Genomic DNA, 144,179 nt, shown 5'->3' on the forward strand with positions numbered 1-144,179 from the left:
CACCTAAATTATGAATTTTGACAGCTTTTACTTAAATTTTAAAACTCTTTGCCAAAATTTCCATAACTTTCAGGAAAAAAAAAATAATTAGACTAAGGCTTTTATTGGAGTAGTCTATAATGAGACTTTTAAGAAATTCAGGTCATCCAAAAAATGCATTATTCCGCCATCCACCCCTCCGCTACTCCGTCACCTCCGTCTCCGTCATGGCGCAAGAAGACTCCTTGCGTCCCCAGACACCAACTCCCAACATTAACTTCACCCGATCACCGCACCAACTCCCAACATTAACTTCACCCTATCACAGTGTCAACTCCACTAATACATCAACCGCGCCAGCTCCATTTGACTTTTTCTCAACTCCACTAATACATCAACCGCGCCAACTCCATTTGACTTTTTCTCTGCGGCGCTGCAGCCCTGGCTACTCTGCTTGTGCCCATAATTTCCGCTGCAGCCGCTCAAGTTAGAAGAATTACTCCGCTGCTGAGTTCCGTTGCATCTGCTTAAGTCATAAGAACTACTCTGCTACATCCGCTCAAGTCAGAATAACTACTCCATTGTATCCGTTGAATCTAAGGTACTCAATTTATCAATTTATTATGTCCAACATTAGCTTGCTCTCCCACGAACCTAATCTCTAAAGCTTTCGGAAATATCTAAAAGAGATCGTCCACGGTGATGGGCCGAAAACCAAAATACAACTCACAAGACCTCGCTTCCAAAGCAATCCTTTTTATCTTGGCGTCTAATTAAATAAGATATTTACTTGAAAACATAAGATATTTGAATGATGATTCAATAGATTATTTTTTCTAACAAGTTTATGTATATGAACTTGTTTGGAATTTTAGCCGATCACAATTTGAAGCTTAATTTTCCTCGGATCAAGTTTTACTTTGACAGGGTAAGGAACAAGATATCATAAATTTGAAGCTTAATTTTCCTCGGATCAAGTTTTACTTTGACAGGGTAAGGAACAAGATATCATAAATTTGAAGCTTAATTTTCCTCGGATCAAGTTTTACTTTGACAGGGTAAGGAACAAGATATCATAAAATTGTTAAAATAGAAATATGAAGCACCTTTTGAAATATGATCAGGAAGATGACGTTGCAAGAGTCTCAAAATTTAGACTGGGAAGATAACTTGAAACAAAGGACATTATGTCACCCAATTACTACTAGCCGATAAATTCAAAACAAATAAAAGCACAATGATTTGATACATGTGTAATAGCATACCCCAGCTATAATGAGGTATCAGAATCCTCGTAGTCTTTCATGGGCGATTTATGTAATTTGAAATTAAAATCATGAGTAGTTATTGATTCAGATGACTGAGGATCTTGATTTTCCAATGGTTCAATGAAGAGAGACTCCTCTGCATCATTATTTCCTACATGCCAGAGATATCCTTCCTTTTCAATATGAGTAATAATTTATGATTACCTATCCAGTGATGACTTGTTAAGCTACTCATATTCTATTTAAGTAAAATAATATACCTCTTGACGGAGTTTCATATTCTCCTCTATGATTCGTATTCCCTGTTTTAAGAATACAATCTACTATTTTGAATCTCAACTAATCTTAGGATACATTGTTCAAAATAGGTGGATTTAATTTTAACAATAAACTACAGTGATTATATAAGTTAATAAACTAGAGCCATTATATAAGCTAAATGAATTAATAAGTTAATAAACTAGACCCATTATATAAGCTAAATGAATTATAAGTTAATAAACTAGAGCCATTATATAAGCTAAATGAATTAGGGAAGCCATGGTTCATCAACATTGAAGTTCAATATGAAACATGTTCAACATTTCTATATACATTTGGCTCTGTATTTATCAGTGAAACAAATGGAAAAACATTTTTTTTATTGACAACAAACTAGTATGAATAAATTGACAACATTGAAGTTCAATTGGACATTTTTCAACATTTTGACTATACATTTGGCCGGGTATTTTTCAGTGAGAAAATCGGAAAAGCAATTTTCCTTGACAACAAACTATCAAACTATTAAGATTTAAATGATACTTATATTGTTAATTTAGTAAATAGATGTAATGCAATAAATAAAAAAATCTCAAATATTTAAAATTTATTTTAATTTTTAATTATAAATAAATAATTAACATGTATAAAGATGGTGTAACCATAGTTACCATACCTTAAGTTTTCAAGTAAAATTCCAATCCTGCTCATTTCCTGTCATTCTTGTTTCCTATTTCCAATATTTTGCACAAATGACATTTTTATCAATGTATTAATGGAGTTGACACCGTGATAGGGTGAAGTTAATGCTGGGAGTTGGTGATAGGGTGAAGTTAATGTTGGGAGTTGGTGCGGTGACCGGGTGAAGTTAATGCTGGGAGCTGGCGTTTGGGGACGTAGACGGAGGTAACGGAGGAGTGTTCTTGAGCCATGATGGAGACGGAGGTGACGGAGTAGCGGAGGGGTGGATGGCAGGAATAATGCACTTTTTGGATCTCCAAAAAGTCCCATTATAGACTACTCTCTTTTTATTTTGTTCATAATTTCATAAAAATTAATCAAATCAAGAAATTTTTTAAAAGTTAATAAGTTATTTTTTTAAAACAAATTATTAACCTAAATAATATTATAATATATAGTTATTTATTTGTAAACATTAAGAGATTAATTTTTTTTAGTTATTAATCTAGATAATTTTATAATAGAAAATTATTTTGAATTATTTTACTTTCAAAATAATATATAAAATATTAAAAACAATTAAAATTTAAATATTAGAAAAAATACTAAATATTTTATAATTTGGATATAAAAAATAAAAAATTAACTAAAATTTCTAAACTTCTAAATAAATTTTAATTCATAAAATTTTCCATAAACCAAAAATTAAATGATTAAGATTTTTCTAAAATATATTTTAAATTTAATAATACTTAGATTACTAGTCAAAAGTAAAAATTCATAAACACAATTACACTATAAAATTCCATGAAATCAATTTACACAAATCTTGCATCACCACATCTGAAACCCACTTTTGACAATTGAATGGTATATATCAAGATGCATTTTACAATGCTCCACTCTCCAGCTGCAATAACACTATTTTCCGGCAAAGAACTGGATTTTATACACTGCATTTTAATGCAATAACACTGTATTTTCAAAATCTTTCACTTGGTATTATTTTATTGTGTCGGTCAGTGGAAGGTGAAGAGAAATGGATGATGCAGGTTCAATGCTCACGCAGTCCATTTTCCAATTTATCCACCTTGCCTGTGGAGAGAGGAGAGGTATGATTTCGAACAGAACCAGCTCGAGAAGATTGCATTTTCCAATTTATCCACCTTGCCTGTGGAGAGAGGAGAGGTATGATTTCGAACATAACCAGCTTGAGAAGATTGCAGGGAAACGTGAAAACAATGTTAAAGATGATCTGGATGAGAGCACGCTTCTCTTCATATTATTTGTACACTTTGCGGTTGAGGAACAAGAGGCTTGTCCATCCCAGAGCTGCCAGCGATCCCAACACTACAATTTCTTAGCATATTCCTAGGCATCTTCAAAATATTGCAATTTTGTATCTTCAAAGTAGCTATATTCCTTTTTCTTGAAAGAATAAGTAATGTGAGGTATTCTTTGATGATTATTGACACTTGAGAAAGCCATGTATAGTAGTGGCATTGTTGTACGTCTTGCAAACACTTACTAACACTTTACTTTTGCAAGAGAATAATTTTGTATATAGTGATCTTGATCCTATGCCCCAATATCATAAACACCTCCTAATATGGGTCCCAATAGCTCACAATATAGGATAAAAGTGTCTCACCAGCCCTCATCAATGGGTTCTCCAAGAACTTGAGCAACCCATATCATGTCAGAGCCCCTCTAACATCCTGATTCCCCTGAATCTCAGTGTGAATATCATCAAAGACTTGTTCTCACCACACCAACTTTAACTCTATCATCTCTGTCAAAAACCATCATATTTTGTTAGCTCAAATTCATAACATACATTTTCAAGCTTCAACTTCAGCTTCCAGGAGACCCCATCAACGTTTTTCCCTTAGGTCCTGGGTGTAGCTTTTTCCTCCAAAAATTGAATTGACCACACTTTTCAACCCCTTTTCTACACCCTAGGGTGCAGAAAAAGGCCCAATAGATATGTTGTGACTAAGAAAAAGAGAAAGGGTTTCCCCCAACTAGATGAGCCCAATCTGAAAATTTAATGCATGAAAACTCATGAGTAGGGTTATGCCACCTACCTGAAAGTCACAGATATAGATTCTGATGGTTGGTTTGTCCAATATGAATTTTCCAAGATTTAGGGCCTCCTCCTCCTCTCAAAATTCTCATAGAACTCAATGTGCAAATGTTTTGGATTTCAGAGCAAGAAGCCCTTTTATAGGAAAAACCCTAGTTTTTGTTTACTATTATGGGAAAACTATAGCTTGGTTTGACGAACCATCAACATCATTGGAAATCTATCATCGAGATCTATAATGGTTGTGTATTCATTTTTAGTAATTTGAAACTTTTCTAGGAAGGCATTTTTTCCATGAGGTCTCACTTTGTTGCCTATTAAAATCAAACCTCTCGATATGAGTCACATGTACTACAGCATCACTTTGCCTCTACACTTTTTGACTTAGGTGTCAAGACTCATTTTTAGTAACCATTATTTACTCATGCTTTTATGGTCCCTTTGGGCCTCCCCCGTGTGGCAACATCATACCATCATCCTTGTTTAGAGCATCAGAGATGAGTTACCTTTTCATGCATGGATTATGTATAGAATCCTATTGAGTCTTTTTATAGTACATCATCCATACTTGTGTCTCATTCATCCCATTTCACTCACATTTTTCCACCATCAATTTTGACATGTCTCTGAAAAGCCTTTGTTTGAGTAATTGACCATGCCCCCAGAATTGAGTCAGTCATTGTCAGGTCAACCATGCACATTATGCTCTGAAAAGGGAAGTCTTTAGTCCAACACTCATAGTATTCCTCCATCATCATCCTTGATGTCAGTCTATCAGTCATGTTACTATATCCCTTGTGCCTTTGTTGAGGAATCCTCATTGCCTCAACTTCGGTGGGTCCTCTTCTATTGACTTCAGCACATCTTTTCCAAGAGAGTGGTCTAGAGGATGGTGTATCTTGGCTCTAGCATTCATCATTGTTCAGTGCATCAGATCAAGCAAATGGAATCCTCATTTCCCTTTGACTTGGTTGTTTCTTGCATGCTCGACTCCATCTCCTTATCACATGATCGATAATTGTACACTTGATGGTCCAGTGTGTTGTCGCCTAGATTGACCTCAGGTTGAAGGAAGGCAATTCCAGGGTAACCACAAACCACACTTAACCTAGTAGCTAGCCCTTCTAGGTCGGGAGAGGGCTCTCTCCTTATGGATCTCAGTCAAGATGACTGGATCAGATAGGGATTTTAGGCTAGGTATAGTAGCTCAGAAATTTTTGATTGATTTGATGATGTTTGCTAGATCAGATGGAGCTTGGCAGTTTAGGTCTGGGAAATTAGGTCAGAATGCAGGGTCTTCTATGGGGCAAGGTAGGTATAGGATTTAGCACTTTAAATTTAGTGTGGTGGGATGTCTAAGACTAGTTAGGAGATAAGAAGGGATTAAGCACATCAAGAATCCTTCCTAAACAGAAGAAAACATTGAACACTGAATGATTTCCCAAGGTAGAGCACTGCAAACAATGGATTCTATGTATCTATCTTGATATCATTCAATTAGAAGCAGTGAAATAGATGATGACATACATAACACATGTAAACAACTGATAACAAAAGAAGAAACTATGCAAAATCACCATACCACAGGTATCCCATAAAAACAGCTGCAATTCCTATAATTTCCTTGCCAAACTGCTTACAATGGTGTACAATCTAGCTCAGAGCATCCAAGTGAGTTTGACCTCAACAAATGACTAAGAAAACACTTGATATAGGCATCAAAACTACTCATGCTGACCATCAGGGGTCGAATCCATGAGAAGAGGGGTTGTTTCAACCATTTCCCAAATAAGAACTAGAATATAGGCAGTCAAACATCTTGCCTCTATAAGTAGGGAAACTGATTCATTAGCCTCAAAACCACCTCTAACTAATGAATCTACCATATAACATTATTTTACCATCACATTTACATGCTATGTCATTAATTACATGAATGAAAACATCCATGAGGAGAGAGAAGACAAATCCATAGTCAAAACAGGTGAAATTTTGATTTTCTGGGCAAATTGGTCAAAAGCGCAGCACCACTGGTCAAAAGCGTAGCGCCGCTTTCCACCTGCTTTTGGAGCCCTTCCCCTTACCCAAATTGAGCTCAATATAGCTCATTGGAAATTTCTTTCAAGTCTAGTTTCTGGAACAACTTGAATTTTTGAATTTGGAGATCATTTGCCCCATCAAAACTTGAATATCTCAAGAATGCTTCTATGTGTCCAAAATGAGGGAGAGAGGTCATTTTTTGGTAGTTTTTGGACCTTTTGGTGACCCAGATTTGCTTCAAAACTTCTGAAAATTTCTAGGGTGCATGTTCTCATCCTCCTAAATCCAAATATATTTTGTCCATCTGATGCTCCAGGGAAAAGCGCACCGGCGCTGCGCTTCTAGGCCAGTTTTCTGTGTTGAAAATTTCAAATTTTGAAAAATGCAAAAAATCTCCAAAACTTGCCCAAATTTGGCATGGGACACCACCATCAGCTACTTTGATGGTCTAGTGAGACTTCAGCTAATATTTTCAACTTATATTGTTCCATTTTGTTCTTTAAAGCCTTCCTGAACCTAGTTTTAAGTTTCCTGATCCTCATGTTACAGATTTTGTTGTAGGTCATGTAATGGTAGGCCATGTGGCAGAGCATCTTCTTATCCATGTTGGCCTTCTCAATCAACCCTTCAAGATGTATGTTGACCCTCTCAAGCCATGTTTCCCTATCATTCTCAATCTCTTGCTCAATAGGAGTAAACTTGACATAAGCCTCTTTAGCCATTTGCCTGTTTTCTTTGATCATTTGTAGCTCCATGAGGACTTGCTTGTCACTCAGTTGCTTGTTTTCCTGTTCTAGATAGTTGATGATGAAATTGGCTCTCTCCAAATTGTCCACCAAAGCTTGTATTTGAGCTTCCCTCTCTTGAATGATGATGTCCTTGACAGTTTCTTCATCCTGAGCTTCCAAGTCAATGATATCAACTCCGTGATGAGTAAAGTGTTGTTGTGGCTCCTCATGCTCAATGAGATCAAAATCTCTTTCCTCCTTTATGAGGCTTCCTTTGTTGTCTATGTCTCTCCATGAAGCTGTCACTAAATGTCTCCTCTTCATAATCATAATCACTGTCTTTGTCCATGTTTTCCCTTGGCTTAAACAATATGGTAATATATGGATAGTATTATGGATAATGGTGTGGAGGAATGGAGTAGGCAAAATGTATGTGTGAAGGGGTTTGGGGAGAAATAAGAAGTTGATAGGGTAGGAAAGAAATAGTAAAGATGAGGGTTTCAGTTCATGAGATAAATTGTACGAAAACTAGGGTTTGTCATAAAATCTAGGGTTTGATTTTAGAGGTGAAAAACCACAAAAACCTTGAGACAAAACCCTAAACAACAAGAGATATTAGGATACTTACTTGCAAAAGAGGGAAACTTGAAGAAATTTGGTGTTTTGAGGTGATTTGGGGCTTTGCTGCACAAAGCACAATACCACCTATAGGAGAGCAGCGCCGGAATCAAAGTGCAGCACCCGTGTATTTTTACATTGGGAAAAATCTCCAAAAGTGCAGCGCCAGCTTCAAAGCACAGCGCCACCCCTCAAAAGCGTAGATTCTTTTTATAGGACACTTTTGAAGGCCTTCTTGGTGTCAAAATTCGGTATGGGATAGCTCTTTAGAAATATTTCCGAGTCTACTTTCCAGAACATCTTGAATTTTTCAATTTGGAGTTCATTTTCCCTATCAAAAGTCCATTCTCCCAAGACTAGTCAAAATGTGCAGAATGAGGCTGCCAAAATGTAGAGTGTTGTTGTAGTCAACTTTTTAAGGTCTTCCTCAACTCCAAATTGAGCTCATGATAGCTCATTGGAAATCTCTTTGTGTCTATTTATCATTTGACTCATCAATCAAGTCATTTGGTCAACCCAGCTAGGAGAAATATTGATTTTTCCCAAGGTCACTCCAGAGGTGCACTAACCCTCCAAAGGCAAATGATGTTTTAGATATTTCTCCCAAACCATGAAACCTGTGTAAAAACTGAAAGAGGTTTTTATTCTTGGATCAATTATGGACAAAATTCTCTTTTACTTTTGTCAAATTCATCTTTTCTTGCTCAGAAACACAGTTTGAAGAAAAATCATCCCTTATGTGTAGTGAATGGCTTGTTCCTTGGAATGACTTCTCGACAAATGATGGAGACCTAATTTTTGATGATATGAAATGGCCTTGCACCTTCTGATATCCCTTATTCCTCCTCTTCTCAGATATCTTTGAGCCCATAACCAACCCTGGCACAGTGGGAGAGGAAATTAGGGTTTAATGCTTGTTTCTCTTTTGCTTTTGTAGGTGAATTGGTGCTCATGATGACTTGATTTTTGTAGTGGCAGGTGCTTGGCAACATCATTAGATGCCTAGGAGTAGCAGTCATTATTGGTCACCTCATGTCCTTTTTGATCATTATTTTCATGAAATTATTTGGTTTAACCATGGTGGGACCCTAAAAGCTAATGAGACCAAACCCTAAGACCTAATGAAATAAACTGCAGAGTGAACATGAACCATGACTAAAATATATGAACGAGGATCAGCAAGTATAGATCATGAAGGAAAATTTGAAGTAAACCCTATCATCAGTGGATCCATGACATGATGGAATGAAAACTCATCAGTATGGGACTCCTACTATGAAATCCAAAAAAGCAGATTTTGATCACTGATGGCAGTGTGAAGACACTGACACTAACATTGGCTCCAATGGGGATGGCAGCTCCTTGGAGGTGCCAAGAACACCGTAGACCTAGTAGCCTTATCCATTGGGCATGGAGTCAAAAACTCAAACTGAAATGCATGACTAAAAACTGACGACTTGACAACACAAACTGACTTTTACTCAACTAAAAACTGACTCGATACTAAAATGCAATTGATAAACTAGAAAAGATGCTCAAAGTGGAGCTTATTCAATAAAACCTACTCTAACTGTTCTATTCATCACCTGATCAAGTGAATTGAAACAACCAATGCAACCAAGTAAGCATTCTGGATGTTGTTTGAATTCTCCTCATGCACTTGTTTATGAGCAAGAAGAGAGAACTACTGAAATGCAACTCCCATGAAAACTTGTAAACAGATCCATTGAATAATATGGATTCTCTATCCGACTCCAAAAGTACTGCATAAGGATCTTGAAATTCATGTGTACTGGGACCAAGCCCATCCAATGGATTACTTTTCATCTCGTCATACCATGAATGCAAACTTTCATTTAAGCTTTGTGACGAGACTCCTGTTGAAAATGACAAAGAAACCAGCTGCCAGATCAAGTTTGTATCAATACTTTTTTCAAGCTCAAAGTTAGCTAATGGAGAAGGACTTTGACTACAGACATCATCCAACACATCAGCTATTGGATTGTGAAAAACTTTAAAAGACTGTTGCAACCCATTTTCTGTTGGTTCTAATGAGATTTCATGATTTTCTACATGCTGCTCATCCTTTATTGAAGATATACTATGTAAATTTCCCTTCAAAAACTGAAATGATTCAAAACAAAATGGTACATAATCATCTTGCATCATTTGAACCAAGTATTCATCTACAACCTGACATTCAATGGCATTCAGAGGCTACAAATCTAGATATGAGAAGTCTTGAACAAGAATTTCATTGCCCTCAAGATGGTCCAGATCAAAACTTATCGACGGTTGATTTCTGATTGCATGAAAGTTGTCCCTGATGAACTAAAATGAAGTAAAACAAAAAGGCAAAGATCCTTCACTCACTTCAAATTTTTTTTCACTTTCCTTCTCACTTCCATAGCTGATAGGCAACGACTGATCACTGTATTTGAGCTGCTGAAATTGAAATTCCTCGTTCCACAAACCAGCTGCTGATTTGTCTACAAGATTAGCTTCTATTTGGAGAACATAATCATCATCATACTGATCAACCTAAGGCAAATAATCAGTATAAAACACATCATCAAGCATACATGTCATATCAACAGATCTCTCTTCTCCAAGATGATCTATAAAACAATCATTATCATATCTATGACAACTGGGATAAGAAAGAAAATGTTTTGGATCAGCCACTTCTTCTTCTTCAATCAGTGATCCATGGTCTTGAACATCATACTCATCCCTTGTGGTGATCTTTTGCATCATATCTTCCACTACACTTACCAAAATGTCGAGCTTTACCTCTAAAGATGTCGATTCCTCTAGATCTATGTTCTTCATCTCTTCTTCCTTCAACTTTGCCCTTCTAATCAACAAATTAGCCTCTACATCTACTACACTGTTTTGCATCTCTTCGAGTGTTGCAGGGTTCCTTTCCCTTAGCTGAAACTCCATTTCTAGATTAAAAGCTTCCAGGTAGTGTAAGAGAGCAGATCCAGGAGGAGGTCTTATATTAACCGGCATCAAAAAATAGATTTGGTTAAACCTGGAAGAAAACTATTGTACTGTCTCCCCTAGCTATGTTTTTAGCTGGTTATACTCTTCTAGAATCAAGAAAGGGTTCTGATTGACCACCTACTTATTGAGGAAAATTTTGACAAATCGCTGGAAATCTGAGATGCTCGCATCAGATAGGGTTTTGAACCAACTCTTGACTTTGCCTTGCAAAGAAAGAGCAAAAAGCCTAATACTGACATCCTCTTCATCAACTTCAAAAAGGTCAAGAAAAGACTCAAAATTCAGTACATGTCGCTCAGCAGTGATGTTGTCACATTCACCATCGAATCTTGGTAGATATAGGTAATGATTTTTAGGGAAAGCATGGGATATGGGAGGTAAAATCAGAGGCTTGTATCTATCTGGGGTTTTACAAGGTATGGGAATATGTACAGAGCTGTAGAATTAGTCTTGGTCTCTTTAGTCTCATCAGTTTGAAGACAATCATCATAAAATTTGAAAAAAGGGTCTTGATCAAGATCAAAGGCATGCGAATGTTTTGTATTCACAATATTCAAAGGGAAGGAATCAAATGCAGGTCTAGGATCTTTTCTCAAATACAATATACTATGTAAAGCCTTCTTGAAATTCTCAGGAAAAGAGAAGAAATAATTTATAACAAAGAACATAATGTCTTGGATGAAATTCCAACTTGAATACTTGATCTTTCCATATTGTCCTTTCATGTTTTTGATGGTCAGATTCATCCTCCAATGGAGTCCTTAGATCTAATCTTGAAACTGATTTAGAGTCGCCACATGAATGATTTTATCCTTTCTGATGTTTGATCGTTGTCCACCATCAACAATCAGATCTAAACTTGATACCTTTTGCTGAGGAACATAAAACTACGTTCCCCAGTATGGTCGCCACTATGTTATCGCCTAGATTGACCTCAGGCTGAAGGAAGGCAATTCCAGGGTAACCACAAACCATGCTTAACCTAGTAGCTAGCCCTACTAGGTTGGGAGAGGGCTCTCTCCTTATGGATATTAGTCAAGATGACTGGATCAGATAGGGATTTTAGGCTAGGTATAGTAGCTCAGAAAGTTTTTATTGATTTGATGATGTTTGCTGGATCAGATGGAGCTTGGCAGTTTAGGTCTGGGAAATTAGGTTAGAATGCTGGGTTTTCTATGGGGAAAGGTAGGTATAGGCTTTAGCACTTGAAATTTAGTGAGGTGGGGTGTCTAAGACCAATGAGGAGCTAAGAAGGGCTTGAGCAAGTCAAGAATCCTCCCTAAACAGAAGAAAACATTGAAAAATGAATGATTTCCCAAGGTAGAGCACTGCAAACAATGGATTCTACCTATCTATCTTGATATCATTCAATTAGAAGCAGTGAAATATATGATGACATACATAACACATGTAAAAAACTGATAAAAAAAGAAGAAACTATGCAAAAGCACCATACCACAGGTATCCCATAAAAATACCTGCAATTCCAATAATTTCCTTGCCAAATTGCTTACAATGGTGTACAATCTAGCTCAGAGCATCCAAGTGAGTTCGACCTCAACAAATGACTAAGAAAACACTTGATATAGGAATCAAAACTACTCATCCTGACCATCAGGGGTCGAATCCATGAGAAGAGGGGTTGTTTCAACCATTTCCCAAATAAGAATTGGAATATAGGCAGTGAAATAACTTGCCTCTATAAGTAGGGAAACTGATTCATTAGCCTCAAAACCACCTCTAACTAATGAATCTACCTTCTAACACTATTTTACCATGACATTTACATTCTATGTCATTAATTACATGAGTGAAAACATCCATGAGAAGAGAGAAGACAAATCCACAGTCAAAATAGGCGAAATTTTGATTTTCTGGGCAAATTGGTCAAAAGCACAACGCTATTGGTCAAAAGCGCAATGTCGCTTTCCACCTGCTTTTGGAGGCCTTCCCATTACCCAAATTGAGCCCAAGATAGCTCATTGGAAAGGCCTTTCAAGTCTAGTTTCTGGAACAACTTAAATTTTTTAATTTGGTGGTCATTTTCGCCCTCAAAGCTTGAATCTCCCAAGAATGCTTATGTGTGTCCAAAATGAGGTAGAGAGGTCATTTTTTGGTAGTTTTTGGACCTTTTGGTGACTCAAATTTGCTTCAAAACTTCTTAAAATTTCCAGGGTGCATGTTCTCATCCTCCTGAATCCAAATATGAAAACCTTTTGTCCATTTGATGCTCCAGGGAAAAGCACAACGCCAGTGGCGTTGCGCTTCTGGGCCAGTTTTCTATGTTGAAATTTCAAAATTTGAAAAATGCAAAAAATCTCCAAAACTTGCCCAAATTTGGCATGGGACACCACCATCAATTGCTTTGATGGGCTAGTGAGGCTTCAGATAATATTTTCAACTTATCTTGCTCCTTTTTTTTCTTTAAAGCCTTCCTCATCCTAGCTTTAAGTTTCCTGATCCTCATGTTATAGATTTTGTTGCGGGTCATGTAATGGTAGGCCATGTGGCGGAGCATCTTCTTATCCTTGTTGGCCTTCGCAATCAGCCATTCAAGATGTATGTTGACCCTCTCAAGCCATGTTTCCCTATCATTCTCAATCTCTTGCTCAATAGGAGTAAACTTGACATGAGCCTCTTTAGCCATTTTCCTATTTTCTTGATCATTTGCAGCTCCATGAGGACTTGCTTGTCACTCAATTGCTTGTTTTCTTGTTCTAGATAGTTGATGATGAACTTGGCTCTTTGCAAATTGTCTGCCAAAGCTTTTATTTGAGCTTCCCTCTCTTGAATGATGATGTCCTTGATAGTTTCTTCATCCTAAGCTTCCAAGTCAATGATGTCAACTCCATGATGAGTAAAGTGTTGTTGTGGCTCCTCATGCTCAATAAGATCAAAATCTCTTTCCTCCTTTATGAGGCTTCCTTTGTTGTCTACATCTCTCCATGAAGCTGTCACTAAATGTCTCCTTTTCATAATAATAATCACTGTCTCTGTCCATGTTTTCCCTTGGCTTGAACAATATGGTAATATATGGATAGTATTATGGACAATGGTGTGGAGGAATGGAGTGGGAAAAATGTATGTGTGAGGGGGTTTGGGGAGAAATAAGAATTTGATAGGGTAGGAAAGCAATAGTAAAGACGAGGGTTTTAGTTCATGAGATAAATTGTAGGAAAACTAGAGTTTGTCATAGAAAATAGGGTTTTGATTTTAGAGGTGAAAAACCACAAAAAACTTGAGACAAAGCCCTAAACAACAAGAGATATTAGGATACTTACTTGCAAAAGAGGGAAACTTGAAGAAATTTGGTGATTTGAGGTGATTTGGGGATTTTATGGGCAAAGCACAATGCCACATACATGAGCGTTGCGCCGGCCTCAAAGTGCAGCACCTGTGTATTTTTACACTGGGAAAAATCTCTAGAAGCACAACACCAGCTTCAAAGTGCAGTGCTACCCCTCAGAAGCATAGCGCCTTTTTGTAGGACACTTTTGAAGGCCTTCTTGGTGTCCAAATTGGGCACGGGATAGCTTTTTGGAAATCTTGTCAAATCTAATTTCCAGAATATCTTGAATTTTTCAATTTGGAGTTCATTTTCCTTGTCAAAAGTCCAATCTCCTAAGACTGGTCAAAATGTGCAGAATGAGGCTACCAAAATGGAGATTGTTGTTGCAGTCAACTTTTGAAGGTCTTCCTCAACTCCAAATTGAGCACATGATAGCTCATTGGAAATATCTTTGTGTCTAGATTTCATTTGACTCATCAAGAAAGTCATTTGGTCAACCTGGCTAGGAGAAATCTTGATTTTCCCAAGGTCACTCTAGAGGTGCACTAACCCTCCTGAGGCAAATGATGTTTTTGAAATTTCTCCCAAACCATGAAACTTGTGTAAAAACGGAAAGAGGTTTTTATTCTTGGGTCAATTATGGAAAAAAACCTCTCTCATTTTTGTGAAATTCATCTTTTCTTGCTCAGAAGAATAGTTTGAAGAAAAATCGTCCCTTATGTGTAGTGAATGGCTTGTTCCTTGGAATGACTTCTCGACAAATGATGGAGACCTGATTTTTGATGATATGAAATGGCCTCATACCTTTTGATATCCCTTATGCCTCCTCTACTTAGATATCTAGGATCCCATAGCCAACCCTAGCTCAATGGGAGAGGAAATTAGGGTTTAGTGCTTGTTTCTCTTTTGCTTTTGCAGGTGAATTGGTGCTCATGATGACTTGATTTTTGTAGTGGCAAGTGCTTGGCAACATCATTAGATGCTTAGAAGCAGTAATCATTATTGGCCACCTCATTTCCTCGCTGATCATTATTGTCATGAAATTATTTGGTTTGACCATGGTGGGACCCTAAAAGCTAATGAGACCAAACCCTAAGACCTAATGAAATAAACTGTAGAGTGAACATGAACCATGCCTAAAATATATGAATGAGGATCATCAAGTACAGATCATGAAGGAAAAATTGAATTAAACCCTAGCATTAGTGAATCCATGACCTGATGGAATGCAAACTCATCAGTATGGGACTCCTACTGTGAAATGCAAAAGAGCAAATTTTGATCACTAATGGTAGTGTGAAGACACTGACACTAACATAGTGATCCAAAAAATTGTACCAGGATTTTCGGGGTGTGTGTGATATTCTCCAAACCTCATGAGGGGGTGGCCCTTGATGTAGCCCCGCACATACCCAGATGTTAGTAGATCATGATCCATCCTCAGATGCAGTTTTGTAGATTTGACTAGCTCGGTTTTTTCCCCTTGCAGAGCCCACAACATGAATGTCTCCTTCATATAGCCCATTCATATCTTTAGAGCCCTTTCCTTTTCAATGAGGCTTCTTTGGTTTTGATCTCCCCTCACCATGTCAGCTTGGATGGAGGACTCATTATATCAATGTATTACATTCTGGCCCATTGATGCCAGCATATCATGTATCATGTACTTTGTTTCTCAGACCCACATTGTTGGGTACATCATTATTATTTGTACTCAATTATCTCGAAAAGTATGGGTGTGCCTCCCTCGCATCATTTAAGATTATGTACTTACTAATAAAAGGATACTTCTATCGGAAGTAGCTTTCGCACCCTCCATTCTCAATCCTTCCTCTCCTTGCTTCAACTCTTTCTCTCTTTCTCTCTATCACTCCCCTTTAGTGTCTCATTAAAGTGAAACCTACAACATATTTCAGTCATACAATTTGCTCCAAACATTCTTACACTGGGAGCCAATCTATTATCACCCAAAAAATGTCATCTAGCCATTTCTTACTATGTGGATCAAAATATATCATGTAGGACTATTTTTACCATGGTAAAACCCACTTTCACTATAGGAAATAATTTTGTAAACCATTTTTTAAATTATTTCTCATTAAAATCCAAAAAGACCCATGAGAATAATTAAATAAATCATTATTTATTTATTATTCCTGATTTGTTCCCTATTTTCCTTTTGACATAATTATTAAATCATTATTTAATAACTATTTCAAATTCATGTTTTTTAAATTCTCACAAAGTGATTAATAAATAATTTTTATTTGTTAATTACTTCAACCACTTTCTAAATAAAGATATTTGACCATTTTGAATATCTTTTCCCTCTAAAAATATTTAAGAAAATATCCAAAACAACTAGATTTTAATTTAGTCAATAACATTTTATTATTTTTTAATTCCTAATTTAGCTCAATATTTTGTTATAAATAGGGGGTTTTCCCTTCGTCCTTCACCATGACCATTTTCATCGTCAACATTATCGTCTCATAGAATTTGAGCTCCCCTTGAGTTCAAGCCTTTTCTTGGTTTTCTTTTGCATATCACTTATTGAGATAGATAAGTACATAGTTTACGCACAAGGACAAGAAAGACCCATCCCACAAAGGGGAGACTGCAGAACCATTATGTAATTTCTCCTCACCAAGTGTATTCATTAATAAAATGATCATTTATTCAAGTCCCCCATTGGGTTATTGCACTGTAATTTTCTATTATTATCTAGTTCTATTTGAATGATCTAGTTTGTTGGACAGTTTTTCCTCATATTTTTTTGCAGGTCTGAAGCATAGAAGCAACCATATTTTGTTGTTAGGGTTATAAGTCACTTATAAATTAAGTAAGGTATTTTCTCTCACTTGTAGAAAAAATTTACACTAACAACAAACTCTTTATCTTGCAAACCATTAGCTATAGAATTAGGTACTAGCTCTAATTATAAATCTAGCTTTAGCTCTCGCTCTAGCTACACGATTTACTCATATGTGTCTTAATTTATAGACTTACTCACTAGATTCGGTCATTGCACAGGTTCCTTAATCATATCCTTGATCTTGTCCACTTTAACAAGATCTTGTGCTTCTGTCCCTATCCTTCTTGATCCTTTCAAAATTGAACTTGCATTTCCTTCTTTTGTGAATGCACGAGTCCCAACATAACTTACTTGTCGCTTTCTATTTTCTAGTGGCCTGCTTCCAACAAATCTATCCAATTTCTTCTCTACAACTTCTCTATAAAACTATCTCCCAAACTATCTTCAAAAACAAAGGATCCAACAGGCCCCAACCACAATCTATTGACTTGCCCTCAAGTCAAGTTTTTCTTGGTGCATCTTGTCCATGTTGCAATTGTGCTTCTCTACTTGTTGTTGCGTATTTCTATATCACTACATATCCTTCAAATGAAGGACCCAACTCTAGCACAATTTGTAAAACATAATTTTTGAAAATGGTGTAAATAGAAAAAAAATTATTTCACGTCTGTAAAATGATAGATACTTTCCCCAAAAATTATTCAGTAGCTTTGACACCGAGTTCGGCAAGTTCAGACTGGAGAAATTCCTATAGTTTTCCTTCTGCATTGGAATTGACGGCCTTTAGTGTGACAAAGTTCTCTTGTATGATCGGACAAAGGTCCCTAAACACTAGCTTAGTAGCTTTTAAGGATTCTTCAATCTGGTTAATCTATGCATCCAATGTATTTTCTTATGCCATCGACTTCTTTTGTTGATCTAAATATTAGGTTTACATGGCCTAGTCAAAAAGACGTTTGACATTTTCATGAAGCAGGTACACAGATTGATTTTTATTGGCTAGCATGGCACTCTAGTTTGAGACTTGACTGAAAATATATTGCGAGTCATTCATAAAATGTTGGAGAGTATCTTTGATGGATGAAGCCATAGTAATCTCTTGGGAAATTTTCTCTCTCTACTAGATAGAAGGATCTATGAGTTCCTGGTGAAGCTTGGAAACATTTCCCAACAAATCTTTGTTCTACTCGATCAAGGCAAGACATGTCGTTTCAAAATACTCACAACATTCAGCATGGGAACAGACGACAAAGTCTTCAGATGGCTCAGTAACAAATTTGTTGAGGGTAGACCACATTGTTTGAAACGTGGAACTTAAATTAGAAATTTGTTTTTGTAATTGTGCTTTTTCCTTCTGCAACTGATCTTGCTTGCTACTAACTATAGCAAGTTGTTGCTGATGATTTTTATAGGTGGTTGAGAGCTCTGTGCATTTGGATTCAACATTAATCAAGCGGTCCTCTAGTTGGGTAGAAAAGGCCTAAATAAACTAAAACAAATGAGGGTTGGACCATGTCTGTAGATTTTCAAGCGAAAGGGTGTCTGATAGTGGTAATATATCTTGTAGGGGTTGTCCGCTGGCAACCAATTTGTCTAACTAACCTTGGGGGGAGGATTCTAGATCTTTGATATGCTACTTATGAATATATTTATCATGGATTGAATACTCTTGATACAACCACACGGTTCCTCCATGGAGTCTTCTTATGAGAAATTTGGTACAATGCATGTCTTCCCTTGTGGTGCCAAATCCAAGTAAATCACACAAAATCAATAAATATGACTACTTTAATGAGTGGAATTCAGGTTTGATATAGGATTTTCGGGAACCAAGTCGCGTATTGGGTTGGATGAAGACCTCAGAGCAAAGAGTAGGAAACAAGACATGATTGGACAAATCGATATCGACCAAGGAATCTTTATCGTATTTCCCAAGTAGATCATTGCTGGTATGGAGATGGGAATCAAATGGAGTGAGAGAGACAATAGGCTTTGAAGCATGACCTATGGCAACAAAATGACGACTATAGAAAAATTTAACAGGAGGGAAAAAACAAGATGGAAACACAAGGGAGTTGAAATACGAGCCAGGATGAAAGACTCAAGAAACTTAGAAGTGGAATGACATGGAAATTACAAACAACAAGGATTATATAGAAGCGTTTGGAAAAAGTTTGAAATAATTGGATTGTTATCCCATTAATTTACAATCAATGAATTTGCTACAGACCAAAAATATCCCACAATTATAACTAAAACTACTCAACTTTCCCGGAAAACTTAAATCACTGACTAATAAGATAAGAAATTAATTGAAAATCATACAGAAATACGATCAAATTTGATTGCTAATGATTATTAAAATACAAGACTTAATGATTGAAAATATAGGTATTTAAGACTAATGAAATAACAAGTTGGACACGGCGACACCTCCTCGACCATAATGACTTGTGGTGGGTCGCGACTAAAAAGATTTATTGACCCAACTAACGAAATAAAATAGACTCTGACTAAAACTAACAGAACTACCCTAATGTAAAAACCTAACTAATACTCCCTTTTGAAAGAGCATTCCAAAAATTAAGTTCATGGACCAAAGTAGGACTTCAGGCATGTGCCATTCACCCAACCAGGAAAAAGGATACCATCCAACTGAGAAAGCTTGACAACTCCCAAATATCTAATCTCTACAACATAAAATGGACCAAGCCAATACATTTTTAGCTTACCAAGATGCTTCACATGTTTGTTGTCATAAATTAGTACTTGATATTAAACTGAAAATGACTTCTTATCGAGGTGTCGATCATGCCAACCTTTTTGTCTTTCTTTTTCAACAACCTGATGGAAATCTACAAGGAATGATTGTTCATCTAGGTTCCATAATGCCTGTAATCACTCTGGGATGGACTAATCTTCTAGCATCTTGGTAGAATGAGCAATAAAGAGATTGAGGAATACAAATTTTGTTGGAACAACTTCTTCTCTTCCACAAACCAATTTAAAGGGTATATACTTATGCAACCTCTTAGTTGTAGTCTGATAAGCCTATAACATTGTTGGAATCCTTTCATCTCAGTCATCCCTATTCACAAAACATATTTTGGTAAGACCCTTCTCCAATATTTTATTTAAAGATTCAATAGTTCCATTTACTTGCAGATGATAAGGATTTCTCTTAAGATGTTGTATTGTAAAATTTTGTAGCATAGAATGAAGTGTCTCATTAATGAAGTGATAACCTTGATTACCGGTGAGGATTCAAGGAAAACCAAACCTAGTGATGATATTATCAAAGATAAATCTTACAGTTGTATCAGCAGTGAAATATTTAATACGAGCAACTTATGCCCAATGTGTCAGATAATCTGTTGCAATAATAATATACCTGACATGCGAATGTGACACAGGTGGATAGATTGGTCCAACAAAGTCAACTTCCCATTTTCCAAATTATTCAAGTTCCCTAACTAGATGTAGAGGAAGTTCATCTCATTGAGACAGTTAACCAAATCACTAGTAAGTATCACACTACTTTGCATACTCCTTCACATCTCTAAATAAGGCTGGCCACCAGAGGCCAGCTTATAATACTTTCCGAGCTGTGGCTTTTCCTCCAACGTGGCCTCCTGCAACTCCTACATGGAATTCCCACATAATATCATCCATTTCATGATATAATACACATCTTCAAAAAATGTGATGGAGGCCAATTTATAGAGTTGTCCTGCAATCAGTTGATAATCGAAAACATGAACAACCATATGCCTCTTTTTAGTGGGTGTATAATCATCAGTGCATTTACTTGTTGCAAGAAACATTGCAATATCCTCCCAATAATCCGGGACAACTTCAACTTTAAATAAATGTGCATCAGGCAACCAATCATCAATTGAGCCTCCTAACTCTCCTAATTCCAAGCGATATAAATGATATGGACTCATATTTAATCATCCTAGCTTACCAATGACTTCAAATGTAAATTCCTAAAATAACAAGAGTCAATGACATATTCTCCCTTCTAGTACTAGTTTATTAACTAAGTACTTTAAAGCCGAATGCTTAGTGGAAAACTTAAATGGACCTCCCAACATATAGTGTATGAACTTCTCTTTTCATAGTGGTCTAATTCTTCTTTACAGTAGAAAGTTTTCTATTGGAAAAATAAATGGGATGATCCAAGTTACCTAATCTTGGTTGCCTCAAAATAGTTTCCAACACAATCCCAGATGCATCTATGTGAACATGGAATTCTATATTTCAATCAGGGTAAACCAATATGGGTGCATTGGAAAGTTTCTCCTCCAGGGTATCAAATGCAAAGTCATATATAGCTGACCAAACAAACCATTTAGATTTCTTTAAGAGCTTCTCCAATGGTGTAGTAATTAAAGCATGACTTTGGCTGAACCTGCAATTGTATATGTCCCAGAGTTTACCACAAGTTCTTGACAGTAGTTGGTGGTGGCATATTCAATATTACCACAACTTTGGTAGGATCCACACATACCCCTTCCTTACACACTATGTGGCCCAACAATGTTCCAAAAAGGACAACAAAAATGCAATTTTTCAAATTCAGGGAGATTTGAAGCTACCTACATCGATCGAACATAACTCTGAGAAAACTAGAAAGTTTCTTCAAAAAACTATATACTTTCTAGTCATCCATGTAAAAATCAATAAAATTATGAATATAGTCTCGAAATGAAGTGATTACGGTCCTTGAAAATAAAACAAGAGAATTCTTTAGATTAAAAGGCATCACATTATAAGCATAAGAACCCGATTTGATCATGAAGGTAGTTTTATTCTTATTTTCTTCTACAATCCTGACTTGATGATAACCAGAAAATCTACCAGTAAAGGAGCAAGCTTCATTTCCTGCAACATTATACATGACTTCGCCACTAAAAGGAGTAGGGAATGGATCATGGACACAAGCATTATTAAGGATTTTATAATCAAAACACACCCTGATATCCTGTGGTGCAAGTAAATTCTCAATGCGGACACAAATAATTCGTCTGGCCTGAGAGAGTAGGTCTAGCCACAAACAAACAATCTATGGAAAATCTCCTTAATATAGAAACAAATAAGAGGGTCTACCTCTTAGAACGCTATTCCTCTTGGTGATGATCCTGCTTCTTTACTCGAGCTATCTTTTGTTTCCTTCCTTCAAATACCTGAAACAAGCAAACAAACAACAACAAAAAACATGATAGCATACAATATTGTAGTCAGCCTACTTAACAGGTCAAGGAACATTAGGCCATAAGGATGTAAGATAACACTGCATGTAGGAAATCAATCAATAGTTGTATTCATATAAATTAGAAAGAGATTACAACCAATGCCTTGGTGTTGCTAGTCTCCTCCGATGTATCTAGGTTCCCACACTTCTACTAGCATCTCATGGATAGCCCCAACAATGCAAGTTTTAAGGCTTCTTCCCTTTAGTATCAAACCAAACCAAACACACTATTATCCCTCAAACATACACTAGAAAGCTACAAGCTATAGATATCTTGTTGATCATTCAAGCTCACTCCAAAACTAGTTCAGCTTGGGAAAAGAGAGGTTTACATAGCTTGGATGGATGGGAGATGGTTCCTCTCATGATGGGAGAAGGTACTATCTCTTGATTTTGTTCCATCCTAATAGGGGAAAGGAGCCCAAATTGACTTCTTTGGCTCCATATAGCCCAACATCTACCAGACTTCTGTTACGAAGCTTCTGGACCTGGAAGCTTTGACTCCATATTTAAAAAACTTGGCAAAAGAGGATCGACACAACTGAAAAAGGGCTTAGTCACTCTGCATAGCTCTAGTGCTAGTTTTAATATCAGCAAATTGGCATGAGGAGGAAATTGGTCTGTAGCGCCGATCTTGTAAACTGGGGTAAAAGGAAGATTCTTGGGAAATGATGCAAAAGGGAATTATTCTGCTCATGAAGAGGAACATACTGGGAGTTTATCCATGATTGGAAAGCATGTAGGGTTCACTGTAGAGGTCCTCCAGGATCGTGGACGGGGAGTACAAGGACAGTGACAAAATTCTATGTAACATATCCTATGAATCCTTCTTATCTTAGATTAAAATTGGAATTATCCACTCTTCCTCATCAACCATAATTATAAACCCCACAACCAACATCTTTTCAATCTATTTCTTCACCTTTTCTTTAACTCTTGGGTTTAATATGTAAGGTCGATGTTTTATTGTTTTTGCATTTGGCTTCAAATCTATCTTAATTTATCCTAAATCTATTTTAATGCCTTTCAGTTATGAGATTGATGCTGGAAAAAATACTCATATTCCTTTGGAAAATCAAAGACTTATTTAGAGGTATGTTCATCCCAACAGTCACCAATAGAAGAAATTTTAGGCTTTTCTTCAATCCTAGTGTTTATCTTCTTCAACTTAAGTGGCTTCAAATGAGGTGCATCTATAACATCATATTCCTTTACCTCCCTCTCTCCTTCAGATTATTTGAAAGACAAATGCCTCAAATCCTCCCAATCATCATCAGGTTCCATATTGAGTTTCCTAGAGGATGCAATCTCATGGAATCCTGATTCATATTGATGCATAAACTCTCCATATCTACTACATTCTTCCATAGTATTTTCAAAGGGGGATAAAATCCTTTTGATAGCTCTTAGAGCTTCAACTATCTTTGCATCAATATCAAAAATTGAGAAATCACTATAGAACAAAGTAGTCATTATGTCCCAATCCACCGTTTGTATTTTAAATTCCTCTTTAAAATAGTAGTCTCGTAGAATTATATCCAATGTATGGATAAACGGGTGTGTCCACATTGTAACTCATAAGCCAATGGTTATCTTGATGGAGCAACAATTTTGTCTATGCTTTTGCAAGTTAGTATGTCCATCATAAATATGAATATTTCTAAAGGAAATTTCAGGGGTAGAAAATATATGCACCGTAGTAGACTTAACAATATCCCAATCATGAATATGGTCATGATGGGATCCCCATTATCTCGTGAGGGTGGCTTGCAACACAACATTCATCAAACAAATCTTTTGGCCTTCTTTTATTTTAGAATCAACTTCTTGAATAAATTCACAATAGATTCAATACCATTAAAAACAAGGTAATCTCGTACCTCAGTATTGATCCATCGAAGGCATCAGTCAGTTAAGTAATGTCGTGAATGTAGCTCATAATCTCCCTGCTGCCAATAATCCATCACAAAGTATGACCCCACGTTTGTGCTCTAGACACTTCTCCAGCTAATAGATCCAACTATCATCAGATTAATGTAATCCTCTCTCTTCTCCGAAGTAAGTTGATATAACTGGTCTAACAAGTTATATTCTTCAACATCATCTATGGGTGTAGTAAACCTTGGGCCTTGGTGTGGATCCAAGGATTTTATAACCCAAAATCCATCTATTTTGAAGGTCATGGTTTCCCATTGAGATCAATAACTGCACAGTTTTCAAATGCCAAGTCAGTTCCCAATAAATTTGGGTATGGATCTTTGTCACCCATAATGTCTATTACTTGGAAGTCTGCATAGGTATTAACACCTACAATATCAACCTCAACATCTTCTAGTTTCCCAATAGGAAAAATACATTGTTGGTTTTCCATTCATAGCTGAATTGGGGAAAAGAATAGCCTGGGTTTCCCTAGCACATTCCAGGTTTTCCTTGGTAAAATGTTCACATATGATCCAAGATCTCACATAGAGTTCTTGATCGAGTATTCGACAATTTTTGAATCAATTCAAAATTCTCTTCCTATTCTCTTTTTGTTTCTCCAGGCTCTCCTAGAATTCCTTTTAGGAAGATTAGCAGAAATATTTTCTTCTGAGAATGGATCATCCTTCACAATTGATTTTAGTTTCTTACACAACTGACTTGTTAATTTCTCATCATTCATAATCTGTAGAAATAACTTGAGCCATTCTAAAATTGGTTTAGATGTATCTTGTGATGATCTAGGACTCTTATTCTTCACTTTTTCTTGTTGCTCAATACAAGGACCATGAGAAGAAATCAATTACCTAAATAGTTCAGTTACATCTTGGTAATATTATTTATGTTTATTAGGATCATAAGGCCTTTTAGGTGACACCAAATTTATAATAGTTGGTTGATCAGGAGTTCCAATATTAGCCCAAGTTCTTTTCCCTCCTTTGGTCACAATGTTAATATTTATCTACACAACTGGTTCTAGTTCTCAAGGTTCATCATTAACCAGACTAACTCCCTTTACCCAGTTGCACTCCTCCCAGTGAGCAATAAGTTCTGGACAATCCTCCATAGCATGTATATTCACCTAACAATGTGAACACAAAGTTCTTCTCATAATTTGACAATCCCTCACAACTTAACATTCTTGGTCATAGTTATAGAATTTTATTTGTCGTCTCCCTATTATCCCCCCCCCCCCCCCCCCCCTGAAGCTCCTCCTCCTCGCCCTCGAGGAGTTTCTTTGAACCGAAAATATGCGTGGTCTAGGCGATCAAACAATGCATTTAAAGATTGACATTGGTCCATATGATATGTGGTCTATCCACAAAATTCACAGAATATGTTGTTGGGAACATTGGAATACTTCTTTAAAATAGGACATAAATGAGGTGAATGGCCAAAAGACCTACATATTTCACAAAACTCATTCATAAACATACCTTGATGAGGTGGGAATGCCTGATATTGAGTCACTCCTTGAAAATGAATTTCCAAAGAAATTTGCACAACCTCATCACTATGTGGTGGCAATGAAGGAGGTCCCACAAGCATGTTAGACAGTCCCAGGCCCTTGAGCCGTGGGAATTCCGTGACATGATTCCCTTTAACTTGGCAATGCATGCACCAAACTTGAGGTCTCATAGGTTGTGTAGGAGCAAGATCCTTCAATTTCTCAGTCAGGTTGGAAATTTTATTTTGAATCCCCATAATAGAAAGATTAGTAGAAGAAGTTTCCAGTTTATAATATTGACGGTATCCCTCCATTTCTTCAATCTACATCACCTTCTCTAAAGCATCGTGCAACATATCAATGTTATACTATGACAGTGAAATCCTATTCATCGGTAACAAGGCCTTAATGAAGCAATCACTTTGATAACGGGGATCAATGGGATAATATAATTTATTGATAGCATATTTGAATCTATACACACACTTCCAAACATATCCTCCCTCCCTCTATTTGATATCCAACAATTCCCCAAAGCCTTGTTGATTATACTGAGGCAACTTAAATTCTTGAAAAAATTCTCAATTAAATATATCAATTGTGGCATTAGGATTTTCATTATTCCACTTAATGAACCACCATAGTTCCTGAGCTCATAAAGTAGTCTGGAACTCAATGAGCTTGGCTCCATCAAGAGTCTGTCTAGCCCTCCAAACAACCTCACACAGATACCAATGTTGTTCAACATCTTCACCACCTCATCTTGAAAACTCTGGGTAAGTGATCTAGCCACATTCCTAGCCAGGTTTTTCTTCCTAGGATGAACTATTATAAATCCCTGGTTTTTCTTCCTAGGATGAACTATTATAAATCCCTTGGAACCCGATTGAGAATAATTGGTTGAACTTGAATGAAAACCACTACTAGAACTACTTCCTCCACTAGAACTACTGGTGCTATATCTAGAATGCACTTATTGGAATTTTAGAGTCTTAATTTAGAAAATAATTGATTAGGTGTTGGATGTGGATCTTGATTATCTTCTCTATTTAGAGGTATAGCCGCATTGGACCCTGTTTCATAATGTGGTGGCAACGTCACCCGTTTATGCGCAGCTCCAGGGAGGTCTGGGGGGGTGGGGATGGTGATTATTTAGAGCCTCCCCTTGGTGAGGGATCAGGGGAAGCACCCCCGAAGCTAAAAATAGATGTAAAATTGCCATGTAAAATGTTGTAATCTCATAGTCAATCTGGGTCATTGACTAGGCAGAAATTTGACGGTAGAAGTTATGTTTAATTTAGGGTTTTTTCTATAGAAGGAAACCCCTCGCTATATATGAGGGAATTGTATTTCGGCTATGTAGATATGTATACTGAGTGAGAAAGAGAGAGGAGATTGTGTTATAGCAAAGAGGGAATTACAATGGATCAGTTGTAGGTTGTATCTCTTCATTTTGTTGGATAATATAAAAGGAAGGACTTGTTGTTTCTCTGTGGACATAGCCCAAATTGGGTGAACCACGTATATCTGTGTCTCTCTTGTTTTATGCTTTTTTTGTGTTTATATTTTTGAAATATTTTATGTGTTCCATTTCTCAGTAATATATAATTTTCTAACATTAGGGTTTTGATACAGTACCATGAGAAGGTCAGGGAAAGGAGGATTTGTACCACTATGTTGTGGATTTCCACTAATAAGGATTGAGTCTTCATTAAATAGTAGTCACCTTATCACAAAGTGCATATCATCATCTGTTGGAATATTCTAACCAGACACCATAATTGACTGTACAGATGGCTCAGACATATGAAATCCTCTTGACTCTAAGTGGGGTATATTGGTCCCCATATAACTTCCCACAAAACTTCCATTGGCGCCTCCTATTTCACTAGAAGGAGATCACTTATTCTCTCATTTTACATACAAATCCGGACTACCCTTGTTATTCCTTCGCAATGTTTAATTTTTCACTACTTATCCTATCCTCTATAATTCCCTTTTTCTATGCCTAATTTCGTGCAACTTCCTTTCTCGCCACTCGTCAATTATTTGTGCCCTCTACATTGCTCTAAAATATCATGCCTTACACAAATATTCTTGGTCCATCACAATAGCCCCTCATTTTCCATAACTACACAACATTCCTCTCCCTAGATCCAACACCCAATACTAAGGGTTTTCAGCATCCATACTATCTTCTTGGAATGGTAACATATTTTCTTCAACCATCAAGACTTTGATCCAAAGTGGGATCTCTTTCAACAATCTTCCTCGCAACCCAAAATTAAACATTGCTTCCACTCTGGAAAAGGACTAATGTTTTTTCAACTACAAACTCAATAATATAGCCTTCTGTTGACGGTGTCGGACCCGCCAACATTGTGGGGATCTCCCCGATATGAAGTCCTAATTAGAGCTCACACCATTTGGTGTAGGAGTCCCATCTAGTATGATGGTCTAGTTTCCATTTAATTAGAGATTTTCCTTAGCTCTTGCTGTTCAACACATGAGAGTGTTATGTTGGTGTCTTCAAAAAGTGAGGTGAGTATGCCTGGTGAGTGCGTAATGTAACTCGTGTCTTGGTTCTCTTACTACAAAGGGAGAGAGTAAAGTGAGCCTCTAAGTGAGAGGTAATAGTACAACCTACAAAGAGACACACATAATAGTCCACAATAGATGTAGCAGTCGTTAAAACCAAAGTGAAGGGGACAACACGTACACCACCCAGTGGAGTAGTCCACATGAATGTGATGGTCGTTGGAAGTAGAACACAAAGATGGTCTATTGAGTATCCTGCAGAGTAGTCCACAAGGATGTGACAATGGTGATAACCAATACACAAAGGTGGTTTGTCTAGTATCCCGCGGAGTAGTCCATAGGGATGAGACAACAGTGATAACCAGTACAACACATTCCCAACAATGTAAGTACTAAAACAACCGAAGTAGTTCAACTATCTTAGTACAGGTGAAACAAACATGCATTACAAATGTTGAAAGAATAGTCTTACGAACATCTAAAAATCATGCATGAAAACGTGTTGGCCTTAACAAGCTTTTGTATTAACCAAAAGTCCCAAGACATATGTACGCCATTACATCACTAGCCCTAGTAATGGGACGTTGGAGCCACTCCTTGCTCCTCAAAGAACTGACTATATATTGTCGAGGCTATGTGGGAGGAGCCAAGGTGAAAAGTACTTGATCATACAGTGAGAGGGGTATATATTGCCAAGGGTGATGCTTGACCCTTGTAACCCTTGGACTACCCTCATGACCATTGAACTTCCTATGAAATTTCAGTTGACAAGACTCTTCAACTTCTTGTGTGTTCCCATTGGACTTCCACTTTACATTACATTTGGTTACAATAGATATGTTTCGTGGTGGTGATGTGGCCTTGACAACTCATGACACAACTTTACAAGACACTGTTGACATGTACTGGCTGGCTGTGGTGTCCATGTCAAGCTGTTGCACTACTAAGTTATGGATGTACTCTTAGGTGTGCTTTGTCTTCTCCTCTACATGGCTTGGTGCTACGAGGTCTTCGATGGTATTGGTCTTGTAATATGGTTCCATGCATGTGTTCCTTTTGCTTGCTTCTTGGTGTGCTTTGTTCGTCTGTCCAGCTGTAAGTAAGTCTTTTAGCATGTGCACTCCTTCTTCATCCTATTCACCATCTCACCATGATCTACTAGTGTACTTGTGCCTACAATTCACTCATGATGGGACGAAATCAAATCCAAAACCTCTTAGTCTAGCATAATGCATTGTTTTCCATGTTTCGAGTCTAGGAAAGATGATAAGCTGGGAGAGGGCCTAGTGACTGCACACGGCATAGTTTCAGATGACAGCGAGGTAGGATTGGTCATTGAGACTGCACATAGTGCAACTCATGCTTGGACAAGGAACTCAGTGGCACAATATTCACTACTGGGGAAAAGCACACAACGACCACTGGGAGGCAGAATTGCGTAATCAAGGATAATAGTGGCAGTTGCAAGGTGGGAACCTGAGGGACACATCTATGGAGTTTCCAGAGGGAAGACAAGGGAGGACAATAGAGGGACCCGAAGACGATTCTATGTAGTTTTAAAAAGTAGTGAGTCCCATGTGAGGGAAGTCACTGGGATGACATCTATGCGTAATTTTTGGGAGCAGTGTAAGCTTAGGTCTTTGCACAATGTGGGGTTCTAAGAACTAGGAGGGAGTCTTTATGACTGATCTTGTGAAGCGCACAGTTCAGATAGAAAGTGAGGCAGTTTATACGCAATTCTAGGAAGGCATACAGGATGCTCACTTCTGGGATTGCATAGTGAAGCTGACTCAGAGGAAAACCTCAAGCATAACGTAGTTTCAGGCAGTAGAGAAGCACCATTGAGGGTTAAGACTACATAGCGTGGCTCAGTTGGGGTTCAGTCAATTGAAGTTGTTCTATTGAAAGGTTTTCAGGAAAATGGCTAAGTGTGAGAGGCAAGTGAACTCGTGATGACTCGACATTGTGATCACACGCTTAACATACTTCGACAACATGACAACACTGACCACCGAGACAATATAGCAAAGCATAACCCTTTGTGGGTCTATTTAGAGTTGAAAGGGACAAGTGTGAAACTTGGGATAGACCTTTGGATGATTGTGACAACGCTTGCGCAATAGTGCTTACAAGTTTGTCTGAGAGTGCGATGAGTGTTCAAATAGCTAAGACAACCCAAACACACAAAGAAAAACCTTTGAAATGACCAAAACAATATCATAAGCATGACAAAACAATCGACATGACAAAAGACGATATTTGGTTAAGCAAGAAAAGGGTGAAGAGACTCTGGCAGAGCTAAAGGAATGAGCTCACGTGTTTGCAACCATCAAAGGAAAAACTAAGGAAGGCTCCGAAATTTTAGTGCAGGCCAAAATTTTGGAGGGTGTTGCAGCCGCTACAACACTTGGTGACACACTAGTTGAATACTGATTTCTTTGTTTTGGTCCGATTTGTAGTGCAAGACCTTGGTCCTTTAGGGAGTATTGATTCATCGTGCAGATTAGTTCGACTTCCCCACATACCCCATGGACAGGCATGGTTCACCTTTTACCAAATCAGATGAACAAAACATAATATTCAACCATACCATAGTGTTTCGAATCAGGAAGGGTAGTTTAGCTCACGAGCTAAAGATTTTCAGAGTATAAGTTTTCATCTCTAGTGTTGCTCCGTTGCCAGCAGGCTTGGACAAACCTCGGTGGAGTCACGCAAGAACACAAGGATTTATCCATTTCCAGTGAGCCTGGATAATACCCTAGTGGAGTTGCCTACTTCACCTCTCTGCGCAGGATGCCTTTCTCTTCTTTCACCTTTGTTAATTTTTTTAAAGAGAACTGTGCATAGGCACTTATTTATTTTTGAGGCAGAAGTGGGATCCCGACTTATTGAGAGAAGGAGAGGTTTTTCCTTTAGAGAAGCATTTAAATACCTCTAATTCAAGTTTTCTTGTTTAGATTTTCCTCTTCTCCATTTCTACTAGTTGGATAAGCTTGAACACACCAGAGCAGAAGACTGAGAACATGCATGAGGTTTCCCAGGCTGGACACAGGTTCATGGTTTGACCAAAACTATTCTTACAGATAAATTTTATTTTCCATCAAGACTTCATTGGCCAAAAGTTAAAACCAAACACAAAGAAGATGGACCAAAACTGGCCAAGTGCTGCAATGTGACAAGACTCTTTGAACTTCAGTCACATACACCTTCAGAAGTCATAACGCAGTGTGGCACAAAAATTTATTTAAAAAATAAAAACAAAAAAATAGTAAGGAAAAGAAAACAACAAAACAACACAACAAACAATGAAAAGACTATGTACATAGAGCAGGGCACAACCCCAGATCATTGAAAATAACATTTTAGGTCTTGGTCATTGACAGGGAGGGTGTCAATCCTCCTGTTAAGTGATTGAAGATGGTACGTGTGTTGGTCAAACTTCTCTTGGACTGTGAACAAACCAATCCACAGGGATTGAAACTTCGTTTGTTTTCCTTTGTCCTCGTGGGCTTTGTCCCACTTTATGACTAAGTCACCCACAGTGAGGTTGGTGCTCCATGCAGACTTCCTATCGGACCATCTCTTGATATGATTATGGTGGAGTGTAAAATTTTCTTTTTCTTTCATCCTTTCTTCCTGTAGCTTGTGCAATGCATCCATCCTACACTGAACTACAAGATATGGCTTGCATTGGGATTCTTGGGACAACTGGAGAGTAGGAAAGTAGATGTTCAGAGGGAGGATGGATTATTTTTCATATGCCAAGAAGTAGCGGGAGGTATTCATAGAAGGCTTAGGTGTGACTCGGTCAGTCCATAGAGTATTCACCAGAGCAAAGTGTCAGTTTCATTGTTCAAAGTAAATGGTCTTTTTGATAATGAGAATGAGGTTCTTGTTTGTAGACTCAGTAAGGTCATTTCCCTGCAGGTAGTAATTAGTATAATCCTTCAACACAAAACCATTTTGCAATTCAAAGTCATAAAGATTCATCAAAGAAAAGTACGTTGCATTGTAAAAAACAAGTGATACAGGAACGCCAAAGCTAGAAATGATGTTCTGTTATAGGAAGTCGATGACTTCCTGGTCATTCACTTGTTTTAGCAGAACTGCTTCTATCCATCACATGAAGTAATATGTAGTAGTTAGAATATAGCGGTGCTTCTTTGATGAATGTTGGAAATCTCCCCAATGATATCCAACCCCCACTATTGGAATGGTTCTTCCACTGCAATAGGTTGCAGTGGGGCTGCTGACCTTTGGATTCGACTAGCGTTTCTTTGACAAATTAGAGACTTGTGAGCATAGGCATGTGTATCCTTGAACAATGTAGGCTAGTAGAAACTAGCCAGCATGACCTTGTGTGTTGTTGTGTTACACGCAAAGTGTCCTCTCACTGGTCCGTCATGGAGATAACGTAACACCCTTTCTAAATATTGTGCATCTAGGCACCCGAGGAAGATACCATTGTGATGCTTTCTGTAAAGCACCCCATGTACCAAATAGTAAGATAGAGCTTTGAGTTAGAGTGCCCTCTTATGCCACATAGAAAAATGAGAGGGAACATTTCCATGCTCAAGGTACTGGCACACTTCTACGTACCAAGAGTCTTCATGCAAAGTGGGCGAGGCTTGCTCAACAATGTACATTTCTATTTCTTGCTCCCAACCTATGAGGTCTTCTTCTTCCTCCTGTGCATGTATTTCTTCCACTACTAATCTACACATACTATGACCCTTTATGATGTGAATTAGCTTGATGTAAATATCATACTCTTACATTCCTATCATCCAGTTCTCCCTCCTTTCACCCAGATCTTGTTGAACAAGTAATGCTTTGACTGTTGGGTGCAGAACAAAGACAATGCAATGGTTCTTCAGGAGGTAGGGTATGAAATGCTTCACCACCTTATACATTGTGTATGATTGTTTATCCATGGTGGGATAGTTTAGTTTGGGTCCTTGCAGGCTCGTGCTCATGAAGGAGATGGGTCGCTCATTGTTCAGCTTGTCCTTCTGTGTGAGCACAACAATGAGTGAAGTGTCGAAAGCAAAGGTATAGAGCAAGAAATATTTTCTAAATTTTGGGTTGTACAGTGCAGGTGCTTCTACTATAACTTGCTTGATATGGGAAAATGCATCATTTTCCTTCTTTCCCAAACTGTAGATTGTGTCCTTCTTGATCATCTCTTAGATGGGTTTCACAATCTGCACATAATCAAAGATGAACATTCCAAGGAAGTTGATCTTCCCCCAGAAATACTGCGTGGCTTTCATGTTCACGGGGTGAGGAATCTGCATGATGGTCCGAACTCTATCCGGATCTACCTTGATCCCAATCTTCGAAATGATGTGTCCAAGTAGGTTTCCCTTGGACACTGTGAAGATGCTCTTCTTGGGATTCAAGGATATCTCGTATTTTTTACATCGATCAAATATTTTGTTAAGATGGCGTAGGTGGCCTGACTATTGTCTTAAGATGACTATCACATCATTGAGGTAGACCACCAGATTCTATTTGATGAGACCATAGAAGGTGATGTCCATTGCACGTTGAAAAGTTTCACCTACGTTTACCAGTCCAAACGACATCCTTTGGAAAGAGAATGTACCCCACTTTGTACAGAAGGTTGTTTTAAGTTTGTTAGGCTCTACTACGAGAACCTGATTGTATCTTGAAAAGTCATCAAGCAAAGAAAACATCTTTGCTCTAGATATTGTTTGTATTATATGCTCCATGGACGGCACTGAGTAGTCCTTGTCCGAGGTGGAGATGAGATTATGGAAATATACGCATAGATAGATCTCCCTGGACTTCTTTCTAACATGGACTAGATTGGAAACCCATGTGGAATTTTGAACTTTGTAAATGATCCAAGCGTCCAATAACTTGGTCAATTCTTTCTCTATGTGGGGCTCAAGTGAAGGATGAAATTTTTTTAGCTTCTACTAAAAAGGATTTGCCCCTTCCTTGATTGGTATGATGGATTATTCACATGTCATATGTCTTGAGGTCATCTTACGTCTATGCAAATACATCTTGGTACCACTTGAAGAGGTGAATGAAAGCTTGCCTCTCTTGAGGTGTGCAACATGTACCAAGATTCCAAAATTTTGAATCCTTATACATTCCTCGATTAATCTATTCGTGAAACAATGTAGAGTTTTGGGTTTTAGCATTGATAGGTCCCTGAAAGTGGTTATGCAAGTCTTACAACTTCTCAAGTGATACCACCCCCTTAGGGATGAGGCTTCCTTTGCTTACATTGGCTGCGTTCTACAACAACTGCTCATGCTTGTCCTCGTCTATCATTACATCTTTGAAGACATCAGCGTTAGCCATAAAATGCAATATCTATTGATCATCATCAAAAACACATAAATATGTTGTTTGTGAAAGATGGATTATTTAAAATTTCAACAAAAAATATATCCCTTAACGGTGTCATCTTAGCAGCTGCATTTTCCAAAGCATCTGCAGCTGTGTTACACATTCGTGGTACATGAATAATATTAAAAGCTTGGAATTGAGAGATGAATAAACATACCTCTTGTTGATAACTTTTAAAATATGGGGTGACACACAGTGTACAGTGTTACGTACCTGATGCACCAGGATCTCTGAGTCACCTACCACTTTTAACACAATAACATTGATGCTGATGGATTTCTGTAAGCCCGAGATGAGTGATTCATGCTTGGTGGTGTTGTTCGTGCACTTGAACTCCAAGCAGCTAGAGATTAAGTGTTTCCTCTGTAGTGGGTCTATTAAGACACAATCGGCTCCAGAGCCCTCCTACATCTTGGAAATGTCAAAGTATATGGTCCACATATCATCTGTACAAGGACCACTTGTCACACTAGTAATACTATGACTATTATTACTATTGTTACAAAGTATTGTACAAGTTTCATTCTCACCAATTTGGCAGGGAAGGAGACCCAATTGTGTGTCTAGTGGGGTCAGAGATGGATGTGCAAGATAACACCCCAACTATGTCTCTAGAAAGCAATTGCTGAACATAAGTTCTGCGAAGGCCAACGGTTCATTTTCTCCATTCAAGGGAGTGAAATTGTGCTTCATGTATCTCTCTGACAACACCCAAATCTGGTTGTTTCTACCCTTATATGAAAGCCATAAGTGTGACCAGTCATTCAAAAAGTATCCCTGCAACTTTCTTAACCAGTCTCTGCTGAGAAATATGCCGTATGCTTCCAGGATGTCCACAATTAAAATTTTAATGCATTGATGAACTCGTCTGTCGAACGATAACTAGATGATCACATCTCGGAGTTCCAGTTGTCTTGATCCATTGGGAAATGATATTCTTCGCGATGGAGAGTGGCATGACATAATTTGGCTGATGCGCCAAAATCAACCAAATAATTGTGGACATTAAATTGAAGATTTTAAATGATAACATGAAAGGTGGGCACAGTGAGTTCTCCTCCTCCATACGGAGCATGTTGAGCAAAAAAGCAAGTGTTTCAGGAGACTTACTTGGTCCCTTGCTAGAAGAGGTAGCATCACCTGTAGTGGTTTTCCCAAGTGAGTGCAGAAGAATGTCCCGATGGATCATGATTTTAGTTAACTCATACAAAGATATGTTTTCACGAGTCTTCTTAATATCCTCTACAATGTTGTAATCTAAAGTAGGGAGACTCATCGAGGTGTCTGGGGGTAGACTTGTGTTCATGGTGTCCAGTGGGTTGCTCTTGTATTTGCTGCTCAATGATGCACTTTTTTCTGTAGTTGTCTTCCTGGACTTGCTCTACTTTTTCTATTTTGAGTTGACTGATGGATCTATTGTCCTTAACATGTATTTTCTTATTTTTTTCGCTCATCATCTCAATCATAGTGGGGACCCCTTGACTTCTCAAGTTGTACCAATTGTTCTTCTTTGGGGTCAGAAAGTCACTCAAAGGATCCTTCTCATTGGTGGTCTTCTGGGCTGTGCGCGAACACTGATACATGTTTACTACATGCCCAGTACTTGGGGCTTCATCAAATGTGGCATCTTCTTCATCTTCAATATTGGGCTTAACCTGTTCATTGACCACAATTCCTTCAGAAAACTATGTGTCCATTCTTCTCATCATATGGTTCCAATCCATGCACGTTCTTTCCGAATGGTGTTCACCGTGGAATGAGTAGTACGAGTTTGTCACGAGCTTGTCAAGGTTCAACACTAGGTTGGAACCCTATGTAGATTTGGGTGGCTGGCTATTACTGCTACCTAAAACCGCATTCTTCTTTGGCGAGTACTTGGGAGGCCTGCTTCTCACAGTTGTCTCGCTCGTCCGTTGTTTCAGCTCAGAAACTTCCATAGTCAGGGACTGGAGGAGATGAGTAAGGCTCTCAATGTGATTTCTTTCCTTCTCCTTAGCCTTACTCATAGAGGCTTGAGACCTCTTTCCTGTGTCCTTGGAGTCCTTAGCAGATTCGTCATCTCCAATGACTCCAATAATGTGTAGGTATTTTTTCACAGTGATTGCCTCTTCACAATTTTATGTTACAGTTGGTCTCATAGCTTGCTTGACGAACTGCATAATGTTGGTCGATAATGCAGAAATGTAGTAGTCAATGGTGATGGAGTCATGAGGTTTGGTGTCTATTGAGAACTTGTTCAAAATGTGGTTAAACCTCTAATTAAAATCTTTTACTTTCTCTTCCTGCTCCATCTTGAGACTACCCACCTCCAATAAGGGAATTTTGAGGTCTAAAATGGGTCTCCTAAGAAAAATGTACAAGAAAAATAAAATTTATGAGAACCAATAGGATTCAAGATTATTATGTCAACCATGGGTGATGATTCACCACTTTTGGATTAAAAAAGTAAAAGATTAAAAATTAATAAAATAATAAAACTACTTTTTTCAACTTGTATTTTCAACTTATCTCGCTAAGATTTTAATAGCATTTCAAGAGGGAGTACTTGTTAGATGCAAAATTTAATTCCTCATCCAAGGAGTACTCACGTTGCATACTTTCGATGGACCTCGCGACATGAAAACTGAGAAATACATGAAAAAGTATGATTACAATCATGTTTTTCATGTATTTCTCATTTTTCGTGTAGTAGGGTCCATTGAAGGTATGCAACATGGGTACTCCTTGGATTAGGAATAAAATTTTGCATCCAATGGGTGTTTCCACTCGAAATTTTAGTAAACCCATAGGGAGATAAGTTGAAATATGAGTTGAAAATATAGTTTTTTCTTGATTCCCTCTAAAATTTAATTATGTAATCTAATATTTGATGCAACCTTAGCCACAAATATCCACAGTATGCATACAAATGCATGTCATATTCATGTCCTAGGAATTTTAATACTCTTGCCGAGTAAAACCTTCTTTCACTAAGGTTTAATGCTCCTAATTAAACTCTATGTGGAAACGTTTGGTTTAACTATTAAAAGTCTTAAATTTAATAAACCTTTGAGTGGAACCTTCATAATCTTTGGTTAACTCTTATTAACCGTGCATATCAATAGTACCCTTTTAAACTCTGGTTTCGGTTTAACCCAAAATTAACCATAACACAGTTATTCTGCTTATTTCTATTATAACTCTTGTATAATAGTACTTAGCCCATGGAACGAAAAACATTAAATCATTGGAAAGTAAATTTGTAACAAGGAGCAGAAATTAGATGTTGCAGAGAGAGAGATTGGATATAATGTAACTGCGGGAAAATTTGTGACTAAGGTTGAGATGCCTTAGACTGTAATATATTTTTGTATATAATTGAAATATTGTGTGTTGTTTGAAAAAAAATGATGACAACTAAGTCGCTTTTACGTAGCAAAGCTACATCTTACATAACTCCGCGTGGACCTGTGGGTTATGGGCCCACGTATATATCGGAAGCTTTCTAATTGGCAGATTTCACAATAAACCCATAATCCGCAGAATCACAACAAACAGCAGAATACAACGTAACCCGACCAATCACCCAATGAACGGTGAAGACCGGAACCCAAATAAATTTAACCCACGTTGATAACATATCGGGTCTGCCCGAAATGTTAACCTACATGCACTTTCCCATGCGATTACCATCCGATCAGTCAACCAATGAATGGTCACGATTATCGGAACTCAACAAGGTTTTAAGCCTGTTGTATAAAACCTCATCGCATCTATTTTTGGAATTAATGGTCATGCTTGTTTGCACACGATATGCGTCCGATCGCCTTTAAATGGACAGTCCAATCCTTCTGAACTTTAAACTCATTTTAATGATTTTCTCGGGTCCGTTTTTAGAGTTAAACTTCAGTGCTTGTTGCCATGCGATGACCGTTAGATCTGTTGGTCTGTCGATTGGACGATCTAGATCTACTCCGGGGTTTCTCCACGAATTTGTTAGGTTTCTCACGTTTTGCCAATACTATCCATCAATCTAGACAATACGACAATGCCACTATGTTACTCCATCGACTCTAGTTTTGATTGAAACTCTTCTCCTCTATTGATCAGTTCTCTAATCCAACGGTTATCATTCGCTTATTGATGGAATTCACGTTCAACACACATTTAACTCTGCCATACACTGTTTAAGGCGAAGTTCATAGGAACTTCGTCCTTTACACTCGTACACACATATTTAACAACTTTACAGGAAAGAACGTATATATAAAGAAATAGACACACAATCAACTTAGTTAACCCACAAATATATAATAATGCTTATATTTCACTTATATACATAATTCGATTACAGGCTAAGGCCTCTCAGCCTTATCTCACAAATTTCCCTATGACTACATTGTGTTCTCTCCCTCTATCACACAACACAAACTCTCTTTATATAGGAAATTACAAAGGGAGGGATCGTTTACAATCCATGATTTTCTCCCATAATCACTCAATCAAATCCCCTAAATCTCTCTATACGCATACATGGCAAATAATAACATTCAATCAAGCCTTCTAAAGACTTATCAATTCCATCAAGTTCTGTTTTAACAGAATTTGCCCCGGTTTACAATGATTGTCCACATTTCCTCTTTCACAGCTTTGGATTCTGATTTTAATGAAGGGCTCAGATGCTCCTGCATCAGACTCCCGAGTTACAAAAATTTATGACCTCTTAGTCATATGCTTCTCCATCCCTTAGTAATTCTACCCACATCCTCTGTGGAATTGCCTTTATGATCTTCCTGTGAGCTGCAACAAAACCTCTGCAGTAACAAGTCCTCCTTGCTACATGATACCTCACCAAGCTTCTCTCCTCTGAGCTTAGTCTTTTGGCATCTCTCTGGTTCTCTCCTCTTTGGAACCATATGAGCACTCCTTGCTCTAGGTTGCTGCAAATATTCTCACCTTCTTATGTCACTATATGTACGACAATATGAGACCATAAACTTTCCAATCTTCAACATAATTGTACCTCTTTCTTTTGCACTCAAACTCTTTCTTGTAGGAAACCTTTTCCCACTATGATACCAAAAATTGATGACAACTAAGTTGCTTTTACGCAACAAAGCTACATCTTTACATAACTCTGTGTGGACCTATGGGTTATGGGCCCACGTATATATCGAAAGCTTTCTAATTGGCGAATTTCACAATAAACCCATAATCCACGGAATCACAACAAACAATGGAATACGATGTAACTCGACCAATTACCTAATCAATGGTGAAGACTGAAACTGAAATAAATTTGACCCATGTTGATAACATATCAGGTTCGCCCGAAATGTTAACCCACACACACTTTCCCGTGCGATTACCATCCGATCAGTCAACCAATGAACAGTCACAATTATTAGAACTCAATCCCGTTGTATAAAACCTCATCGCATCTATTTTTGGAATTAACGACCATGCTTGTTTGCATGCGATATGTGCCTGATCGCCTTTAAATAGAAGATCTGATCCTTCTAAACTTTAAACTCATTTTAATGATTTTCTCGGGTCCGTTTTTAGATTTAAACTTTAGCGCTTGTTGCCACGCGATGACCGTTAGATCTGTTGGTCTATCGATTGGATGATCCAAATATACTCCAGGGTTTCTCCACAAATTTTTTAGGTTTTCACGTTCCGCCAGTACTATCTGTCAATCTAGACGATCCGATGGTGCCACTGCATTACTCCATCGACTCTAGTTTCGATTGAAACTCTTCTCCTCTGTTGATCAATTCTCTAATCCAATGGTTATTGTTCGCTTATTGATGGAATTCGCGTTCAAAACAAATTTAACTCTGCCATACATTGTTTAAGGTGAAGTTCATAGGAACTTCATCCTTTCCACTCATACACACATATTTAACAACTTTACAGGTAAGAATGTATATATAAAGACACAGACACATAATCAACTCAGTTAACACACAAATGTATAATAACGCGTATATTTCACTTATATACATAATTCGATTATAGGCTAAGGCCTCTTGGCCTGAACTCACAAATTACCCTGCGAATAAATTGTGTACTCTCCCTCCATCACACAAAACAGACTCTCTTTATATAGGAAATTACAAAGGGAGGGATCATTTACGATCCATGAGTTTCTCCCACAATCGCTTAATCAAATCCCCTAAATCTCTCTATATGCATACATGGCAGATAATTACATTTAATCAAGCCTTCTAAAGACTTATCAATTCCATCAAGTTTTGTTTTAACAGAATTTGCCCCGGTTTACAATGATTGTCCACCTTTCCTCTTTCACAGCTTTGGATTCCGATATTAATGAAGGGTGCTCAGATGCTCCTGCATCAATATTATTTTATTATTTCCACTATTATTTTATAATTTCCTTAGGAGTCCCATCTTAGACCTCAAAAATATCCTAATGCCTTTGGCAACATGGTAGGGGTCTTGTCTTCAGCAAAATTCTCAAGAAAGATCCTTTTGAATGACACCAATTCTAGATAGAATTTGATTGAAGGTTGTGGTACCATACAACTGCTCTACCATCCAAGGTACATGGGAATAGTCTGTGTGCAACGTCGTCATAGCGTACCTTGAGTGTCTGCAGATGTAGGTAGAACATGTCTAGATGATCTTTTTCCTTCACGGTTTGTCAGGGTCATACTTCATTAAGATCTTGTGCAAGACACCCGAGAGTGCCAATGGGCCCTGAGTCATCCATTCCAAACTTTTCTCTTCCATTTTTTTCTCTTCTTCGTCATCCTCCTCTTCTTCTAAATCTTACAGTTCTTCCTCTGAATATGTTGGTTAGTATTTTCCTCCACCTCCACCGCTACCTTCCCCTCTGCCTCCTGTACTGGAACATGAGCCTAAGAGTAAGTGGTTGTCTTCTTCTTCCTTTCAAAAAATTGGAGGTTCCTCTTATTTTTCCATAGCTTCTACCAGCTCTTCAAGAGTGGCAAATATTTCCTTTTCCACAGATGATACTACCACTCATGTGGGAGTGGCATTTTTCTTCCTCTATGAATATGGAAGAGCGCACACTCTTGGAATCAGTCCAACAACTTTAAGGAATTGATGGGCGATGGGATGGAGAGCCCAGATATGATGATATGGAATTTCATGCTTGGTTCTGGGAGGTGAGAAATGACCAAATTCATAGTTGCACATAGGGGAGAGGGAGTGAGTGTTACTGCCTTGACTAGATGATGGATGAGTTGGGTCAGTGGGACAATCATCCATAAACTACTAGTGACCCTACTTCTAGTGCCAGAAATGTTGATGGTGCTAGACTTTCCAAAATTTAGGGGATCTTCCCGGTATTAAGTCCCAATTAGACCTCACACCATTTTGTGTAGGAGTCCCATCCAATACGATGGCCCGGTTTCCATTTACTTAGATATTTTCCTTAGCTCTTGTTGTTCAGCACATGAGAGTGTTATGTTGGTGTCTTCAAAAAGCGAGGTGAGTATGCCTGGTGAGTGCATAATGTAACTCGTGTCTCAGTTCTCTTACTGCAAAGGGAGGGAGTAAAGTGAGACTTTAAGTGAGAGGTAATAGTACAACCCGAGAAGAGACACATGTGAACTAGAAAGGTATGTCTAGCATCCAGCGGAATAGTCCACAGTAGATGTGGCAGTCACTGAAACCGAAGTGAAGGGGAGAACACATAAACAACCCAAAAGAGTAGTCCACATGGATGTGATGGTTGTTGGAAGTAGAACATAAAGATAGTCTGTTGAGTATCCTGTAGAGAAGTCCACAAGGATGTGACAATAGTGATAACCAATACACAAACGTGGTTTGTCTAGTATCCCATGGAGTAGTCCATAAGGATGAGACAACAATGATAAAAAATACAACACATTCCCAACAATGTAAGTACTAAAACAACTGAAGTAGTTCAACTATCTTAGTACAAGTCAAACAAACATGCATTACAAATGCTGAAAGAATAGTCTTACAAACATCTAAATTTATTTATGAAAACGTGTTGGCCTTAACAAGCTTCTGTATTAACCGAAGTCACAAGACACATATGTACACTATTACATCACTAATCCCAGTAGTGGGACATTGGAGCCATTCCTCGCTCCTCAAAGAATTGATTGTCTACTCTCAAGGCTATGTGGGAGGAGATAAGGTGAAAAGTCCTTGCTCATAATATGGGAGGGGTATATATAGCCAAGGGTGATGCTTGACCCTTGTGACTCTTGGACTACCCTCATGACCGTTGAAATTCCTATGAATTTTCAACTGACATGACTCTTGAACTTCTTTTGTGTTCCCATTGGACTTCCACTTTACATTACATTCAATTATAACATATATGTTTCGTGGTGGTGATGTGGCCTTGACAACTCATGACACAACTTGACACGACATTGTTGACATATACTAGCTAGCTATGGTGTCCATGTCAAGTTGTTGCACTGCTAAGTGATGGATGTACTCTCAGGTGTGATTTTTCTTCTCCTTCGCATGAATTGGTGTTGTAGGGTCTTTGATGGTATTGGTCTTATAAGATGGTTCCATGCATGTGTTCCTTTGGCTTGCTGCTTGGTGTGATTTGTTCATCTGTCTAGCTATAAGTAAGTTTTCTAGCATGTGCATTCCTTCTTCATCCTGTTCGTTGTCTCACCATGATCTACCAGTGTACTTGTGCATGCAATTCACTCATAACAGGACAAACATCAAATCCAAAACCTCATATTCTAGCATGATAAAAAAAATTCCATGTTTCGGGCCTAGGATAGATGACAGGTTGGGAGAGGGCCCAGTAACTACGCAATGTGTAGTTCTAGGTGATAGAGATGGAGGACTGGTCACTGAGACTACGCAGAGCACAACTCAGGATTGACAATGAACTCCACGACACAGTCTTCAGTGTCGGGGAAAATTGCGCAGAGCCCAATGGGAGGCAAAATTGTGCAATCAAGGACACCAATGGCAGTTGCATTGTGGGACCCTGAGGGACACCTCTGCACAGTTTCCAAAGGGAAGAAAAGAAAGGACAACAGAGGGACCTGAGGATAGTTCTGTGCAGTTTTGGAGAGTAGTGAGTCCGGGGTGAGGGAAGTCACTGGGAGGATATCTCTGTGCAATTTCTAGGAGCAGTTCAGGCTCAGGTCTCTGCGTAATGTGGGGTTATAACAAGCATGATGGAAGCTTGATGATTGATCTTGAAAATTTCGTAGTTCTGATAGGTAGTGAAGTAGTTTATACACAGTTTTGGGTAGGCAGATATGTTTCTCCCCTTTAAGATTGCACAGTGCAGTTGACCTGGAGGACATCCTCAAGAACTGCATAGTTCTAGGCAGTAGAGAAACACCATTGATGGCTGAGACTATGCAGTGTAGCTTAGTCGGGGTCTGGTGAAGTGAAATTGTTCTGTCGAGAGGTTTTAAAAAAAATGGCTAAGTGTGAGAGGCAAGTGACCTAGTGATGACTCAAAATTGAGATCACACGGTTAGCATAATTTGAAAACATAACAACATTGACCACTAGGAAAACATATCAAAGCATGACCCTCTGTGGGACTATCAAGAGCTGAAAGCGACAAGTGCGACACTTAGTATAGACCTTTGGACAACCATGATGACACTTGCACGAGAGTGCTTACAACTTTGTGTGAGAGTGTGACAGGTGTTCGCATATCTAAGACAACCCAAACACACAAAGAAAAACCTTTGAAATGACTAGAACAAGATCACAAGCATGACAAAGGAATCAACATGCCAAAAGATGATAGTTGGTTAAGCAAGAAAAAAGGTGAAGAGGCTCTGACAGAGCTCAAGGAATGAGCTTGAGTGTTTGCAACCATGAAAGGAAAAAAGAAGGAAGGCTCTAAAATTTGAGTGCAGGCCAAAATTTTGGACAGTGTTGTAGCCACTGCCACACCTTCAAATTTCATGTTTACCCAAAAATCAACAACCCTTAATAAATCTATTTCTAATTGGTGAAGTTCAGCCAAATAAAATGATGACTAGTCTCTACTGAGCCTAGGGCGACTTCCAAACCCTTCTTTGACTTGAAACTTCCTTAATGATTTTTTTAATTCTCGAGGGAACTTTCACCAAAATATTTTGTATTGGTCATAAGTAGGTTCAACATACAAAACTTCTTCTTTAACCCAATCTATACTCTTCTATCTCAGTTAAGCATTTTGTAGAATAAAATGGTCAATCTTCTCATGCCACTAGTCTTGAATACCTCTGCCAAGAGTTCTTGATACCATGATCTAGATCCCTCTTGTAATTTTAGGGTGTGAGAAATCGAACCATTTGTTGGTGAAAATTTTGGAACATTATAGGTTGAGTGTTCACACTAAGGTTGCCAAAAAAGTATTGTCATAGTCCATCTTATCACCAACATTTTCACTCCCTTTAGAAGAAAGGGGAGTCTCACCCACAACATGCTAGAATAAAGAATGATAAGAGGGATTAATATGAGATCTGTGAAACCAAAACCATCATCACATTATATATTCATTTTAGCCATAGAATCATTCATCGAAATCAGGTCTGACTATAAATCATTCACTCATAGCTTAATAGATGAAGAAATTTGCATGCATAGTTAAAATTTTAAAGGGGTCATGCATTTATCAATCATATAACATAGGTTATTCCTGCAACACATTATTTATTATTCAAGCAAACATTACAACACAGATTCACATAGACTTGGGTGATCTCATCTCTTCATATCAAACACATTACACTATAACATTACAGTTCATAGAAGGAAGGATCATACTCTACATAGATTACAAACTCTTTATCATGCAAACCATTAGCTATATAATGACATACTGGCTATAATTATAGATCTAGCTTTAGCTCTCGCTCTATCCACGTGATTTTCTCATATGTGTCTTCATTTATAGACTCACTCGCTTGGTTAAGCCGTTGCATAGGTTCCTTGATCCCATCCTTGATCTGGTCCACTTTGACAAGATATAGTGCTTTTTTTCCCTATCCTTCTTGGTCCTTTCAAAATTGAACCTTTATTTCCTTCTTTTGTAACTGTGTGAGTCCCAACATAACATACTTGTTGCTTTTTGTTTCCTAGTGGCCTTCTTTTAGTGGATCTATCCAATTTATTCTTCATGATTGCTCTGTAAACTTCTCCCAAAATATCTTCAAAAACAAAGGACCCAACACTATTAAGTGCGTTTTCTCAGTTATGCAACATGCAACAATACAAGTTGCTAGAAGGGAAATTGTTATGGGTCCAAAAATTAGGGTTTTTAGCTAATTAACCCAAAAAAATTGGACATTTTGTAGAGGTAATGCTTAAGGATTTACAAAGGGATGATTGCAATGTGTCAATGATGTTGATTGATCTGGCTTCTAGGCCATTTGAGCAGATGTGACAAAATGACCTGTAACAGTCAGTATGGCAAGGTCTTTGAGGGTTACAGACTTCAAAATTTATAAGGTGCCTAGAGGTTTATTTAGAAGAGGTGAGGTTTTAAAACTTAAGCCAAATGAAATTTAAGCTAAAACCTTGATAATGAAATAGTCAATGGAACAAATAAAAAATAAGTTATGAATGATTGGATAAAAAATAATGGAGAATCCATTAAGGTGGTTAGTCCAATGACAAGTATTGTTTGCAACATAATGTACGTAGTTAAATTTTCAATTTCATTTAAGAAAACCTATTGCTTGTACATTATTCTCAGTAGAAGAAAACTACAACATGAAACAATAAGAATAAAGAAAATGAAAACACATATAGACTAAAACCTTTTCAAATATGGAATCAATATGAGCTTTTTTTATCTTGCCTCTAAGAGATTTATTCATTACAAAAGACTTTGAACTACAAGGACTCGGAACCCCCCTTCAATTCTACTTTCTCACTTTTATTTTCCCTCCAAAATTAGCTATCTCCATCACTTATGGTACTATTTATTTAATAGTTATTAAAATGTTTTAAAAGAGTTGATACAAAAATAATAATTGGTCTTTCTAAAGTTTTGGCAACCGATTATTAATATTACATTATATGTAGCTCAATCATTTTTATAAACATTACAATACCATACAATATATGCTTTCTGGATTTTAACCTTGCAAAATAAAAAGTATATATATAAAAACAATATATGAGATGAGGTGGAGGGTCATGCAGGCCCAACAATAAAAGTACAAATGGTTTTGTGTACGCCCCCACTAGTGGTTTCAAAATAGGCTTGGGGTTTGAATTTAACCAAAATCGTCGATTTATTTTATGTTTTGTTTGAACAAAACTAATGAGCATGGAACCCCCCCACACCCCACCCCCCAAACATTAAAGTCTGGGATGGCTGGGGCCTCTGCATATTTTCAATCTAGGTTGAATCTAGAGAATGCATCATTTGAGCTGTCAATTTTTATAGTAATTTGTTATAAATAGTCCACCACCATTGGAAGAATTCCATGATTTTGTTCACTGTTGTAATTCTTATTCACATATGTGATCATGAGCTCCATATTCAAGACCTTGAATAGATTGTAGCCCAAATCATTAATTCCAACTATATTGTCATCGTGGAGAACTTTGTACATAATTTTTAGGATTTGAAGCTTATGATATGACCACTGTTATACCCCCTGACACCAATATTTTTAACAATTGTGAATAAAAAAATTAATTAGGAAATTCAATTTGCCATGAAGATAATCCATTCATGATGGTTAGGTTGCACCATGAAGAAGCGTGAATAATAAGGAAAGTAGGAAAGTGGGAAGGTACATTTCTGTGAACAAGTTCTTATCTTGTGTTGACGGTGCTAGACCTGCCAACATTAAGGGGATCTCCCCAGTATGAAGTCCCAACTAGACCTCACACCATTTGGTGTAGGAGTCCCATACAGTATGATGGCATGGTTGCCATTATCTTAAAGGTATGCCTTAGCTCTTGCTTGTCAACACATGAGAGTGGTATACTTATGATTCGGATATAAACAAGAACACAACAAATTATAGAGATAACCAAAAACACAAAGATGCAATGGAAATAATACTTCATTTCATTAATGTAAAATATTGAGATAATCTTACAAACAGGAAATGGAAATAAACAGCTAGGGTGATGGTAGCTTATCTCTGAGAAAATATGTTTTGGCTACATGCCTCTGAATTGTGTTACAATGAGGCTCGAAGGCCTATTTATTGTTGAGAATCAATGGAAAACCCTAAACATCCTAAAAACTAACCCTAGAAGATGAAATGCCAAATTGTGGGCCCCATTTGGGTAAATTGGTACATCAACTTCCTGGGGTTGTAACTTCGGCATACAATCTTCGTTTGACACATACAACATCTCGTTAGAAAGATCTATCTGAGAACTACAAATTTGGGAAGAGAAACATAAGTGCACAGACCCATGTTGCTCCCAGTTTTCTCAAAAAATGTTGTTTAGGGCTTCAAAATGGCTCCAGAAGTTCAGGACCCGAAAAAATGCTAAAAATAGTAAACTGTGCTATAATTAAGGAAACTATAAAGCTGAAAGAAACAATGGTGGGGGTCCAAGTGGACTTGGTGGGTGGCCACCAATATCCACCTGGATCATTCCTCCCCCCTTAGGAAGAAATGGTCCCCATTGCATTGAGTTCCTCCATGAGATGAGGAAACTTCTGCTGAACTTGGTCCCTAGTGAGCCACTTGCCTTGGTGAAGGAGTTGGCCTGCTTTAACAACTCAATACAGTTGGATATTCTACTAGCGAGTGTGCTTGACCTGTGTGTCCATGATCCGATCAGTTGCAACTTGTTCCATGAAATCTAGATTTAACTCTGTGGGTGTGAGTTGTTCTGCAATGTTAGATGTGTCTAGTAATGGTGGAAAGTATGGTCAAAGGCGGTCCACATTGAACACTAGGTGCAAGCCAAGGAATGGGGGAATGCTGAGCTCAAATTCATTGTCTCCCACAGCCTTAGTAATGGTGTAAGGACCATATCGGAGTGGTCTGAGTTTCCGATAGGCTCCAGTAAGGTGTTCCTTTTGCAAATGCAACCAAACTTTGTCACCCAACTGAAACTTGTGTGGCACCCGATGTTGATCATGTCGTTGCTTGTATTTGGCATTTGATTTCTTGAGAATGTCATGGACCTGCTGTCGAATATGTTGGATGTGCTCAATGAAGTTGTTTTCCTTATTTGTTTCAGACTGGACATGAGCCAAATCTGCGTGAGTAACTGCAAATGGCATGGCCACATCAATGGGACATAGTGGCTGGAATCCCAAGCCCACCTTAAAAGGGTTGTGGCCAGTTGAGCTGTGGAGAGCCCGGTTGTAGCTGTGTTGAACATAGGGGAGGCTCTCGTCCCATGTGCGTGGATGCTTTAAGTTGTACATGCACAGAATGTGTACAATCATCCTATTGACAACCTCTGTCTAGCCATCAGTTCGAGGATGGAAGGATGTGGACTTAGTGAGTTTGGTGTCCAACATCGACTAGAGACTGGACCAAAATGTATTGAGGAACCTGTTGTCCCGATTTGAGATGATAGACTGTGGGATCCCAAAGTGTACCCAAAGTCGTTCAAAGAAGATTTAGCAGTGGCTTCTACTGTGATATTCTTCTTGCAGGCTGCCATAATGGCCATCTTCGAGAACCTGTCAATGACCACAAAAACACAGTTGTTTCCATGCTTAGTGGAAGGAAGGCCTAACATGTAATCCATGGAGATGGATTCCCAAGGCCAACTAGGGGTAGGCAGTGGGGTATAGAGGCCTTGCTTCTTGATGGTCAGTTTGGAAATCTAGAACATGTCAACCTTCCAAGAGTGTCTGGTATGTGTGGCCAAATTCTGGGTTTCTTTTATAGAGAAGTGGCCAATCAGAAGTCTTGTGCCCACAAGAGTTGAGCATGGTGGTTAATGCCTTGATCGGTGGTCGACTGAGGCAATCTGCAACATTATTGGTGTTACCCTTCTTATACTTGATATTCAAATGGATTGTTGCAGGTATGTGGATCACTTTTGATGGCGATCATTTTGCAATTTCCCTTGGGTCTGTATGAACTGGAGGGGTCAGTGGTCTATGTGGATGACCGTTTCCTTCCCCAGAATGTAATGTTTCCATTTTCGGTAGGCCTACACAATGGAATACATCTCTTTGTCATAAGTGGGATACTTCCAGACTATTTCTTAAAGTGTCTCATTGTGATATGCCACTAGATGCCCGTGTTGAGTAAGGATTACCCCAATAGCATAGTCAGAGGCATTTGTCTCGACCTTAAATGGTTGTTGCAAGTCTGGCAATGCAAGCATTGGTGCTGAGAAGAGGTGATATTTCAACTTTGTGAATGCCTTCTATTGAGATTTAGACCAAAAGAATTTTTCTTTTGCTCCTCCCTTGGTGACTTGACTCAAGGGCCAAGTGATATGAGAAAATCCCAACACGAACCTACGGTAGAAGTTGGCAAGACCTAGAAAGCTGCGGAGCTTTGTTAGAGTGGTTGTAGAGGGCCAATCCCAAATGACTTGAATCTTGGCTAGATCCACATGCACCCCCTGTTCATCAATAATTTATCCTAGATACTGAACCTGGGTCATGCCAAAAGTGCATTTCTCCAAATTGGCACATAAATTGTGTTGTCGTAGTGTTTGGAGAACCTGTTGGATGTGGTGGAGGTGCTCTTCCCAACTCTGGCGGAAGATTAGGATGTCATCCAAGTATACCACTACAAATGAGTTGGTGAATGGCCGCAATATGTCATCCATTAGCCTCATGAAGGTTGTCGGAGCATTCTTCAATCTCAAAGGCATAACCAACCATTTGAAAAGGCCCTCCTTGGATTTAAAGGTAGTCGTCCACACATCATAGGGTTCGATTGGTACCTGGTGATATCCTGACTTCAAATCGATCTTGCTGAAATATTTTTCCCCCTTCAGTTGGTCTGGGAGGTCCTCAATCCGTTGGATCGGGTACCTATTATAGACAGTGATCTTGTTCAACACCTGATAGTTAATACATAGTCTCTAAGTCCCATCCTTCTTCTGTACCAACACTATCAGGCTCCCATAGGGTCATGAACTTGGACGGATGTGACCTTTCTACAGTAGCTCCTGAATCTACCTCTTGATTTCATCATTCTCCAGAATGGAGCGCCGATAGATTGGTCCATTGGGCAGTGGCACACCTAGGGTCAGATCGATGGAGTGCTTGACCTGACAGTGTAGAGGAACCCCTACGGGGGAGGTGAAGATGTCCTCGTACTCCTCCACAACCTTGTCCATCTGTAGTTGTTGTGCGGAGCAGCCCTATCTTGAGGTCATGGCCACTATCTTCTTCTTTCCTTGGGGGCATATCATCAGGAAAAAAATTTCCCTGTTTTGGAAATGCGCTTACTGCATTGTTTTGTAGTAACCAAAGAGATGGTGGTAGGTGATGCTACCTCCGATATCTTGTACAACTATTTCCAAAAGTAATAATAACAGCACAGGGCCTTGATTCATACACAGAATGTCGCTTGCACAAGTATGGTTTTCCTAAAAATACATCAAAAACTTCAAGGGGAGCAATGTCACAGAATACCTCATCCGTGAAGGGCTTGATGTTGTATGGAAGGTGACATTGCTGGCTCATGCGAAGATCCCATCCTTGGTGAAGCCACCTAATGGTGTATGGTTGTGGATGTGCTGTGGTCGATAAGCCCAGCCACTTCACGACCTCTGCCAAAATGAGGTTCTTTTGGCTCCCGCTATTGACAATGAATTGTAGCGAGGATCCCTTTACCCACATTTGGGAGTGGAAGAGACGCTCTTCCTCATCTGAATTTTCAGGCTCCTCCTTCTAGATCTTCATGGTGGCAATGGTGGTGTTGGGCTCTGCATTGATAATCTGTGTCCCTTTGTCATTCCCCTTGTCGGGTTCTGAGTCAGAGTCAGAACATGCATCTGATTTTGAAACCTTTAGCTCAGTCACCAGTGACTGCTTGGCCCGACACTCACTTGTGTTGTGAGTGGAGCTCTTATGGAACTCACACCATTTTCCTGTGTCCTTTTTTGGCATTGCGATGCTGTTATTTTCTTACAGCTTTGGTGGGTTGTCATGGGATGCCCCACCTTGGATTTGTCCTTTGTTTTGCGGTATGGGGGCACCTTTCCCTTGCTTCAGATTCGCAGATCCAAAGTCTTGCTTTTTCTGTTTAAACTTTTTCTCGACCTTGATGGCATATCGGTATGCCGTGCTGAGCGAGGAGATGTTCAGGATTTCTATTTCTTCCTAGATGTATTTGTGCACGCAGCCATGGTATTTTAGTATCAAATGCTACTCTGAATCCTTGATACCCAACTTTGTGTGAAGGGTATGGAAAATATTGGTAAACTCTAGTACATCTTGGTCCCTTCTGTACTGCAGCGTGGTCCACTTCATGTATTGATCCTCATAGCTTACGACAGGGTAGTACTGCTACCTGATGGAATCCCGGAATGAATTCCAAGTGGGTGCAGCTGAAAATAGTGAGCTGGTACTTTCATCCTTCTACTCACAGTAGGTTTCCCACCAGTCCTTGACATGGGGGGTTGCTTTGAGAAGACTGAAAATAATCTTTTCTCGACTAGAAAAATCATGAACAGAAAAATAACCCTCTAGTAGATTTAACCATTTATCGACGACATCTACGTCTATCTAACCCTTGAATATGGGGATTTCAAAATTAACTTGTACCTTAAATAGTGTGGCGTTTCCAGAGTAGCTATTGGAAGCCAATGCATTGCCCCTGGGTAGCCACTAATGGACCTGGGAAAAGTTGTCCATCATCGTGTTCCTCTGTTGCTCGAGAGCTTCTTTGAGCAAGATTTTGATAGGATCTCCTGCCCCCTCATCTTTCTTTTCATCTGCCATGGGAGGCCGTTGGGATTTGCGAGGCTGGTCTTGCAAAGGTTCGACCAGTTCAAGCCCTAACTCCTTATATCCTGGCCTCGTTGAGGACATGCAAAGAAAAATAGAGAAAAAGCAGACTGCTCTGATACCATTGATCCAGATTTAAATAGGAACACAAAAAATTACAGAGATAACCAAAAACACAAAGATGCAGCGGAAATAATACTTCATTTCATTAACATAAAATACTGAGATATTCTTACAAACAGAAAATGGAAATAAACATCGAGGGCGGTGGTAGCTTATCTCTAAGAAGAGATGTGGCGGCTACATGCCTCTGAATTGTATTACAATGAGGCTCGAAGGCCTATTTATTGTTGAGAAACAATGGAAAACCCTAAACATCCAAAAACCTAAACCTAGAAGATGAAACGCCAAATTGTGGGCCCCGTTTGGGTAAATTGGTACATCAACTTCCCGGGGTCATAACTTTGGCATACGATCTCCGTTTGACGTGGAAAATATCTCGTTAGAAAGATCTATCCAAGAACTGTAACTTTCAGAAGAGAAACATCAGTCCATGGACCCATGTTGCTCCCAGTTTTCCCAAAAAACGTCGTTTAGGGCCTCAAAACGGCTCCAGAAGTTCAGGACTCGAAAAACTGCTAAAAATAGTAAACTGTGCTATAATTAAGGAAATTGTAAAGCTAAAAGAAACAATGGTGGGGGTCCAAGTGGACTTGGTGGGTGGCCACCAATATTCGCTTGGATCATTCCTTCCCCCTTAGGAAGAAATGGTCCCTATTACGTTGAGTTCTTCCATGAGATGAGGAAACTTCTACTGAACTTTGTCCCTGGTGAGCCACTTGCCCTGGTGAAGGAGTTGGCCTGCTTTAACAACTCGATGCAGTTGGATATTTTGCTGGCGAGTGTGCTTGACCGATGTGTCCATGATCCGATCAGTTGCAGCTTGTTCCATGCAATCTAGATTTAACTCTGTGGGTGTGAGTTGTTCTACAATGTCGAATGTGTCTAGTAATGGTGGAAAGTATGGTCGAACGCGGTCTACATTGAACACTGGGTGCAAGCCAAGGAATGGGGGAATGCTGAGCTCAAATGTATTGTCTCCCACAGCCTTGGTAATGGTGTAAGGACCATATCGGAGTGGTCTAAGTTTCTGATAGGCTCTGGTAAGGCGTTCCTTTTGCAAATGCAACCAAACTTTGTCACCCACCTGAAACTTGTGTGGCACTCGATGTTGATAATGTCACTGCTTGTACTTGGCATTTGATTTCTCCAGAATTTCATGGAACTACTGGCGAATATGTTGGATGTGCTCAATGAAGTTGTTTGCCTTATCTGTTTCGGACTGGACATGAGACGAATCTTCGTGAGTAGCTGCAAATGGCATGGCCACATCAATGGGACATAGTGGTTGGAATCCCAAGCCCACCTGAAAAGGGATATGGCCAGTCGAGCTGTGGAGAGCTCGGTTTTAGCTGTGTTGAACATAGGGGAGGCTCTCGCCCCATGTGCATGGATGCTTTGGGTTGTACATGCATAGAATATGTACAATCATCCTATTGACAACCTCTGTTTGGCCATCAGTTTGAGGATGGAAGGCTGTGGACTTAGTGAGTTTGGTGTCCAGCATCGACCAGAGATTAGACCAAAATGTATTGAGGAACTTGCTCTTCCGATCTAAGATGATAGACTGTGGGATCCCAAAGTGTACCCACAGTCGTTCAAAGAAGAGTTGAGCAGTGGCTTCTGCTATGATATTCTTCTTGCAGGCCGCCATAATGGCCATCTTCGAGAACCTGTCAACAACCACAAAAGCACAGTCATTCCCATGCTTAGTGGAAGGAAGGCCTGACATGTAATCGATGGAGATGGATTCCCAAGGTCGGCTAGGGGTAGGCAGCAGGGTATAGAGGCCTTCCTTCTTGACTGTCGGTTTGGAAATGGCGCAGGTAGTGCATAATCTGATGTAATTCCCGACATACTGTTGAAGATTCGGCCAATAGAAATACCTCTCCCATGTTGCTCCCAATTTTCCCAAAAAACATCGTTTAGGGCCTCAAAATGGATCTGGAAGTTCAGGACCCAAAAAACTACTAAAATTAGTAAACTGTGCTATAATTAAGGAAACTGTAAAGCTGAAAGAAACAATGGTGGGGGTCCAAGTGGATTTGGTGGGTGGCCACCAATATCCACCTAGATCAAATTAGTCTTCAAACAACGAGGTTCGTGTGCCTAGTGAGTGATTAGTGTAACTTGTGTCTAAGTTATTTCACTATAGAGGGAGAGCGTGAGAGTGAGTCTCAAGTTGAAAGGGAATACTCCCAAATCTGTTAGAGACACACAACACAACAGGATCTGCGCAACTTCCAGAAAATTAGTCTGCACGGATGCGGAAATCACAAACACAAAGCAAATAAATAACACATAGAACACCCAACGAAGTATTCCACATGAGTGCAACAGTCGTTATAATAATATTACAAGAATGAATCTATCGAGTATTTAGAGGAATAGTCCACACGGGCAAGACAACATTAGCAACTGATTCAACACATTTCCAATAGAATGTGCACTAAAACAACTGAAATAATTCAACTATCTTAGTACATGTTAAAGCAACATGCAGTACAAGCGTCCAAACAATAGTATTACAAACGAATACAATACATGTGTGAAAATGTGTTGGCCTATTAACAAGCTCCTGAATTAAGAGAAAGTTCCAGGACACATTTTTACACCATGCATCACTAACCCTGATAGTGGGGTGTTGGAGCCACTACTTACTCCTCAAAGAAAAGACTACAAACTCTCAAGGCTATGTGGGAGGAACTAAGGTGAAAAGTCTTTTGCATGTACAAATGAGGGGTATATATAGCCAAGGGTGAACTTGACCCTTGTGACTCTTCGACTTCCCTCATGACTGTTTGACTTACATGACTCTTCAAATGACATGTGGGTCTCTTGGACTTCCACATTACATTACATTGATTACATTAGTATGGCCCATAATAGTGATGTGGCCGAGACGACTCATGACATGACTCGACATGGCAGTGCTAGTATGCTCATGTTGACGGTGTCCATGTCGAGCTACAGTGTTGTTGAATGATGAGTGTGCTCTTGGTGTATCAAATGTTCACCTCTGCATGAAAATGTGTGCGGAGTCTTCAATGGTCTTGGTGTTTGCTTGATGTTGCATGTGCATGTATCCCCTTCGCTAGTACTTAGCATGCTTCATGTGTTCATCCATTTGCGAACAAGTATGCTAGCATGCACTCCTTGTTTGTCCCATTCATCATCGTGCCATGTATCATTCATGTACCTGTCTCTACAATCACTCATGATGATATGACATCAAATCCATAATTCCCCTAGTCTACCATGATGCACTATCTTTCGTTTTTTGGTGCAGGTGACTGAGAGAGAGGACAAGGCTTTGAAACTATGCAGAGCACATTTTAGGTCAGGATGTAAGGCTCCGGGGCAATTTCAGGAAAAAATTCGGAGAGGTCACTGAGAGACTGGGTTGAGAAGTCCGGGGCAACAGTGACATCTACGAGATCTAGCTTAGTTGGGAGGAAAAACTATGCAATTTTTCTGGGGAAGACAGTGCAGCTAGCAAGAGGCACTCGTAGTGAAAACTATGAAAATTTTCGAAAGAGGCTAGGAGCAGGATGCAGGAGCTTGCTAGCCAAAACTGTGTAGATCTGGGAGGTAGTCATGCAAGGCATGTCTGTGTAGTTTCTTTGTTGAGTGGGGTGTTGGTCAGCTGGTCGACAGTCCAAGAAAAATGTGCAATTTTCAGGAGGAGCAGCAGGCCAGCTGGTAGGGGGGTTGACTAACAAAACTGTACAATTTTCAGAGATAGTGCAGTGATAAGAAATGAGTGCTTGTCCCTCTTGTCTGTGCAATTTATTTAGTCAGTGCAGGAAGGAAGGTTGAAAACTTCTGCACAATTTTTGGGAGGAGTGAAGCCCGAGGTGATTAGCTAGTAAAATTCTTTGGTTGACCAATGGGAAGCTTGATGGATAGGCTTGCGGGAAGTGTAGATTAAGATAGCTTCTTGCACAACTTCTGCACTATTTTGGGTGACAGTCAGCTAGGTTGATTCCCGGATTGCATAGTGCATACTGCTTGGGAGGAAACCTCAAGCTGTATGTAATTCTAGCCAACAATGTTTTGTTACTGAGGGATGTTGGCTACATGGGGTCTGACCCAGGTCCAGCAGTGAGTTTAGCCAAGCAAAACTAGGTACTACTAGCCCTTTCGGCAATAGTCCATGGAGCGCAGACTGAGGTCTCACCCGAAGTAGTATGGGAGGGTGCTGGAACTAGGTTTCTGCACCCTCGGGATGTCTGATTTGAAGCGATATGTACGTGATTCAACCTTCGCGCTTACTGGGCTATGCGCACCAGCGAGCCCTTTGCGTCCTTAGCCGCAGCGCAATCAATGTTAATTATCCAAGTCTTTCTTAGTTAGGTTTTGTTCATTAATTACTTAGAAAGTTTTCATACATAAACATACATACAAGTGCGTGCATATAGATAAACAAATATCATTAACGCTGAACATCAAAATATAGATCTATGAAACAAATGCACAATATGTCGAATCAACTTAGCTATATTAATGATCCTATTCAAGTTTAGTTCAATAGAGACCCAATTCTGCCCTGCGCACTCAGCTACAGGGGTCTGCGCACTCAGCCGTGGAATCTACTAGGCCTCTGCGCACTCAGATGCAGATCCTTTTCCTACTACTACGACCCAATACCTTTAGATCCACTTCTACCCTCTAACCATGCTTTTGCATCTATCTATTACCTTTTAAAACTCAGAACTCCCTTTACACTTAGAGCCTCACTCTATTTATAAAATCCCATGGTCTGTGGACCATGGGTAGGCCGACACAACTTTACAATAAATTACATTATTTACAATTCTTAGGGCGGACAACCCTATGATTCATCCTAAACTTTCGCGCTTCGCGCCCATACTTCGTGGAGTCTTTACATGATGTTGACCAAAACTCGGGCTTTAAGCCCTAAACTCCTTGCTGTGGGGGGGTCCATTGCCTAACAGGCCCCCAACACAATCATCGTGACTCATCCCGAGTCACTCTGCTGGCACAGTGATCTTTGCACGAAGTCCATCCACCTATGCCTATGCGGTACGAAGGTACGCAACATCCCATTTTTCTGTTGGCTAGATCTGCTACATTTTTTCTTTTGAATCATCTGCATCTGACCCGTGTCTTTGTTTGGCACTGGATTCTAGTGCATGTGTTTATAGTCCCATGCCCCTGTCCAACTACTTGGGTCGTGAAGACTGTGCTTCAGGCAGTTAGTCAAATAGCTAGCCGACCTATGTAAGGCTTCAGGCGACTACCATTTACTTTTCCTAGGAAGGGTTCACCATTAAGTTTGACCAGCTAGATCGTGCCTTCATCTGTAACCTCTTTTACCACATATGGTCCCAACTAGTGCATTTTAAATTTTATGGGAAATTTTTCGAACTTACTGTCATACAGCAACACTAATTCGTGTACTTTGAAGGTGTGCAAGTTGATATGGTGGTCGTGCTAGGCTTTCTCACACTGCTTTTGTACCTGCTGGTGAAATCCAACCAACAATCATTCTTCCTCGAGTTCTTCCAATTGTGTGAGCCTTTCTTCTAAGGCTTCACGGTTTGACATGCCTGTGAGCACTGCTATTCACAGACTAGGTATGATATATTCATTAGCATGACTGCTTCCATACCATAGACCAAATGGAATGGTTTCTGTCCTGTCAATTTCTTACATGTTGTCCTGTACACCCATAACACAGTGGGTATGCGTAGGTCCCAGTCGTTTTGCTATGTGTTACATAATTTGGTCAATGCAGTCTCCAATATTTTATTGAATGCTTCTACTATTCCATTTGCCTGTGGGTGGTAATATGTACTTTGTTGATGATACACCTAGAACTCCTCGGTGAGCGCACTAATGGTTTCATTCAGGAAGTGCGTTCCACGGTCACTCATTAAGATTTTTGGGCAACCAAATCATGTCAACACATTTTTGAATAAAATTTTTGTAGCCGTAGCAGCCGTGCAGTCCTTACCCGGTTGTGCTTCCACCCATCGAGTCAGGTATTCTATCGCGGTGATGATGTAGTGCACACCCGTCGTTCCCTAAGGTTTGATTGGCCCCACAAAGTCGATTGCCCATTTTTCAAATGGCCACAGTGCCATATGTGGATTGAGTGGCATCTCATCCCTTCATGATGGTTTTCCTGTCCTTTGACATATATCACAGGCCTTACAATTCGCTTTTGAATCCTGGTGTAGGGTCAGCCACCATAGCCCAGCGCGAAGAATCTTACATGCAGCCGCACTAGTGTTGCGAGCAGTGCCCACTTCAACGCACTGAACCACTGTTGTTCCGGTACTACACTTTCAAACTTGCTCAAGGATTCATCCACTACTGTCAATCCATCATATGTTGGTAGATATCAGGCCTGTGTTGTTACGCAATGCATTGATCTAATCATCATGTTGCAATTTAGCATTGTCACTTCATTCAATCGATTGTGCCGGCGCTCGACTTCTTCGTCTAAATCTGAGGTGCAAGAACTTGCGTGCTCCCACGAGATCCTTCCATCTATAGTCAGATTCACCCAATCCTGATCTCGCGCTGTTATCTTGTAAATACAATCCAGCCCATCATTGCTTTCATCGTCACGCACTGGTTCGGTGTAGCACACTCCTTCGGCTGGGTCTAGTGGGACTACTATGCGTAGGGACTTTTACTCGAATATCATCTTCTGCTTCTTCAGGTTGATGACTCAATTCGTATCAGTGGCCCAATCTGTTCCTTGCAACGTGGGATAGGGATTGTTGTCATCGACAATCTCTATTACTTCAAAGTCTCTCTGTGTGCTCGCGCCTTCGATGTCAACTATTACCCCTTGCAACCTCCCCATGGGAAAAATCTTTTTTTGGTTCACCATTCATAATTGAATAGGGGACCAATGCAACGCAGGCCTGCCCATGTGTTCCCATGTTTTCTTCGGTAACACATTCGCGTATGAACCCAGATATAGGATTACCTGATCCATTTCATACTCACCAATCTGTGCAATCAATCTCATCTCCCTTCTAGTACGCAAGGCATGCTTTCCCAATTTCCTGACAATGCGCGGTTCTCCTGACCCCACACACCTAGTGATCAGCTCCTATAGTACATTAACTCCCTTGTTGTCAAGAAACAGTTTCATGCATGTATCCAGAAATGTAGTAAGCATAGAGGGATCCATCCTTGGCTCTGGTGGATCCTTACTACCTAAAGTGGAGGCCTCCGTGAAGCTCTTCTTAGCTTCCATGAACGTCTCCTTTGCGTGTTCTAAATCAAACTCAGGTTCCTTTACAGGAGCCTTGCGAACCCATGTATCTTCCTCAGGCTACTTCCCCTTATCTTCCCCCATGGTCGCACCACTTCTGAGCATCATGTTCACATTTGGGTCTTCTTCGCGCGATTCAGACCTCATCATTTGGATATTCTGAGTTGGAGGAGGCTGGAACACCCCTTTTTCATACATCTGTGTAATCAACATAGGACAATCTACTATTTCATGATCAAACTGAGCACAGTACGAACAGGATATCCTCATCGGGTTGGTGCAATCACGGGCATAATGCCCTATTCCTCTGCAATTGTAGCAAATCAACTGTCTATGGCCCCTTCCTACTCCCATTCCTCCTCGTGCTCAACCTCGCCCCTGAAATTCAGCGCATTCCATCCCTGCATCTAGGTCAAGGGCTCGTGTTTCTGTTTGCATCCTATAGGCTGGGGTTCGATCCATAATTAACTTGTAACTATGACAAGTGCACTCATCGTGGCCTACTGACCTACATAAATTACAAAACAACTATTGGGGATTCTATGTATACTTCTGCAACAAATGAGAATTATCCGTCATGTGTTTTCCTCCTATCTGATAGATCATGCACCATAACATGGGTGTCACAGTTGGCCCTGCCTGTGCCTCTGGTCTCAACGACATTGGCGCCCCTCCTACCAAGTAGTTCGCGAATACTAGACAATGGTCCTTGTCATGGCCCTGGCCTTTGCATTTTATGCACCATACTTCCTCACATGCCTCTAGCCGCGGTGCCCTATCTTTCTTCAAGCTCTGCATTTCTAGGCAAAGATTATGTAGTTGCGCATGGATTTGTTGAACTCCCAACCTAGGATCTTGTATCAAGGTCTCATGCAATCTCATCACCATTTCCAATGCTTTGGCCTGGGTGGAAAGTTTCTGTTGTGACAACGCCGTCCTCAAGTGCGGTGTCAGGGATGCCACAAACCATGCACGATACTGTGCATCCGTGAGCGTCATATTAGCCTCGCGGATTATACTCTTCAGCCACTGATCCAAATCCCAGGGGGTCTCGCCTGGAAGCATCATGATCTCTTTAAACCTGATGATTTACTGTGTATTTGATTTCAACCTGCTAAATTCTCTTTTCAGCGCATTCCGGATCTTTGTTATCCCTGTGTTTGGGTGGTCATTAGAGTGCTTGATATACCATGTCAATACGCGATCCTGCAACGTGCTCACCAATGTATCCTTCTTAATGTTGTCGTCCATGACCCCTTACGCTTCCCACACTTCTCTTACCATGAACCAGAACTGGTCTAGATCCTCATTCCCTACACCTCTGAATACGGGTAGCTTGATCGCGCTCACCATGATGAACTACGGGGTTGGTGGAGGTGGAGTGGGTGGAGAGGGAGGTGAGGGAGGTGAAGCAGGTGGTGGCATGGGTGGAGGTGGTAACTGCGGAATGCGCTGCCTTATCAAACTGACCGCACTTCTCAGAGAGACCTGAGCAAGCTCTTCCTCACTTTCTCATGAAGGTGAAATTAAGGGACTATTTCTTAATTCCTCGCTACCTTTGTAGATCTTTCTGCTCCGCGTTGTCCCAAATATTAATGTATTCGGATAACCCGTTTTTCACATAACAACATCTTAATCCAAGTATTCAAATATTTAATATACTTACCTCACGGTCCCTTGAGAAAATGTCGCTATGCCTCGCTGTAGCTCACGGTCATGTCCACTGCAAACTCAGTGATAAATCCCCCTATTTTTTGGTCGATCCAACGGTCCACAACTTGCACGATCTTGTCTTCTAATGCCTCTAGTCTATGCACTAATTCCGGAGTCCACACTATCGTTTGGTCAAGCTTACACCTTCCCTGGCTATCGGCTAACCTTGTGATCCACTCATACAGTTCATAAGGAAAGGATACGAAGAAAATCTCATGGATTTCTGTATACACGTAACGATCCAGCCACCTTTTCTTAGACACCTGCTGAGTTTTGTTTTCCTGTGTTGCGAAATCGTGAATCTTCTTGTCCAACCACTCTTCAATTTCCTTCTTTGTTAGGTTCCAGTGGCACGACATCAGACATCCCTTAGGTAAATCCTGGTCCCGGCAATGAAAACATTTGTTGGCTATGTGGGGCCTGACCTAGGTTCAACAGTGAGTTTAGCCAAGAAAATCCCAGTACTACTGGCCCTTTCGGCAATAGTCCATGGAGAGTGGACTGAGGTCTCACATGAAGTAGTATGGGAGGGTTTTGGAACCAGGTTTCCGCACCCTAGGGATGTCTGATTTGGAGCGATATGTACGTGATTCGACCTTCACGCTTACTAGGCTACCCACACCACCGAGCCCTTTGCATCCTTAGCCACAACACGATCAATGTTAATTACCCAAGTCTTCCTTAGTTAGGTTTTGTCTGTTAATTACTTAGAAAGTTTTCATACATAAACATACATACAAGTGTGTGCATATAGATAAACAGATATCATTAACGCTGAACATCAAAATATAGATCTATGAAATAGATGCACAATATGTTGAATCAACTTAACTTTATTAATGATCCTATTCAAGTTTAGTTTAATACAGACCTGATGCTGCCCTGCGCACTCAGCTGTAGGGGTCCGCGCACTCAACTGTGGACTCTTCCAAGCCTCTCCGTACTCAGCTGTAGAGCCTTTACCTACTACTATGACCCAATACCTTCAAATACACTTCTATCCTCTAACAATGCTTTCGCATCTATATATTACTTTTTAAAACTCAGAACTCCCTTTACACTTAGAGCCTTTCTTTATTTATACAATCCCATGGTCCGTGGACCGTGGGTAGGCTGACACAACTTTACAATAAATTACATTATTTTACAATTCTTAGGGCAGAAAAGCCTATGACTCATCCTAGACTTTCGTGCTCCATGCCCATGCTGTGCAGAGTCTTTACATGATGTTGACCAAAACTCGGGCTTTAAGCCCCAAAATCCTTGCTGTGGGGGGGTCTGCTACCCAACAAGGTATGATACTGTGCAGTGTAGCTCATTGGAGGTCCGACTGATGGAGGATGGTCCAGTCGATAGATCTTTGGAAAAATGGTTAAGTGTGTAAGCAAGTGAACTCGTGTATACATGACCTTGTGAATGCACACTCAACATGACTTGATGAAAAGACAACTTGAGCCAACAAGACAACATATGCTCAGTGTGATTGACCAAAGGGTGTGAGAGACAAGTGTGACACTTGAGATAGATCGTTGAATGACCTTGATAACACTCGTATGACATTGCATACAAATTTGTGTGTGAGTGTGATAGATACTTACACAGCGAACACAACTTGTACACACAAATATGGACCTTGAACATAGCTAGAAAAAGACCCCAAGCATGACATTATAACCAACATGCTAAAAGATGACCGATGAAAGTTTAAGAAAAGAGGGTGTAAAGACTCGACACGAGCTCATGGGATGAGCCTGAGTGTTTGCAATCATCAAGGAAAAACCAAGGAAGGCTCCAAAATTGGATGTAGGCCAAAATTTTGGATGGTTTTGCAACTGCTACAACACTTGGTGACACTCTGATTGAATATCAGATTCTCTGTTTCGGTTCATTGACAACATAGGGCCTTGGTCTATTAGGGAGTATTGAATCATTGTGCATGTTACTTTGGTTTCCCAACTTACCCCATGGAAAAACATTTTTCACCTTTTACCAACTCATTCAAACACAACAAGTTTCAGCTTGATCACAGTGTTTTGAAATCGGGAAGGGTACTTTGGCTCGCGAGTTTAAAATTTTTAGAGTATAAGTTTCCATATTTGGTGTTTCTTTGTTACTAGTAGGCCTGAATAGTACCCCAATGGAGTCACGCAGGAACACATGCATTGCTCCATTGCCAACAAGCCTGGTCAGTACCCCAGTGGAGTTGCATGCTTCACATCTCTCCACATGAAGCCTTTCTCTTATTTTGCCTTTGTATTTTTTTTTTAAAGAGGATTGTGCATAGGTACTTATTTATTTTTGGGGTAGAAGAGGGACCAATCCACAAGGATTGGAACTTCTTATGTTTGCCTTTGTCTTCACGGGGTTTGTTCCATTTCAATACTAAGTCACCCACATCAATGTTAGTGTTCCCTGCAGACTTTTTGTCGAACCATCTCTTGAAACGGTTCTGGTGGAGTGTGAATTTTTCCTTTGGTTTCATATTTTCTTCCTGCAACTTGTGAAGTGTATCCATTTTACACTGAACTAGTAGACAAGGGTTGCCTTGGGATTCTTGGGACATTTGGAGCGCAAGAAAGTAGATGTTTGGCGGAAGGATGGCTTCTTTCCCATAAACCAGGAAGTATGGTGAAGTGTTCATAGAGGGTTTGGGTTTTACACAGTCAAACCATAAAGCATTCATGAAAGCAGAGTGTCAATTACATTGTTCAAAGTAAATGGTCTTCTTGATATTGTGTATAAGGATTTTATTTCTAGATTCTGTGAGACCATTTACCTGCGGGTAGTAGTTAGCTAAGTGTTTAAGCATGATACCATATTGCAATGCAAAATCATAAATCTTTAAAGATGAAAAGTAAGTTGCATCGTAAAAAACAAGTGATACTAAACGTCAAATAGTGAGATGATGTTCTGTTGAAGGAATCTGATGACTTCCTGGTCATTCACTTGGTTAAGAGAAACTTCTTCTATCCACCGCATGAAGTAATTTGTACTTGTCAAGATGTAGCAGTGGTGTTTCGACGAATGTGGGAAGATTTCCCCAATGATATCTAAGCCCCACTGTTGAAACGATTCAGTCACTCCAACAGGGTTTAGTGGGGTTGCTGACCTTTGTGCTTTGTCAGCATATCGCTGATAGACCGGGCACTTGTGGGCATAAGCATGTGCATCCTTGAATAATGTGGGCCAATATAAACCGGCTTGCATGACTTTGTGTGAAATGGTGTTTCCTGCGAAGTGGCCCCTGGCTAGTACGTCACGTAGATTATGCAAGACCTTCTTTGAGTCATGTGCCTCCAGGCACCTGACAAAAATTCCATTGTTGTGATTTTTGTAAAGCACTCTATGCACTAAATGATAAGGTAATAATTTGAGGCGAGGTGCCATGTTCTGTCACATGAAGAAGTTAGAGAGTATGATGCCATGCTCAAGGTACTGGCGCACATATTCGTACCAAGAGTTTCTGTCTGAGTGGGTGGTGCTTGCTCTACATCATACATTTCAATTTATTACTCCCTACGAACGAGTTCTTCTTCTTCCTCTTGTGCATGGACTGCTTCGGCTATGAGTCTGCAGAGACCATGACCGTTGACTGTGTGAACTCACTTGATATCAAGATCATACTCTTGCAAACTTGACATCCAGTTCACACGTATTTCACCCAGCTCTTATTGTACAAGAAGTGATCGGACCGCTGGGTGTGGCACAAAGACTATGCAATGGTTCTTCAACAAGTAGGTTCTGAAGTGTTTCACTACCTTGTATACTACGTATGCTTATTTTTCGATGGTGGGGTAGTTGAGTTTAGGTCCCTACATGCTTGCGCTCATGAAGGAGATGGGACGTTCATTGTTCAACTCATCCTTTTGAGTGAGTACTGTAGTAAGCGAATTTTCGGAGGCAAAGGTGTATAACAAGAAATCCTTGTTAAATTCTGGGTTGTAAAGTGCAAGTGCATCTGCTATAGCCTGCTTGATATGGGTGAATGCATTCTTTTCCTTCTTACCCTAGTTGTAGACTACATCCTTCTTGATCATGTCTTTCATAGGTTTCACTATCTACACATAATCTGAGATGAACTTCCAGAGGAAGTTTATCTTTCCTAAGAAGGACTACATGGATTTCTTGTTGGCTGGGTGAGGAATTTGTGTAATCATTCGAACTCGATCCAGATCAACCTTGATCCCACTTCTGGCAATGATGTGCCCAAGGAGGTTCCCCTCAGACACTATAAACATGCTTTTCTTGGGATTCAAGGATATCCTATATTTTCGGCATCGCTTGAATATCTTCTTTAGATGGCATATGTGGTCTGACTTTTTCTAGAAAAGGCAGTCACATCATCAAGATACATCACTATTATTTGTCCGATAAATCCATGGAAGACGATGTCCATGACGTGCTGAAAGGTTGCACCTGCATTCACAAACCCAAATGGCATTCTCCTGTAGGTGAACGTACCCCACTTGGTACAGAAGGTAGTTTTCAGTTTGTCAGGTTCCACTACCAAAACCTAGTTGTATCCCAAAAAAATGAGCAAGGAAAACATTTTTGCCCCATATACTGTCTGTAAAATATATCCCATTGATGACACGGGGTAGTTGTCTTTTTCAGAGGTGCGGTTCAAGTTTAAGAAATCGACGCATAAGTAGATATCCCCAAATTTCTTATGTAGAGGAACTAAGTTAGAAACCCACGTAGAATGAATAAATTTGTAAATGATCTGTGCATCCAACAACTTAGTCAGTTCTTTCTGTATGACAAGTTCAAGTGACGAATGTACTTTTCTTAGCTTCTGCTGAAATGGCTTGACCCCTTCTTTTCTCAGAATCACATGTTGGATTAGTCATGTATCGTATGTTTTCAGATCATCATATGTCCATGCAAACACTCCCGATACTATTCGAACAAGCGGACAAAGGATTTCCACTCCTGTGGTGTGCAACACGTACCGAGATTGACAAACTTCAGATCTTGTTCTATCCCCAAGTTGATATGTTTGTACATCATGGTGGAACTATGGGTTTTTTTGATCCTTGGCCCTTGAAAGCAGTTTTGCAAGTCATAGATCTTTTCGAGAGATACCAAACACTTAGGGATGAGGTTTCCTTTCTTGTCATTAACTGTGGCTTGCAAAGACTTCTCATGCTCATCTTCGTCAATCGTTGCATCCTTGAAGACACAAGCGTTGGCCATGAAGTGCAATATCTGTTGATCATCATAAAAAACACGTAAATTAGTTATGTTATCAGGGATAAAAGGTTTATACAAAATTTCAATAATAAACCTATCCCTAAGTGGTGTCATCCTAGAAATTGCGTTAGCTAAGGTATCGACAGCTGCATTATGCATTCTTGGCACAACAATGATATTGAAAGCTTGGAAGTTAGAGATTAGTTGCCATACCTCTTGTTGATAACTTTTGGGATGAGGTGACAAATAGTGTATGGTGCTACATACCTATCGTACCACTATTTCTGAATCACCTACCACTTTGAGTGCAACAACATTGAGGCTAATGGGTTTATGTAAGCCCAAAATGAGTGCTTCATATTTAGTAGTGTTGTTTGTGCACTCAAAATCCAAGCAGCTTGAGATCAAGTGTTTTCTATGTTTTGGGTCTATCAAGACACACCCAGATCCAGAGCCATCCTGTGTCTTTGGTCCATTAAAATATATGGTCCACAACTCCTTTGTACACGGACCACTTATTGCGCTAGTACTACTACTGCTACTAGTGTTACAATGTATTGTACATGTTTCATTTCCATCAGTTGGGCAAGGAAGGAGACCCAACCACATGTCTGGTGGGGTTGGAGCTGGCTGTGCGCGGTAACACCCCAAGTGTGTTTCCAAGAGGTAGTTTTCAAACATGAGTTCAACGAAAGATAATGGTTCGTTCTCACCATTGATGGGATTGAAATTATGTTTCATGTATCTCTTGGATACCACCTGGATCTTATTGCTTTTTCCCTGGTACGGAAGCCATAAGTGTGACCATTATGTGGAAAAGTATCCATTCAACTTGCTGGACTAGTCTATGCTAAGCAGTAAGCCATACGCTTTTTGTATGTCCACAATGACAATGTTGATGCACTGGTGAACTTGGCCATCATGAGATAATTGGATGATCACATCCCAAAGTTCACTAATGGCTGGCACACATGTTTGATCTAGTTTGATGATCTACGCAGATGTCTTGCTCCATCGTGCATTGATATTATTGGCAATGGAGAGTGGCATGATGTTGGTTGATGCGCCAGAGTCAACCAAACAATTGTGAACATTTCAGTTAAAAATTTCAAATGAAAGCAAGAATGGAGGGAAAATAGAGTTTTCTTCTTCCATCTAGAGTGTGTTGAGCATAGTTGTGAGTGAACTGGGAGATGTGCTTGCTCCCTTGCTAGTAGAGGTTGTGTTGTATGTGAATGTTTGCACCAATGCGGGCATCAAAATATCCCGCTGACCCTTGAGCTCAACTAACTCGAATAAAGAGATTTTTGCACAATTTTTCTTCATATATTCAACACTATTGTAGTCAAAAGCGGGTAAACTAACTGAGGTTTCTAGGGTTAGACTCGTGTTTTTACTGTCCAGTGAAGTATTCTGAAGTCTATTGCTCATGGAAGTACTCTTGATTGCAGTTGTCTTCTTGGGCTTGCTTTGAACTTTCTTCTTTGGGACGGCTGGTGGATCAACCTTCCTCATTATCAGTTTCATCTTTTCTTGCATCTCCCTAATAGTAGGGGGAGCCCTTTGACTTCTGAGATTGTATTGACCATTTTTCTTTTGGGGTTGCTTCTCAGTGTTCGTTTTCTGTGTTGCATGCAAGCATTGGTACATGTTGATCACTTGCCCAATACCTAGTGCCTCATAATATGTAGCATCTTCTTTATCATCTTCATCTTCTGTTTGAAATTGCGCATTGTTTACCATGTTTTTCAAACTATTGCACACTGAGTCCATGACTTGTTTCCATTCTAGAAAAGTCCCTTCCGAGTGACGGTCTTCATGTAATGAGAAAAACTTGGAGTTCACGCACATTTCCATCTGGAACACTGGGCTGGATCTTTGCATGGTTTTGGCCAGGAAACAGTTGCTTCTTGATGACATTCTCCTCTTCTGTTGTCTGGGAGGCCGATTGCTAGCAGATGTCTCAACTGTTCGTTGCTTTAGCTCAGACACCTCTATTGTCAAGTTCTTGACAAGACAAGTAAGGGTTTAAATGTCACTTTCTTCCTTGTCTTTCACCTTACTTGCAGTATCCTGGGGCTTCCTGGTCACATCTTTGAAGTGTTTTGTTGGTTCATCATCCTTGATGACTCCAATCATAAGCAGGTCCTTTTACACAACTATTGCCTCTTCACGTTTTTCGAGTATGTTGGTTTCAAAACTTTCTTGATGAACTATGCAATACTGGTTGGCAGTCCAGACGTGTAATAGTTAATAGTGATGGAGTCATGAGGTTTTGTGTCTACTGCAAACTTGTTCAAGATGCATAAAAACCTCTGGCTAAAGTCTTTCACTTTCTCTTTCGACTCCATCTTGAGACTGCCCAACTCTTTGAGAAACATGGCAGAGGTCTTATCATCAGAATTTTTTTCCAAAAACATTCTTTTGAGCATGCCCTAGTTCTGGATAGAGTTGACAGGAAGGTTGTGATACAATATCGGTGCTCAACCATCCAAGGTACATGGAAACAATTTGCATGCAACATCATCGTACCATACCTCGAGTGTCTACAATTGTAGGTAGAAGCTTTCCAAGTGGTCCTTTGCCTTGACTATTTTGTCAAGGTTGTACTTTGTCAACATCCTCTCCAAATGCTTTGGCATCCTATGAAAAGCACCTAGGAGAGCCAATGGTCCCTGAGTCATCCATTCCAAGGTTTTGTCAGCCATGTCTTCTTCTTCTTCGTCATCCTCCTCCTCTTCTGAATTTGATGGTTCCACCTCTGAGTTGGTTGGTTCGTCTCTGCCTCCACCTCCTCCAATGACTTCCCCTCTATCTCATGTACTGGAGCTTGACCGCAAGATCACTAGGGTGTCTTGTTCTCCCTATTAGAAGCCTGGAGGTTTCTCTCCATTCTCAACAACTTCTTCCAGACCTTCGAGAGTGGCCATAACTGATTATTCCACTTATGAGACAACAACTCCTGTGGGAGTGGTCTTTGGCTTCTTTGATGTGTATGGAAGATGTTGTATTCCTATGATCAATCCAACTTCTTTGGAAAATTGACAGGTGATGGGACAAATAGAGCGGAGGTGCTGAGATGAAATTTCATGTTCACATCTATGAGATGAGGAGTATCCAACTTCAGAGTTGCGTGTAGGTGAGAGGGAGTGTGACTTACTGCCTTAACTAGATGATTGATGAGTGGGGGTGATATGACATTCAGTGATAAAAACTTGGCATCCCTCCTTATAGCACCAGAAACATTGATGGTGTTGGACCCGTGAACATTTAGGGGATCTCCCCAGTATGAAGTCCCAACTAGACCTCACACCATTTTGTGTAGGAGTCCCATCTAGTATGATGGTCCATTTTCCATTATCTTAAAGATATGCCTTAGCTCTTGCTTGTCAACACATGAGAGTGGTATACTTAGTCTTTAAATAGGGAGGTTCATGTGCTTGATGTGTGCTTAGTGTAACCTGTGTCTAAGTTTTTTCACTGCAGAGGGAGAGGGTGAGAGTGAGTCTCAAGTCGAAAGGGAATAGTCCCAACTCTATTAGAGACACACAACACAATAGGATCTATGTAGCCTCCAGTGGAGTAGTCCACACGGATGCGGCAGTCATAAACACAAAGTGAATAATTAACATGTACAACACCTAGCGGAGTATCCCACATGAGTGCAACAGTCATTATAATAAGATTACAAGAATGATTCTATCGAGTGTCTAGTAGAATAGTCCACATGGGCGAGACAATGTTAACAATTGATACAACACATTTCCAACAACATATGCACTAAAACAACTGAAATAGTTTTATCTTAGTACAGGTTAAAGAAGCATGCATTACAAGTGTCCAAAGAATATTGTTACAAATGAATATAATACATGTGTGGAAACATGTTGGCCTGCTAATAGGCTTCTGAATTAAGCGAAAGTTCCAAGACATATCTGTACACCATACATCACTAACCCAAATAGCGGGGCGTTGGAGCCATTGCTTGCTCCTCAAAGAAAAGACTACAAACTCTTAACGCTATGTGGGAGGAGACAAGGTGAAAAGTATTTTGCATGTACAAATGAAGGGTATATATAGCCAAGGGTGAACTTAACCCTTGTGACTCTTTGACTTCCCTCATGACTGTTTGACTTACATGACTCTTCAACTAACATGACTCTTCAACTTCGTATGTGGGTCACTTGGACTTTCACATTACATTACATTGATTATAGTAGTATGGCCCACAATAGTGATGTGGGCAAGATGACTCATGACATGACTCGACATGACAATGCTGGTATGTTCATGCTAATAGTGGTGTCAAAGTTGAGCTCCAGTGCTGCTGAATGATGAGTGTGCTCTTGGTGTATCATAGCTTCACCTTCGCATGACAATGTGTGTAGAGCCTTCGTTGGTCTTGGTGTTCGCTTGATGTTGCATGTGCATTTATCCCCTTCATTGGTAATTTGCATGCTTCTTGTGTTCATCCATTCGCGAACAAGTCTCCTAGCATGCGCTCCTTATTCATGTCGTCACACCATGTCTCATTCATGTACCTGTCTCTGCAATCATTAATGACGAGATGACATGAAATCCAAAAATCCCCTAGTCTACTGTGATGCATCATCTTTCATTTTCAGGTGCAGGTGACTGGGAGAGAGGAAAAGGCTCTGAAATTGCACAGAGCACATTTTAGGTCGGGATGCGACGCTATGGGGAACTATTGGGAAAAACTGCAGAGTTCACTGAGAGGCTGGGTTGAGTAGTCTGGGATAGTAGTGAAATCTGCGGGATCTGGCTCAGCTGGGAGGTAGAGCTCCGAAATTTTTCCAGGGAAGGAAGTGCGGGTATAAGGAGGAACTGACAGTGAAAACTACACTGATTTCATAGGAGTCAATGAGTGAGTTGTGAGAGCTTACTAGCCAAAACTGCGTAGATTTGGGAGGCAGTCATGCAGGACATGTCTGTGCAGTTTTTTTGTTGAGTGGGGTGTCAGGCAACTGGTGGAAATTCCAAGAAAACTGCTCAATTTCTAGGAGGAGCAGCAAGTCGGCTGATAGGGGGACCGACTGACAAAACTATGCAATTTTCAGAGATAGTGCAATGAGAGGTAGCGGGTGAATGTCCCTCTTTTTTGCGCCATTTATTCGTTTAGTGTAGGTAGGTAGACTGATAGCTTCTCCATAATTTTTGGGAGGAGTAAAGCTCAGGGTGATTACCTAGTTAAATTCTTTGGTTGACCAGCAAGAAGCTTGATGGATATGCTTGCGGGAAGCACAGATTGAGATAGCTTCTTGGGAAACTTATGCACTATTCTGGGTGATAGTTAGCCAGGTTGATTCTAGTATTGCATAGTGCAGACTGCTTGGGAGGCAGCCTCAAGCTCTACAAAATTCTAGGCAACAGTGCTTGGTCAATTAGGGTTGATACTGCGTAATGCATCTCAATGGTGGTCCGACTGATGGAGGATGTTCCAGTTGGAAGATCTTCAGAAAAATGGTTAAGTGTGTGAGCGAGTGAACTCGTGTATACATGACCTTTTGAACACACACTCAACATGACTTGATGACAAGACACCTTGAACCAACAAGACAACATATGCTCAGTGTGACTGACCAAAGGGTGCAAGTGACAAGTGCGATACTTGAGATAGATCGTTGAACGACCATGATGACACTTGCGCGACATTGCACACAACTTTGTGTGTGAGTGCGAAATATACTTACATAGCGACACAACTTGTACACACAAATATGGACCTTCAACATACCCAGAACAAGATTGCAAGCATGACATTGCAACCAACATGCTAAAAGACGACCAGTGAACGGTCAAGAAAAGAGGGTGTAAAGACTCGACACGAGCTCATGGGATGAGTCTGAGTGTTTGCAATCATCAAGGAAAAACCAATGAAGGCTCCAAAATTAGATGAAGGCCAAAATTTTGGAGGGTGTTGCAACTGCTACAACATCTTCATTCTGGTGCCTTCAACATTGCTAATTTTTGCAAGAAGATGTCGTTCATCAATGAAGGATAATTTAGCAACACATTGCAAGGCATAATGCATTAATTTGAAAACTAGTGGGAATATCAGTCAATGATAAGTGAATTTTAATCCACCATTAGTGGCCTATAATGCTTAAGAAGTGCATTTTCACTTACCACTAGAAGAACTCTCAATAACTAACTAAATCATTTGAATGGGCTCCAAAGAAAAAAATATAATCATTAGAATGCAATTGTCCACATATAAGTTCAAATTAGATGCCTTTAAACTTGCTAATCACAACCCCCCCAACAATAATTTCCTTACGCGGTGGTGGATTCCCACTTCTCCATTAAACAATGCCATAGTTTCATTACGGGAAAGAGGAACAAAATTAACAATGGGCTCATCATAGCAAAATCATTCATTAATACCAAATTGAAGTTGAATGCCTCTAAATTCTTTAAAATGCACTGCATCTTGAGCATGAAGTCTTTGATTTCTCTTAAGCAAATATTGTATTCCTGCTCCCTTTTCCATTTGATGTCATTCACCTAAAGAAAATGGCATATCTTTCTAGTGCATGCTTCCATTTTTCATTACATGAAGAGTAGGGGCCACTAGAGACAACGATCACTAAATGAGAACTTAGATATGAGTGAGGGTTCCCTGATATGAATGAGAGATCAAATATGAGAAAATGTGTTTGATGATCTTTGAATCCTTTGAAATTCTTTGGATGAAAGAGAATTTTTGTAAGACATATAAATAAGGTTTTGAAGATCCAAGGCTTTAATAAAAACCAAAATAACATGATATATAATATGTCATTCATATTTTTGTGCTTTGTTGTGTCAAAACTAGTTTTTCAATTTTATTAGAATAAGGAAAAAACCATCTGCCAAGGCTGGGTTTACTGGATTAGATTTTCATTACTTTAATCTAAATTTGGATTGTATTAAGAATTTGGTAACGTGTAATTAGTATCCACTTGAGATGAAAATCATTAAATTCAATTGATTGATGATCTCCTTTCCTTGGAAAAAGGTCTGGCAGACCTTTAATTTTGGTTCCTTATTGGAGTTTACTTAAAAATATTTTAGACATTTTGACTTTGAAAAATTGTGCTACAATATCTACTCCAACTAAGGACAATGTCTTTCTTGCAGAACACTGAGAATAGTAGACTAGATGCCTTTTCTATTGGGATATGGAGTCAATTCTAAAACTACTTTCATCTTTGAAAGTTTTGAAATTTTAAGATCTCCCTAAATACTTTATTCTTTGAACCTCTCTCCTTTATTCATTAGCTAACATACTAAGATAAAAACTTGTGCAAATTGTAAACTACATGCTCATAAATTGGGATTATTTATGTACAACGTCCTACTATGAATAAATCAACTGATTTCTATCAAGTGAAATCAGCCTTTTAGTGATACCAAGATAACTTCTAAGTTCTTGATCTCATGCGAACTCCCTTTTGAATATTTGAAAGAGGAAGGAACATGGGTTGAAGAAATTGAGCAACAGGAATTGATACATACCCAAAAAAGTAAATTATGTGTAGAAAATATCTTATTTCCAAATTTCTCAAAAGCTCCATATAATCCACTATAGGGTTGTGAAATACATGAGAGAAAACATCAACTTGATCAACAACTTCAAGATATTCTTTGGATTTTGTAACAACTTGGTGAAATATATCACGAAAACTTCTAATTAAGAATTCCTTAGGCCAGCTAAGAATATATTCTTCTACAAGGAAACCACCATCATTACTTAATTCTTCAACTTTGGGCTTTCTGTGATAATAATTATCTCTATTTGAAAGAAGATGCATATGGCCAAATTCTTGTAAAATATTACATTTAATTCATGAGTGTTATAGGACATTTTGTCACATCTAATAAATGAGCTTACAAATCGAATCAATCAATATTCATGAACATTTTGTCATCATCTCTTCACATATCCCTAAGCATGACCTTTCCAAAAAGTCTGAGTTTTGGGATTAATTTTTCAAACTCATTGTTTTTAGCCCCAGTGCACCCTATCCCATTATCCACCTATGTTTAACACTTGTTTCTCCCTTTTTCACCAGCGTTGGTCAGCACTAGTTTCTCCCTTCTGTAGGTGCGTTGATTCTAGAAATTCGAGAAAATTAAAAATAATTTTGAAGCTTCCTCTTCCAGAAGCTTACAAGGGTTGTTTTAACCATTTACCATGAATAAGAAGCTCGAATCCTATCTAACCCTATCTTGGATACTTTACCTCTTATCCCTTATGCTCATCCTCCCACCATATGTGGATCTCAAGCCCATTATGGTAAATCCTAAAGTATCATCCCTCTCATATAAATTTATTTCCATCAATAGCATCAAGGTTGGATTTTGGAGAATTATAGTTCCCTTATGTTGCTTCCTTGAACCTAAAGGAGTCATCATATTCATACATTAGGGTTGACATTGAGGTGTCATTTGTGACAAGGAAGGACAATTCAACTTGGGGAGACATCTACAAGATCAACTACTATTTATGGTTGTAAAATCTCCTATTTTTGTTAATAAAAAGAGTATTTATTATTTTTTTTGTTTTTTTCTTATTTGTCCTGTTATGTTTTCACTCATGTATTTCAATGCCTTGCTGATTCATTGAATAGAGATGTTATATTATGATACTTGGTTGTTGTGGATGATTTGCTTGTTTTAGTAGTGTGTGCAGGTTCTAATTATAACACTCGGAGCTACAATTAGAGCTTACAAGCGATGAGAAAATGAAATCTTGCTACAGATTTGAGGTAGGCCTCTTTCCCATTCTCTAACTTCTCTAAGGAAAAATATATGTTCTTTGTCATATGTTGTTCTAGACCAGTCCACTAGGTCTAGAGAATTCACCTTTGTCTACAATCGTAAATTCGCATAACAAATTCACAACTCCACTGGGGAACGATTTCTTCCCTTAATGGTTTCCTTGACCTTAACACCTTTTTCACCTCTTAAACTAACCATGATTGATTCACTAAGACCTTGATTGACCCCAAGAAGACCTTTCTCTGAGCTTGGTTTGATTTTTATCTCTTATTTTCACTGAATCTGCATCAATATATCCCCTGGTATGGAGACAGAGTGCTTCAGCACACCCTCTGCTTCTCTTCACTTGCATTGTAGAGAAATGGTGCCTGTTATGCACCTGCAATGATCCTTGTAAGATGTAAAAAAAAAAAATTCTTGACTTTCTCTCTGATTTTCTTTGTTCCATCTTGTTTTCTTTTCGTCTCTGAGTGTGTCCTTGTCTCTAAAAATCCTTCACTTAGTTTGCTTTAGGTTTATTAGCCTTTGATAAGAATTTGTTTGGATTTTTCTTTCTTCTTGTCATTTAGGTCATTGGAAAACATTTTCTTGATCATTGATTTCTTGAATAAATTGATATTATAGTCATCATTCTATGTGGTTTCTCTTATTAGCGATTTAGCAAGCATATTAGTTTTCATTTAATTTGAGAATTAAGATGATTGAAAAGAAAAATATCATCATTTTGCATTTTCTGCTGCATTTAGGGTTTTGTGTGTGAATTGGAAATTAGAACAGTTGCATTAGGGAAATTTTCTTAATTTTTTTTTTTTTTTTTGTTTCACTTTGTATGCTGCATTACATTATGTTTCTTCCCTCCTATACATAGATTTTCATTGAAAGGAAAATATTTCATTTTATCATGCTAGATTGCATCTTTAGGATATTCAGGTGAAATTTATGGTGAGCCTTGAAAACTGAAACTTAATTCAAGATAAACTTTAAAATTTATTGAATCAATATTAAGGAGCATTTGAAACATTAACGCAAACATCTAGAAGTCTAGGCTAGAGACGTGTTCCGACGTCTATAAACATAGGAGTTGTCATTTTTTTCTAGTGTTGCATTCCGAGGGTGATATCTTGTTCCATGTATGTATGTGTATTAGACTGTTCTCCATGTACCTTCGGGTATATCAGATGGCACTCCATGCATGAAAAGTATATGGGAACACTATCATCTTATGGTTATGCATTAGACAACACTAACATAGACTACAGTTCAACATACCTTCTGGTATATTTTGGAATTCCACACTAGGTTTTTATCCTCACCTTAGGTAATCGATTCAATGGCCTTATAGATTGTGATACGTCGAACACAACATTCAGGGAGATTGCCTACTTGGAAATAAATCCTTGGTTCACCATGGTGGTATATTACAGTTCACAATTGCTTGATAAACCCTTTTTCCTAGTTACCCCTTTTTGATATATTTTTGTTGTTAACTTTTAAAATTTATTAAACCAACATGGAAGAAAAACCTCCTAAACCTCTTCGTTCACGTAGGATGCAAATATTTCCTTCTCTTCCACCTGAGGCAACTCCTAGATGTCATCAGAAGAATAAAAAGATGAAAACTACTGAATATTATACCTCAGAAGCTACTCATTTTGGACATACATCTGAAATTGACGTAGCAGAATTGTCTATTTTTGTGATTACTAAACCTGAGATCACTTTCCACCTTGCTGGTGAGTACGACATAGTAAAAAAAAAGCACTTAAGATTTTATTGCCCGAGGTTATTTAACCTGAGTATCCAGAATCAGGAAGATTATAACTTGAGGTTATACAACCTGAGGCACCTTAGTTAACTACACCTATTACTTTAGGACCTTCTTCTTCTCTTCCTCTATCTTTGAACCACAACCTATACATATCGGTCCTGACGATGAAGAAATTCCACCTAGTCTATTGAGTATTGTGGATATTACTCAAGAAGTCTCAACCCCCCTATCCTATCCATTTGAGAGGGACTCATCTTTATCAGGCACATCCTTTTCCTTCTCCTCATATGCCGTCATAAGATCCTTTGTCTGGTTCATATCTTTTCAACTCACCTTTGAGTTTCCCTTGGAAATCCTCTTTGGGAAATTTAACAATGACTAAGTGTGCTATGGTTTCTTAGCCTACATATGCTACTATGACCAAGACAACCAATGTTTTATATTATTCTATGTTTGCAACATCACAAGAGTCACATCTATCTGGTGGCCCATCCATCCCACCTGGTTACCAATCATTATCTGGTACCTTTTTTGGCGCATCATCCAGTCCATGGAATTCTCCCATGTTGTCCTTTTCTGGAATCCCATATGGAACTTCTTTGATGAGCGCTACACAGTCTGCTCTTCCTCCTCCCTCTCAACCTTTAGTAGAGTAGAAATTTGGTCCTTATGTTAGTGGGTATGGACAACTTCAATAGCCCAATCCACCTTATACTAGATACCCTCCACCTTCGAGGAATTTGCCTTCATATTCCCCTCCTCTTTCAGTAGGGGAGTAACTTGTTGTCGAAATGTTCCCATCTCTGAATCAAATACTACAAGTTAGAACTCAACCTCATTCGAGTCTCCCATATATAGGAATGGTTGACAATCCTTGGTAACCTACACTACCCGTACAATCTATCTTAGTTGTGAATCAAGTTCAAACCTTTCAATCTTTTCGAGTTGCATCTTAGATTCCTATTTTTCAATCTATGTCTCAACCCTTTCAAGCTCAAATTCATGTAAGTCAACCTTTGTAGGTTGCACTATTGGAAATAATATTGAAGGGGGAGGGCGAGGGGGGGGGGAATCAGCATTATCATATCAAGAATTTTTCATTTTCATAATCAGATTTATATATGCTACTTCAGAGAGGGAAACTAGCATTTACACGTAACTGTCTTTAAGGCAACCAACGTTTATGCAATAAACTTATGATTTGGTTAATTCATCATATGTTGATCTTTAATTAGTGCATCATTACTTCATTAAATAGTAACCATGTGCAGTATAAAATAATAATCCATTACACATAAGCAACGCACATGAACACCAAGATTTAAGGTGGAAACCCAATGTGGGTGAAAACCACCTGCTGTTGTCATCTCTGTCTTATTTTAATAATAGGAAAATATGTTTACAATCTTGTACTGGTGAAGACTCATACCAGTACACAGGCTTCCACCTGCAGAAGGTTACAACCTTCTCTCGTTCTCCATCATCTACTAGAAGGGAGCTACAACCCCCTAGCTCTTGTACTATCCAATATGTTTACTAGTATGTAGGTGCCAGCCTACAGAAAACTCCACTCTTCCCCCAGCGACCACGTTTCATGAATTTTCAGACTGGATGATCTTGGCACATATCAAGACATATGAAGAACTTGACTCATCAATAACCCATTAGAAATTTAGAAACTCAAACTTCATCAACCAACATGCATTTAATCTGAAACAATCAGATCACTGTCATCAGAACACTATGTTGAACCCAAAAACCTATATCAAAATTCAGAACCAATTGAAACCTCAAAAATTCATGTCTTAGAATGTATACGCTACTTCAATGAAGAAAACCTCCATGTATATGCTACTTCCTTCAGCCCAACCTGCGTATACCTCTAAAGATTTTGAATCATAAAATCTCTGAATCACAAACTATATCAACTAGCAGTGTACTGAACATCTATTTTCAACTTACAGAAATTTACATAGGCATGCAACAAAAAACACTTCTTCTCACTTATACAATCAATCAAATATCAACCTCCTTATGCATTCAGCTTTACATTGAGATCTAAGAAGACTTCATTGATGGACAATAGTAAAATAGTAGCAACAATAAATCAGCAATCTGATCTAATAGATCAGTCATCTCTGAACATCAAGCCTCTCTTTTATATACGCTACTTGAAAGAACAGAAACTATGTGTATAAGCAAAAACACTTCTTCTCACTTATGCAATCAATCAAATATCAACCTCCTTATGCATTCATATTTACATTCAGATCTAAGAAGACTTCATTGATGGACAATAGTAAAATAGCAGCAACAATAAATCAGCAATACTGATCTAATAGATCAGTCATCTCTGAACATCAAGCCTCTCTTTTGTATACGCTACTTGAAAGAACAGAAACTATGTGTATACGCTCTTTTTCCGGGACAAACCTGCGTACAGATCTGCAAATATTGACTCAAATCTTTGCTACAATTACGGACTTCAGACAAACCTAGATCATGATAGATAAAGAATAAAACAAATGCAAAAAATCAGATCTAGCCTCAAACAATATCAGATCATTCAAGAATTAGTCATTTCAGGTCTCATGATCCCGATCCAATATTGAACTCAAGGTGCACATAAATATTTCAGATCTAGTCCTAAACATAACCCTGCAACATAAAATATACTTCAGATAGAATTATTCCTTAGAATCTTATTCACTTGCCCATCTAGCCTTATGATTCTCTCTTCTTTATATAGTTTTTGGCCTTTCTCAGTACCATGGACCGAATCCACTTAGGACCAATACCTTGGATCAAATACCACGGACCGAATACCTCAGAATAAATACCTAGGGTCAATATCATGGTCCAAATATATCTTGGACCAAATACCTCAGACCAAAATCATGGTTTTCAACATGTACACGCTTTTCCTTTTGTGGGAGTGTGTGTGTACATATACGCTATTTCTGTTCTGAGTACCTGCGTGTATACACTGCTTGGAGTAAGTGAACCTGCATGTATCTCTTAAACTACTCTTACATCATCTTCTTCCTTCAACTTCTTTATTCTGATCAATAGACCTTAGTTCCATCTTCCTGATCCTCTGTACCACTGCCCTATTGCTTTGAATATTCTTGTTGGCTTCTTACCAAAACTGAGTTGACCTGTAGAGTTTCCATCAAGGACAATACTTGTATCATAATGAAAATAATATCCCCCTTTGGACTTGATGGAAACTATGATGGTGTTGACTACGACAAGTTGTAAGACTGTTAGAGATACCATACAACACCAAAATACCAAAATACTCTCCCTCTTTGACATCAAGGGCAAAGGGCGGACCACTCTACTCTCCTCCTTTACATGATGCTATCCATACTCCCCCTTAGTACATGCCGAGTTTGTAGAGAGATGATTCAATATAATAACATGAGACTATAACTCAACAAAGTGAGTATGACCTCCCTATGACCATGAACTCATACATACATCAGTCACCCAACCAAGTGGGGATACACCATATTTGACCCATCTGCCCAACCAAGTGGGGATATACCAAAGTTTATACATGACAGACATACAAAAATAATTACATCATCCATCCCAAGGATATTGGGGAAATAGATTACATCATATGACCAATAGAACTCATTGAAATATAGACCATGATAGAAGAAGTTATATCACACTAATGACTGATGCAACTAAGAAATAGATGAGTTTAGCAACCATAATGCCAACAATGTGGAATGTGAACGCTCCCCCTGAACCTGTGCTACCACTGTTTTTTTTGTTAGAAAAACATATACGCGCTTTCAACCAAGGAAACCCATGTGTACCCGTGCATATATTTCATGAAACCAACATGTAGTAAACTTCCTCTGGAAAAATTGGATTTAACAACACAATGATGCAACAACAACTCCCATCTTTTTTCTGAGATATTCGAATGTTTCTCTGGGCAGTGGTTTAGTGAATATATCAACAACTTGTTCTTTGGAGGGGACATACTCCAATTTTACCTTTTGTTTAAGCACTTGTTCTTGTAGAAATGGTACTTGATGGGTATGTGCTTGGTCTTAGAGTGCATGAATGGATTCTTTGAAATATTGATGGCACTTGTATTATCACATAGAATAGAGATGGGTGGAGTACATGTGATTTGAATGTCTTGCAAAGTTTGCATCATCCAAAGTAGTTGTGTGTAACAAGATGCAGCAACCACATACTCTACCTCAACTGTAGATAAATCAATTGAACTTTGTTTCTTGCTGAACCAAGACACTAACTTGGAACCCATATAGAATGCATCACCACTAGTGCTTTTTCTATCATCAACACTTCTTGCCCAATCTGCATTTGTATATGCATGAAGAGTAAGATCTGCATCTTAAGATACCATAGTCCAAAGTCCTGAGTTCCTTGAAGATATTTGAAAATTCTTTTGACTGCCTAAAGGTGTGATTCCTTTAGATTTGCTTGGAATCTTCCAACTATTCCAACTGCATGCATGATGTCAGGTCAGGTACCTATTAGATAAAGCAGACTGCTAATCATGGATCTATAAGTCAGTTGATGTACTACTGCTGATTCATCATTTGTGCTGAGACTGCATCCTGTTACCATTGGAGTACACATAGGTTTATAATCTTCCATTCTGTACTTTTCCAAGATCTACTTGAGATATTTGGTTTTTGAATGAAAAATACAATCTTTAGTTTGTTGAACTTGTAGACCAAGAAAATAGGTAAGTTCACCAAGCAAGGACATTTCAAATTCTTGCTGCATTACTGAAGAAAAATTCTGACTCATGGATTCTTCATTGCTACCAAAATTGATATCATCAACATAAGCAATAATAATTAGCAATTTATCATTTTCAATCTTTGTATATAAATTGCTATCTGCAGAACCTTTTGTAAAACCTTGTTGGTGTAGATATTTGTCAAGGTGGTAATACCAAGTCCTTGGAGCCCGTTTCAGACCATAGAGAGCCTTTTTGAGTCTGCATACAATTTTTGCATCATTTCCAAGAATGAATCCTTCTGGTTATTCAATATAAACTTCCTCTTCTAAATCTCCACTGAGGAAGGCTGATTTTACATCCATTTGGTATACTTTGAATTTCTAAAGACTAGAAAGAGAAAGAAACATTCTTATGGCTTCAAGTCTAGCAACAGGTGCAAAAGTTTCTTCAAAATCTATACCTTCTTGTTGAGCATACCATTTACAAACAAGTCTGGCCTTATTTCTAATGACTTCTCCATTTCCATCCAACTTGTTCTTGAATATCCATTTAGTTCCTATAATATTTTTATCATGAGGTCTAGGAACTAATTCCCAAGTGTCATTTTTTTCAATTTTCTCAAGTTCTTCATCCATGGCCTTGACCCAACATTCATCTTTGCATGCTTCATTTAAATTTTGAGGTTTGGTGGAGGAAAGTAATGCTAGATAGCTTGAGGTCCCTGTAATAGTTCTTCTTGTCTGTACACCAGCCTATATTTCTCCAAAAATTTGAGTTTTTGGATGATTTTTCTCAACATACCTGGACGGAGTCTTTTCTTCTACCATTATATCTTCTTCTGGTGCTTCATTGGTTTCTTCTTCAATATAATTTTGATTTGATGTGGGAAAGTAATCCCCATATTCCTCATTGTCATAATCTTCTATTGATTTTATCTATTTTGGATTTTTGCATGCTTGATCAACTACAACATCAATGCTTTCAACAATTTTCCCAAGTCTTTTATTATAACATTATATCCTTTACTTCTAGAAGAATAACCAAGAAGAATCCGTTCATCTACTCTGGGTTCAAACTTACCAAGTTTTTCATCAGTCCTCTTGATAAAACATTTTCTTCCAAAAACTTTAAAGTATTTTACAGTTGGAGTCTTACCATACCAAAGTTCATGTGGAGTTTGAGTGCTATTTACCTGAACATTTTCTTTGTTGAGAATAGTGACGACAACAAATGCAGCTTCACCCCAAAAGGTTGCAGGAGTTCCAGATTCATCTAACATGGCTCAAGCCATTTGTTGAACTATTTTGTTCATCCTTTCTACTACACCATTTTGTTGAGGTGTTCTTGTAGTGGAGAATTCCCTTTTTATTCCACGTTGTTCATCCGCTATAAATTCCTCTCCTCGATCAGATCTGAGGCATTTGATTTTTTGGTCTGATTCATTTTCAACCAAAGCTTTGAAGGCTTGGAAATATTAAAATGTTTCATCTTTATTCTTTAGAAGACCTATCCAACACATTCTGGAAAAATCATCAATGAACAAAATAAAATATTCTTTTCCACGAGGTGACTTTTTCCTTGTTGGTCCACACAAATCAGTATGGATAAGTTCAAGAGGCCTACTAGCTGACCCTTGTTTTTCCATGAAGTGAACTTTGGTTTTCTTTCTAATTTGACATGGTTTGCATATTGTATATTCTAGGATGCTGATATCTGGAAGATCACGAACAACCTTGAATTTGCATGCTTTTCTTATTTGAGAAAAGCTTAGATGTCGCAATCTTCTATGCCACAACCAATTTTCATCACTTTTGCTTAGATAGCATTGTTGTTGTCCTCCTTTGAGTATGTATAAGTTGTTTGGAGTTCTTGTATCTTTCATCATGGTCTCTCCTATATAAAACTCATGAACAACACATCTGTTTAATCGAAACACCACTTCATTTCCTTGATCACACATTTGACTGACACTCAACAGGTTATGCTTTAAACCATCTACATACATAACATTTCTAGCTTTAACCTTTTCTTTCAAGAAAACAAAACCTTTACCTTTTATGACAGTTGGAGTGTCATTTCCAAATGAGACATTCTTTTCCTTTTCTAAGGCATTATATGAGTGAAGTTTCTCTTTGTCACTTGTCATACGTTTGGAGCATCCATTGTCGATGTACCACTGATTTTCTTGTCCTTCTACATACAAGGTTATACCACATCTTTTTGTTTGAGATTCTTTCCTTCTCCATATCTTGGGATTTAATGGTGTTTTATCCTTTTGTGGTGTTTGCCAAAATTTGCTCCTGCATTCAGATTCTTCATGACCAAAGTTGTTACAAATTGAGCATTTTATTTCATTTTCAAGAGGAGAAATGTCATCATAGGAACTTCTCTTGATTCCTATTACATTCCTTTGATTTTTTTCTTCTTTAGTCATGATCGTTTTGTAAGCAACACATTGAGTAGGTTTGTGCCCAAAATTATGACATGAAAACAATTACCCATTAACGAAGTTTCTGCGACTATCGAATCTATTTACCTATTGATTGTAGTTTCTATTGATATTCATATTTGGAACACATTGAGTATGATTTGCTTGAGGTTGGTTGTGGCTTCTATTGATATTCATCCTTGGAGCAAATTGAGTATGATTTACCTGGTGATCAGCGTTACGCCTTTGTTGACGATTGTCATACTGTTCATTGGTCTTTGCTGCATCAAGATAGCTTTTGGTGGAGGATGACGGATTCTGCGATTGAGATGCTTCTTTAGTATATACAAGACTTGTCTTTATCAGAGGAGAATGATGAAATTTGCTAATTTCATTTAAAGTTTCTGATCCTTTAGAAAATATAAGATTGAGAGATTTTGTTTTCTCAAGATCTTTTCTTAGACCCACAATTTCACATTCTAGTTTTTCATTGAGTTTTTCTTTTTCTATGATCATGTTATTTTCTTCTAAATAGATTTTGAGTTTAGATATTTCTTCATGAAAGTTTTCCTCTTCTAAAGAATCCCAAAAATCGTCATTGTGATAAGCCATGAGAAGTCTATAGTCATCACTATTAGATAAACCATCAGTATCCTCTTCTAAACTATCCCAAAAATCATCGATGTCATAAGCCATTAGAAGTCTGTAATCTTGACCAGTTTCATCTTCATCACTGTTAGATAAACCATCGCTATCTTCATGAGTATAGTAACTCCTTCTATTCATAACTTGTTTCCTATTCCATTTTGCATATTCCTTTCCTTTTTCGTATTTGTCTTTATGAGGACATCTCGCAACATAATGACTGACTCTACCACAAGCAAATAATTTGAAAGGTAGCTTACCTCTGAACCTTCCAGAATCTCATTGAAGCTTCTTGAAAAAATTTACCTCATTTTCTTCTTCTGAAATGTGTCCTGATTCATTGTGTTCTTCCTTTTCTTTTCCTTTTGCTAAAGCTTTAAATGCGGCTTCTCTCATATCTGATGGACCTCCTTTTCTCATCTCAAAAGCAGTTAGGATTCCGTAAAGCTGTGTCATAGCGATATTCTGCAGATCATATTTTTCTTCTATGGCAAACACTTTTGATTCAAATTTAGTAGACAAGGATCTCAAAAATTTCTCAAATAAGGTAACTTCCTTTATGTTTTCACCCAGATTCTTCATACAATTAACAACCTCATCTATACATAAGAAGTAACTAGCTATACTCTCATCATTATGCATCTTAAGAGTTTCATATTGAATTCTGAGAGTTTGAAGCTTAGCTGATTTTACTTGAGAGTCTCCTTCATAGCTCTGAACGATTTTGTCCCATATCTCTTTGGCTGATTTGAGCTGCATGACTTTGAAAAACTCTAATTGTGACAAACTTCCCAATAAAATATTGATAGCTTTGGCATTGGTTTCATATTGCTTTTTACCTGCCTTGTCTATAGGAATTGTTGTTGGAAATTTATATCCTCCTTCCACAATTTCCTAGACATATGTTCTAAGAGATTGTAGATAGGCTATGGTTCTTATTTTCCAGTAAACAAAGTTGCTCCCATCGAAGATTGGCAGCCTGATGGATCCCATGCTTTCATGATTATTCATCTTGATGGACCTTCCTTGAAGCCATCAAGCTTATTTTGAAGGACTTGATCTGATACCAATTGTTGGAAATAATACTGGGGGGGGAGAGTAGTATTATCAAATCAATAATTTTTCTTTTTCATAGTCAGATTTATATACACTACTTCAGAGAGGGAGACTAGCATGTACATGCAACTGTCTTTAAGGCAACCAACGTTTATGTAGTAAACTTATGATTTAGTTAATTCATCATATGTTGATCTTTAATCAGTGCATCAGTACTTCATTAAACAGTAACCATGTGTAGTATAAACATAATAAACCATTACACATAAGCAACACACATGAACACCAAGATTTAAGGTGGAAACCCAATGTGGGTGGAAACCACCTGCGGCTGTCATCTCTGTCTTCTTTTAATAATAAGAAAATCTATTTACAATCTTGTACTGGTGTAAACTCATACCAGTATGCATGATTCTACCTGCAGAAGGTTACAAACTTCTCTCGTTCTTCAGCTTCTACTGGAAGGGAGCTACAACCCCCTAGCTCTTGTACTAGCCAATATGTTTACTAGTACATAGGTGCCAACCTACATAAAACTCCACTCTTCCACCAGGGACCACATTTCATGAATTTTCAGACTGGATGCTCTTGGCACATATCAAGACATATGAAGACCTTGACTCATCAATAACCCATCAAAAATTTATAAACTCAAACTTCATCAACCAACATGCAGTTAATATGAAACAATTAGATCACTGTCATCAGAACACTGTGCTGAACCCAGAAACCTATATCAACATTCAAAACCAACTGAAACCTCAAAAATTCATGTGTCAAACTGTATACGCTACTTCAATGAAGAAAACCTGCATGTATACACTACTTCCTTCAGCCCAACCTGCGTATACCTCTAAAGATTCAAAATCATAAAATATCTAAATCACAAACTGTACCAACTAGTAGTGTATTGAACATCTACTATCAACTTACAGAACTTTACACATGCAAGCAACAGAAAACACTTCGCATCACTTATAAAATAAATCAAATATCAACCTCCTTATGCATTCAGATTTACATTCGGATCTAAGAAGACTTCATTGGGGGACAACAGTAAAATAAAAGCAGCAATAAATCAACAATATTGATCTGATAGATCAGTCATCTCTGAGCATCAAGCCTTTCTTTTGTATACACTACTTGAAAGAACATAACCTACATGTATACGCTCTTTTGTTGAGACAAACTTGCGTACAGATCTGCAAATATTAACTCAGAACTTTGCTGCAATTCCAGACTTCGGACAAACCCAGATCATGATAGATAATGAATAAAACAGACACAAAACATCAGATCTAGCCTCAAACAATATTAGATCATTCAAGAATTAGTCATTTCAGGTCTCATGATCCTGATCCAATATTGAACTCAAGGTGCACATAAATATTTCAGATCTAGTCCCAAACATACCCCTGCAACATAAAATATAATTAAGATAGAAGTATTCCTTAGAATCTTATTCACTTGCCCATCTAGCCTTATGATCCTCTCTTCTTTATATAGTTTTTGGCCTTTCTCAAGGACCAAATCCACTTAGGACCAATACCTTGGATCAAATACCATGGACTAAATACCTCGAACTAAATGCCTCGGGTCAATATCATGGTCAAAGATACCTTGGACCAAATACCTCAGACAAAAACCATGGTTTTCAACATGTACACACTTTGCCTTTTGTGGGACTGCGTGTGTATGTTATACACTATTTCTGTTCTGAGTACATGCGTGTATACACTGCTTGGACTAAGTGAACCTGTGTGTATCTCTTAAACTGCTCTTACATCATCTTCTTCCTTCAACTTATTTATTCTGATCAATAGACCTTAGTTCCATCTTCCTGATCCTCTGTACCACTGCCCTATTGCCTCTAAATATTCCTATTAGCCTCTTATCAAAACTGCGTTGACCTGTAGATTTTCCAGCAAGGACAATACTTGTATCATAATGCCAACATGCACCTTAAACTCAACCTCTTCCACCGGTATCTGGGGCCTCTCAAGTCCCACTTACCTATCCTCTCCAAGGTGCCTTACAACCTCCATTGCTTGGTGAGGCTATTCCTCAAATCCAAATGTGTCAAGTTGTATATGGTATGGCACAGGCACAACATACCCGACCTTACGTGGGGATGAAAAATCCCACAGTGAAACCATATCAAGGTATTCCTCAAATTCCTTACCAAGTTAAGAAAATGAAAAACCAACCATTTCAACCTTTGCAAGGTTATCCCAGAACTAGACAACAATGTTATCCATCAACTAGGCAGTAAGATTATTCTTATCTAGGTTATCAGAATCCTCCCTATCTAGGAGCGTGGATACTTGTTGCTCAAGCCATCTCATCTTACCCAAGATACCCTCCATGGAACTTTAATCGACAGTTTTCCTTTCTGGCGACCCTTGAATTTCTAGATCTGACTCGACTTACAATTCATCCCATTTGTCACTCTCCCTGGTGGTTGGTTATCCCTATGAAATTTCCCAACGATATTCCAAAGTTTAGCGGAAATCCTAGAGAAGACCCATTTGCACATGTCATGATGTATCATTTATGGTGTTCTTCAAACTCTTTAAATGATGACTCTGTTTGATTACATCTTTTCCAGTGAACACTTATTGGTATGACAAAAAAGTGGTATATTGAATTACCATGAGCTTCGTTTGACAAGTTCAGTGTCTTAGCAACCACATTCTTAACTCATTTTTAGTTTCCCATTCGCTATGAGATCAAAACTAAAATTTTGAATTCCTTCAAACAATATGATTCCAATCATATTTTTAATCATATTAGTGATTGGCAACATTGCCTTAATTTAGTCCAAACCTTCGTTCCTGACCAATTGTTAGTTGAATAAATTATTAAGTCTATGTTACCATTCATAACATAAGAATTTACTAAAGGGAGAGCTGTGACCAACAAGCAAGTAATTGCTTGTGCTCAATATATTGTTCTTATCTACACCCAAACTAACATGCTCTATGATAAAATACTAAATGCTCCACAAACTTCAAATATTGTTCCTCAACCTCCTGGTAAAGAATCACATGTTGTCGATGGCGTGATTGGTTCTACCAGCCAACAGTAAGTGAATAAACCATTTGATTCAACTATTTTTGTTGCTTCCAAAAACCCCTCTTCTACCATTCCCGCATATTCTACTCCCGAGATCAATGTCGTCTAATCCACGAAGGAAAAATATCAAGAACCAAGAAGTAAGAAGAAAAAAAAGGAAAAAGGAAGAAAGATAATCCTCTAGATGACGAACAAAATAAACAATCTTCTAAAGAAAAGTAGAAACCTCGTTATCCTTGCTTAATCTGTAATGAGGAGTATTTCAGTCATGATTGTCCACATTTGGTGGAAGCAAATAAATTCCTTAAATCATCCACCACACTTTTTGTGTTAATAGATCTCTTTCCTAATCAGGAGACTAACATGGTTGCTCGGGATCCTGCTTCCTCTTCTTTGGTTATGATGCTTTCCTCCACCAAGATGAAAAATGATGTTATTGTGGAAACAAGAAATGAAGACTATAGTACCTTGAATCCCTCGACTGGTCAAGTTACTAATCAACCTTCCAGTTCTACCTCATCTGCTTCAGATCCTACTCCAAATATGATTACTGAATTAAAAATTAAACCTCCCAAGGGCGTTATTCATAAATCCACATTCAACCCTCATGTAAGAGCTACACAAAATTATAACATAGTTGAGGATCTAGCTCAAGCTCCTTTAGCTATGTCAACTCTCGAGGTGTTGCAAAATTGTCCCACCTAGAAGAAGGCTTTACTTTCCACAATTGGATTTGTTGATCCTTCAGATTCTAACCTTGTAGTCTTTAATCATGAGACTCATAAGCCTAGAATTTTAGCAAAATTTTCTTTCATTATCTAGGTTATTGTTCGTCGTAAGACCATCCATCGAACCATTATGGATGAAGGAGATTCAACCTATTTCATGTCACTTTCTTGTTGGAAGGCCATTGGTTCTCCACAACTAAATCAATCGCTGACTACTTTAAAGGCCTTTGATGGAAGAGGCTTCATGCCTTATGGAATTTTGAGTTCATTACAAATTGAATTATGTGGAAAGACATTGTGAGTAGAAATCATAGTTATTGAAATATTTTTAGATTATAATATTCTACTAGGTCATACATGGGTTTACTCTATGTCTTATGTTGTTTCGACTTATTTTAGGATGATAGTTTTCCATTATAAAGGGGGAATAGTGGCCATTTATTATCTCACCCTCTTTTCCAGTCATTCTCAATTTACCAAAAGCATCCCTCTTATGGTAGAAACCTCACATCAATATGAGCATGTTGGTGTGGCATTGCTTAAGGATTCTTCCCTTATGGAAAATTTTTCTTTTCCTCCTCTTCCTGATCCCCTTCCCAACAATGCAAACTCAGTTTCCTATGTCAACATGATATCTTCTTGTACTACTCAACTTGATCCTTGGATAGTACTAGATACATCTAATATTAATACCTTTGGTGACCACATCTCGTTCAATCCTGTTTAGCTTGAATATGAAGCCATTTTTTTAGCCTGTTTGACACACTATATTTTTTCTCTTTGATCAATTAGGTTAATCATTCCTTAGATTATGGTATGTCTTCTTATCCTTTATTAGGTAAGTTCTCTACTAATGAAAGCATCATGAAGGTCATGATAGCAAATGTTGCACCATGGGAAGAGAATCATCACCATTCCTCCTTGCTAGATTTCTCCGAGGATAATCTTAGTGATATCTATTCACCCAATGTTGTCAAGATATTGTGAATTTCGTATCTATCCATGCTATCGATTTTAAGAAGAATTTGTCAAATATTGAAGAGACTATTCCTCTTGATATTTCGATCAAGCCAATATTTTTCAAGAATGTACATATTGGTGCATCTTTCTCTCCCGATGAGATCAATATCTATAAATACCTTTACTTGGAATTTCAAGACGTCTTCTCTTGGTCATATGAATAGATGTCAGGTATAGATCCAAACATTGTTTTGCATGAAATTAGAACATATCCCAATGCTAAGCCAGTCTGATAGTGCCTATGTCTGATCCATCCTAAGAAGTCTACTGCTATTAAGGATGAGGTTGAAAAACTTCTCCATGTTAGTTTCATCTACGCAGTACCTATAACTGATTTGGTGTCAAACATTGTTCCTATCATGAATAAAGAAGGAACAATACATGTGTGTGTCTATTATCGGGACATGAATCATGCTTTCCCTAAGGACAATTATCCTACCCCATTTATCGATCTGATTGTTGATGATTATGCTGACAGTGAAGTATTTTTGTTTATGGATAGCTTTTCTGGCTAGAATCATATCAATATTCTCCCATCGGACCAACATAAAACCACATTTCTTTTTCCATGGGGCACATTTGCATATCAAAATCTCCCTTTCAGATTGAAAAATGTTGGGAAACTTTTCAGAGGGCAAGGAATTATTCCTTCCATGACATTAAACACATTTTACAATTGTATTTGGATGACCAGTATGCCCACTCAAAACATCGTTCAGATCATCCCATGTATCTCAAGGATATATTTTTATGTTGTTGACATTATAACATCAGGATCAATCCACACAGGTGTGTGTTTTGTATGCAATCTGGTCAACTTATCCGCTTTGTTGTGTCAAAGTAAGTAATTCATGTAAATTCACTAAAAGTCTAGGCGATCCTAGATCTACCTAATCCTTCCTCTCTTATTTGGCTACAATGATACCAAGGGAAGGCTAACTTTCTATAAATATTTGTTCCCATTTATGCTGAATTGACCAAAGGATTTACTGGATTATTAAAGAAAGGGATTCCCTTTCATTGGGATAGTACTACCCAAAAGGTGTTTGATTCTTTGAAATATGTTATAGTTTGGGCATCATTGTTGTATCCCCTAGATTATCAATGTTATTACTTCATGTACCTCATTGTTGTAGTTACTACCATAACTATGGTATTGGTCCAAGAGAATGATGTTGGGGATGAACATCCCATTTATTATTTGAATCAGAACTTAAATCATACTGAGATCAATTATACTCACATTGAAAAGTTATCTTTGGCGGGTGTCCAAGTCGTTCAAAGGTTTTGTAGCTATATCCTAGTATGCAAGACTATGGTTGTCTCTTATTGCAACTCCATGATTGATCTGAAAATGGAATGTACTTGTTTAAGGGTGCAAGGTATCCATTTCCCATAAGTTCAAATGTGAGCTATACACTCCAAGTGACCTCTGAAAATGTGAAAACTTCTTATTTCTTATACAGAGATAGACTGTAGGGGCATTCAACAGACATGTCACCTCTAAAGAGAGGATGAGTTCCAGAGGCTACCTGGCCCTCTACAAGCTCTACCTAAAGAAATAACGAAGTAAACACTTAGAAGTCTTTGACATACACATACTTGAAGTTTGATGTCTTGCAGAATAAGACAAATAACTTTCTACAACTGAATAGGTGATTATGTGTGTATGAAAGTTATGTATATTTTCTATTTAACACTTTACATCAGTTTTGTTTAGCATATAATCTTCAGCAAATAAAGACATCCAAATGATGAAGCAGTTCACCCCTTTTGGGCTACATCTGCTGAACCAAGCCTCTCAAACTAGGCTTGTCCTCTTGTATTAAAAATGCTACAAAGGCTAATACAAGAATATGAGTATCTCAAAAGACAGATCTGACTGTAAATATAGAATCAGAAGATAGAAATTAGTTAAACATGCTCTTTCCCAAACACTAAACAGTGAAATTGTACCTTATATAGTACTTTCCCCAATTGGCCCTAGTGGCCCTTTAAACTTGCATGGAGAATTTCAAGGTGAAGATGACCTCAATTGGTTTTGAAACCTTTGCCATTAGATTCAAAAGGTCGAAAATAGCAGACATAGGCTTTTGAATCACCAAAAATGGATGAACATAGCCCCCAAACAGCTCAAGCACTGAAATGGCCCTGATGGCCCTGAAAGCTTCCCTGAAGCTAAACAGTGAGAAGAATGCCTCAACAGGAAAAACGAGCTATAGAAATGGATTTAGAATGCTGAAAAACTTCAGGAATAACCTTCGTTCCACATTCACTGGCTGCACAATTCCCAATGCAACTCCCAAACTGATTTGGCCCTGGTGGCTCCTGGAACTTCCACGAAGCAAAATCACCTACAAATGACCTCTTATGTCTATGAAACCTATGCCAATGGCTTCAGAAGGTTGAAGAGACCCAAAATAAAATAAAAAAATTCATCCAAAAAGGACTTTCCTAGCCAAAGTTATGGCTCATTGACGATTTCCTCCAGTTTGGCCTAGAATCACTCTAGCTAACTGTAGTGAAAGTCCAGATAGGCCTGCTAATTATGACGGGACCGCCGGGACCGCCCAAATTTGGCGCTCCGCCAAATTTTCGACCATCATAACTGGAACGGTTACTGTTTTTCATCGATGCATGTGACTGGGTTTTCGGGCTTGGCAATTCTGCACAGGACTCCATGCCCACCTTTAAGAACTGGCGGTTAAACTTACGTGTTAGCCCCCGACTTACGGGAATGTGACCATGTTTCAAAGGGCGGTGACCATTATAACAAAGTTGCGCGGTTTATGGAAAGAGCCCGCGGTTCTGAGGGTAAGGGCATATGGAATGGGGGCTGGACCCCTTCATTTCCCGCCCAAACGGAAGTTCAAACTCTTTCTTCATGTGATTCCGCACACATTTCAAATGTGACCATTGTGGCGCATTGGTAAGGCGCTGCATTCTCCCATGGGAGGTCGTGGGTTCAAACCACGCGGCCCCCACAATTTTGATATACGCCATGATCCATGCTGATGTCATCAGGCCATGTGGCTGCCTTCGGGCCTGCCACGTGGCAGCCTGCCATTCGTTCCTCAAAACGGAATATTCTATTTTAATTTTTTTTTAAAAAATTCAAAATTTCAATGTTATTGGGCAATTTTTCTTTTTGGCATAACTTCCTCATACGGAGACCGTTTTCCAAACTGTTCATGGTGCTGGAATCAGGAAGACGAGATCTATCTAGTTGTTTAGGTTCAAACTAGTTTTGAGCATTTTCATTTTTGACCATTTTACGACACTTGGTCCTGAGCTCTTGATCAATGATGTACATATTGTCATGACAATTACTGGGGGAGAAGTATTCCAAATGGATTTTCATCCTCCAAGAGTTCGATTTGGAGTTCATCAAATCCAAATCCAAGAAATCCTTAGTCTTTTTCGAATTGATTTGTGACCTTCCCACTCCCAAAAGTGAAACGAAATCTGATGATTCTATTCCAGACGAGTCATTGTTATTGATAGATTCATCTAACCTGTGGTATGGAGACATCATAATATATCTCCACATCCAGAAATTTCGGCCTGATGCCTTTTGCTCTGACCAACAACATATTTGATATTAGGCTAAAAAATATATTATAATTGGTGACACCCTTTATTGGCATGGTATTGATACAATTTTTTTATGATGCCTCACTCATGAGAAGGTCGAGAAAGCTATAAATGAATTCCATGTTGGAGCATGTGGTGGACACATGTCTAGTTATACCACTACACAAAATATTTTGTGTGTTGGATACTTTTAGCCTACTATGTTTTCATCATTGTAACCTCATGGTCCAAAGGTGTCATGTATGCTACATATATGATCATAAAACTCATGCTCCACTACCTCCTTTACACCCTGTTATTATTGTTGGACCTTTCACAAAATGGTGCATTAACTTTATGACATGTAACTCTCACTCAGCTAGGGGCGTGGCTACATCATTGTGGAAGTAGACTATTTTACCAAGTGGGCGTAGGCGATGCCTACATATAAAAACATTAGTGAAACAAATTCTCTCTTTCTCTTCAATCACATCATTGCAAGGTTTGGTGTAGCACAGGCTATAGTTACAAACCATGGGAAGACTTTTCATAATTACATGATGTCTAAGCTCACTGCCAAGTTGGGCCTTGACCATGAAAGCTCAAATCCCTACTACCCACAGGCGAATGGGCAAGTCAAAGCAATAAAGAAAGTATTGAAAACCATGCTTCAGCATATGATAGGGATCCATAAATTAGATTGGAATCTTATCCTTTATGAAACCTTGTGGGCATATCGAAACTTTATTCAGAGTGCTACTAGATTCACACTATTTCAAATGGTAAATTCTCTAGAATAAATCATTCCTATCGAGTGTGAAATTCCATCTCTGAAACTTTTTTGAAACTCCTCCCTACCACTTCTATAGAAGAATAGCATCTCTTACATCTGGCACACTTAGATGAAACCTGACGCGATGTTGCAATGGCCAATGAGGACCACAATAAATTCATTAAGGCACAATACAATAAGAATGTTAAGCCTCTCATGCCTTCTCAGAAAGTGACCTTGTCTTGTTGTACGATCAGGAGTTTGATAAGTTAAGGTGTAGGAAGTTTGAGCCAATGTGGCTAGGTCTGTATATTTTTAAATGTGTTCTTACTAAACAGGCCTACAAGCTTATTAATTTCGATGGAGTTTCGTTGGCGCATCCCAGAAATGGATTGTACCTCAAAATTATGCTAAGTCATTTTTACGTAGTTCACTATGTACATATTATCTATAGGGGTGTTGAGTGTGTTTATATTGTGTTCCCTTCGGAGTTTCCTACCATCTCTGTTAATCTTTCTTTAAATTTGGTTTGCAAATTTCAGTGTCTGTTTAACCATATGTTGGTTATGCTTATGGCGCTAGTCGTAGTACTCAAAATATTTCCTCCATAGCATGGGCTATTTATGATCCAAGTGGTGAGTTAGTGAGTTTACAAGGGATTCGTATAGGTCCCTCTACAAATAATATCATTGAGTATAGCTCAGTGATCGAGCTATTATCTGATGTTATTTCTCATGGTATCCATTATATGATTGTCAAAATTGACTCACAACTTGTAGTAATACACTTGAATCATGTCTATTTAGTTAGAAGTCCAACTATGCTTCATATATTTTTAAGGGTTTGCCTTCTGATAAATATTTTTGATTATATGCATTATCAATACATTCCTAGAAGTCTAAACACATCGATAGATGCATTGGCAAATCATGTTTTAGATAAACATTTGTGACATATGTAAATGATCGAGGTGGATATTGGTGGCCACCCACCAAGTCCACTTGGACCCCCACCATTGTTTCTTTCAACTTTTCAGTTTCCTTAATTGTAGTACAGTTTACTATTTTTAGGAGTCTTTCTGGTCCTGAACTTCTGGAGCCGTTTTGAGGCCCTAAAAGACGTTTTTTGGGAAAATTGGGAGCAACCAAAGTTGCATTTCTTAGATAGATATTTCTAACGAGATATTGTGTGTGTCAAATGGAGATTGTATGCCAAAGTTATGACCTTGGGAAGTTGATGTACCAATTTACCCAAATGGGGCCCACAGTTTGGTGTTTCATCTTCTAGGGTTAGGTTTTTGTATGTTTAGGGTTTTCCATTGTTTCTCAACAATAAATAGGCCTTCGAGCCTCATTGTAACACAATTCAGAGGCATGTAGCCGCCATATCTCTTCTTAGAGATAAGCTACCATTGCCTTAGCTAGTTTATTTCCATTTCTGTTTGTAAGCATATTTCAGTATTTTACAGTAATGAAATGAAGTATTATTTCTACTGCATCTCTATATGTATGGTTATATTTGTAATTTGTTGTGTTCTTGTTTAAATCCGATCAGTGGTATCAGAGTGGTCTGCTCTTTCTCTCTCTTTCTTTGCATGTCCCCAACGAGGTCGGGATATAAGCAGTTAGGGCTTGAACTGGTAGAACATTTGCAATACGAGCCTCGCAAATCTCGATGACCTCCAATGTCAGATGAAAAGAAAGACGAGGGGGTAGGAGGTCCTATCAAAATATTGCTCGAAGAGGCCCTCAAGCGACAAAGGAATGGGATCATGGACAACTTTGCCCAGATCCTTCAACGTCTACCCAGGGGCGACACATCTACTTCCAGCAGCTACTCTAGAAGCACCACACCCTTTAAGGTACAATTTAACTTTGAAATTCCCATATTTGAGGGTCAGATAAATGCATACATCATAGATAAATGGTTAAATCTACTAGAAGGGTATTTTTTTGTTCATGATTTTTCCAGCTGGGAAAATATTACTTTCACTCTTCTCAAAGCCACCCCCCACGTCAAGGACTGGCAGGAAACCTACTGCGAGCAGAAGGATGAAAGTACGACCTCACTGTTTTCAACCACACCCACTTGGAATTCATTTTAGACTGCCATCAAGGAGTAGTACTACCCTATCAGAAGCTATTAGGATCAATACATAAAGTGGACCATGCTGCGGTAGGGACAGGACCAAGACATGCTGGAGTTTACCAATATTTTCCATACCCTTGACACAAAGTTGGGTATCAAGGATTCAGAGAAGCATTTGGTACTCGAATACTGCAGTTGCCTACACTGGTATATCCCGGAAGAAATATAATTCCTGAACATCTCCTCGCTTGGAAAGGCATACCAATATGTCATCAAGATCGAGCAAAAATTAAAAAGAATAAGTGAGACTTTGGATCTGCGAATCTGAAGCAAGGGAAATGTGCCCCCAAACTGCAGAACAAAGGACAATGCCAAGGTAGGGCGGCCCAAGACAACCCGACAAAGCTGCAAGCAAAAAAAAGCGTCGCGAAGCCGAAAAATGACACAGGAAAGTGGTGTGAGTTCCATAAGAGCTCCACTCACAACAAAAGTGAGTGTCAGGCCAAGTAGTCACTGGTGACTAAGCTAAAGGTTTTAGAATCAGATGCATGTTCCAACTTTGAGTCAATACCCAACAAGGGGAATGAAAAAGGGAAGCAGATTAGTAATGCAGAGCCCAATGCCACCGTTGCCACCATGAAGATTCAGAAGGAGGAACTCAAAGATCCAGAGGAGGAGGAGCATCTCTTCCACTCCCAGATGTCGGTAAAGGACTCCTCACTCTATAGTTCATTGTCGACAGTGGGAGCCAAAAGAACCTCATTTCGATAGAGGTCGTGAAGTGGCTAGGCTTACCGAACACAACACATCCACAACTGTACACCATCGGGTGGCTTCACCAAGGATGGGATCTTCGTGTGAGCCAGCAGTGTCGCCTTCCATACAACATCAAGTCCTTCACGGATGAGGTATTATGTGACATTGCTCCCCTTGATGTTTGTGATGTATTATTAGGACAACCATACTTGTGGAAGTAACATGTTGTGTATGAATCAAGGCCCCGTGCTGTTAATTTTACTTTGGGAAATAAGTTCTACAGGATACTAGAGGTAGCACTACCTATCGCCATCTCTTTGGTTACTGCAAAATAATGCAGTAAGCTCATTTCCAAAACTAGGAAATTTGTTTTCCTGATGATACGCCCTCCAGGAAAGAATAAGATGGTGGCCACGACCTCCAGATAGGGCCCCTCCGCATGACAACTATAGATGTACAAGGTTGTGGAGGAGTACAAGGGCATATTCACCTCCCCTGCAGGGGTTCCTTTGCATTGTCAGGTCAAGCACTCCATCAATCTAACCCCAGGTGCACCGTTGCCCAATGGACTAATCTATCGGTGCTCTGTTCAGGAGAACGATGAAATAAAGAGGCAGATTCAGGAGCTATTGCATAAAGTTCACATCCATCTGAGTTCATCACCCTGTGGGAGCCTGATCGTGTTGGTACAGAAGAAGGATAGGACTTGGAGACTATGTATTGACTATCGGGAACTGAACAAGATCATTATCCATAGTAGGTACCTGATCCCATAGATTGATGAACTCCTAGACCAACTGAAGGGAGAAAAATATTTTAGCAAGATCGATTTGAAGTCAAGATATCACCAGGTACCAATCGAACCCTCCGATGTGTGGAAAATTACCTTCAAAGCCAAGGAGGGCCTTCTTGAATGGTTGCTGATGCCTTTCGGATTGACGAATGATCTTGCAACCTTCATGAGGCTAATGGATGACATCTTGTGGCCATTCACCAACTCATTTGTAGTGGTATACTTAGATGACATCCTGATCTTCAGCCAGAGTTGGGAAGAGCACCTCCACCACATTCGACAGGTTTTCCAAACACTACGGTAACACAAGTTACATGCCAATTTGGAGAAATGAACTTTTGGCATGACCTAGGTTCAGTATCTAGGATACATTATTGATGAATGGGGGGTGCATGTGGATCCATCCAATATCCAAGTCATTCGGGATTGGCCATCTCCAACCACTCTAATAGAGCTCTGCAACTTTCTAGTTATTTCCAACTTCTACTGCAGGTTTGTGTTGGGATTTTCTCATATCACTTGGCCCTTGAGTCAAGTCACCAAGGGAGGAGAAAAAAAAAATTCTTTTGGTCTGAATCTCAACAAAAGGCATTCACAAAATTGAAATATTTCCTCTACTCGGCACTAGTGCTCGCATTACCAAACTTGCAACAACCATTTGAGGTCGAGACAAATGCCTCTAACTATGCTATTGGGGTAGTCCTTACTCAACACAGGCATCCAGTGGCATATGACAGTGAGACACTTTTAGACACAGACTGGAAGTATCCCACTTATGACAAAGATATGTATTCCATTGTGCAGGCCTATCGACAATGGAATCATTAAATTTTGGGGAAGGAAAAATTCATCCACACAGACCACTGACCCCCGCAGTTCATACAGACCCAAGGGAAATTGCAGAATGATCGCAATTAGAAGTGGTCCACATACCTACAACAGTTCCATTTCAATATCAAGTATAAGAAGGGCAGTAACAATAATGTTGTAGATTGCCTCAGTCAACCACTAATCATGGTGTTAACCACCGTTCTCAACTCTTGTGGGCACGAGACTTCTGATTAGTCACTTCTCCACAAAAGCGACCTATAATTCGGCCACACATACCAAACACTCTTGGAGGGTTAGCATGTTCCAGATTTTCATCTCCAGGATGCCCTGTTATGCCACTTGGGTCACCTTTGTGTTCCTTCAAGCGAGCGTGCTAAGATGATTTTGGAAGCACACTACAGTCGGGTTGCTGGGCATTTCAGGGTCGAGAAAACGGTGGCAGTACTACAAAAGTATTCTATTGGCTGAATCTTCGACAAGATGTCTGGAAGTACATCAGATCATGCACTACTACACCATTTCCAAACCGACCATCAAGAAGCAAGGCCTCTATACCATGCTGCCTACCCCTAGTCGACCTTGGGAATCCATCTCCATGGATTACATGTCAGGCCTTCCTTCTACTAAGCATGGAAACAACTGTGTTTTTGTGGTCGTCGACAGGTTCTCAAAGATGGCCATTACGGTGGCCTACAAGAAGAATATCACAACAGAAGCCACAGCTAAACGTTTCTTTGAATGAGTGTGGGTACACTTTGGGATCCCACAGTCCATCATCTCAGATTGGGACAGCAGGTTCCTCAGTACATTTTGGTCCAGTATCTGGTTGATGCTAGACACCAAACTCACTAAGTCCACAGCCTTCCATCCTTAAACTAATGGCCAGATATAGGTTGTCAACAGGATGATCATACACTTTCAGCACATGTACACTCAAAGCATCCATGCACATGGGATGAGAGCCTCCCCTATGTTCAGCACAGCTACAACCAGGCTCTCCACAGATTGACTGGCAATAGCCCTTTTCAAGTGGGCTTGGGATTCCAGCCACTATGTCCCATTGATGTGGCCATGCCATTTGCAGCTACTCACACAAATTCGGCTCATGTCTAGTCCGAAAAAGACAAGGCAAACAACTTCATTGAGCACATCCAACATATTCACCAACAGGTCCACAAAATTCTGGAGAAATCAAATGCCAAGTACAAGTAGCGACATGATCAACATCGAGTGGCACAAAAGTTTTAGGTGGGCGACAAAGTCTAGTTGCATTTGCAAAAGGAATGCCTTACAAAAGACTATCGGAAACTCAGGCCCCTCTGATATGGTCCTTACACCATTACCAAGGCTGTGGGAGACAATGCATTTGAGCTCAATATTCCCCCATTCCTTGGCCTTCACCTAGTGTTCAATGTGGACTGCCTTCGGCCATACTTTCCACCATTACTAGACACATTCGACATTGCAGAACATATCAAACCCACAGAGTTAAATCCAAATTACATGGAACGAGCTACAACTGATCGAATCATGGACACATAGATCAAGCGCACTCACCAATAGAATATCCAACTGTATCGATTTCTCAAAGCAGGCCAACTCCTTGACCATGGCAAGTGGCTCACTAGGGACCAAGTTTAGCAGAAGTTTCCTCATCTCGTGGAGGAACTCAACACAATGGGGACCATTGCTTCCTAAGAGGGGAGGAATGATCCAAGTGGATATTGGTGGCCACCTGTCAAGTCCACTTGGACCCCCACCATTGTTTCTTTCAGCTTTTTAGTTTCCTTAATTGTAGCACAGTTTACTTTTTTTAGCTGTTTTTCAGGTCCTGAACTTCCAGAGCCCTTTTGAGGCCCTAAATGACGTTTTTTGGGAGAAATGTATTTCTCAGATTGATATTTCTAACGAGATATTATGTGCGTCAAACGGAGATCATATGCCAAAGTTCCGACCCTGGGAAGTTGATGTACCAATTTACCCAAATGGGGCCCATAGTTTGGCGTTTAATCTTCTAGGGTTAGGTTTTTAGATGTTTAGGGTTTTCCATTGTTTCTCAACAATAAATAGGCCTTCGAGCCTTATTGTAACATAGTCAGAGGCATGTAGCTACCACATCTCTTCTTAGAGATAAGCTACCATCACCCTAGCTAGTTTATTTCCATTTATGTTTGTAAGCATATTTTAGTATTTTATAGTAATGAAATGAAGCATTATTTATGCTGCATCTCTATATGGATGGTTATATCTGTAATTTGTTGCGTTCCTATTTAAATCCAGATTAATAAATTCAATTCACTTCACATCACATACATTGAACAAGATAATAGAACGCATAAGAAACACTGATATATATCTATATATATAAGTTTGGTTTTACAAAATGTGCCTAAGACACATATGGCCACATGGCCTATCATATAAAAAATGCATGTAGTCAAAATATGGCTATATATCCTCCTACTAGACTAATCTTGATGGTGCTCATGGTAACAAACAACCATGTGAGCTACTTTGCACAACAACTGGCTAATATGGTCAGTTACTCCAACAGTATAGTGATGCAGTCTCATAGATATCCTATTGACCCTAATCTATAGTATGCCCGGGTCAATCCCCCAACATGTTGCTCGACCTCTGCAAGAGTCTCAGCCACGTAGAGATCCTGCAATAGCCCTCGTGCCCCTGCAACAACCTGTACTCCAACTTATGCTTGTTGTGGGTCTCCAACATGTTGAAGATAGGATGAACCCATTGGTCAAATGGGTCCAATGTTTACATGTAAAAATTGATAGTTAGTCTTGGATACATGAAAAATACCAAAAACATTGTAAAAATTTAAAAATAAAAAAGAAATCAAAATTATGTTTTTTTATCTATGGCACTCCATTGCTCTCCTTTAGGTAGCATGAGATCTAGATCTCTGCAGTAGTCTATCCTACCACATTGATAGTCTTCAACCATAATGAGTTGCATATGCAACCATCAAAAGAAGACAGGTTTGAAACTCATGGAAGAAGGACCTACATGTCTAGACATGAGGTCTACCCACTTCCTCATATGTGGAGCTATAGGATTCAGAAGCTTGAGTGAGATACAATGAGGAAGGAGTAACCTAATCCTCTCCAAAGTGAATGAGATCAAAATGGAACCATACCCATAGTTTTTCAATCACCAATTTTTTTCCTTGGTGAATTGTTCCTTCATGGTTGCTAATACCCCCTCCCTTCAGTTGAACATTGTTGTCTTTATGGACTCTAATGTGTATTGAATTTGGGACCTATTAGCCAAATGAAAGGTATCATTGATGGTCAATATCGCAATGATGAATAGGATTGTCCTGAGAGGAAAACTGACCACATCCTTAATCTTGATTTTCCCATTTGTTGGTTGGGATCAAGGTCTAAAATGTGTAGCATTATACTCCTTGATAGTCTCTCCACCCCTCCATGAACCAGATAGTAAGATACGAGCACCTATCCTTGATAAACCTATCAAGAAATAAATATCTTCCACCTGTATGTTGAGCATATGTGCTCCAATACTTAAGGATTGTGCCTGCACATCCCATCTCATCCTAGGAAGACAAAATAATTTGAGAATCCCACAATTTCTTAATGCATGGATGGTTGATGGATCATTGGAAACATCCATGTCTTTGATTTCATGTTCTCTTTCTTGCCAAATCAAAGCCATTTTTTTCTTAGGAATACCTAAAACATGACAAGAAAAATCATTAGAATAAATCCCATGCAAAAATCTGAGAGAAATTTGAGTGAAAAGAGCAATTTTTTTCAAATGCACCCAATACACTATAAAAAAGGGAGACATTGCACTGTAGTGCTCTCCACAGTTATATTTTTACTAGCCCAACACACTTTTCGACATTGTTGGGGTGCGTTAGAGCTAGGGCACAAAATTAAATCCCTAAATCACTCAAAACTTGAAAAAAATGCATGAAATGAAAAACCAGAACTATGAAAAGAAAGAGGAAGGTAAGATCTCCTACCTAGAAGTGACAACACCGAAAATGATCCACCATATTTTCTACAATCAACCATTGAATATTAGGGGAAAAATGCACTCAAAGATGACTCACCAAGATGTAAAATGTAAAATAGACATTTTTATGATTATTTAATTATATTTTATTATTTTGACCTAAATTTGACCTAATTTTACCATGTATAAAATATTTTTAATGTTCTGGTGATGTTTGGGTTAATAGTTGTTTGAAGGAACTAATGATGCTTTTGAGTTAAAACAAATCATTTTGATGAAAGAGCATACTTTTATCACTTTTTGGGGCTCTATAAACTCATGAAAAACGAACCCCCTAGAGTCCTCTTCCATGTCTTTTCCCCCCTAAACATGAAAATATTATCGAGCACTTGTATGTTCGAAATCATTAAAGTAAATGAAAATATGTCTACTCAGTATAAGTTTAACCCTTTTCTAGACTGAGATAAACTATTTATGAAAAAGGAATACCTTAGTTGAACATGGCTAAGAGGTTCTCCTAAGTATCTTTTTTTGCCTTTTTGGACTCAAGAGAATATTTACGAAAAGGAGTCTTTGGATTTTATTTTTCTCCTTTTTTTTCAAACTCTCTAAACATGAAAACATTAAACATCAAACAATGATTGACTCGTCGAACATGATGGGACCAAAACATTCCTTCTCAAAGTTTATTAAAAATTCTCAAAGGGAATCATCTGAAGGATTAACTTATAGATCAAACATATATTATCCTCCCCAAGATTGCTAAAAATAAAGAGGTATTGGTTAGAAATGACTAGGAATTTTGGAAAACAAGGTAATCGACCTATTAATGGCAATGAGTCTCTCTTGAACATTACACTCTTTCACCCCATCTCCATGATTGTTGGGTTGGGAAATTTGCTTGTATTTTTGATTCATCACACCATATCAAAGCCTCCATATTCAGTTTTGGTTCAATTTTGTCAACTCCATTCAGTGTCGTCGATATGTTCAAGATAAGTCATTTAGTTGATATTTTCTATAATACTCCTAAGCCCCTGAGCCAGTTCCATATCGACATCATTTTTTCTCAAATATTGATACATGTTTCTTGTCATTGATTAGGGATACATTAAGACCCTCCTACAACACATCACTTCCTGTCGACATCATCTCATTATCCAGGAAGTTGACTTAGAAACTCCCTTCGATACCTTGGGGCTTGCCTACATTAATGACAAGTTTCTTTTCTTTTGGAGACATGGTTTCATCATTGTCCTTAAACTGAAATATTCATTGTGGTGTTCGACTTCAACTCATTCATTCACACCATACAAATTGTACTATGGTACCTTTAGAGCCATTAACATCATCGATGGTTTCTGTCACATCTGTTAATGACTTACATAATTTTCCTATAATCAGATGGTGTCTATCATGTTCAACTTGAGCTCATTCATTCTCATGGTTAGACTCGTACATTGGATGCTTGAGTGAATGAGATAGAAGAACTCAAATCTATATTCATCCATTCAGGCTGTGATTTTAGGATTAATACAAGATTAAAAAAGATAGTAATCCAAGCATGGGTCCACTTTCTTGCATTAGTGGACGATACTTCTTGATTATTGTACAGGTAATATTAGATTATGTGTTTAGCATGGTTATGCCTCCCTCAACAAATATATCATGATGAACATGTTCTATAAAAAATGATGATCTCGATCAGCTCTTCTTGATTCGTACTTGTCAGAAGGTAAAGCACTTCAATGATCAACTGTCATTTTAGACTTTGTACTTTAGGGGAAAATCGGTTATACTTCATTTGTCACATTTGGTCAATGAGCCTATAAACTAAATCAATCAACATCTGTGAACATGTCGTCGTCATCCTTCACAAAGCCTTAGGCATGACCTTTCCAAAAAGTATGAATTTCTGGGATTAATTGCTCAAAATTAATGTTCTTAGCCCCACTGCACCCTATCCCTTTAACCAACTACATTCAGGGTTGGTTTCTCCCTTCTACACCAGCACTAGCAAGCACTAGTTGCTCCCTTCTACAGGTGCATTGATTCTAGAAATTTGGGAAAATTACAAATAATTTTGAAGCTTCCTCTTCCAAAAGCTTCCAAGGGTTGTTTTAACCATTTACCATGGATAATAAGCTTGAATATTATCTGATCTTATCTTGGAGACTTCACCTCTTAACCCTTGAGCTCATCCTCCCATCCTATGTGGATCTCAAGCCCATTGTGTTAAATCCTAAACTCTCATCCCTCTCCTATAAATTTAATGCCATCCATAGCATCAAGGTTGGCTTTTAGAGACTGATAATGTCATTATGATGTTGTCTTGAACCTAAATGAGTCATCACCTTCATGAATTAGGGTTGACATTGAGGTGTGCTTTGTGACAAGGAATGGAAATTCAACTTGGGGAGACATCTACAAGATCAACTACTATTTATGGTTGTAAACTCTTTCCTATTTCTATTAATACAAATAGTATCTTGTCTTCATATATTTTTCATGTTATGTTTTCCCTCTTGTATTTCAGTGCCTTGCTAATTCATTGAATAAATATGTTAGACTATGCTACTTGGTTGTTGCGTATCCTTTGCTTATTTTAATCATGTGTGTAGGTTCTAATTATAGCACTTGGAGCTCCAATTGGAGCTTACAAGCGATGAGGAAAGGAAATATTGCTACATATTTGAGGTAGGCCTCTTTCCCATTTCCTAACTTCTCTAAGGCAATATCTATGTTCTTTGTCTTCTGTTATTCTAAACCAGTCCACTAGATCTAGGGAATTCACCTTCGTCCACAATCGTAAATTACGCATAACAATGAGCATCTATCAGTTCTTCCCTACAAGAAACTTCTTTAACAACTTCCTTTTTCTTCATGTATGTCCATGAATGGAGTTGTTGCTATTTTTAAATTCCAAACTCTTCATATGAATCATATGAGTCATAAATTGGAGCACCTTAAAAATTTACAAAATAATACCTTTGATGATTGACTTGTAGCTCAATAATTTCTCCTTTTTCCTAACTACTGAGTGGTGTCTCTTGATGCAAGTTTCTAAATTATTTAAGTTCATTTCCACAAATTTCTTCAACAATATCATCATGAGCTTTGGAAAATTTTTCAAAATAAAAATGCCCACAACGATCTTGAAAAGGAAAATCTCGTGGATACAAGGTTCGACAAAACGAATTAAATGCTACATGGAAAATATTTAAAGAAGAAATACTTGAATAAGTTGTGACCACCCTTGTGCCTTGCAGTGGTTCGTGTTACGTTATGGTCGAGTGCTCCCTTGCGCCTTTCTTCATTGTGGCGCCTCTTAGGTTTGTTGGAAAAACCGATCTTCATAATTGTCATTGTACTGATGTCATTATGTATATCTTATGTAACAAACAAAAGAAGAAAGAAAAATATTATTCTAGCATGGGTTTCATGCTCCATTTTAGTGGTCAATTAAGTCAAGCATACATTTCATGCTTCTATGGTTTTCCAAGTCAAAAATATTATTTTTCACGAGTCAAGAGATTCATATGATTTTTATAAGACCCATGTGGGTAAGTTGTAACATGTAAAATAAATAACTTTTGAGTCTAGAATGCCTAAAATACCTCTAAGACCAAATCATCCCTACAAGTGAAAAGTTGGCTTAGGGGAGGCCTATTCTACCTCATGAGAAGGATATGTAAAGGAAGAGAGTTTGAATCATTTGGACACACTTCACATGTTCAATCTACAAAAAGAAAAGAATAAGATAAAGAGCGAAGGGAAAGGAAATAAGAAGAAAGACCAAGTGAAGAGGAAGATCTGAAATCTAACCTATTTCTACCCACATGTGTGAAAGTCTATGGTTTCCGAGTGAACTGTAGGGTTAAGAGTTGTAGGGCAAATTTGTAGATGTGAAGTGACGGTAAAAGCTTTAATTGGAGCAAAATTTGAAGAGGTTCACCTTTGTTGACTTTGATAGACCTTGTCTTGTTCAGAAAGAGATTTTATTGGAGGGTTGATTTGGTGCTTGGCAAATGTCGTGGCTTGGTCTTTTGGTCTTGGATTTCTCATTTGACTTGATTACATAAGAAGAGAAGAGATTATTTTTGGGGTTTCCCCTTGGAGGGGATTTTCCCTGGCTTAGATCCTACATTTTGTTTCCATTGTCTTTAAGGATATTCGTCATGTATGATCTTGATAATTGTTTGATTAAAATAATGTTATACAGAATAATAAGAAGATAACACAAGTTCACAAGCTTTTATCAAGGAAATGGATAATTTATTAAATAGTCACCCTACTTGATTCTCCATCATGGTATTAGAGCTAAGGTGAAGAGAAGGCAACCTTAAGATCACCTTGTTGACATAAGAGACATTTCTTGTCAAAGGGAATCATTTTCAAGATGAACACAAGGAAAGACTCTAAGAAGAATTTAGGGAGGGACGTAAGAAAAGGATATAATGAAGGCTAGAAGAAAGAGGAATCAAAAGGAACATCTTGATAGAAGGTTGCTACTCCTCTTTTGAAGGCTCGATTGGAAGACATATTTGTAAGAAGCATCATACAAGGTCAAGGAAGACAAGGAAGCATCAAGAATCCTGGGTACATCATCCACTCTTTGGAAGAGCTTGAAGACATTATTATTGAAGGAATCCTAGAAGACATCACTCTATGGAATATTTGAAGTCTATTGAATATTCTTGAAGGCATCATCAATAAGGAAACTTGTTTGAAAAGTAAGTACCATATTGTCTCCCATGTCCCAATCTGCAAATAAAATGACTTTGTTTTGCAACGAAGGAAACAAGATCGTTGGATCAACAAACTTTCTACCATCAAAAAAGAGGATTGATTTGGTGCTCATAGAAAATGAAGCCACAAAATATGTTCTTTGTGAAGTTACTATACTAGACAAAGAGAAAACTAAAGAATTAGGAAGATATAATAAGGGAGAGGTGAGGGCATAAAGGATTCTTATTGAATCCACACAGGATCATCTCATTCCCTTTGTTGTTGATTTGAGTACATCTAAATATATCTATGATAAGCTGGTAAAATTGTACTCTATAGTACATCAGGTGAGAAAATATCCTTGAGGAATCAACTATATATATCAAGGATGTTAAAGGATGAAGATATGTCCCCATATCTTATGAAATATCACAATTGAGGGACCAATTGCAAGGGATCGGTAAAGTCACTTTCGATTCATAGATGACTACTTGTGTACTAAATGCTTTTCCACCTGAATGGAGAAGTTTTGCAACTAGTGTATACTCAATAAAACATACTACTCCCTTTGATGAACTATGGGCTCAATGTATCATGGAAGAAATAAGAATAAAGGAAAATTATGACACCGAATCAAATGAAAAGTCTCAATATTTTGTTGTAAAATCCAAGAAGATGAAAGGGAAGTTTGGAAAAGGAAAACAAGATATGTCCAAGGTATAATGCTTTGGATGCAATGAGTATGGATATTTTAAGAGGGATTTTCCAAAAAATAAAAACAACGAAAGGAAGGAGAGAAGTGCAGCTCACATAGATGAAGAAAAGGAAGAACTTGAGAAGAAGATGAAAGGTGAATATCCCAAGAATATATACTATTGAATGAAGCTCCATCTCTATCAAGTTCATTTGCAGTTTATCTTTCATTTATTAGAAAGTAACAGTTACAGTAGCATGCACCATTGCATTCTCTAGAAGAGTCTTTATTTTTTATAAATTATGGTATAATAGAAGGAAGCATATGATAGTAGAATATTTACATTCTATACGATCAATTTTTTTTGAAATAAGTCATCTCGCTGGTAAGAATGAGAATATTGGGACCATCTTATACATCATAATTCATCTATTTTCTAATATAGTGTTAGAGGTAGTCATCTTGTAAAAATGATCATCAATATCCTCCAATAAGAACAATCATTCAAGGAAGTTTCTTTAGTATTTAGAAGAATTATTACATGAATAACAATAGTCTCGAAGGATGAAGGGATGATAATGGTCAAAGTTGTTTTTTGAGAGGAAGAATTGAAGTCTTTCTCCTATTATGAAGGGAATTTTATCTTCGATAAGGATAGAAACAACCACATTGAAGGAACGGTTGGGTAGATGGTTGTATTGAAGTAGAGGTATGCATGTTTCTATGTAACTCTTCTCTAGAAGGTAGAATTCAAGTCTACAAGAATATCACAAGAAGAGGTGGCCTTAAGAATGTGCTTGGAAGTCTTTCATATTGTTAGATCTTAGAGTTTTGTGATACATATTGATAATAGTTTGTATTTCAAATTAATCACATTGTAGAGATTTGGTATACGTTTCAAACCAACTAATGTGGTTCATCCTCAGGAAAAATGGTGAAAAAATCAATCTTCAACAAAGGTTTAAATAACAGAGAAGCATCCTTGCCCAGAATTAGTTGTTAGGAACTAGCTGTTATAAACTAGTTGTTAGGAAAAGGTTGTTAAGAATTAGTTAACGAATTATAATATTAAATTATTTATTAAAAGCTTAATTATAATTTTAATAATAAATATAATATAATATTAAATCAATGGGATAAATTTTAGTTATTATTAATTTATTTAAATATCAAGATTAAAGCTTAAATAATAGAATAAATTATCCCTATTTATAAATTAGTAATTAAAAGAAAAAAGAAAACAAAAAGACAAGCAGTTGGAGTTATATTAATAATGTAATTATAAAGAAAATCGAAACATATATATATTATAAAAATAAGGCAACAAAATAGTCTTAAAAATTTTATTAATTATAAACATCTCAAGGTCCAAAAAAAAAGAGAAAAAAAGAAAAGGAAGCTAGAAAAAGAAACAATGAATCAAGAAAGAAAAAGTAAAATAGAATAGAACGAAAATTACGAAAGAAGAGAACATAAAGGATAAAAATCAAGAGGAAAGGGTAGGAATCCAATTCCTGCTCAATTTCCAACCCTCATCCCTGTTGAGATTGATAGAATGCTTCTCAATATCAATTGATTCTCTTAGTTTCCTATGATGGAAATGATCAACCCTAGCAATGATGTGGAAGTCCTCAATGCAGGCATGGTGCTTTGACTTTGCAACATGTTTATCTAAGGTTGAAGAATGAGAGTGATTGTGCCTAATGTCCGTTGCATGTTCATGGATTCTTTGGTTTATGGAGCGACCATTCTCACCAATGTAAGGAATCCCACATGAGCACAGAATTGAGTAAAACTCTTTCATGTCTTTAGGGTCAACTGAGTCTTTAACGAATCTAAGAGAATTTCTAATGGTATTAAGGGGTTTGAAAGTAGAAGTAACTTTATTCCTTTTAACAACATGAGAAATCTTATTTTTGGCCCCTTGGATGAAGGGAAGCGACACATTGGAAATGTGATCATCATGAGCTGGTTGAACATGAGATTATTTATAGGTCCTTTGGAATGCTCTGAGGCTCTGATGTATGTTGTAGCCATTATTTTCACGAAAATTTAGAAGATGATATTTTTCTTCTTCTAAGTGATTCTCATTAGAAATCCTAAGAGTGTGTATGGCAAGAGTGTTAAGAACTCCTACCTTCTAGGCTAGAAAATGATGGGAGGTGGCATGGAAATACCATTTTGTGTGAGTTTTCTTGTGAAAAACTTGGTGAGAAACAGAACCATCAAATCTTCTAGAGAGGAGAATATCAAGGAAAGGAAGGCACCCATTAACCTCAACTTCCATCATAAATTTGATGGATTCAGATTGGAAATTAAGATGATTGAGAAACATATCTAATTTCTCACGACCATGGAGCCAAATGACACAAGTGTCTACAACAAGCCTCTTCCATTTCTTAGGGTGGAATGGATCAGAGGCCAAAAATTTGGTCTCAAAATCTTCCATCAATAAGTTGGCCACAATGGGAGAAAGGGGAGAACCCATTGTAACCCCACAGTTTTGTTCAAATAACTCACCTTGGAAACTGAAAAAAGGAGGTAAGACATAAACCTACCAATTTGGTCATGTCATTATCGGTTATCTGATCAATGACATTGATGGCCTCTTCAATGGGGATTCTCGTATAAAGGGATACAACATCGAAGCTTACTAACAAATCACCTGGGTCAAGATTAATATCTTTCACCTCTTTGATAAAGGAGGTAGAGTCTTTGGCAAAAGACTCAGTGTGAACAATAAGAAGTTTGAGCTTTTGAGCCAGGAATTTAGCAAGAATATAAGAGGGTCTACCTATCTTGTTGACAATAGGTTTCAAGGGGATCCCAATTTTATGGACTTTCGGGAGGCCATAAATCTTGGGGGTAAAGGAATTGCTTTCAATAAGCTTTTTGCTGATAGGATTAACAAAAATATTAGATTTTATGGCAAGTGAAATTTCTTTGGAAACTCTCTTAAGGGGATTCTTTTAAGCTTAATGTAACTTCGATTCTTGGAAAAATAAGTTTGGTATGCTTTTGAATGGCCAAAGAGTAAAACTCTTCCATAAGATAGCATGATGTAGACATGATGATATTAATCAACGTCAAATATGGTGTCTTGAAGAAAGAAAGAGAGTTGATAATAACAAGTCCAAGAAAGAAGATATTGCAACTTGTTCCATGGGAATTTTTTATTGAAATCATGGAAAAGGATTTTTTATACAATATGGAGATAAACCATACAAAAGAATGATGATCTCAAAGAGAACAAGTAAGAAGAATTTTATAACTTTAAAAAAGGCCTTCTTGTTGAGGTAATTATGATATTTTGGTATTGGTTATCTAGTTGGTATATGGTTTTTCTGCCTCGAAGAATGTTGCAGAAATGCATAATGGAAGTTAAAACAAATATATTTAGAGTTGTTTGTTTTTTGAACTCAAATCAATATATACATGAATTGAGTGGATTGATTTGGTAATCATTGAAGGATTATGTGGTCAAGGTGTCTACATCATATTGGAATTGACATGTAGCAATAAGATAACCCGATGTTTATGTTTCGTTGACAATGAAGATCAATTTCATGATTAAAGGGAGTTGTGACTAACTCTACTTTGATTGGCTCAATATAATTCATTTTTTGATGATCAATAGAGGAAAGTGATATGAAAAGGTTGATGGTCTAAACTTTGTCATAGACTGAAGAAAGTTTATCTCCATTACCAAAGCTCAATATGATGAGATACAAAAAAAAAAAGGAGAAGCCTTGCATCTACTTGAAGAAGAAATAACATTTATTATATTGATGAAGACACACTAAAGAAATTGACTTCCCAATTAAAAGGAATTAATTAATCTCCTCTACGTTTGAGATATAACAATAAGTCTCCTTAAATTTTTAAGGAGAAAGGATCTATTCCCTAGTCAAGAGGAAAAGAGAATCTTCTCTCTGGTTGAGAGGGAGTGATGTTAGACATCATATTCTCATTGTGTCATGCACTAGACTATGACTAATATGCATAAGTATTAGTGAAGGAACTAGGAAGGAGAATGGAGGATTGGATAAGCATCTGAGGTTGATACTCCTTGAGGATAGAGAAAATCCAATATAGGAAGTTGATCGACACTCTTTGAGGATTGGATAGGTATTCAAGACAAGAATGGTTGAAGAGGACTATTATTATTTGACGATAGGTAATACAAGATAAGAATAGTCCTAAAAGGACATACCTAGTGAACATACAGATGGGGTATGTGCCTTAAGAGGTAGTGTATGTCTCACGTAAAGCCTCACAACATTATGCTCTAACATAAATAGATCTTGTCAGTTAAAGGCCTTAATATGTTGCAGAAAGTGTTGCTTATGATATTGATGCTTAAATATGGCTTATCAATCTAAATCTTCTTATGAGAATATTTTGGTTTGAGAGTATACTTGTATTTTGTGTTCAATTATGAATTCCACCCTAGTTAAGAGGGAGTGATGGAAAAATGTAACTAGTTTCGGTCTTCATAATTGTCATTGTACTCATGTAATTATGTATATCTTATGTAACAAATAAAACAAGAAATAAAAAAATTATTCTATCATGGGTTTCATGCTCCATTTGATTGGTCAATTAGGTCAAGCATACATTTCATACTTCTATGGTTTTTCAAGTCAAAAAGAATATTTGTCATCAGTTAAGAGAGTCATTATCATATGTATATGATCCATTTGGGAAAGTTGTAACGTAAAAGAAATCCCTTTTTAGTTTAGAAAACCTAAAAGACCTCCAAGACCAAGTCGGCCCTAGAAGTGAAAAGTTAGCCTAGGAGAGGCCTATTCAACCTCATGAGAAGGTTATATAAAGGAAGAGAGTTCGACTCATTTGGACACACTTCACATGTTCGATATGTGGCAAGAAAAGAAGAATATAAAGGGTGAAGGGAAAGGAAATAAGAACAAATATCAAGCGAAGGAAGAAGATCTAAAATCTAACCTATTTCTACCCACACATATGAAAGTATAGGGTTTCTGTGCGAGCTACATGGCTGAGAGTTGCAGAGCTGAAGTGAGGGTCGAAACTTTTATTGGAGTCGACTTTTAGGAGGTTGACTTTTGTGACTTTGATAGACCTTGTCTTGTTTAGAAGAGATCTTATTGGAGGGTTGATTTGGTGCTTTGAGAGGGTCTTGGTTTTGGTATTTTGGTCTTGGATTTCTCATTTGAATTGATTCTATAAGAAGATAAGAGATTATTTATGGGTTTTCCCCTGGCCTAGAGCCTATATTTTGTGTCCATTGTATTTCATGATCTTCATGACTTATGTTCTTGATAATTGTTTGATGAAAATAATCTAATAAGGAATAATAAGAGGATAACATAAGTTCACAATATTTTATCAAGGACAAGGAGAATCATTCAAATATATTCCCTACTTGATTCTGCAATAGGATGTGCCCTGGAAACATAAAATTTTGGGTGGGATATGTGGGACAACATAATTGTGGGCACTCAGGCACACTAGATCATGCCAAAAATGCTAAGTTGTAACCGCCCTAGTGCCTTGTGGTGGTTACCAAACTCGAGTATCTAGGTCCAAGGAAAACATTAACAACTTAATTTTTACATCCTCATGGATAATACCTTGTTGGTTGATGCATTTGTGAAAATCTATGACGTGTTGAGACAAAATTTGATTTGCATTCCCTCTCAATCTTAGAAGATAGGCATTCCACTCGTGAAACGAAGGCACATAATGGGGATAATCACATATACTAGATAAATTAAATTCGGAAAACTGATTAGATAAAAAAGCAAGGACTTCCATTTAAAAACCAAAAAAAAATCAAAATGTTCAATGTGAGGTAAACAAGTAAAGATATACAGCCAAATAATGATTTTTGTCACCCTCAAAATTGGCTTCGAAAATTTTATAAAAGCCTAGGGAAAATCTTTTCAACTTCGTCCTCAGCAACAATGCCAATTATATGTTGTACCCTATAGACAACTCCTAGTTGTAGGGATTCAATGCCTAGGACATCTATCATAAATTAATGAAAACTTTAAAAATAGATGGTTTGAGTTATGCTAATTAAATGTTGCAATTACTTTTCTAATTCAAAGGCTTATTACTTAGAGTCAGAATGGCCAAGTCTTTGAGGGTTGTAGACTTTAAAATTTATAGAGTGACTAGAGGCATATTTAGAAGAGGCAAGGTTTTAAAATTTAAACCAAATGGAATTTAGGCTACAACCATGAGAATGAAATAGTTAGTGGAACAAGAAACAAGGAAGTTATGAATGATTGGCCTAAAAATAGCGGAGTGCGTTGCATTAAGGTTCTTGATCCAACCACAATTACTTTTTGCAACATAATTTACATAGGTGTGTCTGCAATTTCATTTAATAAAACCTGTTGTCCATACATTATTGTTAGTAGAAGAAAACTACAACATGAAACACTAAAGACAAAGAGAAGGAAAACACATACAATTTACAACCTTTTCAAATATGGAATCAATTTTAGCTTTAATTAACTTTCCTCTAAGAAATTTATTCATTACAAAAGTCTCTAAACTCCAAGGAACCCAAACCCCCCCTTCAATTATGCTTTTTAATTTTTATTTCCCCTCCAGAATTAATTGTATCCATCTGTTATGGGACTGATTTGCTTTTTACTTATAAAATTCTTGCTTCAATAGTTTTAAAACTATTTTAAAAGGGTTGATACAAAAATAATAATGGGTCTTTCTAAAGTGTCGAAAAGCCATTATTAATATTACATATTAATAGTTTTAATATTATAAGTGACTCCACTATTTTTATAAACTTTACAGTATATGCTATCAGGATTTTGAACCTACAAAATAAAAAATATTTATATAAAACAATATTTGGGATGAGGTGGAGGGTCATGTGGGCCCTACTCAGCAATAAAACCAAAAATGGTTTTGTAGACTCCCCTGACTAGTGGTTTCAAAATAGGCAGGGGGAGGGGGTCTTCATTTAACCAGAGTTGTCAATTTCTTTTATGAGTTGTTTGAACAAAACCATTGAATGCAGACCCCACCATCCATTAAACCCTGAGAGGGTTGTGCATGTTTCCTTTTGTTCATTGCACGAGGAGTAGGGACCTGTTGACAAGCCAATATGAACCACCAATAGTTAGGGGATCTCCCTAGTGTGAAGTCCATGTTAGACCTCATACCATTTGGGATAGGAGTCACATCCAGTATGTGGGCCCGACTGTCACCATGTGTGTGTGTTTTCTCTTTGCTTTCATATCTAGATATGTATGTGTGAGATCAAGTGTAAAATTTCAAAAGAACGAGGAAAAAATCAACCCTCAATTGTTAGCTTGTAGAACATAATACAAGAAGGTAACAAAAAAATAATTAGCAATGAGTAGGACCACATATTAAGAAAGAATCAAATAGCTAAAACTAATTAAGGAATACACAAGTAGGAAAGTGTTAGAAACCAACTACAAATTAGTTTACAATTGATTACAAGTATTTGCATGGAATGAAAGAGCATAGATCTAAAGCAAACATACAAGCTACATGCAATAAATTAGTTCACTAACATGTAACCAACATGTGCATTTACAACAAAAGCATTGGATATCCATAACAAATTCCATTAACATGCATGAGAGTCAATACAATAAGTGAAAATATTATCATTAAATGATGATAAATTCAAATTCATTCACTTAATCTCCTAAAGATCTAGTAGTGGAATGAAGGTTGTTCATATCATATTTCAGATAAAAACCCTAGCCTCACAATCACCCAACCTATAAGATAACAAGAGAAAAATTCTTTCATCTCCCCAAGCACAAAACATCTATCTAATTTCTCTCTTAGCTCAAGTGCTAAAAGTTATTTTGAATGAGGCATGAGAGTACATTTAGAGAAGAGGGGGAGGTGAATTTTAACCTTCCTTGTGACCTTAAATGTTCCATGACTCTTCAACTTATCTAGGACCTTTTTGACTTCTTCATGACCTTTGATGTTCTTATTGGCCTTTTCCATGATTTTTCTTTCTGTCACTTTATGACAAGATAATATATTTATAACATAATAAGAGGAAACATAACGAGCTCCAATGTACCAACATAAAGATATTGTTCTTTAAGGAACTTGCAGATGTTTATATCACATCTCGGGGTCATCTTGATGTTGATTTGACTATTCAATGGTTGTCATTGATCAAAAGCATACATCCATGCAACATTTATATTGATATAATCAAGAATCACCCCTCAGTTCCAATGCTGAAAACACAACCAATATTTAGGTCATAAGATTAGAAGTTTTTAAGTTACATAATAATACCGAAAATTTAATACTCAATATCTTTCCATCTATCGTGAATGAAATTGCTCAAATCAATAGTAAATGATGTGATGGAATTTACATCCCTAAAATATTAATTGCAAGTTGATCAATCCATTTCACTCATGTGCTTCCATTATTGCCATGTTTTTCCATGTACTCTTCACTAATCTTTATCATCGTGTTTATCACAAAAAAATTGATTATAGCCTTTAGTTTTCCATTGTATGTGTTTAAACTGGTGTAATAGTGGAATTTTCCATGATATTATCAAATGAATTTTAATATATATTCCCTTGCTTCCTTTTTTATTTGTTAAATCCTCCCATTGTTGCCTTATAATGAAATATTCATACGTTTCTACTCAAATGTGTATCCTTCATGTCGACCCTTTGTCAATGTTTTTTAAATGCATCTTTCAACATAGTATGTATCACATGTGTCTTAATATAGTCTCTCATGACCTTTTATAATAGTCTCCACCACACTCTTTTCTCATATATAACCATTTTTGCATTGCATTATCATGTCTCACACTACATGTCTTTATCAAATGCTCCCATTGCTTCCTTTTCCTCCCACTATTTATCAATTATGGGATTCATATTTTTCCTCGATATTGAGTCACAAACTCTATTTGAAATTCCACATAATTGGAGGAAGAGAGTTTAGCAATAGGAGGAGTTAGGGTTGCTTCACTACATTATGTGAGTGTGATAGTCCTTCTTGTTGCATGATCATGCTTTAGTGACACAACATTTAACCTCTACACTTATGACATGTGATTGCAATTTTGGATTTTCCAATTGTGCCATGAATTTTAGAATCACATTTGCACAGGATAGAGAGGTAGTAACCAAATTCCAAATATGGAGTGAATTCATGATGATTCTCAATAGGTTGTCAATACAAAACATTTCTTGTAGCTTTAAATTTAATTCTATATATCCAACTTTATATTAGAATGATTGTTTAATTGATCACCCATATAGAATCTCATCATAGGGCATCCTTTTATCCATAACTTAAAAGTTGATTTTTCATAATGGTGAAAGATCTGGTAAACTAGACAAATTTGGGATAATTTGAAACTAATCATCTCGTTCCTTGGCCAATGCAATAATTATATTCAATGATGTGATGTTAGCACGTGGTACCTTAACGAATTATTTCATGATTTTATGTGGATTTGATGAGCCCTTTGCAATGTATTACTCATAAATAGAACTTAAGTTCCATGATTTTGGTGTCAGACCAATGCCAATTAGTTTTCATAACAAGTTCTAGCATGTGTATCTTTCCTTTCACAACATTCACGACCCTACTTTCTTCAAATTATCTCAAATTTGGAATGCAAACCATGCACTCCATTTCAATGCATTGATAGAGGCATATCTGTTTTATTTCTTCATCACATAGCCATTATACTTCACTGGGAATTGGTGTAGATCATTACAGTGCTACTATTGCCAGAGATCATATGTAAGAGAGCTTAAGATATAGACTTTTTTGTGGGGAATTCTAATATGGCATTCTCTAGATCTTGGCATATTTTCTATCCATGACCTAAGTTTTGAATCCCCTTCACAACTTGGTTCCCTTGAAGTTGTCAACCTTTGGAGAACATACAAAACACAAGCCTTCATCACTAACGGTATCTAAGTAGTAGTAGTAGTAGTAGTTGTAGTAGTAGTTGTAGTTGTAGTTGTAGTTGTTATAGTTGTAGTTGTAGTAGTTGTAGTTGTAGTTGTTGTTGTTTTTTTAGTTGTAGTTGTTGTAGTTGTAGTTGTAGTTGTAGTTGTTGTAGTTGTAGTTGTAGTTGTAGTTGTAGTTGTAGTTGTAGTAGTAGTAGTAGTAGTAGTAGTAGTAGTAGTTGTTGTTGTTGTTATTATTATTATTATTCGTTGTAGCTCATAATTATTTTCTTAGTGCATTATGGAATTTATAGCTTTTCATTCTTAACGCGTCATGATAGTATCCATTAATCATGTGTCATTGATATTCCATGGCATTATCACAATGTTGTAATGCATTCTTTCATAGCCAATATACTTTGTCTTTTATTGCATGTGCTTTATCTCCATCGCATGTGCATACCTTTAAGATAATATTCATCATGGCACTTTGGCATAGTGTTATTGTGCCTTTTTCATAGCCTTATCATAATAATTTCTTGTAATGATATTCTTAATATTACATCAATTTAATATAGTCTTCATTGCACTCATTTAACATAGTTCTATAATAGGCTTTTCACGTATTCTTTTTTGTTGCACATTTCTTTAGTTTTCCATTATAGCATAGTCCTTTAATCTTCAATTGCATGCAATATGATATGGTGTTATTGTGTCATATTATTATCACGTAATTTTAAGATAACCTAATTCGGATGCATCGTTTGATGCATTAGACATCACATTGTGTTTATATAGTCTCCATCACATTGTATTGTCATGACCTTTACATTATCCTCATCACATGATTTTACCATAGTTTTTATCGCATCATTTTACCATAACTTTTCATTGTAGTGCATAATCATATTCTTCCATTACATGGCATCATCACATCCTTTCATCCTTTATCGCATGCATGGCCTTGCACTCTCATAGCCTTATAGCACATTTTTACATTGCATCCTTACAACAAAAAATTTGGCCAAAAGAAAATAACTTGCACTCTACATGTAGAATTTGGAAATTCTTTGGGGATACCATGGGCTACATACAGAGCCAAATGCTTGAGAACATATTTTTTCCTTGTACTATTCCTTTCAATTAAAGCGCAATGCCCAATGAAAAAGTAACAATCATCACCATACAAACTCAATGCAAATATGACTGGCAGATATTATAATACATGTTTGTGTAAAATTGAAACTCTTTAATGCTTTGTATAGGAGAGAAAATGACAAGTCATTTGCAAACTTGACGGTTGAAGCCTCGGGTGCACACTAGATAAAATATTGCAAGTATCAGCTCCAAGAGAGAATCCAAAAGGAACCTTCAAAATTTTGTAAATATAGTTAATAAATATGTTTCTATTGTCTCTCCTCGAGGGGAGTCAAGCTTAATGTAGGAGCAATCATTTACCTTAAAGGACACAAACCAAATTAATATCTGAAATGGCATGAACATGTGACTTAACCTTATAACGTGACGATCCAACTACTATGATTGTAAAACATCATGAAATTCTCATGAGAATTCAATGCGTGAAACTGTGAATTAGGGGATAAATTCCAAGAGGAAGTATGGCCAACAATGCAATCTAAATGCCTATAATTTGCAAAGCATAGTATGGGGATATAAGACATTAAATGCATAACTAAAGCAACAATTTCCCTAAACCCTAATGAATTCAAAAGGATATAAAACATGCTAAAGTAATGTGCACAGTGAAAGCATGATAAACCACAGGGTTTGATGGCAGTTACGTCATTGAAATATTTGACCAATTCAAGATTATTATCACCAAAAAATGACCGCCTAGCCATTTCTAACTAGGTGGATCGAAATACACCATGTAGGATTAATTTTACCATAGTAAAATCACTTTCACTATGGGAAATAATTTAGTAAACCATTTTTATTAAATTATTTTTTGATTAAAATTAAAAAACCCCATGAGAATAATTAGATAAATCATTGTTTATTTAATTTTCTCTAGGGAAAATATATGAAATCATTGTTTGATAATTATTCCTTGTCACATTTGACTAAATCCCCTAGGAATAACTAAATAAATCACTATTTATTTATTCTTTCTTAATTCCATTATTGGAATAATTGTTAAATAATTATTTAATCATTATTTCAATTTCACACTATTCTTAATCCTCATGAAATTATTAATAAATCATTTCATTTGTTAATTATTTCTAAATAAAGATATTTTACCATTTTGAATATCTTCTCCCTCTCCAAAAAATATAATAAAGTTTTCCTAATGGTTAGATCTTGATTTGGTCAATATTATTTTATTATTCTCCATTTTCTAGATTAACTCAATACTCTGTTATGAATAGGAGGGTTTTCCATTCATTCTTCACCATGATCATTATCATCGTCACCATTATTGTCTCTTTTCACTTGAGTTCCCATTTGAGTTCTACCCATTGTTTTGGTTTTCCACATATTGAGAGAGAATCGATTATTGAAGCATCAAGAAAATCAAAGGACCCATCCCACGAAGGGGGATTTGTAGACCCTTTTTATAGATCTCCTTCACTAGGTGTTATCAATAAAAGATTTATTCATTTTAAAATTCTTTCCATTTGGGTTATTACATTTGATACATGCATTGTTATTTGTTGTTTTGGATCGTATATGTTGTTTTGTTGCAGGTTTTTCTATTTTTGTTGCAGATATAAAGTGTAAGAAGATACAATTAGTTGTTAGGGTCACATGTCACCTAGTGACTTAAGTGAAGTATTTTTGGTACACCTTCCAACAAATTTCACACTAACAAATGGTGACTCCACTGGGTCTTTAAGCTAGATTTGTCGTTAAAAATGATGACTCCACTCGTGTAGTAATTCAATTCTTGGGTCACTGAAGTTTTTGTAAATTTCATGGTTTTCTACAATTATTTTTAGCCTCTCAATTTACATTTATAATATTCTTTCTTTTTTTGTCAAATTTTCAGATTCTGGTGGTTTTCTACTTCTTTCCACAGGTTACAAGTACCAACCGAACAGGAGACAGAAAAATATGTGCGAGATATGATGACTGAGAGTATCAATATAAAAATGAAATTTTTAGCTCCACATCTATGTTCTAGAGTGAAAATATTGGCCCAATAACTGCATTTTCCACTGTTCCAGGTTAGTACCTGCATTTTTCCAAGAATTTTTTAGAATCTTTTCAAACTTTCCAAGAGTGTTGTGTGTAGACTGGAAATGTTTTCTTATCTTTGTTTCATTCTCCCCTAGGCCTCTATTCTCTTAGTTTTTATCTTTGAGGAAGGAAAAATCCCCCTAGGGTTTAAAGTACACCTCTACATTTTTAGGAAGAGATTGGCTAGGTGAGGAGTTTAGAGTTTCAACATTTTTAGCCACTAATTTTTAGAGTTTGATCCATTACTTTACCACACTTGTGGATAGGTTTATTTTACCTTTTATCCCTTTAGAGTTTGGGTTTTGCCTTTCCCCCTTAGGATCCCCTTGAGCATCCTAGGTTTTGGAGCCTCATACCTATCCTTTACAACATTTGTCACCTCTGATTTTTATTGTGTATCCACACCATTTACAATAGATTAGTGCCTCTAGATCTCAATCCTTTGACATTAGGTTTTTTTGGCATTTTATGTGTATTTGAGTAGCTTGTTTTCCTTCTCTCGTTTAGCTGCTTCATAGCTTTTTTGGGTGGGTTATTGTGGGCTTGATTGGCTATTTTTTTTTTCATTTTCAACATTATTTACAATATTTAAGAACTTTATTTTCAGCAGCACATGGCATCATAAAACATGTTCAATTAACTCATCCACTTGACACATTATTTTCACACACTCACACCCTAATCAAATGTAAGCTTGGTTAACACTACTAAGTTAAGAATTTAAATACTACACCTTAATAATTCAACATGCATAGATTAATCCCACTTGAGCACCAAGGCCAAACAATATCTGTAGTTTAGGTGTAGTATCAGTGGGACATGCTTCAAATAACACCCATCGATCGCTTACATTAACAAATATAAGTTGACATATTAGGGAGCTTAAAATCCCTCACCATCCCATGGTCCAAAACCGAAGTCCGTCACAAACCGGATTCAGAGGGGTTTAGGATAGCTCATCATGTGAGTGTCTCTCCTCAGGGTTACGCAACCCATGGTAGGGAATCTCTTGCACTGACTTATCACCAATATTCTCAAGACTCGACCACCCCCGTGGGACGAAGGTAACGATAATGACCAATCTTAGGAAAACACCCTATAGGACTGACTGTGGGAAGCAGTTGGTTCTCTACCCTACCTTTCTCTGAACAACATTTCTTGTGAGGATGATATTCTGTTAAGTAAGAATTTCTTTGGAAGGCCATCTAAAATAATAGATTTAGGATTATTTGAGGATTTATACCATTGTAGGCTAGATCTCTTTTTATTTGATATTATGTGTTTTCTTGTATTAGAGTCATTAATATAGTTATTTTACACTTGACACCACTTCACTAGGTGTTTTCTTGTTGTTTGTTGCTCTTTTACTCCTATCATCACCCTTTAGTCCTTAGAGTCATCATTTTCTTGATATCATTGCCACATCATTGTCTTGACATCACCCTTAGTTTCCGTTAGTACATATTACTCCTCCCCATTAAGTTCGAGTTCATCCTCCCAATCCTTCATTGAGTCATCATTATGACTTCAGCTCTACTAATTCTTCCATTTCCTCCTTTGATTCCACGTCTTCTCAACCCCATATTGTCACCATGTCAGGCACCAATGTGGGTGCAGGAAACCCAGGTACTAACCAGGGTATCCCCACAAGTGGAACCCCCACCGGTATGGCCACTCCTCCTCCATTTCATCCTTTTATGGCTGGCTTGGGTCTCCCTGGTTTCAGCCAACCCATCAACGATCCTCTTCTCCATGTTCCCAATTGGTTAGCTCTTCCTACTAAACTTCCTTATGACCTACTCAAGTTTGAAGGTAATCCTGGAGAAGATCCCACAAATCATGTTCACTCATTCCATATGTGGTGTTCATCAAATTCTATCACTAAAGACTCCATCTATCTTCATCTGTTCCAATGCACTCTTGCTAGAGTTGCTGCTAAGTGGTATGTCAATCAACCCAGAGCCACTCATTCCACTTTCATGACTCTTGCCAAATATTTTCTAGCTTATTTCCAGTTACCTCTCCATCGTGATACTGGTATCGAACTATTAACTTCTTTCTATCAAACTTCTACCACTCACCTATCCGACCATGTTCAGGAATGGCATTAAAGGAGGAGCATATGTAGAGCTCTTGAATTTGAAGATTGTGTCTATATGGATTGGTTCCTTAGATCACTTTTGGCCCTCGTTTCTAAATATTTTGCTTCACACTTCCCCCAATCTAAGGAATATGTGCTTGAAGTAGCCTTAAAATTTTATCTAATCTACACCCATTTAGGTTATGTTTATACTGTCATTCCCAATCTTCCTTGACCTAGTGTTGTTAATGCACCGAGGGCATCTCATTTCGTTGATGGTATCATTGGAAGCATTTCACACCCTAAAATTCAACCATTTGTTCCATCTTTGATGAGTTATGGTCAACCTTAGGGAGGGACAAGTTCCTCTTACATCTATCCCTCCCCTATCTTCCACATGGTAACTCTTATCCAAGTCCCATCACATCATATGCATATCCCCATCCACATCAACAAATGTTAGGTCCAGTTGTTTCTCCACCTATTTATCCCAATGTTGCCCCATATCCTTATTATTTGTATCCATCGCCTATCATTCCATCCCCTTGAACACCCGTGCCCAAGCCCCCCATGTCTCCTCCACCTCTGCCATACAACAACCTCCTCTACAAGGTCAAGTTTATGCTTAATAGAGCGCAACCAATCCCCCTAACCCAAAGAAACGAAATAAGGGGAAATGTAACCGAAACCAACAATATCAAGATAATCAAGGTAGCTATGGTCCACTTCCTAATGCACCTTAGGGAAGCCAACCTAATATCACAACCGAGCAACAAGGCGGCCAACCCAAGAAAAAACGGGGTATTCGTACAAACAAACCTTTTCCTATTGTGGCGTATATGACCATTATACTCACAAGTGTCCCCTTTTACCTTAGATACATCAAGTATGGGAAGCTCATGCAACTACTTCTAGAGGACTGCAACCCATAACTCCATCTCCTCCTCCTGCTTCATCTCAACTAGCTGTGCTTACCAATATTTTTCCTCACCAAGGATATATTATTGCTTAACCTACAATCATGCATCTTTCCCACCTCCACCATCTGGTCACAATTATTATCAAATTCTTATGATGAATTCTAATGAGGTCAATATCAAACAAGTCAACCACCAAACTCGATCATGCCAATATGACAAGCCACCCGCTAAATCTGAAACTGAGTCCCAACCCCAAGTTTCCACTGAGCCTCTGTCGTCATCAAATGGTACCTTATAGATCCCTTCGCCTAAGGTAGAGGTTATCCCCAAGATCCCCAAAGGTCCATTATGTCGAAACACTACTTCTACTAAAGTTGCCCATACCTATAGCATAGTAAATGAGTTGGTGCAATCTCCTGTTACCATGTGAATGCTGGAAGTGCTCTAGACATGCCCATCCCAATAGAAATATCTAATCTCTACTTTGGGTGTTTTGGATCCCCATGATGATCATATGATTTTCTTTGATGTTGACAAGTCCTAACATCCTTCCCTACCTTCATCCATTACATTTCAAATAGCCGTCTCCATAAGAAATGCCATTGTTCTTTAGTGTATCATAGACGAAGGCACCTCCACCTATGCGATGACTGCTAGTGTTTGGAAGTGACTTGGTTCCCCAGACCTGTCCCCATCTACCATCACTCTTCGTGCTTGTAAAGGTCATCCCTTACAACCCCTTAGCTTATATCACAATTTTCTTATCACTATTGCCGACAAGATTGTCTCTATTGACATTAATGTCATTGATGCCCCATTAGATTACAACATCCTTTTGTGTCATAGTTATAACTATGTTATGTTAGTGTTCGCATTTGTGGTTCACCGTAAGATGTGCTTCCATCATAATGGAAATATTGTCACCATCGATCAGCTGACATACTATGATCCTAAGTCTCAGACTTCACCTCAATCTAATATCTCATCAATGACTAACAATAAGATTGTCTCGTCCCTCACTAATGTCTCTCCTAGAGTCTACAAAGGTTCCACCTTACTTGGTGCTTATTATGGTCCACCACCTACTCCTTATGATCCTAACTCATCAAGTTTTTTCATGCTTCAATCATCATAGGTTTCTCACAAGAAATTTCATATTCCTTCACAACAGCCAACACCTCCACAACCTATTGTTCCAAACTCAACCTAGCCTTCCAGTACTACTCCTCAAGGAACATTTCCTTCTACTGGTATCTCTCCTAGACCCTTTTAGCCCGAAATAGTTCCCCCAGGTATTAACCATTTCGGAGCAGTTCCCCCTAGTCATTACCCATCTCATAAGATACCATTCTAATTTTCACCCCCAGGAGTTTACTCTACACTTGTGATAGCTACGTTTAGTTTATCTAACATTACCTTGGGGATCCCAGTCTAGTGCATCGATCCTCCCATAAACACTCCCCCAAATCAACTCAAACCTTACACTGCTTTGACCCTGGTTCAACCTATTTTTCCTACCCCTTTCTTTTCTTAAATTCGACAGAAACCTCAACAAGAACTTACTCGTATTGCGAAATCATCTGGTGAGGGGGGCGAAGCCTAGAAATGGAAACAAAGATAAGGCACCCCAAACCACTGCAGGTCCTCCTAAGCTGCCAAAGCCTAATCCTCCATATGTTTTTTGTGATGTTGTTGGTCATGCCACCAATAATTTTCCTCAACTCCCTCATATCAAGAATGTGGTCTTTGGTACCTTCCCCAACTCTAAAATTCCTTATTTGCATGTCACCTTACTTAAGTCAGCTAAGAAGAAAAGATCATTACACATGAATCACCCTCATGATTTGTGTGATAATTATGGCCATTATTCTCACCATTGTCCCTAGCTCGAATACTTTCATGATACACTTCAAGCTCTGTGAGAATTAGAGGCTGCTCATAGTGAATCCACCTCTCCTCTACCTGTGGGTTCTGGTACCACTCTTACACTAGAGCAGGAGGTCTCTCAACCACCAATCATGATCCCTCCCCCTAATGTCGAGATGTGGATGGTATTGCTCCTATTCTGTTATGAAACGAGCTTAAGAAAAGATAGAAAAGATAGATCGACGCCTTAGAATTCAGCCTCTTCGAGGGGGAAACCTCCTTTACATTACATAAATGAACAATTCTTTGATGATTCAAATGACAAAACCTCCTTTCTATATATAAGAGTCTAAGGAGTCACAATATAATCCAGCCGACCTAACAATAATAATATAAAGCCACAAAAATAACAATAGAGGGATTCTATGGGCACATTAATAACAATATGGGGGCAATGGGGGCACAACAATATAAATAAGGGGTATAACTACAATAGTAATGGGGTAATCACTAGTATTATAGGGACCCAATATTCCCCTCTCCTTCAAAAAAGTGTTTTCCTCAACGCTTGAGTAGTTCTGGATACTTCTTCATAAAATTCTCATCCTCCCATGTGGAATCTTCAGCGGATAAGTTCTTCCACTTGATAAGGTACTCTGAAATTGATCGATTTTATAGCTGTCGAGTTCTTGTTTCTATAACTGCTTCCGGTTCCAATATAATTTTTCATTCCTCGTCAAGTACTGGCAATATTGTTTGAACTGGGAGCTTGTCACCTATAACCTTCTTTAAGCATGAAACATGGAAAACTGGGTGCAATCAAGAAGCTGCAGGAAGCTCCAATTTGTATGCCATAGTACCAATATTTTGCAACACCTTGTACGGACCATAATACTTTGGTGATAATTTATTATCCTTCTTAGCTTGCTTGAGGGACATTTGCTTATATGGTTGTAGCCGTAGGAATACCCAATCACCTACATCAAAACTTCTTTCACTGCAATGTTGATCTGCCTGTTGTTTCATTCTATTCTATGCCAACACGAGGTTATCCTTTAAGAGTTGGAGGACTTGTTGTTGATGTTCAATGTGATGTTCCACTGCCTGAACCTTAGAATTTTCTCTTAAATATGATGTGATGGATGGTGGTTGATACCCATAAAGTGCCATAAATGGGGTCATTTTTGTTGCTGTATGAAAGGAAGTGTTATACCACCATTCAGCCAGAGGCAACCATTTGACCCATTGTGTCTGTTTATCAGATACAAAGCAACGAAGATATCCTTCCAAACATTTGTTTACTATCTCAGTTTACCCATCAGATTGAGGATGATAAGATGAGCTATGAGCTAACTAAGTACCAAGACAAGAAAATAATTCTGTCCAAAAAATTTCCAATGAAAATGGGATCTCTGTCACTTACAATAATCTTTGGGTTTCCATGTAGCTTTTGAATTGTTTCCATAAATGCAGTAGAAACTATACTGGCATTAAATGGATGTGATAATGCACAAAAGTGTGAATACTTGGTAAGTCTGTCAACTACCACCATGATTACACTCTTTCCCTCAGACTTGGGTAAACCTGTGATAAAATCCATTGATCCTCCTCCCAACGTTGGCTTGGAATGGATAAAGGTTGTAATAGACCCGGTGTCTTAATTTTTTCAACTTTATTTTTTTGGCAAACCAAACATTCTGCCACAAACTTTTGAATATCTGATTTAAGGCCATCCCAAAAAAATTCTTTCTTAACCCCATGGTAAGTTTTTAAAAATCCTGAGTGCCCTCCTAAGGGAGAAGTGTGCAATTACATAAGAATCTTTCGTTTTAGCTGGGAATTCTTACAGAGGTATAAGCGATCTTTGTACCATAACGAATCATTTTTCTAGCTAAATGTATCAGACGTACTGGAATCTTGTTGTAGCTTTCGAATAAGTGCCCACACTTCTTCGTCATTCTTCCATTCCTCCCTTGCTTCATTTATCCAATCTGGTTGGATGATAGAAATAACGCACAACAATGCTTCCACATCCTCATCCTTTCTTGAGAGTGCATCTGCCACCACATTTTGCTTCCCTTTTTTGTGGATGATTTCAAAGTCATAACCCAACATCTTTGTGACCCACTTTTGTTTCTCTTCAGAGGATAATCTTTGTTCTAAAAAGTATTTAAGGCTATCATGATCTGTTTTTACCTTGAGGTGTCTTCCCCATTAGGTAGGGTCGCCATTTCTTAAGTGCATGGAGTATTGCCAACATTTCCTTCTCATAAATAGCTTTTCTTAAAAACTTTCCCTTGATTGGACGACTTTCAAAAGCAATGGGTCTTTCATCTTGCATTAGAACATCACCAATTCCATTTCCTAAAGCATCACATTCCACAATAAAGGTTTTTGTGAAGTCCGGTGTAGCTAAGACCGGTGCTTGGCACATTGCCTCTTTAAGATGTTCAAAGGCCTTTGTTTCTTCCGGAGTCCATGAAAATGCATCATTCTTCAATAATGTCGTTAGAGGTGCTGCTATTCTCCCATAATTCTTAACAAACTTGCGATAATACCTCTCAACCCAAGAAATCTGCGTAGATGCTTTATGGATGTGGGGATTTTCCATTCCTTAATGGCTTTAATTTTGCTAGGGTCTACCTTAACTCCTTCATGAGATACAATATGACCCAAATATTCCACCTCCTGGACTCCAAAGAAACATTTGGATCTTTTTGCATATAATTGTTTCTCCTCCAATAGTTGTAGCACCCTGTCAACATGTTCAACATGATCCTTCTAAGACTTGTTGTAGATAAGTATATCATCAAAAAATACTAACACAAATTTTCTAAGGAATGGTTTGAAAATTGAATTCATCAAAACTTGAAATGTTGAAGGTGCATTGGTAAGGCCAAAAGGCATGACCAAAAATTCATAATGACCCTCATGAGTTCTAAATGCCGTTTTCGGAATGTCTTCAATCTTCATTCTGATTTGATGATATCCTGAACGAAGATCCAACTTGGTGAAGTAAATTGATCCATGCAATTCATCCAGTAATTCATCAATGACGGGAATGGGGAACTTATCTTTAATAGTGAGCTTGTTAAGCTCCTTATAATCCGGACACATGCACCATGATCCATCCTTCTTGTGCACCAATACTACTGGAGCAGAGAAAGAACTTTGACTCGGTTGAATTATACCAGCCTCTAGCATTTTTGCAACCATACATTCAATTTCACTTTTTTGGACATAGGGATATCTGTATGGCCTGATGTTTGGAGGAACACTTCCTGGAATCAGATGAATAGCATGATCATGATCACGCATAGGTGGGAGACCTTTGGGAGTCTCAAATACCTTGGAATGATTGTCCAAGACTTTTTGGAGATCTGGAGAAATAGATGATTTTAATGTGGAAACATCTAGCGAACATAATTGTGCAATTACATCCCTTTGCTCCTAGCTAATTATCTTTCCTGGTTTCCCTGCAATACCCCTTAATTCAACTTCCTTTCCTTCCGTAGAAAATTTGATGAAAAGTTCTTGAAAATTAAAAGCTATTGTACCCAAGGATTGTAGCCATTGGACTCCTAGTACAACATCAGCACCTCCCATTGGAATGGAAAGCATTGAGCTAGTCAATACATATTCTCCCATGGATAGCTTGATATTAGGGCACTTTCCAGAGCAATTTATTGTTCCTCCATTTGCAATCATCACTTGACACTCTGGTGCTGGATATAGGAAGCAATTCAATTCTTTTGCTACCCTACAGTGAATAAAATTGTGGGTGCTTCCTGAATCAATCAACACTATTACCTTTTTCTTCTTGATTTGTCCTTCTATCTTGATGGTTTGAGGAGTGGTAATTCCCACCAATGCATTACAAGATATGGTCGGATTTATTTGTTCTTCATCTAGGCTTTGTTCCTGGAGCATATCCTCTTCTTTTGACCTTTCTTGCTCATTGTCTTCTTCCTCTTCACAATCTATGTAGAATACTTTCTTCTCAGCACACTTATGACCTTTAGTGTATTTGCTATCACAACTGTAACAAAGCCCTTTTGCTCTTTTTTCTTCCAAATTTTGTGGTGTCAACCTTATAGGTTGTGGAAGACTAGGGCCAATTGCACTTCCATCTTTATAGTTGTGAGTGGTATGCTTCCTGGTTGCCATAATTTTGCTTTCCATTTTTCTTGCTAACTTGAATGCCTTCTCTAATGAATCAGGTTCCCAAAGGTGAACATCATGTTGGATATTATCCTTTAAAGACCCTATGAACACATCAATCCTATGATCCTCTGGAATATCTTTTACCCTTATGTTCAATTTTTGGAACTCCTCAATGTGCTCCATTATTGAACCCTTTTGTTTGAGACTTATCAATTGGCTAAAAAAAGTGTTGCTTTTTGTATCCTCATAATGTGCTATCAATTCTTCTGTAAAAATTGCCCAAGTGATAAATTGCTTACGAGAGCAAAGCCATTGATACCATACAAACTTATTTGGTTCCAAATATAAAGTTGACATACGTACCTTTTGTGTGTTTTGCACATTATTGAGATCGAAGAACTGCTCCATCTGTAATATCCATGTGGGGGGTTCCTTGCCATCAAACTTCCTCATATCGATTTTTGGAATATGGTGGGTCTTCGATCCAACATTAGAGTTTATGGAATCATGATTAACATTTCTTTTGTTCACATCATGAGTTTCCTTTACAACCTTTTCACCATTAGTAAGTATTTCTTGTAGAAAATTTGTCAAATCTGTCTTCAAATCTATCCTTAAATCTGTCTTCAAATCATCCATCTTAGCTTCCATGCCCTTTATCTTAGATTCCACGCCATTTATCTTAGATTCCATTCCATTTATCTTAGCTTCTGTTAGCTTTTTTGAGCGTGACATTTGTTGCACTTGTTCTTGTAATTTTGATATATCATGTAGCATTTCTTCCTCTTCTTCATGAGTCATGCTAGAGCTTTCAGGTTCCTTACTAGGTGTTTTCATTTTCTTTCCTTGGCGCATCAGTTACCGATAATAATGCTTTACTATGTCCTTTGAATTCCTTCAAACCAAGCTTATGCAAAAATTAAAAAAAAAACTACACACTTTTTTTCACTTTGTAGAAGCCTGATATTGAATCTGATGTATCTCTGTAATTTCAGATCATCCAGTTCTGAAATTTTGACCTGTAGTAGCCTTCTGAGCCCTCTTAACAATGCCACAAGTCTAACCCAAATTGGTTTCTCCAAGGAAGCGTTATGCGAAATCTCCCACAATGACTTGCTTATAGACTAGTTCAGTATAGAAAACTTGTACGACGTGAGCGTGACATTTGTTGCACTTGTTCTTGTAATTTTGATATATCATGTAGCATTTCTTCCTCTTCTTCATGAGTCATGCTAGAGCTTTCAGGTTCCTTACTAGGTGTTTTCATTTTCTTTCCTCGGGGCATCAGTTACCGATAATAATGCTTTACTATGTCCTTTAAATTCCTTCAAACCAAGCTTATGCAAAAATTAAAAAAAAAACTACACACTTTTTTTCACTTTGTAGAAGCCTGATATTGAATCTGATGTATCTCTGTAATTTTAGATCATCCAGTTCTGAAATTTTGACCTGTAGTAGCCTTCTGAGCCCTCTTAACAATGCCACAAGTCTAACCCAAATTGGTTTCTCCAAGGAAGCGTTATGCGAAATCTCCCACAATGACTTGCTTATAGACTAGTTCAGTATAGAAAACTTATATGACGTGAGCGTGACATTTGTTGCACTTGTTCTTGTAATTTTGATATATCATGTAGCATTTCTTCCTCTTCTTCATGAGTCATGCTAGAGCTTTCAGGTTCCTTACTAGGTGTTTTCATTTTCTTTCCTCGGGGCATCAGTTACCGATAATAATGCTTTACTATGTCCTTTGAATTCCTTCAAACCAAGCTTATGCAAAAATTAAAAAAAAAACTACACACTTTTTTTCACTTTGTAGAAGCCTGATATTGAATCTGATGTATCTCTGTTATTTCAGATCATCCAGTTCTGAAATTTTGACCTGTAGTAGCCTTCTGAGCCCTCTTAACAATGCCACAAGTCTAACCCAAATTGGTTTCTCCAAGGAAGCGTTATGCGAAATCTCCCACAATGACTTGCTTATAGACTAGTTCAGTAGAGAAAACTTGTACGACGTGCCACGAGTCATTTTTTCGACCTATGGATCTGAAAAATGCATACAAGAAACTACAGTCCGTCCTCTTTCTGTACCTTCTTATGAAATTTCAATCCGATCTTCAGAGAGAAAGTTATGACGATTTTCCCCAGGTCACCTGTTTTGAATGTAATTCAGGAGTCTGCAAAAAAACCAACTTCCTCAGATCATATCTCTGAAAATATCGTGCGAAAAGCTCTGAAATTTGGACCCAAGGTTCAGCATGATTTCTTCTCAAATGGGGTTTTTTTGCGACTTTTGAAACGTCACCGAAAAAAAGTTATAGCGAAAATACCACAATGACCTGTTTAGAGCAGCGAAACCCTAGAATCCAAAGCTCTGATACCAAATGTTATGAAACCAGCTCAAGAAAAGATAGAAAAGATAGATCAACGCCTTAGAATTTAGCCTCTTTGAGGGGGCAACCTCCTTTACATTACATAAATGAACAATTATTCGATGATTCAAATGACAAAACCTCCTTTCTATATATAGGAGTCTAAGGAGTCACAATATAATCCAGCCGACCTAACAATAATAATATAAAGCCACAAAAATAACAATAGAGGGATTCTATGGGCACATTAATAACAATATGGGGGCAATGGGGGCACAACAATATAAATAAGGGGTATAACTACAATAGTAATGGGGTAATCACTAGTATTAGGGACCCAACATATTCTATACCTATCATCATCCATCATATCAATGTATTGGGAAACCCTTGATGTCTCCTATTGTGATTCTATTGAACCTTTTTGGATGAACACTTTGGTGTCAACATCAGTAGATGTCCCATCTACTAGTCATACGTCTCCCAATCGTGACGATGTGTATGTGAGCCTTGTATCTCATGAATATGCCTCAAGTATATCCTCTTCACCATGTGGTATATATTCCTCCTTTCCCCCCATATTCCATTCGGATGAAGACATCAGGGAAGCCATGACCACCCTTGATTATCCTTGGGATTATATGCACCATCGTGTGTACTTCTTTTTTCAGCAAACCCATGATCAATAAACTATGGAGTCAAAAGACTTCATTCATGGTGAAGTCAATTGGTTTAAAAATACTACTCTTGCACTAGATGGTTTTGAATAAGGAAATATGGCTAACATTTCATTTAACACAGTTCTGTAATAGGCTTTTCACGTATTCTTTTTTGTTGCACATTTCTTTAGTTTTCTATTGTAGCATAGTCCTTTAATCTTCAATTGCATGCAATATGATATGGTGTTATTTTGTCATGGTATTATCATGTACTTTTAAGATAACCTAATTTTGATGCATTGTTTGATGTATTATACTTCACATTGTGTTTACATAGTCTCCATCACATTGTGTTGTCATGACCTTTACATTATCCTCATCACATGCTTTTACCATAGTTTTTATCACATCATTTTACCATAACCTTTCATTGTAGTGCATAATCATATTCTTCCATTGCATGGCATTATCGCATCCTTTCATCCTTTATCGCATGCATGGCCTTGCACTCTCATAGCCTTATAACACATTTTTACATTACATCCTTACAACAAAAAATTTGAATAAAAGAAAATAATTTGCACTCTACATGTAGAATTTGGAAATTCTTTGGGGATACCATGGACTACATACAGAGCCAAATGCTGCAGAATATATTTTTTCCTTTTACTATTCCTTTCAATAAAAGCACAATGCCCAATGAAAAAGTAACAATCATCACCATACAAACTCAATGCAAATACGACTGGCAGATATTATAATACATGTTTGTGTAAAATTAAAACTCTTTAATGCTTTGTATAGGAGAGCAAACTCTTTAATGCTTTGTATAGGAGAGCAAATGACAAGTCATTTGCAAACTTGACAGTTGACGTCTTGGGTGCAAACTAGATAAAATATTGCACGTATTAGCTCCAAGAGAGAATCCAAAAGAAACCTTCAAACTTTTGTAAATATAGGTAATAAATATGTTTCTATTGTCTTTCCTTGAGGGGGAGTCAAGCCTAATGTAGGAGCAATCATTTACCTTAAATCACACAAATCAAATTAATATTTGAAATGGCATGAACACATGACTTAACCTTATAACATGACGATGCAACTACTATGATTGTAAAACATCATGAAATTCTCATGAGAATTCAATGCTTGAAACTGTGAATTAGGGGATAAATGCCAAGATGAAGTATGGCCAACAATGCAATATGAATGCCTATAATTTGCATAGCATAGTATGGGGATATAAGACATTAAATGCATAACTAAAGCACCAGTTTCCCTAAACCCTAATGAATTCAAAAGGATACGAACCCTGCTAAAGTAATGTACACAGTGAAAGCATGATAAACCACAGGGTTTGATGGCAGTTGGGTCATTGAAATATTTGACCAATTCAAGATTGTTATCACCAAAAAATGACTGCCTAGCCATTTCTAACTAGGTGGATCGAAATACACCATGTAGGATTAATTTTACCATAGTAAAATCACTTTCACCATGGGAAATAATTTAGTAAACCATTTTTATTAAATTATTTCCTGATTAAAATTAAAAAGCCCCAGGAGAATAATTAGATAAATCATTATTTATTTAATTTTCTCTAGGAAAATTTATTAAATCATTGTTTGATAATTATTCCTTGTCACATTTGACTAAATACCCTATGAATAACTAAATAAATCACTATTTATTTATGCTTCCTTAATTCCATTATTGGATAATTGTTAAATAATTATTTAATCATTATTTCAATTTCACACTATTCTTAATCCTCATGAAATTATTAATGAATAATTTTATTTGTTAATTATTTCTAAATAAAGATATTTTACCATTTTGAATATCTTCTCCCTCTCCAAAGAATATAATAAAGTATTCCTAATGGTTAGTTCTTGATTTGGTCAATATTATTTTATTATTCTCCATTTTCTAGATTAACTCAATACTCTGTTATAAATAGGAGGGTTTTCCATTCATTCTTCACCGTGATCATTATCATCATCACTGTTATTGTCTCTTTTCACATGAATTCCCATTTTAGTTCTACCCATTGTTTTGGTTTTCCACATATTGAGAGAGAGAATCGATTACTGAAGCATCAAGAAAATCAAAGGACCCATCCCACAGAGGGGGATTTGTAGACCCTTTTTATAGATCTCCTTCACCAGGTGTTATCAATAAAAGATTTATTCATTTTAAAATTCTTTCCATTTGGGTTATTACACTTGATACATGCATTGTTATTTGTTGTTTTGGATCATATATCTTGTTTTGTTGCAGGTTTTTCTATTTTTATTGCAGATCTAAAGTGTAAGAAGTTACAAATTGTTGTTAGGGTCACATGTCACCTAGTGAATTAAGTGAAGTATTTTTGGTACACCTTCCAACAAATTTCACACTAACAAATGGTGACTCCACTGGGTCTTTAAGCTACATTTGTCATTAAAAATGACGACTCCACTCATGTAGTAATTCAGTTCTTGGGTGACTGGGGTTTTTGTAAATTTCATGGTTTTCTACAACTATTTTTAGCCTCTCAATTTACATTTATAGTATTCTTTCCTTTTTTGTCAAATTTTCGAATTCTGGTGGTTTTTTACTTCTTTCCACATGTCACAAGTACCAACCGAGTAGGAGACGGAAAAAATATGTGCGAGATGTAATGACTGAGAGTATCAATATAAAAATGCACTTTTTAGCTCCACATCTACGTTCCATCATATCAATGTATTGGGAAACCCTTGATGTCTCCTATTATGATTCTATTGAACCTTTTTCGATGAACACTTTGGTGTCAACATCGGTAGATGTCCCATCTACTAGTCATATGTCTCCCAAGCGTGACGATGTGTATGTGAACCTTGTATCTCATGAAGATGCCTCAATTATATCCTCTTCACCATGTGGTATATATTCCTCCTTTCCCCCCATATTCCATTCTGATGAAGACATCAAGGAAGCCATGACCACCCTTGATTATCCTTGGGATTATATGCACCATCATGCGTACTTCTTTTCATAGCAAACCCATGATCAATAAACTGTGGAGTCAAAAGACTTCATTCCTCGTGAAGTCAATTGGTTTAAAAATCCTACTCCTGCACTAGATGGTTTTGAATAAGGAAATATGGCTAACATTTCTACTACCATGAAAATTAGCATTTTTAATAAACCATGGATCGAAGAAAATATCATCTTAGGGGCACAATGCACCCCGGAAGAAATTGGTTCTTACACCAAGTTATTTGAATAATTTCATGATGTTTTCTCCTAGACATATTCTAAAATTCCTAGACTTAATCTTTCCATTGTTGAACATCACATTAACACTTGGCTTGATTCCATCCCTTTCCGCCAAAAGAAAATACCTATCAATCCTTCCAAACGTGAAGCTATCAAAGTTGGAATTGATAAGCTCAAGAATGTTGGTTTCATCTATCCCATTGTATACACCACATGGACATTCAATCCTATTCCCATTCTTAATAAACAAGGCACCATTCATGTATGCACATACTTTTGTGATTTAAACAAAGCTTGTCCCAAAGACAACCTTCCCACACCCTTCATAGACCAGGTCATTGATGAGTGTGCAGGGCATGAGGTTCTCTCTGTTATGGATGGATTCTCCAGAAATAACAAAATATGTATTCGTTATTCCGATCAGCTTAAAACCTCCTTGACTATTCCGTGGGGTAAGGTAGATTATCAGGTCATGCCTTGAGGTTTAAATAATTATGGGGCCACTCTACCTCTTCGTCAGTGAAAATATTTATTGTCGCGGTGTCAACAATGTCTTTTGTCATTGTCTCACCCGTGCTAAAGATGAGCTAGTGCTCAATGCCTACCATGGTGGTTCTTGTGGTGGTCACCTCTCCGAAATAGCCACTTCCCATAAAACCATGTGTTCCGATTAATTTTGGCCTTCTCTCTTTAGTGATTGCATTGAGGCAGTCAAGTGTTGTCCCAATTTCCAGTTATACGCCCCTAAGGCGCGATCTCCACCTGTTCCCCTCCATCCCGTCATCGCAACCAGTCATTTATGTAAATGGGCTATTGGATTTATGGAGTGTTGACCCCCATCTGCTAATAACCATAATTATATTATCTTGTCCATTGACTATTTCACCGAATGGGTTGAAGACATGCCAACATTCAATAACACTGCAACCCTCTTTTTCTTTAACCATGTTATCAATCGATTTGGGGTTTCAAAACAATTGGTCTCTGACCATGGTCGACACTTTGAAGATGAGATATGGTGTGAGCTATCCTCTCCATTGTTCTAACACCAATATTCATCATCTTACTACCCCTAAGGCAATCTCGAAGTTGAAGATGTCAACAAAATCCTTAATAATATGCTTCAGTGGATGATGAATAAACAAAAGACCAACTGACATCTTATGTGCTTCCCTACTTTGTGGCCGTATAGAACTTCCGTCAATACCACCACCGGGTTCAGTCCTTTCCACCTCATTTTTGAAGAGGAGGCAGTCTTACCAATCGAGCGTAAAATCCCCTCCCTCCATCTTTCCATTTAACTCTTCCCGGACACCTAGACTTTATAACAATGAATTATCATGCTTGAGCGTGCCAATCAAGACTATCATGTTGCATTGCAAACTATTGAATTAGCCAAAAAATGCACTAAAGCTCAATATGAACAAAAATTCCACCATCTTACCTTCCATGAAAGTGACCTTGTTCTCGTTTATGACCAAGCTCATGATGTCCTAGGGCATGGAAAGTTTGAACTATTATGGCTAGGACCTTAGATCATCCATAAGTGTTTGGGAAAAGGGGCATAAATTTTAGAGGGTCTAGAAGGACAAATCCTTCCTAACCCTTGCAATGCACTCTACCTCAAGAAATTTTACCCATAACATTTCCCATTGAAATTCGTGTATCTTTTTCTTTTTTCTTGCATGTAGGTAGCTTGCATACCCCATCATCTTATACATTTTATTCTTGCTTATTTCAGATGCATCCATCATCAACACCTCATATTGGCTATGTCTATGGTGTGAGTTGCTCCACTAGGAATCTAGCCTCGGTAACTTGCGCCATTTTCTCCCCCTTGCATTCGTTAGTCCAATCCAACGATGTCTGCATTGGACCTGCCACCAATAACAAAGACAAATATGATGTTGTGATAGGTTTGTTAGCCAATTCCCTTGATCGTAACATCCTTCACCTTCATGTATGTCTTGATTCCTTGTTACTTGTCATGCAATTGAATGACATTTATCATGTGCATAATCCTATCCTATTTATAAAATATCTACAAGTTAATCTTTTGAAATGTGAATTTGAATCCATTACATTCAATCATGTTCCTAGAGCCCAAAATCACTATGTAGGTATCATTGCAAATAATATTATAGATTGGCATTTATCACATGCATATACAAGAAGACATCCATAACATAAAAAAATGGTGAACCAAAATCATCACAAAAAATGCATAACCATAATTATGTATCATAATATCCAACATACAATGTTTTGAGTCCACTACTCTAAATACATCCAACATGCTCATTCACATGTTATCATAAAACAAAAATGGGGACCCACATGTCCCTATGCCTAATCACTATCATCTGGAGGCTCTCAGTCCAATGACTCCATCCCATGAGCCCGTAGGTCTCATATGTCCCGATCAACCATATAAATGCACCCCATTGTTTCTCACCACTCTAAGGGAAGACAAGTGCACTCATTTGTACACTGATCTTTGAATTCATGCCACTCGTGATCTGTCACCCTGGTTAGTAGCACGTCGAATCTACGTCAAAGATCCTCTAGTAGAGAATCACTCCCTCATATCTATTGTGATGTGGAACCCCCTGATTTGCAGCCCCAGGCATTGTAGCTCATCCCATGTATCCTGCTATCCTCATGAGTGTTATGTCTACATACCATAAATTTTATAAATTAGTACCACATACACATATTTTCAAACTATAAATACATCAAATATATAACAACTTTCACTTACCATCTAGAGCCCATGCTCATCCCGATAAAAGTGGTAATTCAGGATCCCCTTAATAGTTCATTCCACTATACGGATAATCATCTATGTATGGTGTCATCTAGTCTCAATGAGAAACAAAATCAAGTCAGAATACTCGTGTGAATCCCCCTCCTCCACCTCATCACAGTAGCTACCCCTAGTGGTGCATCGTGGGCTCTTGTGGGCCCCCATCATGGTTCTGTACATGAGGACGGATAGTCAAGATCTTGTCAAAGAAGAATGAGCATAACATTATCCTAGAAGAACAATTATCATTGGTTCTCCACCTACATAGTGTCAGCTATCATTTCAATGATGACAAAATCATTTGGGCCCACCCATAGTAGGTCCCCACCAACACACTCTCCACCAACATCATTTTCTCCCTAGTAATGTGGTGGAAGGCATGACTACCCAAGATCCACAACACTACTGTGGCTATAGCTTGTCGTTCAAGCCTCTCTAGGTCACTGATTGGAATGTTCATGCCCTTTGCATGAACCATCAATACAAAGTGATGACCAACAAACTCACTTATATGTCTCCCCTGAGGCATCACTGGATGTATCTCCCCCACTACCCCTAGGGGATGAAATATTGTCAGAAATTATATTTCCTGGATCGTGATATCGATCATGTGACCATGTACTACAAAAGCCTCATGATCTAGGTCCCATTAGTTCACAATCCTCAGCAACAAAGGCTCACCTACCCTCATCAATTGGTTCTCCAAGAACTTCAACACCCTATACCAATCCAAAACACCTCTACTGTCGGATTCCCTTGAATCTTAGAACAAAGACTTTCCAAATCTCATTCTTTCCATATAACCTTTAGCTCTGCCATACTTGAAAAATACAATTATGTTTTGTCTGTTCAAAGTCAAAGGCATGCATTTCTGGTTCTTGGATCCATCTTACCACAAAACACCAATCTTGCCTTTCCTCTTAGCCTAGAATGCAATTTTTTCCCTCAAAATAGTGCTAGAGACACTTATCAACCAAGTTTATACGTTTCAGAATGTAGAATAGGACCCCAAAAGAAGCAGGGGTCCCCCACAATGAACTAAATCCCTAATGTGAAATTCTAATCCACCAAAAATGATGAATAAGGTTAGGCCACATACCTCCAACTCGTAGATTCTGATTTCCGTGGTCATTTTTTTTGCTACAATCTCCATGAGATTTAAGGCCTTCTCCTCCTCTCCAAATTCTACAATAACTCACTATGCAAATAAATTGGATTTGGGGGCAAGAAGCCCTTTTATAAGAAAAAAAAAACTACCTTTTTGTTGCCCATTGCGACCAAACCATAGCTCTGTTTGACGAGTCATTAGCATTGTTGGAAAGCTATCACCAATTTGTTTAATGGGTTTTCCTTTTTTTTTTTTGCGATTTTACACTTCACCAGGAAGCCATTTTTTCCATGAGGTCCCACTTTGCCACCTATTAAAATTGAAGTTCCTCATATGAGTCATTTATGCTTTAGTACCACTTTTCCTTGGCACTTGTCGACTCATGTGTCGATTTTTTTCATGAGTAATCATTATTTACTAATGTTTTCATGGTCCCCTCTGGGCCTCCTCGATGTGGCAATGTCATCGAGTCATCCTTGTTTAGAGAATCCAAGATGAGTCACACTTGCATCTATGGAGTTAGTGTCGAGTCCCCTTGATTCTAGTTACAACGTTCCATACATCTTTGTGTTGCATTTGTCCCATTGTATTCATATTTGACATCTAGCTATACTGTTATGTCTTTAAAAAGCCCCTGTATAAGTAATTGACCATCCCCTTTAGAATTGAGTCAATTGTTGCCAGGTCAACCATACATATCATGCTCTAGAAAGAGAAGTTGTCTGTTCACCACTCATTATGTTTCCTTCCATCATCATCCTTGGTGTCATTCCATCAGTCACTCTACTATGATACCTCGTCCCTCTTTTAAGGATTCCTCATTGCCTTAACTCTGGTAGGCCATATTTCAACACATTTATTCCAAAAGTGTGGTCTAGAGGATGGTGTACCTTGGTTCCAACTTTCACATAGGTTCAATTCCTTAGATCAAGCAAAGGGAATCATCATTTCCTTTTGAATTACTTGTTTCTCACATGCTCGGAGCCATCTCCTTATCACACGATTAAGAATTGGACACTTGATGGTTCAGTGATCTAGACGATTGTCCCAATTATTCCTGGGTGTGTGTGAGATGTTTCATACCTCATGAGGGGGTGGAACTTCAGTTAGCCCCCCACATGCCCAGATGTCCGCAGATGTTGATCCAACCTCAAATGTAGTTCCACAGATGTGGTGGGTTTGGTTTTAGTTGCTTGTAGTTCCCACAACATGCATGTCTCCTTTAGATGATCCATTCATATCTTCAAATCCCTTTCCTGTTCAGCAGGGCTTCTTTGGTTGCGACCCCCCCGCCCCTCACCATGTCATCTTGAGGGGCATTATGTCTCATGTACTCATATGTTATTGTATTTAGTACTGGCCTATGTCTTTCTAGACACATTATGTATATGGGATTCATTGTATTATTTTATGGCCCATTGATGCTAGCATATCATGTATCATGTACTTTGTAGCTCATTCCCACATTGTTGGGCTCATCGGTGGGTATGGGTATGCCTCCCTCGCCTCATTTGAGATCATGTACTCCAACATAAAAGTAGACTTCTATCAGTTTAGTAGGTCTCGCCCCCTCCATTTGTGTTCTTCCTTGCATTGATTGATCTATCTTTCTCTTTATGACTCCCCTTTGGAGTCTCATGGTAGTGTAACCTACAACATATTTCAGTCATACGATTTTATCCTAACACTCATACCTTGGGGGGAATCTGTTATCACCAAAAAAGATCACCTAGCCATTTCTAACTAGGTGGATTGAAATACACAATGGGAAATAATTTAGTAAACCATTTTTATTAAATTATTTTCTGATTAAAAATTAAAAAAAACCCATGAGAATAATTACATAAATCATTATTTATCTAATTCTCTCTAGGAATAATTATTAAATCATTGTTTGGTCATTATTCCTTGTCACATTTCACTGAATCCCCTAGGAATAACTAGATAAATCACTATTTATTTATTATTACTTAATTTCATTATTGGTATAATTGTTAAATCACTATTTAATAATTGTTTCAATTTCACACCATTCTTAATCCTCACGAAATAAATAATAAATCAATTTTATTTGTTAATATTTTCTAAATAAAGATCTTTGACCATTTTGAATATATTTTCCCTCTCGAAAAAATATAATAAAGTATTCCTAGCATTTAGATATTTATTTGGTCAATATTATTTTATTATTCTCCATTTTTTAGATTAAATCAATATTATTTTATTATTCTCCATTTTTTAGATTAAATCAATATTTTTTTATATATAGGAGGGTTTTGCATTCATTCTTCACCATGATCATTATCATTGTCACCATTATTTTCTCTTTTCACTTGAGCTCCCATTTGAGTTCTACACACTGTTTTTGGTTTTTCACACATTGAAAGAGAGAAACGATTACTGAAGCATCAAGAACATCAAAGGACCCATCCCATGGAGGGGATTTGCAGACCCTTCTTGTAGATCTCCTTCACTAGGTGTTATCAATAAAATATTTATTCATTTAAAAAGTATTTACATTTGGTTTATTACATTGGATATATACATTGTTGTTTTGTATTTTGGATCGTATATGTTGTTTTGTTGCAGTTTTTCTAGTTTTATTGCAATCTAAAGCATAAGAAGCACAAATTATTGTTAGGGCCACGTGTCACCTAGTGACTTAAGTGAAGTGTTTTGGGTATACCTTCTAGTAAATTTCACACTAACAAAGACATAGACATAACCATTGAAAACTTGAAAAGAAAATGGGGACCCAAAAGTTGGGTGTTAGGATAAAATTTTGGTTGTTGTTGTAGCAACTACAACAATTGGCAGACACTGTTAAA

The sequence above is a fragment of the Pinus tabuliformis genome, chromosome 2_2 (assembly GCF_031772625.1).
Source record: "Pinus tabuliformis cultivar Carrire ecotype Pingquan chromosome 2_2, CPIR1, whole genome shotgun sequence".
NCBI classification, from domain to species: Eukaryota; Viridiplantae; Streptophyta; class Pinopsida; order Pinales; family Pinaceae; genus Pinus; species Pinus tabuliformis.